This window comes from Amblyomma americanum, chromosome 4 (assembly GCF_052857255.1).
Source record: "Amblyomma americanum isolate KBUSLIRL-KWMA chromosome 4, ASM5285725v1, whole genome shotgun sequence".
In the NCBI taxonomy this organism is placed as follows: Eukaryota; Metazoa; Arthropoda; class Arachnida; order Ixodida; family Ixodidae; genus Amblyomma; species Amblyomma americanum.
Window position 1 is genome coordinate 214948079 of NC_135500.1, and position 121500 is coordinate 215069578.

Consider the following 121500-nt stretch of genomic DNA (forward strand, 5'->3'; position numbering starts at 1 on the left):
GCCACTGGATTGATTGGGACTGTGGCAGTATTGTGGATTTATTGGCTAGTGAGAAGTTAGTGGGAGCTTCATGGTAAATGCTTGGCATTCTTGGCGCCTTGCCGGGGGTTAACACTGGAGTGCTGGAGATGAAGTTTGTTGCATTTTGTAGAGTCAAAGGGTCGCGAACCCTCCAGTTCTAAAGGTGTAAGAGAGGGTAGAAGGACCCGAATGTTCTTTTGAATGGGAGGCCACATGCATTCTTATCCTTGTATTTTTTATTACTGTTATTTGCAGTGCGCCTAAGACAAGTTGAAAACCCCATAAGTTAGGGCGTTTGAAATGGCATCAGAGCATAACAGGCCACACAGCGTCATTTCTCAGAAGCAGTTGGCCAAACAACAGGGGATCGCTTGCAGCGAATTGCTCGCTCGGTTCCAAATAGTTATCGGCGCTTAGCGTCTCACGGTACGCGTTCCGATCACAGGAGAGCTGACTTAGCAATAGCCGTCCCCCTCACTGAGCGTTTCCTAAATACAATGACTCAAGCTCAAGGCCCATTCTGAGCTCAATATCCATGACTTCCCGGTGCTCGAGCATGTTTTCGCCCTGCCGCAAAACAGAAAACCGCGCGCGTGGTTCCCCGAGGCGCGCGGCAAATCCTCACTCGTGCATCATCTTAAAAATAGGAGAGACGGCCCCGCTCTCTGATGCCCGTGCCCAGATTAATCACACGCGCGACCTCCCCCACGCATCCGCCGCGAGCCCGGGCTCCTGGCCAACGGGATCTCCCGAAAGTCTGCCACAGCGCTGCGGACTGTGATTCACTCCTCGACGAGGGGAAAACCTACTCCACTCGAAGCCCCCTCTCCCCTCCCACACTTTTCCCCTCTCGGCGTATAAACATCGGCGAAAATCTGCTTGGCGCGGAATTTGATCTCACAGTGACTTTTTTTTCCCTCTTCCCGGCCGGTTTCTTTCCAGAGAATCTGAAGCCCTGGCTTCGCTCTTTTGAGGGTGGTGTGCTCGAACCCCATCCGCTACTGCGGTATATGGTTGTATGAAGTCCATGTGCAACTGCGCTCTGCTGGAGTGTTTCTAAGCTTCCTAAAATTAACCGCAGCGGGAGCTTTCAGAAGCGCGTCTGTCGTTTCCGCATGTGGCATTCTAGCGTACTGTTTACTGCTTTCTGCGCCATGTCCTCCGAACGACGAGATTCAAAGTTGAGGTCTAGCAAGTGGGGCATACTCGACGCCGCTTCCGCCGCGAGTCTGGAGGTGCAGTATTTGAGGAAGCGCAGACGCCTTTTTCTGAACCACCAGGAGGAATGATGGATGGCACGCGAACACCGGCTCGCCTGGCCCGAGACTGAAGCTCGGCACCGCCCGCGCGAGCTACTCCGGAAGCGGCGCCGACTGGGAGCGCGTGCATGCCAGCAGCCGCAGTGTTACTTCTTCAGCCACCTTTCGCCACGAAAGGGCGCATTGGCGCGCATACTCGGAGGGCTCCCTAACGGATTCAAAGGGTTTCCACGCAGTGTCCTGCTTCCATGACCTAGCGGTCTCCCCTATATCATTACCTCTTCCGCCTTGCGTTTTTCGCGTCACATGAGATGCATTTCAGGGGGAGACCGCCCCCCTCTCCCTGAGCAGGGATGTGAAATTAAGGGGTGAAGGAAGCCGACCCTTCTTCCGAGCAATAAATTTTTGCGGGGAAACCACATGAGCGACCAGTTTTTGGACGAGGAAATTTAAAGGAATGTGTTGTGCAAATTTTACGATGCCGGGGCACTGCTTCGACATTCGTGCATTTGTGCGAAGCCACACAGCGGCCCTATAAATTTAAGTCGCTGTGAGCAACAGCCACGCGAATAGATACCTTTCGAAAGTTAATAAGTTGCTGTGATTGTTTGAAAGGGATTCATTAACTCAATTGGAGACAGAGAGAGATATGGGGCAGGCATTTCTACTGCAGTGGGTGTAGTCAGGCTGATGATGATTGCTTCTAAAGTACTTCTGTTAGGAACGCCTGCAGTGAATTTCATGTATATATACATAACGCCTCAGCAGCTGTTCCTAAAATCTGACATGGCTGTGCTTCGCATGCCTTAACGTAAAATGTTCCCTATTAATTCTTCCCCCAAACCGCTGAGAACTCTTGTATTAAGCCCGTCTAAAGGTTTTGGGTGACAGCTTCAAGGCCGGTTTGCGTGCGTATTGCTTGCATTTCGTGCAATCGCCCTGCCCTGTTTCCCTTCCTTCGTGGCTGCTGCCCAAGTTGGCCGAAGGGTCTTACTATAGCCTGCGTTCACTTGCCTCTGTGTTTACCCGGAGTGTTTTCATGTTGTAAATTTGAGAAGTGGCGACACCCACCATCTCATCTGGTACTTGCAGGTCCTCCAACAGAAATCCTCACAGACATCCTTATCAGGAGCTTCGGACCAGTGTCAGAAAACGAAATGGTGCGTTTCTCTCTTCTATTTTTCTTCCTTTTTTCTTCGTTCTTGTTTACTCTGCCCTCAGTGTTTCTGCACATATGCACTTTATATCGGAGTGGCCCTGCCTCACTCAGCGTTACGCTGACTTCGGTTAATCGCCTTGAAGTTTTTCTTAGATCCGATGTGCGTCAAGGCCGGAGAGAGCAAACAATTATTGCGAGATCTGAGTGCTGCCGTGTGCGAAAACGTTTCCTAAATCCTCGCACCTGAAAGTCACACTAGACGCTACGCAATCAGGAGGGAAGCTCTTGAACTCTTAATTCGTTCGGAATAAAAACAGAACAAAAGGTGCGACCATACTTAAAAAAATTGTTTGTTCAGACCGATAGTTCAAACGAAACGCAACGTTGTGTGTTATGATTCCTTGCAAACATTTTAGAAACAAATATCTCGACCACCGCTTGAACGCGCTCATGGCAGGTCACCCTCTGGTTTCGGTTTGGTTTTCCCAACCCAATTAATATTTCCTTTCTAGCACGCTCTTTCGAATCCCGCGCATGTTCGCGCTGCACCTGAAGCGACACCGAGGGAAAATAGAAGTTGGCCTCTGTCGGTGCAGAACCGTGTTCCAATCACAAAGAAGCCACTCTCTGTTAAAACGGAGCTTTTGTAAGCTATAAAAGGCCAACAAACTAAATACAGGTGTCTCCACGTGTATTTGCGAGTTGCGTCTTTTGTGGCTGGAAAACATCAACATAGCCAGAAATAACCATCAATCAATTTCTACTTAGAATAATAGTTAGGTGCAGTGGCATCAGTGTCTTTTTAATGCAGTTTATTACCTGCGCAGAAAGCTACGGAATTAAAGCTTGACGAGTGTGCGCGGCAGTGTTCGTTAACGCAGTCTAACGGTGTTCTAGTTATCGTTGTTAATGGCACATTTTTCTTCCATCGAAGTACCCGAATCTGAACTGTGACGATACGCTGCCTGCAAGTCAGCTTCTTTTCTCCGACGTATTGTCTGCATTATAGGCCACTTTCACGCGACTTCAAACTAAGAGGTTTAGCACAGGATCGAGAGGAAAAGGAAGATAATCTTATATGTAGATATCCCCCACCCTGTGTATGTGCCATTGCTTCTGATGCAACAATAACAACATAGCTTGCGCGTTGCACGCCGCAGTTGTGTGCGTCTTCATTTGTTGGTCTCTATATGGGGCACAGCTTATGGTAATGTAACTTGCTTAGGTGAAGAAGCGCCTTTGCATTAACGATCGATACGTTGTCAGAAACAAATAGTGTTGCGTGCAGTTCGTGCAAATCTCAGCGTCACATGCTCAACAGTTCGTAGGGATAAAGAAAGAAAAGTTCTGGCTCCAAGCCTAGAAAAATGCAATAGCCATCTGCCCAAAAAGAATATCATGCGATTTCAGAACAAAGTCAATCTTGAAAAAAAAAAAATATTCTTTGACTTTCGCTTCACGCTTTCATCACAATTACCGCTATCAGAACATGCAGGGAATTTCCAGCCGTGACTCTCAAAGGGAAGATGGCGCCTGTCTCAGAATTCTTTGTTTTTCTTCTTTTTTCTGTCGCTCAGTGGCACGCCAGTACCGTTATACCGCAAACGTTTTGAAGCTTAATACTTCTTTTTAAATCGTGGTCAGCCCCATAAGCGCGACCTTATGCGCTTTCCTTTCCTCTGCCTCTTACTCCTCCTCCTCCTCCTCCTTAGATTCTTCTGTTTTGTTATCAACGAGCGTCCGAAAGATGCAGCTTCGACAGATTGCGTAACTATACAGCAGTGTTGACTTCGGATATCGTCTGGCCCGTGCGCAGATGTTCTCGATGGACTGCTACTTCCGGCAGACGTGGTACGACCGCCGGCTGAGTTTCCGGGGCGACATCGACGTGCTCTCGGTGAGCTGGCAGTTCCTCGAGCTCGTCTGGACGCCCGACACGTACTTCTTCAACGGCCAAAGCTCCTACCTCCACAAGGTCACTGTGCCAAACAAGTTCGTCCGACTCTTCCACGACGGCCGGCTCATGTACTCCATGAGGTGGGCGCCTCACGCCGGTGTCCCATCACGAAGTAGCAAGAGGCGAAAATTAGTTACCGACAGTTTGGGTCGCTGTAATGCTAATTTTTCTCGAAGCCATATTACTAGTTGCTCATGCTAGCTCTGACATCACCGCTTGATTAGCATGCGGCGATTGAGTGGCCGAAGCACGGTATTGCAAAAAATGGACCTAGTACGAGAAAAACAACAAAACGACAGAGCGTTCTCTTGCTAGGTTCAAGTGCTGTCAGGCTTACGGTTATGTCTGCCTGCTCAAAATCTCAGTTAGTCCACATCCCTCCACTGAACTCGATTGTTCTAGTTTCTTAATTCAATGAAATAAAAACTATTCATAACTACCTTACCTAGGTAACTATTTAGCAAACATTTCTAAAAAGCTTGAAAATTTGCGTTTTGGAACCGAAATGAATCAGGCAAGTTATTTAAATAAAAGTCGGCAGTGTCCGAACTGGCTGACATGCTCATTACAATGAGCGCGACGTGTCGTAGTCAGGAAAAGTAGTAATGCATCGCAAACTCTACTTAAGGACGACAAGAACGGTAGAGGCGACATAGGGAATGGTGTTCATAGTACTGGATGCGATCAAAGCGGATGAATGGCCGTTTCTTAAACGCATAGCTTCGCAAGTATCTGATGCCGCCTCAATTCCCCCAGAAACACAGCCGGGCTCTGCGACCCCATTAATAACGTGCACAGTTGAGCTCCGCATTTCTGCTCGTTGCTTGCACTGTTGCGTCACCTTCCGAGAATGAACAAATCATTTAAAGTGTGACGTCCCGAGACTGCCTGTGACATTTAGCTGAACTGTTTATATTTTTACTTGTCCAATGAAAAGTAAGAAGGGTTTAATGCCAGATATAAATCTCTGGTACTCCCATTATCGCGGCGTTCAATGGTGGTAATTTTTTGCGTTATAAACTACATGCCATGTGGCCCAGCGGGACCCATTATTTTTAGCCATGCTGCAACTGCACAAGGGTTTCTGTTGCTCACATTCCTCGAAAGAGCCGAGTGAAGAATACGCTCATCTTGCGCATGCTTAATGGCAAGCAAAAAAGCAGGTGCCTTGCTTCTAATACTTTGTAAAAGGTCACAACAATCGAGTAAGGAGGGCTTTTTTATGATCGCTTACAAAGACGATTAAAATATTGCTGAAGTCTTTATGAGAGACCTTCACCAGCATTCTAAAGGAAGTGTTCACCAGCATTTTAATGTCTTTTTTCATCGAACGGGCACTTGTTTGGGGAGGAAATTTGATCGAGACAGCTCGTTAGTTTACGCAGAGAATCGGTTAGAGGCAGGATTTTGGGTAGATTTTTCGTACCAACTAAAGGCATGGGACGGCTGAAATTCTTATTTCTATGAGTAAATCACGTTAGAAAAGTTTATGACAAGACCAATAGCGCTCGTATTCAGTATTAGCCTCGCATCGCTGTGCCTTGAAGTCATCGTTAATATCTCAGCAGAAGACGTTCATTACTCTGCGCAGTTCACAACACAAAATAACCTACAGCACCTATTCAAATTCAGCAAAGTGTTCACTTCACTTGTGTAAAACATACAGAATTATTGCCCTCTTGATAAAAGCAAAAGCCAGAAAAAGACGCCGTTCGGGGTCATAGCCCCTTAATGGGTAAATAGCAGCAACCTGCACGTTTATTGGGAGAGTAATGGTCATGGGGAAAGGGCAAAATGAATCAAGAAGCAACTACGGCGTGTCATAGTTCTTTAGTGTAACAGAATTCTTTATGTCCTCACAAGTCTAAAAAAAATAGAGATCATGCATACCGCTGTCCCTGCCCATGCACCGGGACTGCGCATACGCATGGTAGATCTGCACGCGCACCTTAACAGCAGCAAAGCAAGCAGAGCGTGCCTAACACGGAGGAAGTTCATCTTAAGTTCGAGGCCACAAAATTTCCTTCTTTGCACACACTGTACGGGGCTTTCGAGCCGTGCAGAGTAACCAGATCAAGGCTATGACTTCCTAACGCTTCAAACTTCAATATGATGCGTGTGCCACGTCATGTCCATCAAATCAACTTAATGATTGGCTGTCAGCTCACTGTCGCTTGCGTTTTAATGAACTTCCTATAGCTCATTTCTCATGAACCACCTTCCGTGCTGCTAAAAGCTCGTAATATATAGTTTGCGGCAGCCATCCGCCCCATTGTGCAGGCCTGCGCCACCCTTTCAATTCAATTCAATGTTTATTTTTTCCAGGAAGTGCCTGGAGGGTCTCCTTGCCTAAAAGGTGCTCATGCAGCTTGAGTAAGGCCAAGAAGACCGTTACATAGCATTATCGGTAACATCAAATTATAATTAAAACAGACATATCTGATCTCTAATTTGTAACAGTAAACACAAGTTTTATACAATATTCGGAGCACTGAAGTTATAGCAGGTAAATAACAAAAGTCAGACATCATAAAAAAAAACACATTTCAAGAAACGTGGCAAAAACGTTGTAAAATTGATTTGCTGAAATGAAGCACAAGAACAGAAAGAGAAAAAAAGCATAATAAGGCGCAACAACACAAAGTATTACCAGAGTATAGCAATTACAAAAAACGAGACCTCAAACCTCTTCTATTCAATCGTAAAGTGTTTGTATTTTTATTTCGTATAAGCGGGAGGTTTTGTGATAACGCTTGATATTTATAAAAAGTTCGTAACCATGGTATTTCTCACAAATCTTTATTTCTTTTGGGTACATTATTGTCACGGCGCTGCAGAGATGCTAATGACATTAGTTGGTTGAATATAGTAAGGGAGGAAAAGTATTATGTTTTAAGTGGTCTAAATTCATAAATATCCTCAATACGAAGTATTTCAAATAATATGAATGTACTTGTTGCAGTGGATGTGTGCATGTCTCACGTGCAAACATATGATCAAATTGCACTCAGAGCTGCCCCACCAATAGAATCACATCACTTTCAATTAAGCCGTTTCAACGTAAAAAACAAAAACGGGGTGCATATTTGTACAGATTACTTTTTAAAAAGGGCCTCGAATGTGGCATATATCTGTACCTCAGTGTTTTCGGCGCATAGTAAAACGCCTTAAAATTGAAAATTACTTCAATAAGTATTATGAATAAGTTTACTGGGGAAAAAGGCTCAACAGCTGCACAATTTTTCAGAGTTTACTGCTCCCGCCAAAGCGGGCCGCGTCTCAACTGTACAGCCGCGCTTGTAAAATCACGCGGTACAGAAAATAGGCCTATTAGCAAAACATAAAAAAATAGCGCTGAATCATTTTTTAATAGTTGAGTGGTATTCAGTACGCAAATATACGGTACGAATAGCTGCACCGCTGACCGTTTGTCGGCGCTTGAAGCGACTGGGACCACATGTCTCCCGCTGTACTAAAGAGAGCTAAACCAGAAAGTATTATACTACTCCACAAAACCATCTATACTGCGCAAATTTATACACCAAAATTTGCGGCATAAAACACCAGAACAAGTGGCTTCGGAGTCGACACTGTTCTACTAGTGTGCCAGAGTTGCCAGAGTTGCGCCACCCGATGTACGTTTTTCTATTTCACTATTGCAAAAGTAAAAGTATTTACAAAACCTCTCCAACTATCCTATACGGCACCTATTGATAGTGCGTTTAAGAACTTAGGCAATAACTATTGCTGTTGTCTCTGCATGAATTTGCCTCATGTTTTGCTTCTCTTTTCTTTCCGCAGGCTTACCATTAAAGCTAGCTGCCCAATGCACCTACGAAAATATCCACTGGACATGCAGGCTTGTCCGTTGGAGATAGGAAGCTGTAAGTTCCGTACAGACTTTTATGTCTGCGAATATCTGGCTTATCTGCTTCCTGTGTGCACGCATGAGTACCATCCTGTTCAAAACCTTCCAGGCTTTGGTATGCGTTGCTCGGCAATTCTTCTGAGATATAGGTGAGGAGCGTTTCGGAAGTGAACGCAAAGAACCATGGGAAAATCGTCTGCCAGCTACTTTTTGTTCCAAATTTGTCTCACACACCGCTTTTTGCATATCTTTTGCTATGCATGCGTGCATCGTTTATTAACTCATTTATTTGTGCTGCGACATCGCTTATTGCACAGCACCACCGTAAGATCAGTACGTGCTGCGTATGAACGCGTACTCAAAGCAGAAGCTGAAAGCAACGAAAGGTAAGAGTCTTTTGTCGTTATTATAATATGCCGGCTTAGACTGCCTGTTCTTCGTACGCACGGCAGTCCAGTTTCACGGGCGTTTGAACTAGTTTAACGCGTCGGTCACTACTTATTTGCTTTTTGGCTGCACTACTAAGGACTGAAACGTGCACAGCTTAGCAGACGATAGATGTTTTTTGCTCACAGCGTGTAAAAGCTGCCAGTGGGATAGCAAACTATCCATACATGCCTCTGTGTGCACAGCGCGTCTCAACACATCGTACTGCATACGCATAGACAGCCTCCCACCATTTACATTACATTGATTGCATTTCGTGCGAAAACACACTACGAATCAGAGCACAGTCGACGACACGTTGGTTTTGCGATGATGCAATACAATCAGCGGTGTTGCAGTGCAAATCAATCAGTGTAAGAAGCGATACTAACACAGCGACTGCCGTGAAGCAAGCGAGCAGAGGGAGAAATTTGGAACCGGAAGTAGTGGTAGCAGACGACATTCCAATGATCCTCTGCGCCGAATCTGGAAACGCACCTCACCCGTTGGGCATATGTTACTGGCCAAGGAGAAAGGCAGGCTTAGGAGAGCCCCTCGCTAACCGAGCTTTATGACAAAAATTGTGCTGGAAGTCATGTGTTTTCGCGAGGACTACTGGGAGCCTTTAGTCGATGGCGCAGCCAATGGCAACGTTGGGCGCAGCGGCGTCGTTTGCATCATCGCGTCTGTCAGTCGCCGGCGTCCCGATGCAACGCGCGATAGCCTGCGGCGCATGCGCACGCGCGCTGGGACGGCGGCCAACTATCGAGAGGGAGCCCTCCCGTCCGGTTTTCAAAAAATGTGACGTAATGGCCACTCCTGAATACTTTCCTGCCTCTGTATTGTTTGCGGTATGCCGCGGGAGTCCCAGATTTGGAAGCTCTTCTACACATTCACGTCATACTGCATTATGAAAAATGTGCGGTTTAGAAACTCATGAACAGTCTCACGACAGCTACAATAGTCGCCGCGAAATGCGTAGCGCTAAAGGCGTGTGCTCCTCCCCTTCTGTCCTTTGTGCTTGCGGTAAGCTGTTTTCGCAATGTGACACCAAATGTCCAAAAAATCCACCCTTCTGCAGACAGAACAATGTCATTTTAATGCCAATTATAGAGTATAAGAGGTGCTTCAAATTATTCGTTTCTTATGTTTCTTCTAGAACCCTGAATAAAAAAATTCTTCCGTACTGTCTGTGCAAATAAATTGTGTGGCAAGGCCTACAGCCTTTCGCAACGTAGGAGAAAGTGCTATCCTTATGATCAAAGATCTTTATGATTTCACCGGCTACATTTTTACACCCTTTCGCCCATAAAGTCTGTCCTTTGATTTCCCTTGATGCGGTCATCCACACCCGTCCTCTAAGATCTGCATAAGTGCACAAGGTGCTGCTGCATGAACGAGGCTAAAAAATTCTCGTTTCCTGTTTTTTTATACGTTAGTTAGCAATAGCGCAAATTCGAGCTGTACAAACCACGCGTGGTATTAAATTACCACCCGTGATAACGAAGATGCGGGTTCAGATCTCCACGCCATCGAAAGGGGGATTGTTGTACTGAAAAGATCTCGCAGCGACCGCTTATACCACGGCCGGACTCAACGGTGCACGCGCGCTGGGCCGATGCCATGACGCTCGTATGCATCCTTGAACTGGTGTAGTTTAGGCCACCTTTAGGCCTAGCACGCAGTTACTTTTTCTCCTCCTGGTGGCAATTAATAAATAAATTACTTAATAAACTTTTAAATTTTTGGTTTAGGAAGCGTGATGCTATTGCAAAATTGAAATCCATCAACATCGAAAGCGATCCCAGTTTTCAAAATCTCGGAATAGTCATTGGGGTTGAAGAAATCCAATGTGGAAAACACGCTTTGGAAAACTCGTTAGCTTGGCCCTCCCACGTTGCACATTGATCAAACGGCGTCACTCCGACCCTTAATGCTGGATATGATTGTGCTATCCCTGTGTTCCTGACTTAAAAATGTTAATTATGTTTGTGTGATGGCAATGCGTGCAGCGACGTCATGTGATAATGTACAACGTGGAAAAGCTAACTTAAAAAGTTATTTTTTTCACTTCCGGAGGGGCACTGTTTTAAATAGTACAAAAGAAGGAAGAACAAAGCATAACTCCAGCTTATACAGCAAGTCAACAAACGGCCTCTTCAAAAGCATTGCTGCTAGTGAGAAATGCGGATTGTAGCTGGTCCCACTCGGTTATGGTGCCGGGAAAGAAAGGAAATTTGAAGATGTTGGCTCTTCTTGCACAGTACGGCGTTAGTGATTCTGCGTGCATATTCCTTGTTGACGTAGTAGTTATAGGTCCAAATTGTCATGCCACAGACAGCTTTTTTTTTCACTAGGAAGAGAAATTTGAGCCATTGTATTTTACGCCCAGTTTCTAGATTGGGTATTTCGTGTGGCAGCATCAGACTTACGGGTCTGTGAGTGGTGCGGAATTTAGAACATATGAGCCGAACAACTTTACGTTGAATCCTTTCTAGTGAATTAATCTTTTTTTTTTTTGTAGGGAGGATCTCAATAAGCGCACGTGTATTCTAGTTTCGGTCTAATTATGGTGGTATATGCCAAGTCTAACGTTAGCAAGGGCTTGTTTTTGTTTGTGTCAGAAAACAAAGTTTAGGGAAGGAAGAAGAGCACACGGTGTAATTGTGTTTGTTCCAGCTGAGGTTGTTCGGAAGTGTTACTCCAAGGTACTTCTGATCTTGAACTTATGACAGGTGTCGTGCTGGGAGGCTATAGGAGGAAGAGTGAATTTCTTTTGTTTTGTTAGTGACTCGCATATATACTGTCTTGTCAGCATTAAATTTCATTCCTCTATTATTTCCCCACTCACTGAGGTTATGTAGGTTAGAATTAAGTAAAGCCTCATCTTCTGGAGCCTTAGTTTCATTTAAAAAACACATTCGCCAGCAAACTTATTTGTGCACCATCATTTTTGTCTTTTCTAGCAGTAAACGTGTTTTTTTTTTCGCAAATGTTGTTCCTCCTCAGTTGCCTATTCATCGAAGGAAGTGGTCTTCAAGTGGAAAGGTCCGGAACCTGTTGTGATATCACCTGACGTCACTTTGTCCCAATACGAGTTTGTCAACATCACTGTGACCAACTCGACTACGTATGGGCCTGGCGGTGGTTAGTATCGTTTGTGTGCGCGATTAACAGCGAGCATTGTTCAGACGCAAGCAAAGGCAAATAGTCTACATTAATTGTACGCTTAATGTGCATCATGGAGAATCTAGGAAGTTTTGAGGGCTCCCAGGCTGTGTTGAGTGCGTATAAGCACTCGTCCGCCCGTTAACGCTTCCGCGAGTTTTTTAAATTATTCTCTTTGGGAAGCTTTTTCAGAACGATTCCTCTTTTACCTCACTACTGCCAGTAAACTGGAAAAGAGATTATTCCTGCTTCGGGGAAAGAGACAAGGCTATAAAACTGCTGTTGCTGCTTTGACGAGTGACGAACACGTCACGACGATATCCTGCGGCTCCAAATTCAACCTAGGCGTGCTATGCTTGCGAGTACCTCTACGTAACGCCATCAATTTCAGCTTTCAGCCTGCTTTCATAAGGACACGAGATACGAAAACACAGACAGAATGTGTAGTAACCCCGAGTAGTAGCCGCTTCCCTCACGGACCCCCCTCTTGTTTTTGTCGCAGAAGTGCGCTCTTCACTGATGGCCCGGTTCATTCTCAGCCGTCGGCGCGGCTACTTCATCCTTCAGATCTACGCGCCTTGCTCCATGATCGTCGGTGCCTCGTGGGTGGCGTTCTGGATCAACCGCAACGACGCCGCTGGTCGTGTCGCTGTAGGTCTGTCACAGCGTCTCCTCTCTCTTGAATAGCGCTAATGGTTGCACTATTGCGCTATTTGCAACCAACGCGAGCACAACATGCGCTGCACATTCCTAAACGTTCAAATGTTTACACGTGATGTTCGACCGCAGCAACGCAAACTGTGAATGCGCAACACTGGAAAGGCATTGTGTCCATCGATGTCAGTAAAGACAGAAGAGAGCCTGCTCTAGAAGAGTTAATAGCTGGGCTAGTTGGTGATGAGACACAATAAAAAGATTTTTTGCGCCAAGACAACACACACAAGCCTTCTACATCAAAACAGCAGGTCAGAACTCTGTAAGTAACACTTTGGTTTTCCTTTACGGGGCTGAGCTGAAGTTTCCCGCCTGTTCTGATAAGACTTTTTGCTTGAAGTGCATGTTTGCCTTGTAGTATGTGCGCGCTGGGTTTTGGAGGGCTATATATATGTCGAGTGCTTTCACCCTCGTTAAACAGCTGAAGTGAGCACCCGTAGTGTCTTCTTTCTTGTGTGTGTGTGTTGTCTTGGCGCAAAAATCTTTGTATTATATAGCCTGCTCCTAAGGGGTTACAGTACCGCAGGAAGGAACAAGCAACAAATTCCACTGACTACTGCCCATATTATAGCAGGTCTCTACGAGACACGCTCTCCAGTCTTATCTATTGTCTCATCCACTGCGCCGATATATCCTGGACGATATTCTAGGGGCCACCACCGTGCTGACCCTGGTGACGATGGGCTTCGGAGGCCGGGCCTCTCTCCCCAAGGTCGACTACGCGACGGCCTTGGACTGGTTCGTCATCATGTGCTTCACATTTGTGTTCACGGCGCTGGTCGAATACGCCTGCGTCAACTACCTCGAGCGTTTCCTCATGAACCGCGAGCGCAAACGGCTCGAAGCCCTCGCCCAGCAGCAGGAGCGCCGGGAGCTCGCCAAGGTGACCACCGCCTTCTTGTTGCTTACATTTTTGCTAAGAATAGTGCGCTTTCCTGTAGCACACGCTATGCCTTCCGTTAGGGAGACGGAATTAAGAAAGTTATGGGCCTTCATTCCACAAGCTTAAGCCTTCCCTAAGGAGGACCTGGGGATGGCCTTCCCTGGCACACGTTTTTATGGGCTAGCCTATAAGTTCTCCGTCATTTGCTCTCATGTTCCCCCATTCCCTTCTTCCAGTAGGATAGTGAGTGAACCAACTACTGCGTACATTCTGCGTACATTCAACCTCTGAAGCGATTGTCGATACAAAGCGAGAACTTTTCTTGGGAATGGACCTACAAAGCCGGAACACCCACTCTATTCCTGTACAATGGAATGTATCTCCCGCTTGCAGTCAGGAGTTTTTCTTTAACAAAAGTGATAATATTTAGCCTTAAAGATTCGCGGAAAACGGTATTTTTATTATTATAATGGCCGCGTGCTGTTACCAGAAGCCTCCCTCGAAACAACCAGGCGCACCAGCGACGGAGCGAATGAACAGCGCAGCGAACAACACCTCAGGCGGCCAGGCACCACTGCTATGGAAAGAAACGCGAACAACGCGGCGCCTACGAGCTCTGCTGTTCGAATTTCTTTCGATCTCGCTTTTGCCTGGGTGGTAAGGAAAAGACGTTAGAGCCGTTCTAGAATTCATCACGCACGACGCTAGCCTTTTTTTTTCTACCATCGACGTAAAATCGGGACGAAAAGAAGTGCGAATAGCGGAGCGCCTGGGCTTTGCTCTGTTCGCATTTCTTTCCATCGCCCCTTTACAAAGTCCTGCAGCCGAACTTTTTGGCGGATTGACACAGGCACTAAGCCTATGTAGCTTTCTCGTATAAAAGGAATGCTTTAAGGCTCCCGTTACTCGGAAAAGACGGCGTCGATGTTTTGGCCGAAAAGCCGCTCCTCGGATGGATCTCTGGAATCAAAATAATTGATCACTTTGGTTTATTGGGTTCAACGTCCCAAAGCGACTAAGGCTATAAGGGACACCGTAGTGAAGGGCTCCGGAAATTTCGACCAGCTGGGCTTCTTTAACGTGCACTGACATCGCACAGTACACGGGCCTCTAGAATTTCGCCTCCATCGAAATTCACCGCCGTGGTCGGGATCGAACCCGCGTCTTTCGGGTCAGCAGCCGAGCGCCAGAACCATTGAGCGACCGTGGCGGCACGAAAATAATTGAAAAGAGGACTCGAAATGTGAAACAAACGCCGCCGCATTTCTAGAAGGACTACCTTTATAAAGTAATTGATTTTACGCAAAGAAAATTGCTATAAATTTTAATCGAGACTCAAACTCGCGACCCTTGTGTCGCCAGGCACACACGCTACCAGCTATAGACTACGAAGGCAGTCTTTTTTTGCAGGGACTACAATGAAGGCCACGCAAGCACGCCTGTACGGTTTAGTTACAGGCGAGGTATTATATACTCGTGGTGAGGTCTTTCACAAAAAGTGGTATCTTATGACTGTACTGATGAGTATGAACATAGAAGTTCTATTTACGCCAGCAGTACACTCGCAAAGTTCAGGTTGGCGTTTCATGACCTCTTTGCTTCAGGTGGTTTAGTGCCACCTGAATGCCGCGCCCACCGGAGAACCTCTGCCATCTGATGTACGCCGCTTCACCAACAGATGGCGTGCGAGCAGTATTTATTTATTTAAATTATTTATTTAATTGGTTTTGGGGGAAGGAAATGGCGCAGTATCTGTCTCATATATCGTTGGACACCTGAACCGCGCCGTATGGGAAGGGATAAGGGAGGGAGTGAAAGAAGAAAGGAAGAAATAGTTGCCGTAGTGGAGGGCGCCGGAATAATTTCGACCACCTGGGGATCTTTAACGTGCACTGACATCGCACAGCACACGGGCGCCTTAGCGTTTTCTGTGCGATGTCAGTGCACGTATGCAGTTTTCTTTTTTTTTTTCACTGCGGAACCTGCGTCCGAGTGGAACGCTTGTTTGTGACCTTGTGATTGTGTGTGCAGTGCAGTGAGTACTGATATATGTGCGTGTCTATTAAAGCAACATTATGAGCGTAAACTGTTTTGTGAAAAATGTGTGAATGTGGACAAAGTACAGTGACTGCGTGTGAGAAGAAACCGCTAAAGGAAGCCATTAAAACTATCACTTTATAGGCCAAGCTTAAGTGTTCCCCTAATTGTTTACTAAGAAGTTTCGCCGAGCACGCTGTTCTCAGCATTGCGGATGGAGCCGAGTTTGATCCTTCGTTTTGCTTCATGCCCCTTTGTCGGAAACCGAACAAGATATACATAAAAGGCACCGTGGTCTTTCCCTAGAGCTGGTTACTTAGTAACAACTTCGTAGGGTCAGGCGTACAGCCGCGTGGCCAATAATAATAATAATAATTGGTTTTTGGGGAAGGAAATGGCGCAGTATCTGTCTCATATATCGTTGGTCACCTGAACCGCGCCGTAGTGGAAGGGATAAGGGAGGGAGTGAAAGAAGAAAGGAAGAAATAGTTGCCGTAGTGGAGGGCGCCGGAATAATTTCGACCACCTGGGGATCTTTAACGTGCACTGACATCGCACAGCACACGGGCGCCTCAGCGTTTTTCCTCCATAAAAAACGCAGCCGCCGCGGTCGGGTTCGAACCCGGGAACTCCGGATCAGTAGTCGAGCGCCCTAACCACTGAGCCACCGCGGCGGGTCATCGTGGCCAAGCCCGCCAGCACGTATTCAGAACACAGCCTATACAAGCGCGTGCAGAGAGCTGGTTCGCGCGGCGTAATGGCCTGGTGCTCCATTTTGCACGGCGCTTCCTGTGCGGCGTGACGCGAATAATAGACAGCCAGCAGTGATCAGCCCCACGAAGATGAAAGTAAAGAACCCGAATGTAGGAGGGGCATCTTTATTTGCATGGAGTGTTTTAACGGTTTATTTTATTGGTGAATATATGGCTCGAGATTAATGGCACAATAAATGAATACACCCAAGGCACTTGGCCCCTAATTAGCAGAGCTCATGAACGGGAAGCATGAAAAGTTCATATCCTGCCGAGCTGACGCGTTTTATTATGTGCTGCTGACAGTTTTTCATGCCCCCGCCGCGGTGGCTCAGTGGTTAGGGCGCTCGACTACTGATCCGGAGTTCCCGGGTCCGCACCCGACCGCGGCGGCTGCGTTTTTATGGAGGAAAAACGCTAAGGTGCCCGTGTGCTGTGCGATGTCAGTGCACGTTAAAGATCCCCAGGTGGTCGAAATTATTCCGGAGCCCTCCACTACGTCACCTCACTCTTCCTTTCTTCTTTCACTCCCTCCTTTACCCTTCCCTTAAGGCGCGGTTCAGGTGTCCAACGATATATGAGACAGATACTGCGCCATTTCCTTTCCCTCCAAAACCAATTAATTTTATTATTATTTTTCATGCCGTCGGTAAACATTCTCCATGGATATGAAATTTATACAGTGCCCTCCACCGCAGTGCGCCCCCCCCCCCCCCCCCCCCCCACTTTATTTTGTTGGTCCTGCCACCTTTTTGCTCAAAATTAAACTTGCAGCGGAAATGAAGTAGTATGCTTCTGAATTCCGAAATTTTTGCCCCCAATTTGGCGTTCTTTTTTTGCTATATTTTGCGGGTTTAGGAAAATTATTGCCTGTGTACCCCATAAGACAAATTAAGACCTGTAAACTTTTCTGGGTCGAGTTTTGAGAGAAAAGCGGCTACACACTCATAATCTTGACATAAAGCTTCCTTTAATCAACACTCAAAATATTGAAGACCTGGAAATGAAAATATCGATATTCTCACTTTTTCTAAAGAATACCTGTGCTATTTCATAAAGGACAGCAGCATCACATCTGCACCGGCGAGGCCTGTGGACAGAATACGACACATTACCCCTGCAGTGCTAGACATTAAAAACGATGAGTAAAAGTTATGCACTTCAAAATTTTATCATTAATAACCCCTTTTTTGCACAAATATGAGAAACTAAGAGATTTATCTCATTTCGATTATTTCTGAATGTCAAAGGATGATAAAACAGTGCGCAAAAACACGGCGACACGCTGTAAATCGATATAAAAAATTTTAAATCTTCTCCATCACTAGTCAATTCAACATTACGACAACATATTTTTTGGCTGTTTAGCCCTTAGGGCCAGCTTCTGCACAATGTGCCTTTCAGCAGGCCTTCCGCATCTCTGGCAGCTTACATTTTGCCCTTGCTTTTTAAATATCTTAGAAAAATCCTTTCTTCAAATATGTTAGCATTTCGTGCTGTTCTGCGAGCGGCTATTAGTAGTAGTGACGGAGTAGTGACGGCTATTCCCATTTTACCCTCTCAGTCACAGGTGATGCGCTATGCATTACGGGGTTAAAATAGCATTTTTAGCGCCATAGCGTTAAGAAGCTCGTGCCGCAGAAGTTCCGGCGTCGGCGTCGTTGACCGTGAGCAAAAAATTGGCATTGGCTTAGCTCGGCTATGCTAGGATATATGCAGCGAAAGCTAAGGCATAGCTTGGTTAGCCTTGGTTAATCTTGATTGCAAGCCCAGGTTAGCCTGTTTGTCTGCCTAGTTATTGTCACGTGGTGCGGTGCGACCACGGTGGGAATGCGAGCAGGGCGAAACTGCGAGTTCGTGGCCAGTGTAGCTTTCGCTACAAAATCCACAAAAAATGCCCAGAGAAGCAACCTAGGAGGCAGGCGGGCCACCTAGGTCACGTGACCTTGTGGCATCTTCACAAGCTGCCCACCGGATTGTGAGCAAACTGCTCACGTTGGCAGATGGCAGTTCAATTAATTAATGGTCGCGAGGGGTTGCTCGTGAACAGCAACCTGGGTCACCAAAGCCCCACCGATGGCAGCACCAGCCATCACAGGAGTCGCGCATCGCTTAACCACTGCACCACTGTGCCAGGAAGGGTATGTAACTCCCAGGGATGTGAATGTTAAGTAGACAAAGTAGAAAGACTAATTCTGCATATATGGTCATAAACCCATTAATAGATAGTGTAACAGATAGTGCAGATAGTGTAACAGCTATTATCGATTCTATTGCCCTAGAATCTCTTAAGACAAGGCGCACAGAAGCAAGGTTGACATTTCTTTACCTAATATACGTAATAATCTGATTAAAATAAACTCATGATTATATTACACCTTTTCCGCGAACATGTACGCGTTATAACCATGAAAAAATGCTACAAAAATTTCGTGCATATTCTAATAGAGTTAAACACTCATTTTTTGTCAAATCGATTGCAGAAGGGGAATGAATTGCCGAAGTATGTAGTAAATAGCCCGAATGTAGAAATGTTTGTTGATAATCCGAGAGCCTTTTGTTTGTGGAATCCCTGTTTTTTGCTTCTTTTTTCTTATCTGTTTGTTTTTGCATGACGCTTGTCTATAGCTTGTTTATTTTTTACTTGTATCTGTGCTCATCCCTGCTTGGAGTAAAGTGACTCCGCAGTATTAAATAAATAAAAATAAAAAACAGCGAGAGCTATCGGTTCGCTGTATCGGCTTCGTTATCTTTTATCTTTCTGGCTGAGAAGGCGTTTATATTTCTATCTTAACTATTTTTGGTACTAGTCGTTGTCTGATTTTGTGGGGTACCTGCAACAAAACCGACATGGAAAAAAAATCAGCCCTGCAGTCGCCAGCAGCTCCGTTACATTTAGGTACAAACAAACTACACAAATAGTTCAATCTACACAAATAGAGGTACTAGTTACGACGTAAATGACGGAAGCCAACAGTCATCGAAACCAGGGAGCATAGGGGATGGCCTTTTTTTTAATTTACTAGTTTTTATCAATGAGAGATTAATAAAAGCAACAGAAAAACAACCACAGGCTGCCGTTGGGATCCGAACCCACGACCTCCGAATTTTGCGTCCCGTTCTCTACCAACTGAGCTGCGGCAACGGCAGTCCAACTTTCTGCTTTCGGGGGTACTTTTGTGTGTACCTGGAGAGTGTTCCCCAGCTCCACTCTCGTCCATAGCGGAGGACGTAGAACGTCCTGTATTACCGCGAGTGCAACGCAGGAACGTGATCGAACGGTGAGGGCGGAAGCTGTGCGAGAACCCACTTATTCGACCTACCGCATCAAGGCTGCCAGATTCGAGGCCCTCCGAGAACTGTTCGGGAGTCAAGGGAATGGAAAGTGGTGCTCGTTAGCGTTAGCGTTACATGACGGAGTGCAGCAACTATCGAAATTGGGGTTTTGCCGTCGATATGCACGATTGATAAATATGTTGTTTCGCTAGTGCTTTTCCAGACTTTATCAGCATATCCATTGCAAGCACGGGAGGTTTGTTGTCCATCAGAGCCATTGGTTTCGGCCGTATTCACTGAGCTAAGCCGTGTCTTCAGTGCATACAAAAAACGCTATTTCATCCCTGTGAGGTAATGCAGAACATTCCACTTGGTCTCTTTAGAGAGGGGTGCGATGGATTTGTTAAGAGGAAAACAAGACTGGTCATTCTGTAATATTATTGCCACTTCTCGAACGATGGCGTTTGGTCCGCACAAACGTTCCATTCCTACACTCCGACGAGGCCCAGCTTGTGCAAGGCGTATGCCCCTCGCTGTACAGACGAGACCTCAGCGGGAAGTGAAAGCGCCGATGATGTGCGGCTCTTGTTCCAAGCCGTGTAGTGGCGCTCTCGCAGCACCCGTGGAGGCTTAGAACGGGTCTCCTCCCCTTCGAGAGATCTGGCGATTCGTAACAACGCGTGGTGCTGACAGAGGGCGCGCGTGCGTGGAGGAGTGCAGAGCTATAGGATTCGCCTTCGCGTCGCAGCGTACAGATTGCCTCACCAGACGAGACGGTTTCCCGCGAAGTCGACCCGAGTCCTCTAATCCCTGCTCGCTCTTTCCGGCCAAACTGCGAGCTCGCATTACTCTCCTCGTTTACGGCTTCCCCTTTCCCCTGACAGGAGTTCAGGGAGTCGGGAGCCCCGGAGGAAGCGACGGCGGCAGCGGCGGGAGACAACGCGGCGGCGGCGGCCGATTCGGAAAACATCCGGCTCCGGCTCGAGCAAGCCGACGAGGAGGCCGAGGGTGCAGGAGGCGCCAGGAGGCGGCGGAGGGAGCAAGAAACCCCGGCCCTGGGCCTGGCACGGCGCTTCGGCTTCCGCTGGTGGGGTCCCAGGCTGGCTGACAGCCACCCGGACACCGCGTACGCGCGATGCAGCCGCGGCGCCTCTTCTTCGGGGGCGGCGGAGCAGCGCCAGCGCCTGAGCCCCAGCGATGTAGCCGGAGAACTGGACGCCTGGGCTCGCATCATCTTTCCCCTCACGTTCACCGCGTTCAAAGTCTTGTACTGGACGCTGTTCCTCTACTTCGTCGACGACGAAATCCCCGCGAACCCGCCTTCGCGAAACTGAATCTTCTGTCTTTCTCTGCCGCTTTGTTATTCTTTTCGGCCTGGATTTTTACCTCGCGTTTCCTTTTATTTACCATGCATTGCTTGCCCACACGGCGTGCTGGGGCGCTCGCTTTTCTCATGCGAAGACGAAGACTCCTAGGGCGAATGCTGTGCGCGCCGCTGTGTTCCCAAGTCTGTCGCTTCAAGTGACAGCTGGTCCCTTTTCCTTCACGACGCCACTCGCCCCCTCTGGTGACGGTGCGGGGATGCAACCAGCGGGAGCGGTGGCACGTGCTGCGATTTCGCGATCGTGCAGGAGCCACGCGAAGCCCAAGCAGGACTCCACGCTTTCCGCCAGTCAGTCCGCCGGAACACGACTGATGGCCACAAGGACCAGGGCAGAGCATCCAGGCACCGTGTGTATCGCTCTGTGAAGTCACTTCCGCCGTATTCAGAAACCGACTTTTTGAAGCTTTCGGGACTTGGCTCTTTCCTAATTTGCCCGATGGAAATTGGGTTTGCGCGATGGACTCATTGGTGCCGAAAACTGAAATAAACTTTGCGCTCGCGCTGTTCCCTAATGCTGGGCAGATGGCATGGAGGGTTCGCATGACAACCCCTTGATTAAATTACACTCATTTTAAAAAAAGCATTTGGTCCCTTAGCAAGACCGGTTTCTGATTACGTAGGTTAGTGCCACGCAAGTATTCTTCGTTTGCATATTTGGTTCGCGATTGCTGCGACACTAAGCTGTCTTTGCTATTGCGCTTCTGGCGCTCAGTTCGCTCAGTTCGCTGCGTCCTATTTTTTTAATAGGCAGTAAAGAACTGTTCATATGATCCCATTGTCGTAACCCGCCATTGCTTGCAGGAAGCTGCACCGGCAACGTACCGGGCAGGCTCGGCGGTAACCACTTAATCACGCCGCAGAGGGATAACCTGGCTGTGCAGACAAAGTGCATAAAAAAGTATTGCTGGTTTTGAATTAATCATAAGGGCATATCACTTTAGGATGATCCTTTAGCGCGTTCGTGTTGTGTTCATGAGCAAATCGGCGAAGTAAAAGCAGAGACAAGCGGCGATAAAATAGGCGAATCGAGAGGGTGAATCGGGATGAAATTTCGTCAGAATCTTTGCTTATTGGTCCAAAATGCGCCGCTTTTTCATGCTTCAGAAGAGAGCGCTCTGTATTTTCATTTTCCACTTCTTGCTTTTTTACACAGCGCCTCCTAGGAGACATTTAAGGTACAGTTTTTGTCAAAAGTGGCGTTTAACACACGCAAATCCTGAAGCTGTAAATCTCAAGCAGAGGGAAGGAGAACCTTCACCTTTAAGGAACGTCCCGCCGTTAGAGGGGCCCTAACTGCTGCAATAACGCACAAAGCTAACCATGTGGCCTTGACTTGTTATCAAGGGTCTAGGGGTATAATATTAATAAGAAGAAAATAACGAGTATCATTCCTTGTGCGAAAACGTAGAGGAGAAAGAAAAGCGCTGAAGACTTGGCACATCGCATTACGCTCAGGAGTGCTAAGGCTGCCGCGTACTAGTTGCGACACTGGCATTACACCTTTAGATTGCATGAGGACCAGCCGGTCAGTCCTCGCACTACGGACTTGGCACGTGCGATTTGTGCACTGCTGTTAACTACCATGCCTGCAAGTGAGTGTCCGCTTACAGCTGGAATGAAACAGCTGGCGTGTAGGAGCCGCTGGTCAGCGGCGGGCCACAAAAAGGGTGCTGCAGCGATAAAGACTAAATGCCCGCATAAGTGGCTAAGAAAGGCCCAGCATGCGGAGCGTCAACTGCAACAGCAGTATCGGTAGGTGAAGTAGGAAGGTGCACTCGTAGGAGGTTCCCAAATGTTACCCATATCAGTGCCTTTAGGTGGCTCCGACGAGTGAATAAATACTCCAAGAATTAGAACTTGAACAAACACCGGTTTGGAAATGGGCTTGTAATGACATACATATGATGGAAGCCAACAGTCACTAAAACCAAGAAAATCACAGGGGAAATGTTTATTATATTATGTGGATCAGTTGGAAATTAATAATGTGCTCATCTTTTCCCTGATAGCTAATTGAATAGGTAGTGGAACAAAAGACAGCCTCATGGCACCGGTGGGATCCGAACCCATGACCCCGCATATCGCGTACGGTACGCTATACCAATTAAGCTATGGTGGCGGCTGTCCAACATTTTACCTTCAATGTATTCATGTTGAGTGCAGCCTAAGCTAGAGAGTGTTCACCAGCGCTGCCTTCGAGCACAGCGGTTTACGGGGAACGCCCAATAATACCGCAGGTGCCACGTAAAACGTGATCCAACAGTGAGGGTGGCAGCTGTCCGAGAACCCTCTTCTTTTTATTCGGTATTTCAAATATCAGCTTCTGTATTTCGGTTTTTACAACCACTTATAGTAATCCCTACCCCTTCTTTGCCTAAATTTTAGTTTGTATGACCCCCCTAACCTCCTGCAGCCACCTCGGCTACGGAAACTGTGCGATCCAAATTTTGTAGGTCATCCCATGCCTGCCACATGCAACTGGTCATTTAAATAGTCACCGCCTGGCTATGGCCAATCCCTCTTGTGGGTATGTGCCATTGTGTGAGGTCAACAACAACAACAAATACCTCGCGTACGGAGCATTACATGAGGGATGGGCATGAGAGTTACATAAATATGGTCAAGATTTCTTTTTTGATATAGATGGTTGATATGATGCATGACGTCGAGCAGTAAATCCTTCCAGTTTGGAAATGGTGTGACGAAAAAGTAGCGGTAGTTCTTGCAGCGGGGGTGGAGACGTCCTTGTGTTAGCTAATTGTCTGGAGAGGAGATGAGCTGGTTGTATGACGCATGCTCCTAAAGATGAATGAAGACATGAACGAGGTACAATCGAGAAATTTGCCATCGCTTTTCAAGGTTAGGTAAGTTGGCTCTGCAATTTAAAGCAGACACAGTAGCATAAAAAAGTAGTCAGAATAAATGAACCGGTTCGTGATTTTAATTCTTTCCAAGGTTCCAAGTTGAGGATCCCGTACAGCTGATGTGTTTCTAGTTTATGACGGACAAAAGTTTGGTATGCTAATGATTTGATCGATGGGGTAGCAAATCGTAGATTGCTACGAATAAAACCAAGGATGAGGTTAACCTCTTTAGCGATGCTCGTGAAATGAGATTACCAAGTTTGACTGTGCGCTAGAATAATGCCCAAGTATTTACTGGAAGAAAAGGACTATACATCATAACCAAAGATAACATAAAAAGAACGTATGACATTAAGACTTCCAGAACCGAGGTCTTCACAAAGACATCCAGCAGACAAGGGTTTAGAAATGAGGGGCTCGTTATGACATACAGATGGTGGAAGCCAATACTCATTGAAACCAAGGGAAGCGTAAGGAAGTTGTCTTTTTTTGTGATCAATGAGAAATCAGTAGTGTGATCATCACACCACATAAAAAAAATCCACTCTGATTCCTTTGGTTCCAGTGACTGTTGGCTTGCATCACTGGCAAGAATTTGCACATTAAATGTGAAAAATTCATTTACGTGGATAGTTCGTCCTATTGTGCAGGTCACAATGTCCTTTCAGGACACGAGAGTATTGTCTGCGAGAAGAAAGGAAATGCGCAGCTCTCCCAGATGCTGTGGCTCTCCCAGATGCTGTGAGTTTGTTTCACACACTGACGTCCTTGGGACGGCAAGATTCTCGTGTTTGTCGAACTCAGGATTCGACTGATACTCAGCTAAACCACCACGTACCTGGTTTTGCGCACCTTCATGAAGAAGTGCGGATGAAAAAAAAAACCAAAAAACTTCACGACTAGGTGAACCGGTGATGTGGCCTCTCCGCGATAATTCTTAATATTGGTTTTTACGTTAAACTGGTTTCAAAAAATGTCCACGGTTAAAGTTGTAAGAGAAGAGCTGTCATCAAGTGCTCTTTTAAACCTTCGAAAGCAAGTCGATGGTACATTTCTGCCATTAAGTGAATAACGTGCTTGAAATACGTTTACGTACGAAGAGATCTCATCTTTATTTGTACTAAATGAATTTAAATTGAGTTTTTACTTCTTGCGGGCAGCTCTTCTTTGGGAACAGCGTCGTGTTCAGCATAAGGAACAGAAAACAAGGAAGCCGATACATCAACGAGAGCAGCGAATGCATAATAGCTCGTGCTTTCTAAGAGAAAAATTCTAGGAGCCTGTTCGTTTCGACGCTTTTAAAATGTTCATGTCTACGGCATTATAAAAAAAAACACATTTTATCGTAGTCTTCACAGCCTCGGAGAATTGTTATTACCACGCAACTTGTCAGGACTTCTTCAGTGAACAGAAGAAAAGCCACATGTGCATTTAGCCTTGGCGGCGACGTCATGTGGCTAGAAATAGCAGTTGTGAGTCGCTGAGATTGGATCTGCGTGACACGTCTACTAAAAGCTGCGAGCTGCCTTTTCTTTTCGCAGCTAGAGGCACCTCAGAAACGTGTTCATCTCCATTCGTCACCTTGTAAGAATACAATATACAAGCTTGCTATTAACAATTGCAGTGAGGTATATTCGAAGGATCAACTGGAAGAGACCACCTTGTGTCCTAATCATCATTATTATTGTCATCGTCAGCTGATTTATGACCACGCTAAGCCAAAATGAGTAAAAGTGCCACAAGGGTTATTCCTTAGGGCGTAACTCTTGAGAGAAGCGTTGTCCTTTTCAGAGACTAATTAAAAAGGGACATCAGCTACAATAACCGTTCGTCGTAAGGACTAGATGGTGCAGTTACTCCCATTTCACCCTGTTTGGTTTGGAGTGCGAAATGCCGCACGGATGCATCGTCAAGTGACCTGCAGTTGCCCCTATCCTCTGAAAGCCGTGGATTGCCTCTTCCTGCGTATCTGCAAACCCCATCACTGCAACTTGAAGATGCTCCCTCGTTACGCAAGATTAATTCACGTACACCTTCCGTTTCTAATCGTTCCGCCACTTTGATGCACTAGTTGCGACATTACATGTCCTCTCCAAAACTCCACAATGCAGGTCGCTATTTTCATAACTCCTGAGTACCCTCCATATTCTACAAATACGCTGCGTGCGCAGTTCAGTCTGTTTTAAAATTTGGGACTAGACTGCGCTGTGCCACAAATTGACGACCTTGCTACACGCTGAGGAAGCTGGAACTGGTGCCAAGTAATCAGGACCAAGCCTACGAACTTGTCAGTACTGTTGGCTACTGTGACAGCCAGCGCATCCGCGCTTTCCAGTAAAGCGCTGTTCACATTAGTTACGGAATCCCCAGGACGACTGCGACACGTCACACCTTCGACGCGTTGCTCCGACTGTGCAGACAAAATCATTTGCTCAGCCGGCAGGAACGCTCCCCTCAACGCGCGCATTTCTACACACGTGGCCTATGAGGCTTTCTTTTTTTCTCCGCGTTTGGCAAACCGCAGTGGCGTTCCTTGTTTTCGTGCGTGGTTGGTATGGCTGTTCCCCTGCGGTCCCGGTGGCCCACTTTAATGCGGCACTCTAGACAGAGTACCGCCGGAGGTGAAATCCTACGCATTCTTCCACGCAGGGGTCCCCAGAGGGAATACAGCGTATTGAAGTGCAGTTGAAATGCCAGTGACTTTGTCAACTCGAGGCATAATCGGACTCACTCATTTGACTTACAGTGTAAATTTCAGCTGGCAATAAGCATGGGTTTTTGAAGCATTCGAGTAACCAGAAATGAGCAAATAGTAATTGTACAACAATGCATCCAACCGTACACCCGGAGAGTGAAACTTCTGCCTGCCGGCTCGTCATCATTATCATCAGCACCTGTCAAGTTCGCGATCTCGTACGACTCCATTATTCGCGCTTCAAGTGTGATATATCACAACAAAACAACGCTAGGCTTACGGATGGTTTGTAAAGCACTTCGTAGACATACAGAACTGGTCGTGTAATCTTGAGCGTAAAGTCCGTTAATTATTGACAGCACCATTGCTATTTTAACGCTGGCGTGCCATTATTCGTCGCACTATAGTACAGTAACGGTACTATTCTCAAGTGTGGCCGCCGTGGTGGCTCAGGGGTTATGGCAATCGGCTGCTGACCCGAAAGACGCGGGTTCGACTCCGGCAGCGGCGGTTGAATTTCGGTGGAGGCAAATTCTAGAGACCCGTGAGCTGTGCGATGTCAGTGCACGTAAAAGAACTCCAGGTTTTCGGAATTTATGGAGCCCCTCACTACGGCGTCCTTCACAGCTTGAGTTGCTCTGGGACGTTAAACCCTCAAAACACCGTAATAGTCTTTAAAATAAAAGGTCGGTCGCAGTGTGCACTAAATGTGGGTAGTCAGTGCGCATGCGCAGAGCATCAGCGTGGTGCATTGCACCTATTTTTCATCATGAGATGCTGACGCATGGAATCAAATAAATTCAAGGAAGTGCCCGCGGCTGAAGATAAGAGTTCAATGCTGCCATTCGCTCAGGTCGTCTATAAACTTTCAGTGTAGATATAGCACTTTTTGGGGTTATGCAAATAGCGAGGCGACTGAACCGAATCGACTAGGATTCTTCGAAGAAAAAGAAAACCAGCATTGAATCTGACATTGGATAGGAATGCTTCCGTTTCTGGAAAATATAAAAAATGCCGAAAAGAGTTAGCAGTGCCTTCAACAAGTGACTTAATAATTTTAAACGGAAGTAAATAAAAGCGCTCCAAGCTGGTAACCCTGAAAGTGAGATACAAGTAAAGTTCCCATTGTTGTTGCCAAATTGACCGCAACAGCGGCGGACGAATGCATTAGTGCAGAAAGTTGGAAAGATTATGCACTGATATTGGTCATAAAAACTGACAGGCAACAGTATTTGCAATGACAAAGTACTAATCCATAACGCCTCTACTGCCACACTACAGGTTGGTTGCGCAATCTTGATGAGCGCCAGAAATAGTTAGCTTATTATTTTATTCAGTTAGAGCATTGCATCCGAATATCCGGTCTTGGCATAGCAGTCACGGCGTTTAAAATTCTCGACTAAAAAAAAATCAAATCATGCGAAAAATCAGACTCGATCCCAGCAAATTTCTCCTTCATCATTTTTCTTGTTATCAACCATCAAGTTAGTTTGTTAGTTTTCTCTGAAGTTAAGTTCAAATAAAACATCCTGAAAAAATGTGAACGCATTGTTTCATGAAGAAACAGTTGAAATCAAGACATTCCACATCAGTACTGCCTTCAAATCCGTAGGCGAGAAATCGGTCTCAGGAGCACTCATTCACAAAGCAACACACGGCCCATTTTAACTAACCAGATGGCAGAGAAGACATCGTCTCAGTCTGGTTGGTGCTGAGGACCGTGTTTTCTGTTGCGACAAATACGCTGGAAGTGCAGCAATGAGGGCGCATTAAACACCGAGAATATCATTGAAACACATAACGCATTGAAACGCAAGTCCACTCAAGTTTTAGTTACCACAAAGCTGTGGATATTTGTGCTGACGACATCCTAGAATTATGCCCAAAAAAAAGCGACCAATCACAACATTGAAATTCGTCGTTCACGCGCACCAAGAGCTGCAAGCGATGTGGAAGTAAAGCGCCATCTCTGGAACTGACGGGTACGAAAACATGCGGTCGCATCGAGCGGTATTGCTACCCCCCCCCCCCCCCCCCCCCTTCCCCTTTCATTTTTGTGCTTCAGCCAAACCACCACTAAGAACGCCGCAGCCGCTGAACTTCGGACATAAATGTCCAGGTGGCGCTAGCTGTCCAATCCCCTTCATGGAAAGTTTGCGGATGTGCCTCGAGCGGATATGGCTGCATCACTACTCAGCATTCAATTTCTTCTGGCCACCGCGTAGTGGGCGGGAAAAAAAAAGCGGGAGTTTTTCATGGGTGCGCAGCTTTTGTCTGTACCAATGTGCAGACCTCTACGGAAATTTCCTGCCAGCATTCCGTCCAGAGTTTCCCGCCAATGTCCCCTAGTTTCTTTGTACATGCGCGTGTTTGTGAAAGAGAGAGAAGAGGACAGAGAATTACAACATTAACAATTTTGTTCATAACACAGCATTCGTAGTAACAAAAAAAAACAATGCACAGAAGGAGCTACCACAGTCAGTCACTGCATCAGGACCTTCTGCTACTTGCGAAGAAGCATTTACTAAGCCAGCAACTCATTAATACCATGTATAAGGAAGCAAAGCAAATAATAATTCTTTTAGAAGAGCTGACAGCCGTGTTACCAGGCCTTAGGCAAGAGTGGGCATTTAAAACGGTAAAAAAAGCCAAGAGAATAAGATATCCGACAGTAAAGAATAAACTGCAGAATAATCAACACGAAAAACGGTTTCTAGCGGAATGATTCGGCGGGAGCGGCCGGATATGACGTAATGGCGTATGAGCAAGTACGCAGAAGAATGATGAAAGAGTTGGGCAATCGAAAACGTTGGCGAGTAATGTGTTGCATTCGGAAACCATGGGCGGGAAAAAAATTCTTAAATGCGTTGGTCCTGCTCGAAAATCTGCAACCTTTTTGGTGTGACTCGAGCGTGTGAAGAGGTAGTTATAGGCGGTGTGTGTGTGTGTGTGTGTGTGTGTGTGTGTGTGTGTGTGTGTGTGTGTGTGTGTGTGTGTGTGTGTGTGTGTGTGTGTGTGTGTGTGTGTGTGTGTGTGTGTGTGTGTGTGTGTGTGTGTGTGTGTGTGTGTGTGTGTGTGTGTGTGTGTGTGTGTGTGTGTGTGTGTGTGTGTGTGTGTGTGTGTGTGTGTGTGTGTGTGTGTGTGTGTGTGTGTGTGTGTGTGTGTTGTGTGTGTGTGTGTGTGTGTGTGTGTGTGTGTGTGTGTGTGTGTGTGTGTGTGTGTGTGTGTGTGTGTGGTGTGTGTGTGTGTGTGTGTGTGTGTGTGTGTGTGTGTGTGTGTGTGTGTGTGTGTGTGTGTTGTGTGTGTGTGTGTGTGTGTGTGTGTGTGTGTTGTGTGCTGTGTGTGTGTGGTGTGTGTGTGTGTGTGTGTGTGTGTGTGTGTGTGGTGTGTGTGTGTGTGTGTGTGTGTGTGTGTGTGTGTGTGTGTGTGTGTGTGTGTGTGTGTGTGTGTGTGTGTGTGTGTGTGTGTGTGTGTGTGTGTGTGTGTGTGTGGTGTGTGTGTGTGTGTGTGTGTGTGTGTGTGTGTGTGTGTGTGTGTGTGTGTGTGTGTGTGTGTGTGTGTGTGTGTGTGTGTGTGTGTGTGTGTGTGTGTGTGGTGTGTGTGTGTGTGTGTGTGTGTGTGTGTGTGTGTGTGTGTGTGTGTGTGTGTGTGTGTGTGTGTGTGTGTGTGTGTGTGTGTGTGTGTGTGTGTGTGTGTGTGTGTGTGTGTGTGTGTGTGTGTGTGTGTGTGTGTGTGTGTGTGTGTGTGTGTGTGTGTGTGTGTGTGTGTGTGTGTGTGTGTGTGTGTGTGTGTGTGTGTGTGTGTGTGTGTGTGTAAAAGAAGACCACATGTTGAGATTTTCCCGCACGCTGAAAAATTCCGGTGGTCGACATATATCCGGAGCCCTCCATAACGGCATGCCTCATTGGCCGCAGTTTTAACTCGGCGTGTGAAAATATAGTAATAAAAGAAACAAAAACTATGCACTCAACCAAAACGCTGAGGCTGGAACCAGTGGTCTGAAATATCTGAACCAAGCAACCAAGCGGCTGAAACTTGGCTCGTCGTGAGCACTAGTGGTTGTTGTTGTTTGCCTCACAATATGACCCTGGATGGCTTCAAATGACAGACGGCGATTTGTTCTTTCTCTCCCGTTTATTACTTTAGACAGCCGAGAAACGATACTGTTTGGTTCACAGCCGCTATCGATCAACGAGTGCGAGTTTATCGTGAAATTTTAAAACAAGCGTGCTTCACCTAGGCTGACTCCAGAGGCAGTCCGGCGTTGCGCCGCCGCGTTGGATCAAATGAGGGGCTCGATCCATATACTTCATGATGAACAAAATAGCGCAGTAGGAACACGAAGGCCGGAAAGAACGACAAGCGCTTGTCTCCGTCGTTATTTGCGTCCTTCGGGTTTCTATTGCGCTATTCTTTCATCATGAAAGTATACCAACTCGCCCAACTTTCGGCACAGCTCCATATAGGTCGTAAAAATCACCAATGCAGTCATCCCTTGCACGCGTCAGTTTTCTTTCGAACAAGACTGCCACTTTTTTTAATCAAGTTCTTCACACTGCTGATAGGGTGCTCTCTTCTGCTTTTTTTTTCTATCCTGACGGTACGTCACTCCCACCGCGCCTGAAAAATCTTCTCATCACGGCATCGTTCTCATGTAGTGGGTTTTTATTGAAACGTCCCTGCCGTGACCTGAAGCGAAATCATACATTATAGCCACACGAAGTTTTTGCAGAAAAACGTGTCAGTTCACTTCGTTTATTTTTTTTTTACCGTGCATATAGGCGATGATTCTGAACGTACCAAACTTCTTTATTCTTTGCATATTTTTACTTGCGTGTGGACATTTTGGTGGCATGTCGGCCCCTATCTAAGAGAGAGATTAAGGTGCCCGACTGGAACGCCTCATCGCGTCTAAACATGAACTTCTTCACTTTGCAGCTCAATGTGCACGCTGGGCAGCAGCGATAGGTTTCCTCGTGCAAAGAAGAGCCCCAGACTTCGAAAATTTCGAAAGCATCGCCCCAGGCAGGAGACTTCCCTGCTTCTAGCTCTTCTGCCTGACGAGATGATGTACTCGGAGGAACATGAGAGAATTTGAACCGTTTCACAACAGGTAAACCCTATACCTTGTACCGCACACTTTAGCTCTTAGTTTCTTTGAGTCGACGTAAAAAGACTAAGTACAGTCGTTGACACATCTTTCTACGTAGACCACTCGAACGGTGCGCTCTGTTGGGTATTTATGAGTCTCCGCTGCTTGGCAGGCCCGCTGTAGCTTTCAAAGGCACGAGGAGTTAAACACAATCCAGGTAAATGTGCATGCACGATAAGGTCTGGTTGGAGCCCCAGGACACTCGTGATAGCAGTGTACTCCCCGGTGCGCCGTTGGAGTGTTCCACGCAGATGTGTGAACGACTGTACAAATGGGCACGCGGCGGCCAGAAAGGGAACTAGCGCACGTGCTTGGCTATAGAGTTCGATTTAAACGGGCACGGAGTCAGATTAGTTCATTCATGAATGCATGTTCCTTTTTTTTTCTTTGCTATAGAGAGATAGTGTAGAATAGACATGTGAAGTCTTTGTCAAAACTATACAGCCCAAGGGGTCTGCTTCTGAGCCCTGCAGCGCGGCTCCTTTTCCACACTCAGGGACCCTAATCTCACAAAGGCGGGAGGAACTCAAGTCGTCGACCCTCCCAAGCTCACGACTCTCAAATTTGCTTAGGAGCCCCGCTAGACAGCTTGGAAGCAAACCCCATGCGCTGCATATTTTTGACAAAGACTGTACATGCAGCAGCCGATAGGAAGATGATTTAACGTAAACCGAGCAGACGTTCAAAAGCATGTGTTTAGCTTGCTTGGCTCATGGTTTTGCTTTGCTGGGTCGTCGGCGCGTCTGGCGACCATATTAGTTCGATAGAAGTATTGACTGATGAAGACAATGATGTGCAGTGCACAGCGCAAGAGGGCGTTGCAGTTTAACACAAAGCTTGATCGGCTGTGGCGGTAGCATAGGGCTCTCGTGCAGTGGCCAGCGAAGCTGGTCTGTTCGGACCGCCGCGGGTTCGAATGCCAGTCGCGGCAATATTTATTTTATTCATTTAATTGCGGTTTGGCCAAGGTCACCCTCAACGTCAAGCTTCAGACAAGCTCAGCGAGACCTCGTGAAGTAGTGCCTTCGCACTGAAGAATTACTTGCCGGCTGATTCGCATTTATTGCACACGTTAGCTTATGGGTAAACATTTGGTAGCCCTGTTTTTAGTGCTGTAGATACTGAATAAAACGGGGATGACGCTCCGACCTAAATGGCACTTCTCTGAAGTGGAATACAGTCCAGTCCACTTTAACGACCGCAGAGATAACGAATGCTCGCTTATTACGAAAGAGTGCCTTGCTACCGTCAAAATATGCATTACAGCAATGGCAATTCGTCTCAGATACAACGAACAGCTCCGGCCGCACTACTCGGTTATAGCGAACGCGGAGGCGCCGTAAAAGCACCCTGAAGTTGAAGAGGGCGCGCTTCTAGCAAGCGCGAAAATCGAGTGTCTCTCAGCCGTCGCCACATTGTCCCAGAAAGAACATGTCGACCCGAAAATGCAATAAAAAGGCGGCATTGAAACCGTAAGTAACCGCTGGCCAAGCGTGAGCCGATGGCCTACAAGGGAAACCATTGCCTTAGTGGGTGTTCACCGGCTAGGCAAAGCATCCCAGGTGGGAAAAGCGCTGTAGGCGCGAAACATGGCCATCGTCGAAAGCGAAGCTACTGACCATGGTCGTAGATCAACTAAAAGCAGTTATTTGAGAAGGTCGAATGTCTTTATGGCCATGTTTATCACGTGGTATGCGTCACGTGCCCAGTCTGCTCCATCTTTTGCGCTGCTACCACGTGCAGGCAGCGTTAGACAGCTGACGGAGCAGCTGAAACATTCTGTGCAACGAGCGCTCCGGTACTTTCGTCTGTGCATAGGGCAGACGAAGCTCTCGAAAACACACGTGATCAGGCGCATGTAGATTTGTGGCAGCGCATCGGTGATGCATAGCTGTCCAGATGTTTCCTTTGATGACAAGTCTACTGCGGGCCGCAACATCGCAGAGCCGCGTACTCTGACGAAGCTTTGAACGCCAGGTACGACCACTGCTCTAACGCTAGGAACCTTATCAATGTGGCCTACCTGTCACCAGGTTGGTTAGTAACAACTTTATTCAAAAGTCCTGCAGAGCTTTCGCCGACGGGGCCTTAGGTATCCCACGTGGGGACGTCGAGGTGTTGCCTCGCCGTCGCCTCGCGGGCCTGCTGGACGGCCCAGAGTTGGTCACCGTGACTGGGGCTGCGCAAGGCAGCGGCCCACCGCGACGGGAGGGTTCCGGAGTTAGCACCGTCAGGGTTTTTGTTACAGTCCCAGAGCATGTGGGGTAAAGTTGCTATAGCAGTGTGGCAGACCTTGCATATATTCGTCGGGTATGTTCCGGGGTAGAGTCTGTGGTATTGTGCCGGTTGTCTGCAGTTGTTTGAGGGCCACCGCGTTCGCCCTGTCCAGCTGAGTGAAAAGTCCATGGCAGCTGGTGGCAGGTTTTGCCTGACCCGCCGAACCTGCCACCAGCTACCATCGACTCTTCACTCACTGGCCATGTTTAGTTATACGCTGTCTCTGCAGTAGCTTGCAGCAAAGGTCTCTACGAGGTGTACATGACCGCTCTTGTGAGCCCAGAAAGAGCAGCGCTAGCGTCATCGCTGAGCAAATGGACTTTCATAACGCATATTTTTTTTTAAATAACGCCACTTTTGGTGGACTTAATATTTTTGGCTGCTATGCGGAGAGTCCACTTACTACGAAAATCGGATATAACGAACGGAATCCGCGTGACCATCCGGCTCGTCATAAGTGGGTTCGACTGTGTATTACATACTTTTAACGATTGGTGTACAGGTAGAAGCAACATGAGCGCAACAGCCGACGAGAATATAGGCGACATCAGGGGCATGCGCGGGAAGAGCAGCTCGTCATGCTTTCTGTACGGTACGCGGCTTTCCTGCCGATTCTCGCTGCCTCTCGGCGACAGCGGTCCGCGAAGTGCATCGGCCGCGCGCTCTCGTGTTCCCTCTCAAATTGCTTCTACATGCACAACAAGATACCAGGAGGAGTTCCACATTTCCACGATTTTATAGCCACGCTTCCTCATTCCATGAAATAGACAAACCACTGTCTCTACTATGGCAGCTTGAGGTATCAGGATGTGAATACACGCGCATCAAACATACACGCATTACGAACTACTGCGTATGACAATAAAGCGTCTCGCAGTTCTTCACCCGCAACATTACATCAGGCAGAAATCGCTGTAGAGACAGCATGACGAAGCAGCACTAGGGTGGATCCTTGTTGGCAGCTTAACTGTGTGCCCCAAAGCTGAACTGCCCGTAAAAGGCTTTTCACAGGTCTTAAAAAGTCACCATTTTCCAATGTACAGCGATTGACAGGCACAACTGTTTTAGCTGCCTGTCAGCTTCCTTGCGAGGCTACCAGCTTCTGCGCTCTATTTTGGGGATCTTTTCTTATATTAGAGGTGCATAATAGCCTTAGTTGCTTTTGCTCCGTTAAACTCAGTATAAATATTACTTTCGAGAATACAAAAAGTCCACGGCCCTCTGCTTTGCGCAGCTGTCGCAGTACATGAAGATGTGCGCCCCGACCTTTCCGAGACTGACTGGCAGAATTAAGTTGTTCCTGTTAGGCTTTGCAACAAGGTATTACATGTCGAATACATATATAGTCTATAATACTGACAAAACTGATGTATCTGTGTGATTTATGCGGAAGAAAAATGAAAGTTCCGTGTCCCCCCCCCCCCCCCCCCCCCCCCCCCCAGGAAAATATAGGCACTGCAAGCATGACCAACAACGAGATGAAGCTACTACCGATACCGATTCGGGCAACGAAGTGAATGCAAGCCTCCTTCATGTTTGATGTTTAACTTCCAGCGTGCAACGATCACTAAGACAGTTTTTAGTAAAACGTGACATATATGTGTCCCAATCCCTCCAATTCAGGTCTCACTTCACACAAAGGCACGTGTTATATGGGACATATTCTGCTTATCACAAATGTTATTTATCTCTCAGTATCTGGGGCTAAGCGTTTCATCGACTCCGTAAATGGTGTTTCGAACTGTGAATCGACCATTTGTGCTTCAAATAAAATGAAAGAAAAATAATAAAAGGCGCCCGTGTGCTGCGCGATGTCAGTGCGCGTTAAAGATCCCCACGTGGTCGAAATTATTTTTGAGACCTCCACTACGGTACCTCTTTCTTCCTATCTTCTCTCAGTCCCTCCTTTGTCCCTTCCCGTACGGCGCAGTTCGGGTATGCACCGAGATGTGAGACGATTACTGCGTTATTTACTCTAATCAAAAACCAAATATCAGTTTCATTAGGGCGCCGGTGTTCATTGGGTTCATTAGAATTGGCGTTGACAACGTTGTAGACCGCTGATTTTGAGAAAAGAAAAGGCGCATAACTTGCTCCGTGAGTCGGTGGGCACTTCAATCGCGCTCTCAGGTACGTGGCGGCAGTGTCCACGTGCAAATAATTCTGCTTTTGCACAATATTTCGTGCTTTTTAGCCCCATTACGAGAAAAGCCGACGCGCTTGTATGTTAGTGTGTGTATTCGCAGATGGTCGAGAAAATCTCAGCGATGGCAAGCAAAATAGGGTGACGTCATCAAGCGGCCAAATTTTAGTTGCGAGACAGCGCTTGTGTTGTGCACCTCTTCTTCGTCCGTCGTCTATGTTCGCGCTGTATTTTTTCCTTTAGAATGGCCATAGGACGCACACAGCAAGACACATACAGCAAGATAATCTCTCGTGTTGTCTGTTGTCAAAGCAATCTTTGACAAGAAAGGCCCATGCGTGACCAACGTAACGATCGCTGCTATCGAAGGAAAGGGCATTTTTTTGATGCGGGAAGTAAAGGGCAGGAGGGAACCTGTGACGGGACTGATTGTCGACTGCTCTATATGCAATCTACAGGGTGTCCCGGCTAACTTGGACCAAGATTTTGAAAAAAAACTAAGCGTTCTTCAGAAATGAAATCGCGTGGATGTTGTTAAGGCTTATCTAAAGTTACAGTACCATTTTTGATCGTCCTACTTAAATAATTAGTCGAGATGAATTAATTAACTTTTTAAATATAACTTGAAACGTTCAGGCGTCAATGGGAAATTTGTGGAGCTTCACAAATATTGTCCAACGCAGAAATTTCCAACGAGATAGACATAGCGTGGCCGTTTAAATTCGGTAAAAACGAAAGCCCGCGGAGTTTAAAATATACCACGTGACAGCGCGCCCGAACGCGCCGCGATTACAGCGCTCTCATTCGTGCTTAGCAAAAAACATCGCTCGCTTCTCGCCTTTCATGCTGCACACGACAGAGCTTCGCGGTGTGGTTGGTTCCACGATAAGCGCCAGCGGATTGGCGCGGCAGTTGAAAGAAAGCCGGCTCCCCTTTCTGCGGCGATAATTGCGCTCTCACGCTAGTAGATTGCAGAATGCGTCGCCAGCCGCCGCCGCCGCCGGTAACGTCACAGACGAGCAAAGATAGAAGCCCTTTCTCGTAAGCGAAGAGAAGGCGCGGCGCTGGCGATGTTTTTTTACAAATCAGGGATGAGAGCGCTGTAATCGCGGCGCATTCTGGCGCACGGAACACGCTGTCAAGTGGTATTTCTTGAACTGCGCGGGCTTTTGTGTTTCCCGAATAAAAACGGCCACGCTAAGGCTATCTCGTTGGAAGTGCCTGGGTTGGGCATTATTTATGGAGCTCCACAACTTTCCTAGTGACGCCTGAACGCCTCAAGCTATATTTTTAAAAAATAATTAATTTATCTCGAATAATTATTCAAGTAAAAGGAGCAAAAAAAATGTACTGAAATTTTAGGTGAACCCTAACAGAATCCACGCGATTTCAGTTCCGAAGAATGCTTATGTATTTTTTTTATATACTGGTCCAAGTTAGCTGGGACACCCTGTATATATTCAACATTGCTTCATGAATAAAATTCAGCTGTCAGTTCAGCGCATTGTGCGCGTGTGTCTCACCTTTCTGTCCGTGTCTTCAAGCGCTGGTTTTCATCAATGGTTTCAGAAGAAGCGTTTTATTTGCGTGACACGTGGCAGCTCAATGCACACCGTTAAAGCAGACGAGAAGGCTTTCGTCCATTCCGTTTAATGAGCCGGCACCATAAACAAAGGAATGGCCAGAATAGTTTGGTCCTTTTGTGACCTTATTTATTTTAATTGGTTTGGTTTGGTTTATGCGGATTTAACGTCCCAAAGCGGCTCAGGCTATAAGGGACGCCGTAGTGAAGGGCTCCCGAAATTTCGACCACCTGGGGTTCTTTAACGCGCACTGACATTTGTTTAAACATACTGCACTAGCCTGACCAGAGGTAGTGGCCGTGTTTAGGACATAGTGCCTTGTATGTGGAAAACAAACCAGCACATAAGGGGAAACATGACATGCAGCTATAATTTGCAGCCAACCAGAAACGTAGAGTGAGCCTAAGTTACGCATAGTAGCGTATAGAGTCAATTAAAAGACTCCAAATGAATTATTTTAACTAACGAGCAAATTCATGCCCACATGGTGTTCGAATACCATGATTTTTTGCTTACGCAAGAGGCAGGTCTGAAAGCCTGGGCAAAGAAAGAGCACCTAAACGTGTCATTGAATGCAAATTAATTGTTGAAAGGTCTCAATAAGAAGTGTCTTTAATAGTGATCTTGCCTTTTGCATCATCGCGGGCGTGTAGCTTCACCGCAGTTGCAGTGGCGTCTATGGATGATGATGTGGTAGCCGTCGACTACCGTGATGCATCGTGCGCGTGCTGTCATCAGCGAGCTCTGCAAACTTGGCCCGGATATAACAAGACGAGCAATTAACTCACAAACATAATCTTCCTTCAGTAACAAGCGTTATCTTGCACTCGTCAGCACAGATCCTGGGAACAACGATCGCTAGGGATAATTCTTCAGTGAGATAATTTTTATTGAAATGCTCAAGAACGCGTAGACAGACAAGGCACCATCTTTTTCAGGCTCAAGTATTTTGTTTGATCTGCAGCTACGGCTACCGAAAACCTACAGAGAACAAAAATATTTTCTCAACTACAGTGCTCGATTACGTTCCGTTGAAGGTCACAATTTGATTTTCTCACAGGAAAAAAAGAAAGAGATGAAACTAGTTTTCAATTATGTTGAAGTTTTTACTGGCGCAGTAAACCTTGTAACTCGTTCAGCGCTTAGCAGGTTAAGAGAAAATATATTTATGTGGGAAGTTGTTGTTGTTGTTGTTAGCCTATCAAAAGATGGCACATACCCACACTGGGGGATCGGCCAAGAATCGGGTGGCTATTCACCTGAACGCAGTTAACAAAAAGGAAAAGCACGTGGGAGCATAACACCGGTGAATTTTTCGTCATGAACAGAAAAAGGATGAGTGTTTTGATTTTAAAATTTTAAGAATAATAATAAAGAGAGTGATTAAATAATAATGATTTAGTCAAAATGTAATAATTGATAGAAAAGAAAAGGTTGAAACACTTAGCAAGGCAGTCGGTGAGATTCTATCAGGAAATTTTGAACAGCGGTGCAAACAGATCTGTGGCTGAACCCAAATGTGGTGGCGCCAAATGATAGCAAGAGTGGGCTGCTCAAACTAAGGCCAAGATGCTGCAAGGGCTACCTTCAAATGCAGTTTCTTACCGGTGCAATATGCAACCTCGCTCCACGCAAGAAGAGGAAAATAAACAGAAAATGCTGCAGTCACAAAGTTTGGGCCAAAAGATGGCCTTCAGCGGGAAGGAACCGGAACGAGCTCTCTACTTAGTTTGTAAGATTATCTTGCCTGAAGCAAATGGATGCAATGTTCCAGCCAACCTGATGCTGCAAATAGTATGGCACACAGGTTGAACTAGAAAATGTTGTAATATAGAAGCAAAGCGGTATTTAACAACGACTTGTCAGAGGAACACATGTCTTAACAGAACTGAATGGCTTTTTGTTCAGTTCGCCCGCCTAAATACTGCCCGCACTCTTATTTCCATTTAGCCAGGTTACCACGGAAACAGAATTTCTTGTGTAGAAAATATTGAGCGCCGATGTATTAAGGCGTACCATATGTTTCTCCAAAGAAACGGAAAACGTTTTCAGCAGCCGGAGTTCCCGGGTTCGAACCCGACCGCGGCGGCTGCGTTTTTATGGAGGAAAAACGCTAAGGCGCACGAGTGCTGTGCGATGTCAGTGCACGTTAAAGATCCCCAGGTGGTCGAAATTATTCCGGAGCCCTCCACTACGGCACCTTTCCTTCCTTTCTTCTTTGACTCCCTCCTTTATCCCTTCCCTTACGGCGCGGTTCAGGTGTCCAACGATATATGAGACAAATACTGCGCCATTTCATTTCCCCAAAAACCAATTATTATTATTATTAACATTTCCAAGGTCCCACTAATCCACGCGCTACCACGAGCAGTCGGGTGGGTCCTATGTGTGCGAGGATTAGCGGGAATTTTGCGCACGTCCTCTTCCACGTATCTCTCAAGACAGCTCATCCGGGTTGGCGGCACATAAATGTTCTACGTATGTTACTTGCTGCTTTGGCCTATTACTTCTGTCCGTGCCTCTTTTTTTTAAAACTTAGTATAGCATTTCTGTGCCGAAGGTGACGTCAAGATCATGCTAAAGTTGTTTCTAAGCAGACTGGCTCAAGTTACATGTCTGTGAAATAAAACCTCATCTCGCTACACGGTTCAGCTCCCAAGGAACACAGGAACATTCTAGTAAGGTCAGGTGAGGCAGGATAAAATTCCTTAGCATGTGCTAACAGCAAGTGTTCCCTCAATGTTGGCCAATGACGCTAAGCTGTTAAACGAAGAAAATTTCGCCCATCCTCTCGGCGACGACGTGAGCTGGCATTTTATTTAAGACGGAGCATAAAAAAGGGCGACAGATAGCCAGAATATAGAAAATGTCAATAAGATAAGAAGCTTCAAGCATAAAAGAAACTAATTCTGTATATGGACTCTCACAGAGCAGAACTTCGCAGAATGAGTGCTTCTTAAAATAAATTGTTCTCTTTTTGCAACGTTCTTCTAGAAACAGGCAAGAAAAATTGTCAAGATAAGTCAAGATAACTGTTCTTGCAGTATTGGGCCATTCTAACTGTCATTGCATTGCGTCCAGTGTTGCATAAGTTTTTGAGGTCTTAAGATACAAAAAATCCGCGATTGCTTATACATGCTTTTCAGCATAACCTCATAACGACTGTAACCCCCGTAAAGGCATATGCATAGCAGAATTGCTTACCGGTCTGCAACAAAACATCTGCGCTGTTCTGCGAAGCAGCAGAAGATCCAGAGATTATTAGTAGTTTATTTTTTCTTCTGAAGTTTATTCTTTGAAAACACTGTCCCTCGTATACCTTATGCTACGCAAATGGCACTCATGACTTAAGTCCTTTAATTCAAGTTACATGACATGTTCATTGGAGCTGAGGGCTAATCTTGAGTAGAAATAAGAGTGGACTCCAGGAAGCGAATGACGGCGTTCACTGTGTAATGAGCCATCACCGCCTATTATGCCGGCGGCCTAATAGGCGGTGAGCTCGGCAACACTGAGCTCGGCAGCCCACCCGACACATAAGCGTTATGCGCGCAAGGTTATTTCAGTAACTGAGAAGAATAGTAGCCATTTTCCTAGGTGCTGCACAACATTGCAGAACGCAAAACTGCCGCGTATGGCATGTGTCGTTCGCCTGTACGGCATTAGCGGCACCATCGACAAAGTCACACGTCTTAGAACGGTGGCATATGCAGTCCTGGTGTAGTCTCACCAATGTGCAGCAGGATGCGACAGCAAGTTATTTGTAGGCATACGCTTGTAACTGGGCAGTAACAGTCATCTGTTCCTTCGCACGGAGGGCTACTACAGATCGCGTTTGCCTCGAAAAGAGCCGCTACCAATTCCTTGCCGACAGTTCGCCGCCATTTCAGTTTTTTTTTGTGTGTGTGGACCTTAGATCCGCAGTGGTGGCTCAGTGGTTAGGACGCTCGGCTACTGCTCTGGAGTTCCCGGGTTCGAACCCGACCGCGGCGGCTGCGTTTTTATGGAGGCAAAACGCTAAGGCGCCCGAGTGTTGGGCGATGTCAGTGCACGTTAAAGATCCCCAGGTGGTCGAAATTATTCCGGAGCCTTCCACTACGGCACTTCTTTCTCCCTTTCTTCTTTCACTTCCTCCTTTATCCCTTCCCTTACGGCGCGGTACAGGTTTCCGCCGATATATGAGACAGATACTGCGCCATTTCTTTTCCCCAAAAACCAATTATTATTATTATTATTGGATGACCTTAGTCGATGAAAATCCACAAATTAACATTTTTTTCCCCGAATAAGATATACTAAATGCAGTTATAATCAACTGAAAGCTCTCATAAACACGCCTGGATTCTTGTCTGTCGAATCCGACCGGCACTTCATGAACCCATTCAGCACTGTTACGTTCTTTATGATTCGACAAAGGGAGAGGAAAAATCGGGTAGCAATAGGAGTTCAATAAAGCGGCAATTTTGCCAATTGGTTTGACATTCTTGACAGGACGCAAAGCGCGAAGAAAGAAACCAAGACACGGGGACTCAGACAGCGACACTACCGCTGTGTATGTCCGACTCTCTATGTACTTTGCTTTTTTCTTTTGCTGCGCGCTGCGCCCCTTGTCAGGAACCTCACCAGAAGATGCTCGTAGCCGATTTCCGACGCCGCCAGTGATCCAATGTGAAATGGCGCTTTTATGACCTCAAGTGTCACTCCGGCCTTTTCGCGTGCTATTTTTTTTTTTCAGTGAGGATGTTTTCGTCGCTCAGGGATGTTTTTCAATGATGTTCCGTCTCTGGATTTTAGAAACACAAGAAAATGTCACCGAAAGCTTCGCACACCTTTATCACTCAAGGCTTTGAGATTCGTTTAAGTTGCTTCTCAGACGCCACAAAATCACAGCGTGGGAGCGCTCTGTTGCCTGTTCAGTAGTAGATGGCTTCATAGTACCAAGGAGTCGACAGCAAGAACTATTCCGCCAAAAACAGCGATAAGCCGAGCAAGTTGAAGCTTGCTTAGATAAATAGAGAAATGGCCGCACCTGATCATGCTTCTCGCAAACGCAATTGCCAATAAATGCAAGTATAGCACATCTCAAGACCTTCATAATAGCCCTCGTGCACCCATGCAGATGTCTCGAAACGCGAATAAGTGTGTTCGTGCCTGCTACGCAAGAAAAATGCATCAATTAACTTTCCGTATTATCTGCCTCTCCCTGCCACCTGCCCAACGTGGCGCTGCTCACGACCCTCACGGGAGCTCAGGAAGAGCTACCTGGGTCTCGCAGGCCTCACCGGCGGATGTGTTTAAAACAGCCACATGCCGGGCACTGGCACATCAGCTAACCGCTGCACCACTGCGCCAGTAGCGGTCTGAGAACTCCCAGCGATCTATGAATGCGATCGACACCACGTGACCACCAGTGGATCAACCATACGGCACCACCAAAATTTGAAAATCCGAGCATCCCGAAAATTTAGGAATGTGCTGACTCCCAAAAAATTCAATGGGCACATAACACTTCGAAAGTAGGTCCATCCCAGAAAATATATTGATGTGGGTTCAAGTGGATTAGTTGGTTGGATGAGCGTAATTTCATGTGACAATATAGTGAAAGGTGCTCGAACAATGTAGACGGTGATGAGTGATGCATATCATTTGAGGGTAATGTAACTGGTTCCAAACGGAGTTTCTGCGGGAAAATCGCAAGAAGAACAATAGTCACTTATTGTAGACACCATAGCTGGCAATTTGAATGGTGTCACACTTTCTTCGTTAATAATGTGGTAAAAAAGGAACCAACATTTTTGGAGTGTTTTCTTTTTTTTAGAATACGTTTCATGGAAAGGTCACGTTAATAATGATACTACTAGAGCCGGTAGATATCTCAGCTTCTTACAACGCAATCGAAAGCACGCAAACAAAGCGGTAAAGTAGGCCGCGCATCATGCTCACGTCAGGCCCATTCTTGTGTATGCCCTCCCTGTCTGGTATCCAATTCAATATGTTTATCATGCACTTGATAGTTAGCTCGGCTATGCCAGGATATACGTAGCGAAAGCTAAGGCATAGCTAGGTTAGCCTTGGCTAATCTTGATTGCAAGCCCAGGTTAGCCTGTTTGTCTGCCTAGTTGTTGTCACGTGGTTGGTCACGTGGTGCGGTGCTACCACGGTGTGAATGCGAGCAGCGCGAAACTGCGAGTTCGTGGCCAATGTAGCTTTCGCTACAAAACTGCAGCCCGCTGCAGCCAGGTTTATCCTGAGGAAATGAGATAGCTTTCTGACTTCAAGACAGTTAAAGGAAGGACTTGAATGGCTGTTACCGAGTGAACAACGGAAAAAATCTTCGGTTTCAACTTTTTTCTGCCGTTTAGCACATAGTTAAACAGGAAAATCTTCCCCTCTCATGTTCTCTTGCCACATTATCTGTCTTCTTGAAAAATTGATAGATGCAAGGCCCGACTGTACACATCATCGACAAATCTTTTCAAAAATTTCGTTCTGTTTTGATCATTGAAAACTGAAACCGTTTGCCTGCAACGCTATATTGCAAAGAGTTGACTATTAATGCTAGTGTGGGCAGTATAAAGGTATAATGCAAGGCTGTTCCAGCAAATAGCTCGCGACGAGCTCAACTACTCTCTTTGCTAGTGCTAAATTATATCAACTGCTTTCTGCTGCGCTATGCTCAAACCACGAAAAAAATTTCTAAGCGCCTTTTGAAATTTCCGGCTTTAGGCAAAAACGGTGAGCAAAGCCTGGGTTGGCCGCGTTCGAAGCGTTTTGAGATGGTCTGTGCAAAGCTGAAATATACTTCAGTGACGCTAGGACGTTTTGGCGGGTTGTGAAGCATCATGAAGTGGAACACCGCAATCTGAGACACACACACACAGTGGGACGAAAAAAATTGGCGGTGGTTTAGCTCTTGTTTAACTCTGATGGTTTAGCCCTGGAGTGGCGCGATAGCTACAGCTGGCCGAGTGGTAATTGCTCAGTTTAGTTGCAAAGTCAGTCTTTCGCCGTTTCGTTTCGCTGAGCATTGGTCCTTCATCTTCGTCCCACTTGACACGGCGCATGCGCACAGCTGTGCCAGCTCAGTTTCGCCGGCGCGCCGCGCCGCCGGCAGCAGCAGCTGCTCCGCACCACGTGGCTGGTCACGTGACCAACCAGGTGACGAACCACGTGATCAGTCACGGCACCGCGCCGCCGGCAGCTGCAACGTTTTTAGATCCCTTTTCGTTGGGTAGCTGCTCCGCACCACGTGACCAACCCCGTGACAGCGTGGTTGCGCAGCCACGGCGTGGCGGCGCCGCCACTCTGAAGGCTCGAAATGCTACCGTAATGTAGCTATCGGTACAAACCGAGAACGAGCACAGCGCTACGTTCGTTCTCAGTCTTCGTCCTCTGTGTGTTTGTGTGTCTCAGATTGCGGTGGTCACTTCATCATGTGCAACAACGGCCATTGCTCGATAAAGTATTGTCTAGTTGGAAGCTGGTCCTGCTGTCAGTAGCTTTCCTGCAGTACTGCGTGAGGGCCGAACAAAGCGGGAATGACTCGAACCAAGAAAGCACCACAACCGCTGCGAACGAAGGTTAAGTTTTTTCGCCCTACACGCGGGTGCATGCGGATGCCAGTAGAGAGTGACTGCGTGTTTTCTACTGGCGGTCATTTCGTGCGAAACTCAATAGACAGTACATATTTCACGAAGCATTGCCGTGGAGCTTGTGCCACAACACTCTTCGACATCGTCGCCCGTGAAGATGAAATAGGGAGAAGAATATATAGGGCCACATCTCAAGACTCCAGCTTTAAGACTTCGGCATCTATGAAGAAGCAGGTCTACAACTCATTTCCGATGCATGGAGCAGCATCGACATTCAACGTTGTAAATTAATAACGTAACAAATGAAGTCAGATCTCTTGTTTTCAAAAGGTCTTTCTGTACCATTCACACATTAAATTTATTACCGCACTTCCGGAGTAAATCAAGGCATGTATCAAATTATTACGTGCCTAAAATGCTGTCTTAGGCTGTCGGAGGTTGCCTCACGGGTAGCCGTGACAGCCTAGACTCTAGAGTTTTGCGCACGGCTTTTGTTGGAATAGTAAAAAAAGGGTGAACTTATTGAACGAAGACATTTAAATGGTTCTAACATAGTATCGGTGTTTCATTGGCGCCAACATTTCATTATGACGTAAACTACGGCAAAATAAGCAATAAATGATGCTAACCTAAAGAAATTAAGAGGTTTTAGTTTTTTTGTTTAATTGGGGTTTAACGTCCCAAAGCGACCCAGGCTATGTGAGACGCCGTAGTGAACAACTCCGGTAATTTCGACCACCTGGGGTTCTTTAACGTGCACAGACATCGCACAGTACACGGTCCTCTAGAGTTTCGCCTCCATCGAAATGCGACCGCCGTGGCCAGGATCGAACCCACGTCTTTCGGGTCAGCAGCCGAGCGCCATAACCACTCAGCCACCGCGGCGGCTGGAATGAGAAAGAAGATTTTTAGAAAGCGAGAAAGAAAGGAAGAAACCGACAATGGTTCCAAATTTTAACCTTCGCTTTTGTATTTAAATTCAGTTCTATGAAAAACAGAAGGCAAAAAGCCTACGCAAACATGGATGATCTCGCAGTACAACTAGAGCACGGCATTTCCAAGCTTTCAGTGCGGTAGCCCTACTAGGCGGAATTTCCTATTTCGGGCATATGTGTATATATATACATATGCGTCCCTGAAGCCAGCTTCATGACAGGTGCCCGACCTGCCCACCGGGTTGTGGCCAACCTGCCAGCTAGGTGTACGCCTGGCACGCCTTCAGCTGGCTGGAGGGTACACCTGGGTAATGGCCTTCAAGGTAAAGGCCTTCACGGTAAAGGTCTCTAGGTAAAAGGCCTCTATGGTAAAGGCCCTAGGGTAGAAATAATTTAGCCTATATTAAAGGCCTTTAAGACAGGTTCTTTTGGCACATAAGGACCTTAAGTGCCGAACGTAACTAGTGCTACTGCAAAATATTCCGCACTTGGACATGCTAAACCGTCTGCTACATTTTTTTTTTTAGAGCGAAAGCTCTACTTCGCGACCAAAGCTGCAAAAGCCGGGCCATCGCTGAAGCCTTGATCTTGACCTTGAATAAATAAATAAAATAAATATTTCCGTAACTGGGATTCGAACCCGCGGTGGAGCGAACAGATCAGCTTCGCAGGCACTGCACGAGTGGACTGTGCTATCTCCACAGCCGATCACTCCTAAACACTCTCTCGCTTTCCATTGCACATTGCTTTCCATTGTCTTCATCAACCTCCACCTGCGTCGCGTACAGATGACATCAGCTTAACCAGACGGGCCGACGACCCAGGAAAGGAGAACCACGAACCATTCAGGCTAAACACATGCTTTACGCATGCGTGTACTCGGATTAAGTACGTTGAAACTCTATCATTTCATTTCTTCAAGGCTTGCTGCAGAGGAGAGTGGCAGTGAAGGCAGCGCGCAATGTTTGTGTCAATAAACGGTGAGGCATCAAAGTCCTGTATTTACTTTAAGTCCATGCATTCCATTAGCCGATATTTTTGTACGGGAGAATAAGTAATGAAGAGGTCTAATATTTACAAGCAGTCGTGCTTTGAGGGGCATTGCATTTTAAGCTTCCATATCGAAGATGGGCTGCTCTAAAGAAATGTTAACTAGCTCAGATGCTCTTATTTTTATCTATCCAATTTCATTGACGTACGGTACGTTGCCGTCGGCACAGATGCATTTTGGCGTCTATTCTTGTGTCTATATACCCGCTACGTTATTTGGGTGAGTAATAATCGTCGCTGCTATTTGCAGCACGAAGCAGACCGAGCCTGTGCGTGTGTGTGCATGTGCTTCTTTCACTGAGACCGCAAATTATCTTGAGCTTCGCGATTCACCGGTCGACGTCTGTGGTGGGTTGAAGCTTGACAACACAAAAAAGCACGGGCACGTGTATTTGCACTCTCCTCCTAGAATATCAGGAGGTACGGACAAGAAAATGAAAGGTAATGGTTAGCCTTAACTACTAATTTGACTAAACTAATGCTCTCTGATGGTTGAGCGACGCAAGCAACCGGGCCGAAACTCAATAAGCTCGCTTAACCGCCAGCGAACGGTTCGCGCCAGCAAATCCTCCGCAACGCACGCACACACACGCGCACACCGACGCAGGCGCGCGCGTACGCACGTATACGCACACGCAAAGAGTGGCTGTCGACATGGATTTCGCAAGCTGCGAGCGCGGATTCTGCATTTGAGGACACGGTGCATGTGCAACAAGCGTAGTGACAGAAAGCACAGCACTGAGAAAGGGAGAAAAAGGAGCGGAGTGTCCATGTTAGACCTGCTCGAAAGAAGAAGCGTTATGGCCGATGTATAAGAAAAAAAATGAACCATTCAAGCGGTGCGAAAAGAAGCGATTGGGAAATCTTGTCGCTCGTTATATGCGCAGCGGGGGGATTGCGCTGGGGAAGGAAAGCGTGAAGGTTTTTCTACGACGCCATGAAAGGAGCACACTTTTGAAGTAGCCTAAAGCAGTGGCGGAATAATACGTTCGCTGTGCCATTCATAATTAACGAACTCTCCAGGGCACGCAACAAGCTTGCGGCTATGCGTCCGCGATAGTCTTCACTATACCGCAAACTCGTCCTCAGTACTCGCCAAGAATGGATAACGCAGCGTGCCGTGCCAGCCGCCGCTGACAGCAGAGGTACCGCTGTTCTCAAACAGCGAGAGCTGTAAAGCCACATCTCCGGGTGTCGACGTTGTAACACGAATGAGGACAAAAAGGGAGCCGCATGCCACTCTGATTGTCAGGACACACTCGCCACTATAGTGACACCACAGTGAGTGAAACAAGAGATGCAGCGCACCACGCTCATTGGTTTCCTTCATTGCGCCTGTCACACCGAACGCTGTGGATGGATGTGCTACTCTGCGGGATGGAGCACGGCACACGGCTGCGCGCGGACGCAGAGCCTTGAGTGGCGCACGGTTAACCCGCACCCTTTCCCACGGCTTGCTAAGCACTCCGACCGGCACCAGTATTTCACACCGCCTCAGCTCTTTCCAAAGTTCGATTTACTTCAAGATTTTTAGTAGCATTTCACAACAGAAACCCTTGAGTGCGGGCCAACGGCAACCAAGAATGGGCAGAAGTTAGGACGGCATGAGTTTTCAATTCTGAGAGAGTACAGGGCACACAATAGTCTCGGGGGTAACCTATTCCGACGTCGGCTCGCACTGCCAAGATCAGATGGCGCCCCGTAGAAAAGAGAGAGAAGTAGGGAGAGAAAGGAACCGTGTCCCGCTTAGCTACGCTGTCACTTTCTTGGAAGCCACGCCAGAGGCTCCCCTGACTCGTAACGCTCGCTTCACGCCTCTCTAGCTTTATGTCCGACGCGCCGGAGACGCGGCACAATGCTTGCCCATCTCCCTTCAGCCATTCTCCCGTCGAACGTGAGACGAACAGGGGAGGAAAAAAGGGGACCCGCTCGGAGGCCGTCGAGGGTTGGGGAGGGGGCGGAGTGAATTCTGGGTAGAAAACAGAATCGAGTAAAGTGTGCGCCATTAAAAGCTGGAGAACAAAAACGCGGGAAGTTTCGGAAAGAAGAGATAGGGCACAGAGATTTCGATTGTATTCTTTCTCCTTTTTTTTCCCCGTTTTCTCTTGGCTTTCCCGCTTTCGCCGCTCGTCGCGGGAAAAGAGGGGAGGGGTGGAGACGTAGGTGGAGACGCGAAAATGAAAGCGATGTGGAGAGGAAGGGAGATAGAGAGAAAGGGAGAGCGCAGACGCGCGACGGAGGCTGCCGCCGCTACCGCGCGGAGGCGCGCACATGGATGACGCATGCGCGGCGCGGGAAAGATCGCTTCGCGCTCCGCCGACGAAACTTGGACGGGCGGTCCGCCACGGCATTCAACAAGCGGTTCATCGCTGCCGGTAAGCGCGCCACTGCGTCCGGCGCTTGCAGACCTGACATCCGAACTGTGCCCCACGCAGACGTCGGAAGCTCTGTGCGACTCAGGTTAGTCTGATTTTGCTATTACCAGTCTTTACTCACGAATCCTCAGCTGTCTGTATCTCGGTGACTGTGTAGAGTTCGCTGACGAAACACATAGCTCTTCGGACCAAGTTCGATGGCAATGTATGCATCACTCTTGGCGTGCATACTTCTAGTGGTTGGAAAAAGATAGGGAGATAGGGATAAGATGTACTTGTTAAAATACATGATGAAAGAAGCCGCCAGACATCGAAGCCAAGAGACGTACGACAATATTTTCGTTTCTTTATTCGGTACTCGTTAGAGAGGAAAATTAGTTGCGTAACATTTTTGGGCAGAACGTAATTTTATAGGATATCAAGCAAAGGACAGCCTCGTGACCCCGGTAGTATCTGATATATGCAGGTCGTGGGTTGATATCCCAGCGGAGGCCAGATGCTGTCGTTCACTTTCTGCAAACTAATCCTCTAAAATTATCCAAAACTTAATTTCCGTCCTAATCCTAACAACCATAAAAAAATTCTGCGTTCAATCCCTTTCCTTTAGTGACTGCTGGCTTCCTTCATGCATGTTTCTTCTATTATGTAATACCGCTTTCAGCGCGGTGCGTCACATGTCATGTATGTCAAAGCGACCAAGGACTAAAACCAGGAAGTGGGAATGGATTAAGAAAATGTTTTATGTTACGTCACAAAAGTCAGTCATTGGACTTTCGCATCAAAGAGCTTCACGGAAACAAATTTTCGTGGCTAAAAGAGCCGTTTATCACAAGCCCGCTAAGCTCGAACTTCTCATAAAATGGTGGAAATATAAGGCCCGATCTAAAGGATACATGATACTAACGTAAGTGATTCGAGGAATGCAGCTTCGAGAAATAACCACTTAATTAATGATATGTAAAGTGTTCTTACTAGCCCAGTATTTCACGCCGATGGTTTCTTGCGCGGTGAAGCATGCGAAGCCAGTAGGTCGTCTGAACCTTTGGACACAATATTTTTAATACGCGCTGGCAACCGAGCCTTAGTGAAAAGGCCAGGTAACCCTTTGCCATACCTGAAGTAATTGCTGAAATTCGGCCGCACACTGCACAACGTGCGCCGTTCCTTGGTTAGCTTTCCCGCAAGCGCTGTCCTTTCATCGTTTCCGGTCACGTTACTCTTAGAATGCTTACGGCAAGAAAAGCCACATGCATCAAGACCAATGTTCAAAAACCATTTCGAAATTACCAAATCAAATTCTGAACAACTTTACAGCCCTTTTAGTTACTTTTGCCTCTCAGTAAGTTTGTGGACGTCTTTGTTTTTGCAACATCGACGGAAATCCTGTGCAGGGTTTTGGGTATAGAGGATTAAAAGATCCACGGTGCAGAGGAGTGCTTCAATGGCACTAAGAAGCGATTTTTGCTTATTCCAACGAGTGGCTGCCATTGGCGGCCTCAAGTGGTCCCCAAAAAAAGATGGCGCGTACCCAATATAGCGGGGTGTGGTCAAGACGCAGGCGGTGAATTGCAGGAGAGTACTTTTATTGCCGTCCACGCGTCGACTTCGTTTTTTTGCAACAATATTCCAATCATGTGTCATTTGAACAGGGCGTACATGTGTTCTATATTTAAAAAAGTGCAATTAAGCTCAATTAGCAAAGCCAAAGTACAGTATATCACGACAATAGAAATATTAAACCGAACTTCATTTCTTCTTTTGCCACATTCAGGAGCTTGATGTAAATCACGTGATGTATGCCTTGATGCTGTAATAAATAATGAGAAACATTGCCACCTATCCAACCTTCGTCTCCTTTTGCACCTCTTCTGCACGATTTTGAACTCGCAGCCGTCTTCAGCTCGGTTGCACTTGTCGCCCGCACCTACTTCCACTTAAACAGAATCATTTTCCACAAAGTTTCGAAGCCTTGTCAGCGTTAATATTAGGAGTTCTAACTAACATAACACATTTCTATTTACAACATTTGTAGCTGCTTCTTTTCTGATCCATTTACTTGCCTATTTGCCACAGAATGGACAGCAAGTGACGAACATTACTCGCTATCTATCAACCATAATATCACAGGCGGCGCCCAATGACAAAGAAATAATGACAAAGAAATAAAAAAGCAAATAAAGAAGAGAATCATTAAAACCATAACCCCTGCTTCATTTAGGTTTCTGTTTCCTTTATAGGAACCTGCCGACTCATGATTCCGAGATGACCAACGGAGCGGTGCTTGTCGTCGCCTGTCTCGCACTAATTACCACAGAGGTGCCACTGAGGTAGGCAAAGCAATTTTTTTCGCTTATTAAGCATAATGCGGCTGTTTATCCACCTCATTGATAAGGTGACTAACGTTGAGTAACTTTTCCTGCTTTTTTTTTTTATTGTGATGTGCGCCTGCTGGCATACAGTAATATCTGCAAATATATATACACATTGGACTCTCGAAGGTAGTCCAGTGACATCCGGTGGTGCAGCCCAGAAATACAGGCTTCTCCGTCGGGCGGTCGGCCTGGCGTCATCCGCACCGGAGCAAGTGTTTCTGCCGGATAGCACGCAAAGGGGGGCAGTTCCAAATCAAGTGTTTAGTGTCTGCCTCACAGAGAGGAGCAGGGCAGAAGGGGCAGGAGTCGCCTAAAGGGGCATGATACCGTGCCAGCCACGTCCAGGCTATCACTGGAGCGACGGTGACGCCGAGGCGTAACATTCGAAGTGAGACCTCCACCCAGCGCGCAAGGATGCCAGGGAGCTCGGTGCCACATGGTGGGTGAAGTGCTCGCATGGCGCGTCGGAGGTTTTCTTTTTCTCGGAGGAGTAATGTCTCCATAGAAGTTGGGGCCGTTTGAAGGGGACGTGGAGGAGATTATTCGTGACTTGCTCCATCCACGAAAGCTTGTGTGAAGTGGGCGTTTCTACGGATCTACTGTACATGTACTGCGAGTGCGAATTTTTCAAGATGTCCTGAACCTCCTGCGCCAATAAGTCGGAGTTCAGAACACAGCGCAGACTACGGATGGAGGAGTCTTTGAGTATGTCAAAGTGGCTTCTATAGGACAAGAGTGTACAGAGGATGCTTAATGAGTTCTGAATGGCCAACAGATCCGCCTGTGTCGATGTCCAGGCAGGGGAGCAAGTGTAAGAACATGATGCAATTTGTGTTAATAATTCAGTAGAAGTGATAGCCGTCATCATGTGATCTGCACTCACACTATAGCGTCCACATAAGCCGCGTGTCGCCGGGATGAGTTTCCAATAGCAGACGAGAAGCCATTTGCCTCCAAACTACACTCATTCCGGTGGCCAACAGATCTTGTGTGTATGTGAATCATAGGTCGATTGTCCGTACTTGCTGATAAAGACGCAGTAGTTGTGACGAGCACGAAACGATAAGTAACACAGAGCCGACTTTCCTATACTTTGCGAGAGCGGCGGCTTCAGGCAGAAAGCGACATTTTATGCACGGTGCTTGACGACCGTGGTGAAGCAGCTCGTCAACCTCAGCCTGGAGGGCATGAATTGGGGTAAGTTGTGGGAGGCCTGTAATAAAACGCATTGCCGCTCGATTGATAAAGTCCAAGAAATCCGATTCTGCGCATGTCATATGTTGGACATGGGCCTATAGTATATCAATCATGGTTGCAGCACAGAATGTATGAGGAGGTCAGTGATGGTACATGTCTCCCCATCTGACTTCTGAGAAATGTTGCTTGTTTACTGTATTTTCCTTTCTCGAAAGATATTGAAGTCACAATTTGTGCGTTCATCACAAAATATCTCCAAGCTTGGAAGCTAGAAGTCAATGGCAGTAACTGATCTGCTTATTTTAAGATCGTGTCCTACCAAGAAATCCAAATCACCGCTCCTTTAGTGACTTTACATTTTCAGAATTTCATTTCTTTTCAGATTGTCGGTCTGAAACAAACCTGAACCACAGCCCGAGTACCGATGTAAATCTGAAAAACAATGAAAGCAAGGAACCTGAATTTATATACTTGTACCTTCCTTTTTTTTTTTCTACCCATCTGCATTCAGTAAGCCTCGCGACAGGGTTGTAGTTGGGCCCGCTAAGTATGAGAGGTTTACCGAACAGTTTTTGGAAGCATCTGCCGTGTTTTAAGCTGGACATGACATGTACAGCCTTCGTCGAAATGTTAATGTCCAATGGGTTTGCTTCTAATCCACTGTGTAGTGCGGATGGAAATCACATGACTTTGGGAGAGCCGGGGACGAGAGTTTGTTTCAGCTTCCCGACACTAGGAGCGCTCGCGATGCGCAACTAGTGACACGCCCTGGCTCAAGAATGAAACTGCTTGGATTCCCTACTTCTGATAAAGAGTTTACGTTAGCAAGACGTAGATCTTGGTTTCCGAGAAGATAGTGAATTCCTAACCTGCTTACTGCTCCTGAAAGGGACGCATGTGCTGCCGTGACTGTCTAAGTTCATCTCAACGTTTTAACTGTGAAAGCTTCGTTATATTTATTTTCCTGACTTTTCTGTTTTGCTGCACTTTGATTGTCGTGGGGGATCCGTATATCTGCTATGCCGGTTGAAGTTAGCGCTCCGTTGTTCTGTGGTAACTATGTTCATTATGACTCATCCCTTGTCGTCATGCCAGAGCACTATACTCGTTTTGCAGCTATGCTGATGAAAGCAGAGTGTTACGTTGTTGATTTCGTCTATACTTTGTCTCACTTGTGAAAGGCAGAGCCAATATTCAGCTGTCTTCAAAAATAGGTTCATTCGTGACTGGTCGACATCTTTGGCTGAGTCTACGGGGTTACCTTAAATTTTTAAAGGGGGTGGGGAGGTGGTTTTGATTGACATGGTATGGCCGAGCAATCCGCTTTGAAAAATCAAATTGACAACCAATTTCCCGAAGTATTATAGTAAAATTTGTTATAACATGGGTTCATGCGAAGGAACAAGGTTAACCATATGTAAGGCAAACAACTGGGTGAGCTGGCAAACCATAATTATAACTTAGAAAACAAATTTGCAGCTTCGGCGACAAAATCGAGCAAACTGCGGTTTAGAAGTTCTGCGTTCTCGATTCCTCTTTTTTGTTTTGGCTTTGTTCTTTATGTACGCATACGTTAATTGTAGGTCCGAGACAAAATGAATCATTCCCGTCCTTGTTCTTCAGCCACTTGTAACAATCGTTGTTGTCGTTCCACTTTTTGCTATATACTTCGCGTCAGAAAAAACAATAAGCAGAATCAGATTGAAACAAAAATGTAAAAAAAAATCACTTTCTTTTTCCCCATGTGTGCGAAGACGATCTATCAATGAAATGAATGCACGCACTCATTTAACTGTTTCAGCGGTTGCTCTTCCAAGCTAATGACACTGTGCGCACTGCTATCCTGGCTACAGTCCACTTCGGGTTATTGCTCCCAACCTCATCGCGCCAAATTTTGATCTAACCACGGTCACGCTGCTTAATTTTTTTTTTATACCACTGGTCTGATGGTGACTCGAGGACGGCTAGAATTTTTCAGTCACTGACATTGACAGTGCCGCCAAACCTGGAAAACCGCTGTCGTACATCTACTCCGGTTAAACAGACGAATTCGCTTGTCCGGGCTTAAGCTGACTTCGTCTCAGTGCGTCGCCTTGAACCATTGCCAAGGAGGAGCAAATCGACTTACGTCTTGGTGACACTCCATCCCCGAGAACACACGTTCTCCCTTTTCCGAAAAGCCCCCTGTTTGTGCGCGGGAGTGCGCGACCAACACAGAACCAATAGCATGAGCGAAGTTCAAATACGGAAAAGAGTGCATGAAAAATGGTGGGGTGTTGGGGCTCGCATTCGATGCCAACAACGAGTTGGTGGCGGCAGCAGGCGCATTAATCTGTAGCCGGAGATTGTTCCTCTCAAACTGGCGCACGGAAGAGGCCCTGCGAAATCCGAGAAGTCTGGGGAGCTGACGTCATGGTGCCTTGTACATAATAAGTAACGTGCGCGATTCGTGGTTATCACTTACAAGCGCCAGGACAAGAGCAAAAGTCGCGGAAACCGCCCACTCAATGTGTCTTGCAAAAGTGAACACCGAGAATTGCTCTCTTGCCAACCTATAGCACATGAAGCAATGTCCTTACTTTGCCTACACGTGCATGCCATACATACACCGCAAGTAAACCGAAGAAAGCAATGAACAAAGAAGAAGTTGAGGGTCGATCAATTGGATTAATGTGGAGGAAATACGAGAGCATTCGCCTTTTCGACTCCGCCTATCAAATGAGAGACACATCAAGTATGCTTTGAAACTTTACATCGTGCATCGAAAATCGCATTGTGGTTCAAGCATCAACGTTTCTCGCCCACAGAAACTCCGCTTCAGCAACTCTACCTTTTCCTGGCGCATTCCTCGGGAGATTTAATTTTTCTGAGTCGTTCTCAGCCATCTATAATTTTGGTGAGGCATTCTTAGTCATCTTTACTTTTGCTTAGTCATTCTTAGCAATTTTCAATTTTGCCAAGTAATTCTTAGACTGGCCTTTTCCTTGAAAGCGGAGAGAAGGAATTTCATATCTGGCTGGTGGAGAGCGGAAAATCCCCCTAAACGCCACCTGCCACGGTTGACAGGTGACGGCTTCATGCAGGCGCTGAATGAAGCCAGACACTTTTCCCCTTCACGGCATTCTTAACTGTAACGCATAAAAACACATCCCACAACTTGGCAAGCGCAAGCGCCTATTAAGCTTTTGCCTAACCTTGTGCCAATTAGAGGCGACTGCTTCAAGCAGGGAGCCTTCGTGAGTGAATCGGCTTGGTTGTTCCCCGCGAACGCTTACAAACTGCGAAAATGGCGCCCTGCTAAAATCAAGTTATCTGCACCCCGCTATCTCTGCTAAGTCCCCAAAAATTCATTCGTGTTTCTGATTTTCCTTCACCTTTTTTTTCTATTAGAAAGTAAAACGAAGTAGAAGGTATTCTCAATGCTGAAAAGTGCGTTGATTTTTATATGTAAATAGTAGAAGTGATCGGCGTCTCAGAGTTTCCTTTTCAAGTAGACCTGGATCGAAGTGGATTTGCATAAGCCCCAGTTTTCAACTCTCAACGCCTAGAGGACCAAACGTGAAACTCCCCCGTTTATTCTTCGTGCTCTCTTTCCTTCCTTGTGCTTGCGCGAAACGCTTTTCAATTATATATTTCGGTGGTAACAGCTGCACGGGCCAGACACGCTTCTGTAGGCAAGCATAGTAAGGCACTTACTTCAACGTTCCCCCTCCAAAAAAAATAGGAATAAAACAACAGCACTGCGTAACTCTTTTGTGCTGTGGGAGGGTTTCATCTTTCTTACACACGTATGCGAAGGATGTGTCCACAGAAGAAAGCCTTAAACTTTTCCAAAGAACATGATAATCAGATCAAGGTCAGTGTCTGTCATGCGCAATGTTTTCCAGTAGCATTCAGCTTATCTTGGCTTATTTAATAATTTGTGTACAATTACAGCTCGCAGGCAAGAAAGAAAAAAGAATGCAGGAGCATAGCAATATCAGGTACACAGAAATTTACTTGCTAGGAAATTCAACTAACAAACATTCTACCTTCCTCGCCTCGTGCCGTTTTCCTGGAAAGTTTCTTTAAATCTGTGAGTAAACTAAGAGTAAACTGAGAAGAGCACAAAGCCTTGAAGGAATAGAAGTGAGTGCCGTTGATATGCACAAATGCCGGTCCCAATCCTGTCTTCATAAAGGGGACTGCCTCATTAAGAAAGCTACAAACTGCAGAAGTGCCGCACAAAAGATGAGGAAAGAACACAAGTGGAAACAAGGGTGAATCCCACCCATACATGTATCTCTACTTTCTTCTTAAGAAGTGGCTGAATTCAATACTTACGAAGACGAACTGCATCAGAAATGGCTGTTGACAAAGCGGTGTACCAAATAGACCTTTTCACTTCTCAAAGCAGAAGCGCAGAGCACAAAGTGCTAGAAGAAGCTATGCAAATAAGTAAATAAAATCCGTCGAAGACGGCTAACCGTGCAATCAAAAGACAAGCTTCATGAAGCCCCGCACACCTCACACCAGAATGAAGATATAAGACAAACGCTCGCGTGATGTCCCCTACCGGAGGTTCGGTGGGGCTAATTAATGAGTCAAATGGAAACAGACCACGAACTTGCAACTCCTTTAAAAAAATGCATCTAAGATGTCACAAAAACGGTCTGGCAAAGTCAGTGTAGGGAAGACAACGGGATTGTAGACAGAAATGCGAACACTTTTCGAATTCGAAGTCAACAAGGGGTGTGGGATGCTTGTGTAAACTAGGGACACGAACTGACCTAACCCCTTAATGTACGCAAAGGCGGGGGCTGGAGAAGTAGAAGACCATGTTACTTACGCGCATTTTGATTTGAAACGCCGTTTGAGAATGCCGTTTAAGCCGACCTGCTCGGGCGTTCTGGCTTTGTTGCGTGACAAACTGGTGGTCGACAGCGAGCCCTGTCGCCCCTTACGCCGCAAAAGACATCGGTATGGAGGTAACCAGAGTAAAAGTCTTTATATAAATTGTAAACGGGATGGTTTAATGTCCGTAAGGGACACATGGACTATGAGGGACGCCGTAGTGAAGCCCTGCGGATTTATTTAGGCCGCCTGGGGTTCTTTAAATGTGCCTTGATACTTCCCAGCACACGGGAGTTTTTGTATTTCGCCTCCGTCAAAATACGGTATTGAACCCGCGACGTTGGGGTCAGCAGCCATATGCCAAAGTACTCAGCCACCGCGGCTCGTAAAGGTCTTTACGCACAGCTCGTAAGTCTTTTTATAGCTCTAAGAGCTTAGTTTCAGATCGTGCTGCCAACTTAATAAACATCTTAGTGTACTTTATGAACGGAAATAGTTTCTGGCTTGATTTTTGTGCATAAATTTCATTATCACACTAGTTTATTGAGCACTTCGTGTTGCTGGAGACGCGAGGACGTAATTTTCTCGTTTTCCTCGCGAATCGCCTGCAACTCCTGAAAAATTGCGATTTCTGTGCACACCTTCTTCCACTTTCCTTCCCTTTGGTTGTTCGTTGTTCGACGGTGAGCTATATCAGTTTATTAGTTCAGTTTATTACCTTAAAGATCCCCTTAGGGAGCATTACATAAGGAATGCTGCTTTCAGTGCCTATTATACACAAAATCTGGGCTCGCTTCTGAGTTGCGCACTGTTCTTTACCTGTATTAGCGAATAAACTTCGTTACTGTGGGGCAGATTTCAATATATAAAGCGTAGTTTCTTTAAATCTAAGCTACAAAATTTTGCCTACTTATCATTTCAATGGCAGTTTCTTATCAAAGCCAATGCATGCTTAGAAGAAATTTAAAAAAAGCATGCTGTTTACACTCCTGTCTCCTTCGCTCTTTTTAAATGGTTACTCTTACTGTTGCTTGAGAAAAATTTTGAAGTGGGACTTGCGCTGCGTCCTTTATTTCAGAGCGACGGCTACCCAGCTTTTGGAGTCCATGTCCGTTCAAATGCAAAACCAAAACTTTTCGTTTCCTGCTTTCATATTTACATTTGTGTATATGACAGAAAGCCACTAGAAAACAATAAATTTTTGCGATGTTTTGCCTGATACACTTTCGAATATGTCGCAATAAATTTTGTTCTGCAGAACTACTTTCTTATGCAGCGTCAGGTGCCAGCATGTACCGTTATGTTGCCACATATGTCGTTGTTTGCTCTCCATACACTAGATTCACTGGATGTCAGCGAAACAAAAGGCCTAAATACATCGCGATGATTTATGCACAGAGGTGAAAGCTCGCGTAGAGTTGTACAAACGAACAAACAAAGTTAGAAACCTGGGGTACCTGCATTGTTAGGGGCATGGTGCTCGCGTCTTTGTTGCTTGTAATTAAATGTGGCTGCGCTTTAGCGCAAAAAAAAATGTAAAACTCAGTATACCTATATTTAACCACCAGGCACATCTGTAAATGCTCACTCCTTTTCGCTAATCTTTCATTGCTACTCATTCACAAAGCAGCAGCAATTGCTCATATTCGTCGTTCGCATGTTAACGACCATATATATGCGGGTAAGGGCCAGACTTCTGTTTTTAATTTTGGCGGGGTTCGGCCCTTACCCGAAAACTGAATTTTTCAGATCAGTTTTCAAGCTGTATTCTAGGAAAACTACGTTGTTGTCTATCACAGTTGGCGCTATATTAAGCGTACAGTTCTATCTGTATCGCGCATGCCGAAGTTGCGGCCGGCTGCTCGCTTTCCGTACAGTTCTGTATACGTGACAACTCGAAGCTTGAAAGCTGCACCGTGCGCGGTTAAGCGTCTACTGTCACCTACGGCAGACTGGCAAAACGGACGGCTCAATAGGGAGCACTACTGAAAATGATGCCTCTCTGCGCGGGCGAAACTTCAAGACCCTCGTAGACAGCGCTCAGAAACACAGCTGTGCATGCTCAGAAAATTATAATAATGATAACTGCAGGCAGACCTCATGATCTGGCAGCTCCTCGGGGAACGCGAGCGCCCGTGTAAAGCAGCTATTTTCAGCCGTTATTTTTTTCAGGCTATCGAATCCCAAGCTGGTGGGAGCGACCGAGACACGAATGCGGGCCTTAGCCGCATATATACGGTATTTTAAGTCTGAGAACAACGGTCATACTAACCGAAAATACTAGTTCAAATTTCCTGTTTGTGTCGATTGTTCTTATCGCAATGTTTTTCTGGACCCCGTTTCCCTAGACGTATTTTCGCTAACTGGCTTCCCAAACTAGAACTTTCCATCCTGAGAGCCTCTGCGTAGCACAGGGCGGATGAGACAGCCCCTATATGTACCACACAAAGCATCCTGTACAGCAGTATGCCATCCAATCACCGGAAGCACGACCGTCGGCGCTGTGGCGCTCTAAGGAAACTACAAACAGCGAGTACTCCCGTGGCTAAATCACTCTATCCCACCGCGATTTTTTTTTTTTCAAAAGCGAACAGTTCAAGCGGCCACCGCCAGTAACTTTGAGGTGTGCAACATACTCGAGCATCAGTGCATGTTGTGTGTGCCTGCGTGGATGTCGCGGATCCACTCTCGTGATTCGAAATATCTTTGGCTGGGGGCGTCGCGAAAAAAGCTGCGCGTCCTCCTGGTAGCTCTTCCTTTGTTCACTAGGCTGGGCGTTACGGGACTGCAATCGGCATGGATAGCTGCAAAGCAAGCACCCGATATCTTCGATACTTTACCGCTAGTGTATGGTCTGTCCGTACGCTGTGGTGGTGCACCTTTAGCATACCGTGTGCCGTGTTACCGTGACCGGAGTACCGGAATTCCGCCCACCGGCAGTAAGCATGCGCTGATTGGTCCCGATGCGGAAAGCTTGCGCGCAGCTGCCGGGCACCTGGCGCCATCTGGTGTCCTCTAGGCGATCCGCTCATGCGCAGTGACGGCGCGCGGGCTCCCGGTGCTCCGGTCACCGTAACGGTAGCACGGTACACGGTATGCTGAAGGTGTCTAATACCCACGTGTTTCGTCTTGCCGTATCTTCCCTTTTAAAGCCATGGTGTCAACGCTACAGAAACGCAATAAAAGAGAGTATCAGATCCTCATTGTACACAAATATTCTAAACACCGACTTGACGTAGCTTTCTCAGCTAAACATCATTAATCCACTGCCAACCAGATGCCTGGCAGGTCGCTGAACTATGCAAAGATTGCAGACATAAGGCGGTGGGGCAATAAACAATGAAACGATTTCAAGGTTTAGCTAACTAACTTCGTCATTTTGTAAAATATTCTAGTCAACAATTACGAATTGCGTAACGTGTTCTATGATGTGGACAGCTAATCCTTCTCATGTATACACACCGCGGTGGCTGAGTTGCTTTGCGTTCGGCTGCTGATCCCGAAGTCTTGGATCGATGCCAGCCTCGGAGTGTTGTGGGATGTCGGCGCACTTTAAAAGACCACAGGTGGTCTAGACTGACCCAGAGCCCTCTACTACGGCGTCCCTCAAAGATCATCTGCCGCACCCAGACGTTAAACCTAACAATTTTTCTTCCTTGCGTACGGTGCCAGCAATAAAGAATGCCTAGATTTTGATAAATAATCTAGTAATCCATGTTTTATAGAAAGAGGAAATTAACGACATAGAGCATTTCATGTGACCGCGCTAGACGCGACTTTTATAAAGTGCACCCAGGAGCCACGGAATATTGACTGGTGCGGTCTACAGTAGCGCTCGGGTATTTTACTGTTAGAAGGAAAAATTAGCTACTGAGACGTTCATTTTGTGATTATCTAAATTTATGGATGGAAATACTTGACGCTGGTGAAATCTCATTGCGCCCTGAAAGACTGGCTCGAAAAGCGCACGGAATCGGAGCTCCATCAATTTCCCCGCTCGGAGTGAAGAATGAAGTGTGCCCAGGAACTCAATGCGACTCGCGAATTTCTCGCATTGGCGTCGCTGCCATTGTGCGCTTTCAGTGAGAAAAATAAGTGGAAAAGACGAAACGTTGAAAAGATTAACTTTTCTTTTCTTTGAAAGGCTTCATTTTTTTTCACGTGTAATATTGAGCCGCAGCACTTCTTTCGTCTGACGAATGCTTTCATGCTGAATTCAATAATCCTCATTTCACCCCTGAAACCTACTCTGCTTCAGCATGTGACGTTCCGTCAGAACAGAAACGACCGCAGTTAAGATTAAGTTTTTTCCGGAATTATTAATCTAGAACTAGGCACAAGCTGGAACGAACTGCTTAACAGCTGTCTACCTTTTTATGCTCGCTTACTCTACCATTTTCTTGTTTCTTTGCATCAATGAGTACAGTTTGCTTCAATTTGGGTGACGAATCGCAACTGCGTCAATGTTCCCGACTTCCGAAGGATATCGCTGCGTTTGGTACGCAGTGTGTTTGATTTATGGGTGTTTAACGTCCCAAAGCGACTCAGGCTATGAGGGACGCCGTACTGAAGGGCTCCGGAAATTACGACCACGTGGGTGGTAGCCTGGGGTTCTTTAACGTGCACTGACATCGCACAGTGCACGGGCCCCTGGAATTTCGCCTCAATCGAAATTCGACCGCCGCGGCCGGGATCGAACCCGCGTCTTTCGGGCCAGCAGCCGAGCGCCATAACCACTGAGCCACCGCGGCGGCCGGTACGCAGTGTCTGCTTTAGCTTTTTTTGCATCAGCATGTCCTGTGTTACGAGTTTAACAGTTTGCTGGACGGGTTAAGCGGGGTTATAAGGTTACATCAGTAACATACTCGCTGTATTGAGTTCGATATAATAAACAATGGAATAACGGTTTGACCTCAATGGTGCGCTTTTCCGACTAGTAACATGAGTGAAACGGATAATTAAAGGGCTAAACAATAAAACTTAATGTGCAGAGGTATACAACAACGCGTAAAACTTTCTTGGTAATGAAGGACAGTGTGGGTACCATTACCAACTTGGTTTCTTCTGGTGGTAGTGTTCTTAGGAGGAACAAACTTTTTTTTTTGAAATTGAATGGATCCCCAAATGAAAGACAAGTCAGACTGACGCTGAACAGTTTCTCCTCTAAGCAGTGGCCAATTGGTATAATTTACTTCATTATGTGTGGTTTTCGTGCCGTCAACTGTCTAGTTCGAAGGCCTAGAACCTTATTCTTTAGGAGGCTACAGTATTATTTTCTATAGAACACCGTAGAAGGACGTTCCTTTCTATATATATATATATATATATATATATATATATATATATATATATATATATATATATATATATATATATATATATATATATATATATATATATATATATATATATATATATATATATATATATATATATATATATATATATATATATATATATAGAAATCCATGTAATCTCATTTTTTAGCAGCACTTCGATTGGCTTGGCGAAGATACATACACGACAGAATTCCCCATACAAATTAATTAGAATGAATAACATCAGGTCCCTAGAAACCTGGAGAAAGCTATCCAGAATAAAATTCATCTTTAAACTCTACCATTGCCACTTCCGTCCTTACCTTTCCACATATTTGCAGCCTTCTTCGTCTACAGTCACATGGTATTAACATCCTCATAAATAATCTCCATTATTTGCTCGCACAAGGAACTTTAAATGCTATTTTCATTAAGAAGGAATTACGTAATCGGGTCAAACCCAATCAAGAATCATCTGGGAAGCCTAAGAGTAATCCGAGCCTCACACAAGATTCTTGGAAAGCTTCTTAGTAAGATTATTGGCAAGATTCTTGGTAAGATTCATACAAGGTTCTTGGTAAGCTCGGGTTAGTTAGTAGGAGCGTCGCTCCAGCTGATGATGTTGATGACGATCATGTAGCTCCAGCTGCCTCCGAGTGGAGAGAGGGTGTGAACATGAAGAGAGAGAAACGCGGTTGCGTGCGCATGGAGATGCCGGAAAGCAGCGGCGGAGAATGAACACACGCTTTCACATGCATGCCTACTTTGCTTAACTACGTTAAAGCCTTATGTTTTTCCTAGGGCAGCAGCCAAAATTAATAATAACGCTTTCGATCACTCTATGTGCACGTACAATAGTGTTTGAAATTTATAAATGTAAAGAAAAATTTCATGTAAATATGCATGCTGCGAGCTCGCCTTCTATGTTCAAGAGCATTTGGGCGATTAAAAAATTAACTAACACGTTACTGCACAGAACATGAACTTTCGAACAAGCTGAAATAGAAAACATGTGCATTTCCTTGACAGTTACTTAATGTCCCAGAGGTACCTTTACTGAGAAAATATAACAGCTAGTTTAAAATAAAAAGCAGTTTTTAAATTCGTACAAACATTAACATACCTCTGCCAGATTTACTCACATTTCAGTGATGAATAACGAAAGCAGTTTTATTTGCCGCGTCCTCCCCTTAAGGACTACCAAATACGTGTCCTACTTCAGTATGAATAGATTGTTAGCCTCAATGCTAGAAGCAGAGCATGACGACAACCATAACAACAACATAGAGGGTATTTATGAGTAAGAAAACTCAAAATCAAGAAATGTCAGTCGTACTCAAAGAGACAGGCGTCGTCAGTATCATGTGGAATGCTCTCGCACTTCACAGACAACCACAGTAGTGGTTTCTGCAATATTTTTTGACAAAGGCTGCGCTTCTGTTCCCGATGCTTCCGCAACTGATAGCCGTTTCGTTTCCCCAATTCTTGTCAGCCAATAATCCAGAGACTAGCAGTGCTCTGTTAATCTGGGCGGCACACCCAGGAAAGAGAAACATCTCGGCCACTAGATCGTTTCCGACGTTAATCACACTACGCGTGAAAGTTTCCGTCTAAAAACGGGTGTGCCTCGGCTGCCGCCGTCCTTGCTGTGAGTGGTGCTGACAGTCACGTGGTATTTCGGATGACTAGAGTATACGTAGGCATGCCTTCTCATCGAAAAAAACGAGAAAAAAAAAGTGCGCAAGTTTCAGAACCTGCAACACCTCCACTAATTATAATAGTAAAATTAAATTACGAACACTAATGATGTCCAGGACCATCCACTCAGCAGTGTGTGAGCATTCTATTTCAGGAATGCGCCAAAACACTCAGTAGAACTGAGCACGAAAAACGCCGCTGTCAACATCGCTAAGGTACATGAACGAGAACTGAGACTAAGTAAAACATGACGTCCAGCAAGGGCTATGAGCATGCATAAAAATGGGCGTCAAGACCCATTAACACTCGCCATGAGACACACAGTTCCACGCATATCTTAGAGTACTGGAGATCGGTTCGTGTCCGATTATCAGCAGGGCGCAATGAACGGATGACATGGTCCATAATACAAAGTCTGTGGTACAATTTATGAACTAAAAGTACTTTTATTCTTTGCGTTCTATTGCCTTTATGTTTCTTCGCAGTTTCATCTTACATGTCTTGAAAACATTTTGACAGTTGCAATGCCGTTATTGCTTTAAGTAATTATTTTTTTTCTTTTTCCTTGGGGTGGGAATCGTTCCCTGCACTGACAGGAGGTCCGGACCTTCGAAGTCGAGATAGCGGCACTAATAGTTTTCTTTTTCGTTTTGCTGCAAACAAAATTCGTTCTCTCTTTTGTGGCATCGTTATTACGGTGTATAATTTCTAGCTTAGCAAAGGGATGTGCAGGTACAGCAACTGTTGTTACTCTGTCTCTTTGCAAGCGCAGTCAGAAAAGGCGTCTCGTATGTCTGTGGCAGAATTCCGAGCCCTGTCCTAAACAAGCCGTGACATGATGAAGTCAATGCCTTCGAACACTGCCTTGTGGGTAAAGAGAGCAATGAGATAACAAAAAAGTGGCGGAAAGAAGAAAAGTTCTAGTGGAAGGAATGGAAAAAAGGGCAGGATGGAGGCAACGCAACGTCAGGGCGTCTCCGTTATTTGGAGTCTGACGCCAGTCTCCGAATTTCGTCCTTCGCTGACGCAGTTGCTATTGCCTTCACGAGCGCAGCCATGTCAGACCGGGCGGGAGGTGAAGGTACAGAAAGCCTAGGCTCTCTGTTGACAGAAATCATTTTCAGCTGCTGACTCAAGTTAAATCTTCTGGTGCGCAAGAGGTGAGCTCTGCAGGCATTGAACACTGAGGGGCGCGCCTTTTGTTTTGACAGGATGGGGGCTTAATATAGACGCCCAGATTGCGAGCACCCGAACAAGACAAAGATAAGTGTCAACAGTTGTCTCCAGAGAGGAGCTACCCGGTATTGAAGTTGAAAGACGGCGACGCGATGACCGTTGCGAAAAATAAGAAGCGTACATGAACAAATACATTGCCCTACTGATAAAAAAGAAACAGAAAATAATTACCTCCCTGGCAGTTCAAGTTCCGCAGAAGACAAAAACAGGATAATTTAAAGTTAAATCACGTTCAGGAGCTTCAGTTTGCAAGCGCTAACCCAAATCGCAGCTTCTGTTGGGGATATTTCACGAGTTTGTTTCGTCATTCCTTTGTGAGCCGACGTTCGCTTTGCAGGCGTAAAATCATGTCCTTCGTTCTGTACTCTGGCACCTGCGTCCTTCCTTTCTTGTCATCTCGTTTTAAGTTAGAAAAAATCCTCCAGATCCGCTTTTCCTTGTTCGTTGACGATGCGCCAGGTCTCCACCGTAATCCGACTCCCACTCGTGACACGAGCGTGTGTGGTGCTGTTGCTTCCCCTTCGCTACCCTGTACGTATACGGTCAGCACTTTGACGACGCTGTGTGCCCGGCGCGTTTTCTCCAAATCTGATCACGGCCTCATTTTCTGCTTGTTAGCTCGCGCCAGCCGTTCCGAGCGTCGGTAGGGAGCGCGCCTCTCGCCTGATGAGAGCCGTACGGACGCCGTCGACGCTTTGCCTACCTTGTTAGCCACCGTTCCCGCTGCCTTACCTGCGCCGGCTCGAGATAATCACGTCTCCGCGTCAGCAAGAAACGGGCTCTCAGCGCACCACCTTTGCAGCCGCCGAGCCTACCGGGCAGGGTACTCTGCTACACGGCCGCCATTTGGCTCGGCCCGACATTAGTACTCCCTCAAAGCCGCACCCCTCCCCTCCTGTTCACCCTCTCGTTAAGATCAGTCTCCGCTGTGAAAAAGGAATGAGTACCATGGGTTCTCCACGAGTCTGCGTCGCGTTTCCTCAGTAATACCGAACCTGCAAACCAGAGCTGCGAGTACAATATGGTTTAAATTAGTGGATGCTTCATGCATACGTGCACGCAGCCTCCCACATTGCGCTAATTATTATGTGCTCATCGCCATAACCCCCCGCTTGCTTACTAAGTTCAGGACAAGTTTCTAAGCTTATCATTGATCCCGACGGCTGAGGCGGCCTTTTGATAAAGGCGAGATACAATTTTACACCCGTCTGATAAGATTTCATTTCGTGTATATCGATTCCAGTGGGTCGATACCATCCCGGAGGCCGTCATCAAGGTTGTGCGTCATTTATTTATTTATTTAGACCTCAACTGATGCTTATTTAGTCCTCACGCCACACCTGATGCTTAGTTGCGCTAAAAACTGCGGTACCACACTCCTACTGCCTGCAATGCCTTCCAGTGTTGCGCTCCGCAAACTGTCAGCCCGCCATTAAGAGTTCTTATCATGGATGACAAAAGCACGATGTCTTCGAAGACACGCCCAAGTGACTGAATGAATCCATTTCTTAAGAAAAGTAAGTCCTGTGGCCACTGCATGGGGAAGAGGAAGAGGAACTGGGAATATGTGAGACCTTCCCAGGTGGTCGAAATTATTCCGGAGCCCTCCACTACGGCACCTCTTCTTCCTTTCTTCTTTCACTCCCTCCTTTATCCCTTTGACGGCGCGGTTCAGGTGTCCAACAATATATGAGACAGATACTGCGCCATTTCCTCTCTCCAAAAAACCAATTATTATATATTCTTGAGCATCTTTCAAGTTCCGCACACTGATTCCCCTCATGCTGCAAAGTGGAGCTGGCACTGTACGGCGAACCACCACAGCCCCGTGAGTGTTTCGTCCGGGTCTTTCTTGGGAAACACCCAGCCATCGTACGAGTGCATGTGCTCTGGTTTGCACTCATTCCTCTGCGTGGCAAAACACGGACAATGCCACACCGGGTGGACGATGTCGGCGCGGCTTGTCTCCGGTTCAAGCACTGGCGGATCCGGTGGTTGTTCAGCTTTGGCACCCTACTTGCAGACTTTGTGGTAACATTCTCATCAGAGTAATAAATCTTCCGTGACAGCTGTTCTGGCCTGAGTATCGTTTAATAACATCTCGGCGGATCTGCCGAGCTTCGGAGGGGTTGGTATGCTCTCGGTAGTCTCTCTTAAACTTCTGCTTCACGTTCCGCTTTACATCGTCTTCGCAGAGAGCTTGGATCGTTGAGAACAAATCTGAGCAGCAGCCGGATGGGGATACATATCTCGATCGAGTCGGTGGACAAGGCTTCGACAGCAAGACTGTGTGCCCGCTTATTTCTATTGACCCCATGATGCCCAGGACGTCATTAGATGCAGGTATTCGGGTTCTGTGCCTTTCGAATGTCTTCAAGAAGCTTCAGGACCGTCTTGGAAACTGAGTGGGTCGTTTGAGAGTTGGTGAGTTGCTATAGCGCCTCGGGTGAGTCCGTGTAGATGACGATTCGTTTTTGACCAGGATCCAAACAGAGCGGCTCACGTGAGTGACGCTCCCAACTTCACGATTCCTATACATTGGCTATGCATGAGTTTCCACAGTATAGTCGCTATAAGAGCAAGCTAGATAAATAGCTTAATAAAGGGTTCAGAAAGTGCTTTACTGTAAGCTATATGAATTGGCCGTAGTTCGCACCCAGTTTTATAACCGGTTTTCAGAAAAGAAACATTCTTATGTGCTTCTCCGCAGGCATGCTCGGGGATTCCTTTCAACAGAAGTAACTGACATTTTTGTAGACGTTTCAAAATAACGCAGATAGTTCACAACCTAAATCGGCGGCAGAAAATTTTACAGGAGGGGCCTGTTGGCAATTTTCACGAAATTGACTCCGCTCTGCGGTGGCTCCGCGAACTAGTCCAAAAAGGATCAGCCGGCTGAACCATGTCCTGCGCTACGTTTCCAGTGCTTAGCCGTCACATTCAGATGTTTCTTCCTCAGATTTCTCGATTGAGATATCGTTTAGAAGGTCATTTACATGGATATTTGCAAGCTAACGGGATAGAAGATGAAGCTAAGAGTCATTGCAGGAGTTTCAGGTGCCATCCAAAGAAAGGGAGCACAGGAGCAGGATGTTTTCCTCCTGTAGTTGAATGCTTGTAGGACCATGACAGCGAAATTCTTATCAGACACTGAGCCTATATTTCTGAAAAGATGATTTGATTCCGCTAGACGGGCCTATGTAGATAATAAGAGCTATTCGTTAACAGCCATCGCGTACCACACATGACTAACAGACAAATATGAAGCGCGAAGAGTCTTGTGCGTGACACTCTACTGATAGATTTTAGTACGGTATGATGATATGGTGCTTTGTTATCCTTGGGAAGGGCTGTCTGCTGATATGATGATCTTAGATTTCATTGCATTCGGATTCTTTCTACAGTTTGATATCGCTCTATGACCTCGCGGCCACTGAAATAAATTAATCGATTGGGTGAATGATAAGAGTGGAATAGAACCGAACTAAAAATATCGTGTCACAGCTCCATGACATTCTTTGCATGCCTTCCATTCACTCTTTGAGAACACCCTGTGAGCAAAAGGCACGGATAATAGCTCCGAGAAAGCAGTGCGCGGAAAAGTCTACCTTACTCCTTTCGATTTCCACCTGTACACACTGTTCGAGATCTGTATTCATACTTAATGCAGTAGGGGGCTAATAAAATTTACACGCACGAAAAAAACCAAAAGAATATTTCTTTTCTCAGTTAAAACAAAAGCGACAGTGAATAGAAAACTTTTATAGCTTCTTGCCTGCGTTAGCAGCATATCAGTCGCTGGGTATTGCTGGGTATTGCTAAACGCCGAAAATTTCGCTTCTAGTTTTGTCATTCGCTCGTTATTCTAGAGCATTCATTGGCGTTTTCATTAATTTTAAATTACATCTCCAAAACGCATGTCGAGCACCTATACGTTTTAAGTTTCACGTCCACGTTTTCGAACGCCACACAGCGGTCTGTTCTTTGTCTCTCGTTTATTCCTTTTGCGCACTCTAGACAAGAAAGCTTGGCGCACACGACGTTGCCACCGTCGGCAAGCAAGAATGAGTTTATCGTGAAATTTAAAATAAAATGGAACGGGCACTTAACCTCCACCTTAAAGGTATAATGTGATAGCTTTAATGGGTTAATGCCCAAATATACGGAATAGGTCACTCTCTACTTAACATTCATAGATCTATGAGAGTTATCATACCACTCGTAGCGCAGTTGTGTGGCGGTTAAGCGATGCGCCACAGCCCTGCGATGGCAGATGCTGTCACCGGTGGGGCCTGTGCGGCCCAGGTCGTTCTTCCCGAGCAGCCTTTCGCAACCAATTCTATATGTATCACCATGGTTGCGTGTTGGTCACAATCCCGCGGACAGGTTGTGATGACCTTGCCCTATAAGTATCCCACTTGCCACCTAGGTTGCTTCTCCGGGAATTTCGTAGCGATAGCTACATTACGGTAGCATTTCGAGCCGCCACCCTGTGGCTGCGCCGCCACGCTGTCACGTGGTTGGTCACGTGATGCGGAGCAGCGGCCGGCGGCTAGGCGCCGTGGCTGATCACGTGGTTCGTCACGTGGTTGGTCGCGTGACCAAGTTCCACTCGGCCAGCTGTAGCTATCGCGTCACTCCAGGTCTAAAACCACCGCCAATTTTTTGTGCATTTTTCTTTCACGGACAATGACGCAGACACCAATGACGAAGCCAGTCTTTCTGCGACACGGGTTCCTTAACGCTATCGCTTTAAAATCGAGATTCTGATTTTGTTTGTTTTATGGGGATTTAATGTCCCAAAGCGACTCAGGCTATGAGGAACGCCGTAGTGAAGGGCTCCGGATATTTCGACCACCTGGGGCTCTTTAACGTGCACTGACATCGCACAGCACACGGGCCTCTAGAATTTCGCCTCCATCGAAATTCGACCTCCGTGGCCGGGATCGAACCCGCGTCTTTCGGGTCAGCAGCCGAGCGTCATAACCACTGAGCCACCCTGGCGAAAATAGCGATTCTACCTCCGTTGCCCACCGAAGGAATCGGGCGTAATGCCAGAATACTGGATTACTAGGTCGTGAAAATCGCCAATATTTTATAGTTGTTTTACTTAATAGTATGCTTACTTCCAGTCAAAACTAATGAACACAGCGATTTGCCAAGAAAGAACACAGCTAAGACAAAGGCACGGAACGGTTCCTTTTAGTGCCCGTAGTAGCCTACTGCCAAGCCTTAAGCGAATCCGTCGCAGTTTCCTTAACTTCCCTCCCTCCGCTTCGTAAGACAAGTACCGCGCTTCAGCTTCTAGATCTTGAAGCCCATCCGTCATGCCGCCATCTTCTGGTCGGCATAGTAAGTAATATGTCGCCACCTAGAGCGCCTGTTCTCCGCTGCCTTAGTCCGGCATTCTGCACATCGGGGAACGGCGACGCCCGGCGTGTTTGTGATCCACTCAAGTTCCGCCACCTAGTGCGCAGACGCCGTTCGTCAAAGATGGCGCCGCTCAGAGGGTTTTATTCGCGTCGAAGCTCGAAAACTCGTTTCGACGTCCTCTATCCTCACTCGACTCTGCAGCGTCGCCTCGAGACGAGAATACAAACACTTTTGCAGAGGGTCGAAGTTCGCCCTGCGCGTCTTTCCGTACACAGTTTACTTCAGCGGACTTAACCCGCATTTGTGCTGCAAACTGTGTGCTGCAATAAAGGCTCCTGGAGTCGTAACCGCGCTCGGCTGGGTTGTGCTGCGCGCAGGGCGCAACGTATAGTTGAACACAATAAGCCTGAATGCCCCTCTTCCTGCTCTTGTCCCTACAGTGAATACATTTATTAGATTTCAGGCTTTTTATCGCTGCTGGATCCTGACGCGTGCAGTCAGGTCGCTCGCAGGATGCCGTACGCGTTCGCATTTCGAAGAGAGGAACTGGCTTCAACTTTCAACGATCATAAAAGAAAAGCCAAGCTGCACGCGAAAGCCCCATGCATATCGGAAGTCAAACGCGTCTCTGAGCAGCAGTTCGAGAGCCGGCATTGTCGCGTTGTTGCTGCTGTTGCAGAATTTGGCTTGCCTTTTCTTACTGCACTGTTAATGATTCGTTATGTGAGAGAACGTGCATGATTCAGAGCTTCAGGCAGTGTTTCCTTTCAAGTACCAGCACAGAAAAACGAAATCCCCGCAACTTCACTAGTACGCACTCGTGTCAGCAAATGTTCTCTTTTAGCCGCAGAGGCCTGCGGTCACCTGCTATAGTTGCCGTCATTACAAGTATCTGAAACAAAGACAAATTAAAGCCGAAAGTTTTCCCCTTGGCACATTCCTTTTATGGTGTTTTCTTTTTTTTTCTTCTACGCGGGTACGTTCATGCGGTAGCGCCATCTGGGTCCGCCCACATCGTAAATAGCACGATGAATAAGAAAAAAGTGTACGTACCTCTAGCGCTTCATTTTTATTTTCGTTTTGTTCTGTCCGAACTCTCTGCGTAGTTTCTGTATAAGCTTTTGTCTCTTTTTTGTTCATCGCCGTATTTTGCTTACTCTTGTTCGGGCATTGCTTGCAAAAATGTCGCAGGGTCTTGTTTCATCATCCGACGCTGCCGTGTGGTCGCCGACAGCAATTTGCCGACAGCAATTTACCCGGTCGTTACTCAGGCGCACTCTTCTTTTCGCCTCGGTTTTCCCGGTGAAGTACAGCTGGTAGTCAGAAGCTTGATGAAAAATATTGACTCGTCGCTCTTGCAGCCATTTTTCTCGCCCTGCGGGAGTTTGAGTCTGCGCTGCAGCTTTGCTTTTGACAGAGTCCCGTTTCGGTGCGGAAGCGTACACTACGCCTCGCTTAAAACTTGCAGCGTTGGGGAAGCAGTCAGCCAATCATGGGTCGACAGTTCAAAAGCCGTTCTCAATTTAACGATTTCTGATTGTTCGGAGCCTTGCCTATGGCGACTGCAGTTGTTTAATCATACCATTCGAGAAATTCCCCAATCAAAACCTGGGCTTGTCCTGTGGACACTTCTTCCAGATCAGATGGTGGCGCTAGCATTGCCTTTGCTGTTAACCGCTGATTTCTCACCATCTTTCATTTTTCTGCGCACTTTAAGTGCCGAGCAGTTAATTTCATTTCGCCGAATGCTTGAATTTCACTTCTCCGAGCTCTGAACCAATTAGAGTGCCGGATTTTGGTGCATCTTTATGGGGAGTTTTGGAACTGGTAGATAAAAGATCCGTTGTAGTATAACCCTTCTGTTTTTATTTCGTTCTTTTTTGGTTTTTAACTCTTAGTGATTTCGTTAAGAGAAGCCATAATTTCCCCCCCCCCCCCTTTCAACAACGGTCATCGTTGGGCTTGATCAAATAAACAAGAGGGAAAATTGGGGCGGCTCATAAGGCAATCAATAAAAGCGAGCAAAGAAAAAATAAACTTGAATCAAGCCAGAGTCGTAATATCTTACCGGCCCTGATATCAACTGGCCAGACTCGCATGCGCTGAACAGCCTTTAGGTGCGTACATGTTTGTGTATCCGGACTCTTGTTAATGGGCATTAGAGTTTTTAAAAATGCAGCATGGTATTGGTGTGACGAATGATGATCTTTTTTTTTTACTGCGGCCCTGATGATGCTGCAAAGGCCTTTATTGGCCCTAAAAGCACCAGGCACACAACGGTGTTTGTCTGCGCGTTGCCGGTCGTTCCAGAGTCAACCAGCAGCGCGCGCTCAGCGATAGCACTGCCTCTACCGCGCCGACACATCTTCGTCGTTAAAATTGCCCCCGGGGACGAGAGATGCCTTCCTGGTGACTCAAGGCGTAGTGTACACCACGGGATCATAAAAGGCCTTCAGGCGACAGACGTGTACTGTTTCACAGCCACGACAGCGGAGATCAGTGGAGGGTGTCAACCGTCCGACGCCACAGTTCACCGAAGCTTGAGACGGTAAGGTCCCTGATATATGACAAGGAATTCGAACGACAGGCCAGGAGTGCCACAAGGGATTCAGGGCCAAACAAGTGAGGTAGGGTTACATGGGTTTGACCACCAGAATCAGGGCGCTTTTTCTGTCTATTTTGATCATCGGACGTGAGAGATGGGCGAGTTGCCGGCATTCCTCGGCATACTTGGCAATTTCTGAGGCAGGCGTGGTCTGATCATCAGGATGGTAGGGTAGAAGTGTATCAGGCATACTGGTAGTTTCGCGTCCGTAAAAAAAATAAAGAACGGAATACCCTGTTGGGAATATGGTTGGGACTGATGTACGTGCATGGTCAGCATATCCCCGAGCGTCCGGTTAAACCGTTCGGTGAGGCCGTTTGTCTGATGGTACACCGTGCAGGTTCTGTGAACAATGCGAAATTTATTGAGGAGCGTCTGATCAACCTCCGATAAACACACGCGGCCACGGTCGCTCTGAAGCTCACGCGGGGCGCCCTGGCGGGGAATGAAGAAAACCGCACCTCTTAATGGGGTCGCCGGAAGAGCCGCCGTTTCGGCATTGCGCGTGAGATGGCCTATAGCGACGATCAACCAGCGGTGACCAGTACGGGAAAACGGCAGGGGCCCGTAAAGGTCGATGCCTACGCGATCAAAGGGATGGCCAGGGCAAGTAATGGTGGCGTTGGGCCAGAAAGGCGTTGCGGGAGGGACTCGCGTCGTTGATAGTCAAGGCATGATTGAATGCACTTGCGTATAAAGCTGTGCATTACACGCCAATAGTACCGGCGCGGAAGTCGACTGTAGGTTTTCATAACACCGGCGCGAGCAGTCGGCATGGAAAGGCGCGCAGACTTCCGCTTGTAGGTGACGAAGAATGACGAGGAGCCATTTTCGTCCATGGAACATGTAATTAAGACGGTAGAGGAGGCCCATGTGCAGAGAGAAGTAGCGGGCTTGACGCCGAAACGATCAAGAGGCTGCTGTCGTAGGGCTGGTGACAGATGATGCACAAGAGAACTAATCGACGAGTCCTTCCGCAGTTCTACAATCACGTTTGGTGGCTGCAACGGGGATGGCATGGCGTGAATGCTGGAGATGGTCGCAGCGTCGGAAGGAAGCGGAGACCGGGAGAGGGAGGTAGCATAAGATTGCTTGTGTCCGGAACGGTAGACGGCTCGTATGCCGTACTCCTGAAGGCGCCAGCCCCAACGTCGAAGGCGACCCGAGGGATCCTTCAAGGTTGACAACCAGCATAAAGCGTGATAATCGGTGATTACGTTGAATTGGTGACCGTAGACGTATGGTAACAATTTGGTTATTGCCCTCAGAATGGCCAAATATTCTATTTCTGTGACGGGGTAATTGATCTCGACCTGGGAGAGTATAAGATAGGCGACAACGCATTCGTATTGTTCTAGTTTTCACTGTGCGAGCACAGCACCGATGCCTACGCCGCTATCGCATCCATGCGTATATTTGTCGGGGCGTTAGGGTCGTAATGGTGTAGGATCGGGGGTAAAGTAAGGAGCTGACGCAGGGCAACAAAGGCGTCATCACATTGAGAGGACCATGACGACAACAAGCTCTCGGCTTGCAGCCGCGTCAAAGGTGAAATAACGGTAACAAAATTTCGTATGAAGCGCCGAAAACTCTGCAGTTCTCTGAGCTTAGACAGGAAGTCCCATCCAAGCATGACGTGATGTGAGCACGAGGATAGGATCAGAAATTCGATTGTGTACAAGACGTCCTGTGTATCGACTCGTGCTGTGCACGCTGCGAGCGTGTCGACTTGCTTAGCGTTAGCAGTGCGAATGGAAATTACAGGAAATGGCATCATAACTTTCTTGAGTCGCCGGGAAAATATCGCGTCCATAATTCACACACCAGCCCCGTTGTCTACCGGAGCACACGATAGCAACACCTACAAAAACATCATTGACTTATGTGGGTGATATAGAGGAGTTGTACATTTCGCAGAGGGCGCAGCCCTTGCCTCGGGACCTCCGCGCACTAGTTTTTCCGCTTTAGGAGGGATGGCGCAACGGCGCATGGAGGAGACAGAACGGCGCCACGGAGAAGGGGAGCAGCGGGGGGTGGCAGCCTTGCGGTCCGCGGTGAATGCAGTGGGCGGCCTTGTACGCGGTGTTGCGGCGCGCAAGACGCGTACGCAGATGGAGGCATGACGTCAGCAGGCGAAGATGAACCACGTGTTCGGCGATGCAGCAGGCAAAGCAACTGGGCCTGTTGTAGCGAGTGCGCAGCAGACGAACGTAGTGAGTGCCTGCCAGCGCAAAGCGAGCCGACGGTTGTGCCACGGGAGCGCGACACGAGAAAACAGGCAGGGGCGCCGAAGGCAGCGGAAGTTGAGTGGCATCTATAGGAAAGGATCCGAGGGGTGGCGGGACCTCCGCGACTTGGGCTTGGATTGTATGCTGAAGGGTGGCAGTCAGCGCTGGTCGTGAGTCCGCAACTCCATGGTCGAGCGCCACATGACGTGTGACCTCTTCCCGGATGAATTGCTTAATATCTTGCATGAGCTGCGGCCCTCTTGCGACCACGGCACCAGCGGACAGGTCCTCGGACTGTCGTACGGTGCGGCGAGGGAGGATATATGCGGAGCTAATGGTAGCTTTTGCACAAGCCCATCGCGGAGGCCACACAGTCCGGCTGCTTGGCCAGAAGCATTTGGAAGGCATCCTCGCCATTCCCTTTCATTCTTTATCTTATCGGCAAAACAGAACCTTTCGCGGCTACCAAGCTTTCTGTGCGTGTTAAAGAATAATTGACGATCGAAATTAATCCCAAGCATGGCATTTAGGTTTCCTTTGCTAAGTAAAAATGCATCACAAATTTCGCATCACAGTCTATCTCGAAGCAGCGAACAATGTTCCACTGCACAGAGGACACCTTAGTTCGAAGTTAAAGTGCAACGCAGCGAAAACTCTCTCATGTCAGCACTGCTTCGCAGCACCGTCATCCCCCTCCGTGGCAATTCACGACTATTACGACAAACAAGACGGCTAAACTTCGTCGTAAAGAGAAGCTATGTACTCGACTTCTGGTTTATATATGGCCAGGAATGTGTGATGCGTATCCAGACGCGTCAATTATAGAAAATGGCGGGAGAACAGCAGCCGCTAGCCCGACACACAGAAAGCTAAACGTATATAATGAATGCTTATCACAGCCGTATCCGCTTGTGATGGAACTTTGTGCAATCTGCAAATCTACGAAGTTCATAAATAAAACAAAGTTTATAACGGAAGCCCATATCTATACAGACTCCTTAGCCGCCATAAAACAACTGAAAAGAAAAACGAAAACACTGTGTCATTCAGGAGATCCAAGCACTCAACAAGAAAACAAATATACGTATCCAGGTACACTGGACACAAGACGATGCTGAGAATGCTGAGTATAGAAACTTAGACAATCTTACACACCAAGCTCCAAGCACTCATGTCTTCCCCACCAGGCTCCCTTTTAATGCCCGCTCCGCGCTCCCCGCCTTAGCATCCTCCTTAAGGAAAAGCACGCGTGGCCTCACTCCCCCGTGCACTTTTCCCCCTCCGTCATAGCCTAACGAGATTTGAGGACGTTTCCTTTATAAGGATAAAGGCTGGAGCGGCCCTTACCCCGTCGGTCACGTGCCGATGGGGCTCACAGGAAGATGCAGGACACACCACCTGCCCGAGGTGTTCCACATCGTCTGCAGAGGTGGACGTTCGCCACTTGCTGTGGACTTGTGCAGGGACAAGGGCTTCAAGGACACGGATTTTACAGGAAGTGGGACTAATTAGGACGACAAAGGAGGAGGATTTCTCCAAGTGGCTGACCGACAACAATAAGAGCAGAAGCCTTCTATGGGTCCTGCACGAGAATACCTTGCATGATTTTCTATTGTACACAGCGGACTCAAATTATAAGTCTTCGGCAAATGTGCGAAATAAAAAAAAGTAGCATAGTCTGGACATGAGGCGCGACCCTTACTGCGCACACTCCGGTGACTTTCTGGTTCCTTCCTTGGCCGACAACGGCCGAAGCCTCGGACCTCAGTGGCTGTTGAAAAACGTTGCATCGATGGAACACGGCACCTACGGATAACTTATTCAAGAACTAAATACACTAAATCTGCTTAGTTAAGCGTTCAGCAGTTCCATTATTTCAAACAACTAAGCGAAAATTGATCAGTGGCCATGATTTGGCGGAGGTGTTTTATAAAGAACATTGCACACTTGAGCAATTCCGCAGAACGAAGTCCTTCTCCTTCAATTTGCCAGACAAACATGTGCGACAGGTTAACATAAAAAATCTAGAAGATTGGTATGCCGCGGTGATAGCGCAGTTGGTAGAGCACCGCACGCAACTTGCGGAGGTCGTGGGATTAGATCCCACCGGCGGCAAGCGGTTTTTACTTTCTAATCAATTATTTTACGGGTAAAAAATTCGTACGCTGCTAATTTCCCATTGATTAGCACCACAGATTAGCAAAAAAACATTCCACTATTCTTTCCTCTGCTTCACTCACTGTTAGCTCCTTCATATGTGTGTCGTCATGAGCATCCAAATTTCCATTCTTGGCTATTTAACTAAGGAGGGGCTCAGTTTTGGCAGTATTGATGTCATAAGAAGCATAACGATCAGGGGTTGCTCGCATAGCTGCCTTCCTAACCGTTCGATTACGTTCCAAGTGGCACTAATGGTAATACAGTCCGTTCCAAAGTCCGCGCCGAGGGTGACGCTAGTGAACACTCTCAATGTTAGGTATACATGTAAAATAACTATCCCAGAAAATAGAATAATGGACAGCCGCCTTCGTAGCGTAGCTGGTAGAGCACCGCACGTGACATGCGGAGGTTGTGCGTTCGGATCCCATCGGCGGCACGCGGTTGTATTTTCTTCTGTTTTCTAAAAAATATTTTAAGGTAAAAAACTTACACTACAAATTTCCCAATTATTATAACCAAAACTAAAAAAAGGAAGATTCTATGCCTTCCTCAGTTTCAGTGACTGGTCGCTTTCTTCGCATACGTGCAGCACAGTGCTTGACAACGCGCATAAACAAATAATTGCTATAATTTCAAGTGCAGCCAACTACAGGCGCAGATTGTTCTGTGCAAGAGTTTGGACCGTCGAATAAGTGTCCGTGCTTCGGGGCCCAGAGCCACAAGTCAAGCGAATCTAGGACAATACAACTGCGTGGTTCGCATTATTTTTAGCCATCCTGTGCAAAAGTTCCCCCTCGTACGCTTCGCTGCAGCCTTGCGTTGACTTGTACCAATCCTTTCCCGCTCATTGCGGAATACTTTTAATATTTCTTTTTTTTTTTGCGGGTGTATTTATGGAAACGCAAAACCTAAAACGCAGGAAGAGGGTTTCATCTGCGGTTAAAAATGTACTTTGTATCTCCGATTATGTATTTACTCAAACAAGCGTTACGCACTTTTGCCCCTATCTGTTAATACTCTTTTTGTTTGCTTTTATCGAATAATACATCCTGCCGTACAACGGCTCTGAGTTCATGTATGGATTCGTGCGCACAATAAATTGCTCCCAGGCTATACTGAGAGCAGGTAGAGACAAGGCAAACCTCAGAACAACGAAAAAAAAGAGAAAGAGAACAGATGCAAGGAACAATGCCTTCATCTCTTCTTCCGGGCTTGTGGAGCTGGCCCATCCTTTTAAAACGCACAGGTGGATTCGCAATCTTCGTCCGAGACTTCATTTCCGGAAATGATGGGATGTGGATTGAGTTTACGTTCACCCTTCAGCACAGGCTTTCCTCGGAGATCGTTGTTCCTCGCATTCCTTCTCAGTTCTACCTATTTATTTCCTTAGGCAAGCGCGCCCTTTCCTTGACGCTGCGATGGCTCCGCGATCGTAGATTGACGTCAGCCCGACTGGTCTCCACAGCCGGAAGTTCTCCATCGCGGGTGGGAATGCTGAAGATTCAACACTGTGTTGATGTGCTGTCTGTTTTATCGCCAATTTACGTAGGCATAACAATGGGGATACAGTGTGTGGCGAGAAGGGCATAGCGACGACTTTGCATATAGCCGGCAAGAATATGAGACATTCTGCGTATTCACTCACTCACTCACTCACTCACTCACTCACTCGCTCACTTCTTCGTTTTGTTTGTTTCATTACCTTAGGAATGGAGTTACAACACTACCAGTAACAACACAAAGAGCTAAGTATATATATTTTTTCTTTTATTCTTACAAAACCAGCAGCGTCGGGGCTTTATAGCCGGGGGCACTAAAGCTGACAATTCTGCCTTATATCTAAAAATTCAGAATGGTTGCAAAGCATGTCTTATAAAAACTGCATATGCTCTGGTAATTGCGAACGACTCCCATGCCTCTCGCCTAGAAAATAGACGCCAAGCAGCGCCACACTACAGAAAAGATACTCAGAAAAATTATTCCGGTGCAAAAAGAAACGCACACAACCCGTTTCTGTCACACCCAGCAATTCAGGACAACAGCATTTTTTAGCGGGAAACCGTTTATGAACGCAATTTTTTTTTCATATGATGTAAGATTTCACTATAAAAATCAATATACTCACAGATTACTCGACGGCAGTCTAGTATTTTTTATTCATGTTTTTGCTATCGTCAAAAGCTTTCCCCATTGATTTTTAATGGCAGTCTTAATTATTTCATGCGATCGCTGGAAACACTTTAAAAGAAAGATTTTACTACATATCAGAGTAATGGACCATTTCCTTCAATATTTCTATAACAGTGTCTTACAATTTTCAAATTTTCAAAATTTTTCCCCCAAAAAGCTGGACTTGTTTTCAACAAAATATGCAGGTTTATGCCTTCCTCCAGTCAACACCACGCGCAACAAGCAGTGCTATTGATAATACCATGCGTAATGATCACGCACGAAATAGATCAATAAAAATGTTTTCCGCGTAGTAAATGGATTCCGATTAACTGATAAGCTGACTGAAGAATTGTATTTTTTTAGTACAATACTTAAGATTTCACAGCTTAGAATCTGTTTGTTAAAGGAACAGTGAGGAGGAAGTTGCCTTGTGTCGATCGAACACCAGCGCCTAAACACAAAAACACCACTTTTTTTCTGAAAACAAAGCTCTTGTAAGAAAGAAAAAGAGCAAGAACTAAAATACAGGTATCACCGCCATAGGCAATCTCTCAAGTACAAGCGTGATGACGAAATTGGAGAAAAGACTCCACAGATCTGTGAAGCTGACAAATTTGCATGAAGGTTACGTGTCTGATCAATATTGAAATATATAAGTTTTGTTTTGAAACCCCTAGTGCGCTTTTGTCACATGACGAAGACGGCAAAAAGCCAACCTGAAAAGCCAACCTGGAAGTTGGCTTTTTGCCGTCTTCGTCATGTGACAAAAGTGTACTGGTGGTTTCAAAACAAAACTCATATGCTTCAATATTGATCAGACACGTAACCTTCATGCACATTTGTTGGAAGTCAAAGAAAACCTGCAATTGGTGGCGCAACAGGCTGTCAGCTGAGTTTCAGCATGTTTTTGGGTGCTTCGCGGCTATGCGTTCTGCGTGTCCGCATGGTTTCGTTATGCTCCTCGATTTACAAGGGTTGATCAGCAGAGCACCTCCAAGTGCGTCTCTAAGTGCTCCTCGGACGAAGTTGGCGCAACGGCACGCAACTGCGACGAGGAAATAGAGATGTGTACGGCCAAAGTTCGACGCGTCTCCTCGTTAGCAAACGCACCGCTCGGCGTGTTCGCTTCGCCAACGTACCTAGACGGTGGCCTGCATAACCAGCCCTACGAGGACTATTATTACAAAATTTAAATATGCCCTCACGTATCAGTCGCTACACGTAAGTCGTGACGGTGGCTCGGCGGTGACAGGGACGCTGCCGACTCCTGGGCGCTAGGACTTCCTCACCAGATCCGCCGCCTCAGCCCTAAAAAGCATCCCACTCTGTGTGGGGCTGAGGTCGCTGAATGCAGGCCGCTGTTCTTTGCAACAACTACTTTGTCGGGATCGGGAACGGGATCCATTGTAACGTTGGTGCAAACGTAAACGAAGCGACGACGGCTGACAGAGGCATTCAATGTCCGGCCGTCAGTAGTTTTCATTTCGGCTGTTGCTAAACGGGAGCGCAGCGCTCGCCGTCGGCACTCACGGACTCCTCGCTTCCGTTTCCGCCGATTTACGTCACTCCTGTCCTATTTCGTCATCAGAGAGTCCAGAGTTTGAATCGGAGCAGCGAGAAAGAGTTTTGCAACTTCGAATCCAAATCTCTCAGGAATAAATGCACCTTTCGCTGCCGGACAGCGGCAACAAAGCCACAAAATGCCGATATATCGAATTTTACTAACAAAACAATGACAGCGTTGTCCTCAGTGTCCCTTTGATCTCACAAAAGCGTGGCCCGCACCCGCAGAAAGTTCGCTACCCTGGCAAGGGAACTGTCGTTTTTTATTATCAACGCACGCTCCGTACCCTGCCATTAAAGGAGCTCCCCGTTAGTCCTATGCAGGGCTCGTCACACAGTGACGCGATTTGATAGACCACACCTCGGCAACATCAGCGCAGGGGCTTGCACGTTTCTTGGCGCCCTTTAGATTCTCTCTCCGTTGGTATTTTAAGGACCGAAAAGACTACTAGAATTTTGTACCTCCCACCAACTTCCTTACCGTTTCGAGAAATCTTAGGCTGGCATGGTACAACTTACGGCCTGGTCAGTCTTATCGGATAGACCCTACCGTGTCTACTCGCGTAATAAAAGCATTTTTTTCCCAAAAATCTCGAGAATACTTTGGGGGTGCGTTCAAAATGCAGGATAAAATATTCGGAAAAAAATTGATTCGCGGTTAAAACGCCGCAAAGGTAAGCTGGAAGAACCAATACTTGATGGTACGACTGGAGGGGTATTTGGTTGTGACGTCATAAAGCGGTCGGTTAAGCTTAAACATTCGGCCGCGCCGCCGGACAAAGCCGACGCCAATTTTTCTGCGACTCGGGGCCTTTAACACAGACGCGTTAAAATGGGGCGGACCCATTATGTCAGCAAAACAGCAAAAACAGTATTTACTTGAGGTTCCACTGAATTTTTTATGGCAAGCCCTTGCCAGCAGCGCTTATCCTCGAGCAAGTTGACACTTCGCTCAGTAATTAGCGTTTCACAGAGACATTTGCTTATCTACCACAAACTATTCATACTCGTTCATGTCAAGATTTACAGTATATTGAACTTCAGCCCCTCTTGAGCCCGATGTAGCATGGACACGCCACAGGCTTTAACACGAAAGTCGCTATCAAATCTAATTTTTCTCTTAAAAAAGTACAGACGAAAAATTTCGAAAACAAACAATTGCTTGACCTTGAGGCCACTCGATACGGGCAGAAACGACGAGCGGCTCCTAACATAACCTAACCTAACCTAACCTAACCTAACCGGAACTTAATATTACTTTGAATGCTCTCCGAGGAGCCACTCGTCGTTTCTGCCCGTATCGAGTGGCGTCAAGGGGCACTTCCCCGAATTATTGGGACATCACCGAACCCAGCCGTTGTTCACAGGAACAACCAGAGCTTGTGGTTGAGAGCTAGAATGTGGTTGTCCAGGTTGGCTGCTCGACCGTCACGTCTAGTGCATTTGAGCGCTGGCGCTGACCGAGATCAAAACTGCCCTCACGAAATCGTTTGTAATAAATTATTCACACTGCGCAATGGTGTTGTGAGGTCGTTTTCACAATTACTGGACCAGTAGGCCTATTTAAAGGCAATAAAAGTCAGCAGAGACGCTTAAGACTGCTTACGTGTGAGAAGGCGTAAGCCCGCCCCCTCACTTTGTGAACGCCGCCGCACCACGGCCAGCACTCCGCCTTAAGGGTATCACGCTATAACTAATTTCTTAATTGCCATATATGCAGAATTGTTCTTTCTCTCTTAACATTCATAGATTACTGGAGTCCTCATACCCCTCCTGGCGCAGTGGGGCAGGGGTTAAGCTATGCGCCACTGCCATGGGATGGCAGGTACTAAAATTTGAGTTTGGGCTAGCTGGTTCATACTTGAAACATTAGAGAGCAGCTCAAAAGAACGGCACAGAAAACAGCAGAAACATAAAAACACAAGACGGGCGCTGTCTACCAACTGTTTATTCTGAAGCCACCCCGCACATTATAAAACCCAATATAAAGCACATTATAAAGATACCACCACCTGCGGGACTTGTGCGATCCAGGTGTTGCCGAGCTACCTCGCGCGACTAGGATAGGATAGGATAGACTTTGTTTGCTCAAATTACAAGGTCATTCAGAGGTCCGACAGGGTTCATCCATCTTCCTGATGGTGATATCTTCTGTCTGGCAGGGTTGGTGCCCCTTTTCCAGTGCTCCACTGAGGGTGGCTGCTCGTCGGGCATGCTGTATGAGCACCCGTTGTATACACGGGTCGCCGCTGGAAAGCACCCTCTCCCACTGTTCCGCACTCGGATTTTCTACTCTATGGAATGCTTTGCTTTTGCTGCATTCCCATGTAATGTTATAAAGGGTGGGCATTGCTCCACACCTATATTGCCCAGGGAACATTTTGCTTAGTATGTTTAAGTTTGGGAAAGTTTTGGTTTGCAGTTTCCGTCAGTGTACTGCGTCATGTTGGCTTAGTATGTTGTGGGATACACGGGTCGCCGCTGGAAAGCACCCTCTCCCACTGTTCCGCACTCGGATTTTCTACTCTATGGAATGCTTTGCTTTTGCTGCATTCCCATGTAATGTTATAAAGGGTGGGCATTGCTCCACACCTATATTGCCCAGGGAACATTTTGCTTAGTATGTTTAAGTTTGGGAAAGTTCCGGTTTGTAGTTTCCGTCAGTGTACTGCGTCATGTTGGCTTAGTATGTTGTGGGGTGGGGAGTACCTTATCCTCGTTCCTCTATGATAATGTAGTAGATCTGAATACGTAGAGGTCACCGTAATGAAGCCCTCGGGGTCTCCGTCCAAGCCAGCTCGGTTTGTATGGTCTCGAGCGATCTTGTCTACTCTTTGGTTGCCTTCAATGTCGGTGTGTCCCGGTATCCAAAACAGGGTGTGTCTGACTCGATTTTTGTTCTGGCCAGCGCGGAGGAGGATCTGGATCGCTTTGTGGCCAATTCTGACATTTGTATAATTACGGCATGCTTCCTTAGAATCTGTTAGTATTACGAGGGATGTATTTGTGCGGCAGCCCTCCGCGGCCGCTAGAGCAACAGCCATCTCTTGCCCCACGGCTACCGTACAATCCCGTGCCGACGCGCAAGTGATTTCCTTGAAATCCGTGCTTATCACTGTCGCTACGACCTTCTGCTCTTTCGTTCCTCGTTTCCAAGGATAAACCGCGGCGTCCGTGTAGACCGTGTTCGCCTTGGTTGCTAGGTGCTTCTCTACATTTTTTGCCCTGGCGTTTCGGTTGGCCGTATGTAAATTTGGTTAAATGTTTCTTAGTAGCGGTCCTACTTTGATAGAGCGTGACTAATCATTAATTTAACCGCCACCTCCCAGGTTGCATAAGGACGTCCTTTCATGGGTACCATCGAGTGTTAACGCACATGCACACTCACACTCACACTCGCGCGTTTTGGCTCAATTTTGGCTCAAGGTAATCAGCCTTAAAAACCTACATCCTTAAACTTTGTTCCTGTACTTCTTTAAGATTCCTTCCATTCCAAATTGTGTTTCGAAAGCAGTGTACGGGCGTACACTCGAGTGTGCGCGCATGGGTGCGTACGTGTTTCTGCTTGTGCGCCGGCCATGTTGTCCTTAAATTCCAAGCTTCAGTAGCAGCTGGCCATGGCATGCAGCTTTGATTGAATCATACTCAATCTCTCTGCGCGTGTCTCAATTAAGGGCCTCGTGCAAGTGGTCGCGCCCCGTGCACGGCACACGGTCGCACAAGAAGAGCGAGGAGAACCGAGAGTCCGACATGGCCCTGACCAGCCAGCTGCTGGAGACGCTGCTCGACAACTACGACAGCACGCAGAGGCCTTGGCACGGAGGTGTGTGCGCGCAGCTTCAGCAAAGCCGTGCTTACACGCGTTTATATGAGTGCATGAGTGCACGAAGGTTTCGATGATAACAGAACAATCGTCAGGTGATAAAAATGGCTAGCAGTTTGGTATAGTTAACCACGAAATATTGTGTAAAAGTGAGTTTTTGCAGGTGGACACCATTGCCACGCACCTCAAAGCAAGAATGAGGTGCCCAATGACCCAGTGTGTCAATTATGCACGTCTTCTACTTTTTCATTGCCAATGACAATTTACCCATTGTACGCCGGCGGCCTATGTTCAAGCGCCGCGTTTCTGCAGCAATGCTGCCGGCGTATTGCTCTAGTGTCGTGTTTCTGCCACAACGTTATCCACGCCAACGCATGCAGCGCACATCTCTCTGTCACTACCGCCACATACCTCGAAGCGCGGACATTAGTTTGATAGTAGTATTTGTTGATGAAGAAGACGATATGCAATGCACAGTGCGAGAGTGTTGCAGTTTAACACGAGGCCGTCGGTTAAAATTTGACTAGGAAGGACAAAACAGAGAAAATGTTTAGGTTTTTTTTTTTCGTCAATACTTCGAACCCAAAGATTTAATCCGAGAAGAAATAACTTCTTAGTGAATAACAATACACAGACAAGTTTTTATTATTACATAACAACCTAAACATAAAAAGAAAGGTAGTCATCAAGGTAAAGCTACGAGAAGTTGTTTCCACGCTTCAAAATGTTTTATTTCATTATTGTGGCAAAAATTACTTTCTAGTAGAAATATGGGTAAAATGAACTAGGTGCTCACCGTAATTAGTTGAAAACACAATAAAAGCAATGCTCTGTCACCAGGGGTTTTGATGAGATAACGTAGGCCAGGTTGAAAAGCATTTGTCGGCTTAAGTTTCGTCCGTTAACGTTTACTTCCTTCTTATTGAGCCAAATATTTGTTAACACTGCGCACCCCTAATCATTCAGCATTGCTCCTGTTCGATTACAGCCACTGACACACGAACGATTCCTGGGTATAGTTTACAGTACGCCCTAAGGGGAAGAGTAAAAGGCTTCTCTTAGTATGGCATTCTAGATGGTAAAACTTTGTTAGAAACGTAAGAAAACGTGTCATTAGAAACAACACGTTCTTGTTATTACATCACGATGTTTCCCATTTATTTCCAGTGCGTCCAACCAGTGTGACGGCCAACATGTTGATTCGAAGTATGGGGCCTATCTCGGAGCTTGACATGGTAAGTGCACTCATGCCTTCGGAAGATGGGCGTAGGGGATTCCACTTAATTCCTGAATAGTCTGTTCTGCAACCATGAATTTTCTCAGCACTGTGTTAGTAGGAACAGCATGTTCTGACTAATTCTTCTTATCTCCCGCTTAATTCCTTCAGCTGATGCGCAGTTTTGCGGCCGTCGCACTGTCTTTCAGGGCCCGCCACACAGATGCATCGTTCGGCATGACTCGAATGTACTAATATATGAAGAGGGCCAACAGTCCTTGAAACCGAGGAAGTGCAGGGCAACGTTTTCTTTTTTTTTAATTTGCGGTGTTGGGCGACATAAAATTAGTTGTGTAACCATCTTTTTTAATCTGAAGGATAATTGATTAGAAACTAGAACACAGAAAAAGTGCGATAGATGAGGGCGACCACAACTCACTACATGTGTCCGGCGAGTACACCTTCACTTATCCGCATTCTTATACAAGCACAAAACTGTTCTCGAAGCTCTATCGGGAAACGACGACTAAAGCCTGCAAGGGTTTTAGGCTAAGTCGAACGCCATCCATTACAGTGTAGCCTAAGCACATAATTTAAGCTACCGATCGAAATAAAAAGTCCACAGGGCGTGCCGATATATTTAAAGCTTCTTTTTTCTCCAACATATTTGCTTTGTCTCTGTTTTGTGCGTTCTCTCTTTGGGCTAACCTGCATCCACTCATTTCGCGCGTGCATTTTCAAGTAGTCAGAAGATCAGGCTCTTTTCGGTGTCGTATCTCAAAGAACACGCGCAGGGAGTGTTCACTTAAGCAAATAACGTCTTTTTTCTTTGTACTTTATAATCGGCAGTTTTCTTCTGTTTGTTCGGCGTGCGTTTAGTAACAGTCATTACTGAGTAGTTGCTGCGTTTGCTTACACAAGAATGCAATATTTGCGCAATGTGAAGAGCTTTAAAACTACGATAATTTATTCTTTGCCACCTTAACCATCGTTCGTACGTTCAGAAGAATGCTGTGTCAATGCTCACTGAATCTCACTGAATAAAAAAAAAAAATCTCCGCATCAGTGTCCACTTCTTGTTAAAAACAATGACAAAGCCTGAACTTGACCGTTGGCTTACTCCTTGCGCCAATCTATGCCATACAGAGTGTCACATAATCGTTCTTCCGTCTCCTGTTATGGCAATCCTAAGTGTGTATGCCTATTGACTGGAATTCAATATATATGTTTCACATCTCTCCCTTGCTTGAACAGTATGCTGGTGACATTTTTTGTTCAAAATAGTTTTACGCTACATAAGGTGTTCCTTCTATTCGGTTACTTTATTCCATTCTTTTTTCATATTATTTGGATGGAGGTGCATGCCCAGAATTGTATGTACGCATGTACAGACGGGGTCAAAAGTCTCTGACCCGCATGCACTCTTGGTGTCGAGACCGGTCGGAACTTGAAGTGGAGGTTTGAGACTTTTGATCCCGTCTGAATCTATTCCGACATGTATCTGCGGTTTATAAATGGAGTATGCACCGACATCACAGTGGCAGCCATTTTGTGGTGCATGAATCACGGCGAAAGGCAGCGGCAAGTTTAATCGGCTTGTCGCAACCTGCTCTTGCTTTTACTGCTGAAGCTTAGTGGTGTAACACAACACAATGCCCGTGAAGTCATGCGGATACCTTCTATACTCTTCTTGCGCCTTATGGATGTACATTTTATGTATCATGAGTCCCAATGCACCCCTGTCAAGGCAGAGCTCTTTGTGTGTGTGTGCCTTCGGAATGAAATAAATACATAAATATAAACGAATAAATTAACGGTTACTGAGGAGCGGACCATCTCTGCAAATGGTCTTCATTAGTCTATGCACTTCTTTTTTAAGCTATTGTTTATGTTACACAAGACAATCAAAATAATATTTAATACTTAGTAACCCAATGCTTCTGTTGGCTCATCTAACTGCAGGCTCATTTCACTCAACGTCTTGCTTCTCGAAAGTCCTCTGGAATTTTGCTGCAAGAGCCGCTGGACAAAACAAAGATAGAAATAAATGTTTCTATGATAATTTTCCCGCCTCCTCCTCTACGCAGGAGTACTCAATGGACTGCTACTTCCGGCAGCGATGGACCGACCAGCGGCTCAAGTTCAACGGCACCATCAACCCCATCAGCCTGCACATCAAGATGCTGGAGCGCATCTGGAAGCCAGACACGTTCTTCCACAACGGCAAGGGCTCCTACCTACACACCATCACGCAGCCCAACAAGCTTTTGCGCATATTCAGGAACGGAGACGTGCTCTACTCCATGAGGTGCGCCTGGGCTGTGGTGGCGGAAGTGTGTGCGCTTCGTTTCGCGCTCTCGCCTGCGTTCGCTCGCTGATAGAGGATGCGACATTGCCTAACGACCGCAGAGTTACGTCGCTGAGTCCATCTTGTCAGCGTCGTAATGGCATTTAATTATTTGGTTGTTTACACCAACGTGACCCGGTATTGCACGAGTGTGAGCATTCAGGGTGACTCAAACTTGCATGCGAAACACTGGGGCAAGGCTATAGCTTCGCAAGGAGCGTGTTTTGACAGAGCTTCTGTTATCACCGGCGGCCGCTAGTTCTTTCTGCTGAAGCAAACTCTGGTGTTCTCGGCGCAGACTCTGCTACGTACGCGTCTGCGCGAGCTGAATAAAAATGAACTAAACATAACCCAGGACCGAAGTTCACTTGTGCGCGACCTTACGGAACATGGAAAACGTATTTGCGAGACGCCGCCGGTTCTATGAAACTGTCCATAAGCATCTTAAGTTTGCTGATTTTGAAGAAAACGCATGCGAGTTAACTTGTATGCAACTATGAAACAAAGAGCAGCTTAGTTGTACAGTATGTACGAAGTCTTATACGAGGTGTGCGGGAAAGTGTAATGGTTCTTTGACATGCGTTCAAGAATGCCACCGTGTGTTTGCATTCTAAAGATAAATCTGCACCAGGGGTAAGCGGATGAACGCTTGGAATGTTGGGCGAGACTACACTCGAATCACCTCAGGAAGACTTAGGCTGGCTAACGGTACTATATTGAGGGAGGCACCGACGAAAAGCTGGTTTCGGAGTTTGAGACATACGAATGAAAACAGCAAGGAGGTTTTCATGTATTTTTGTACGAAAACAAAAAGAAAGTGATTTGCTACACACAAAAAGAGTCATACGACTGAGCGTTTAGTGCTAGGATAAACGCTATCGCGTAAAGTTTCAACACCTTTTACAGATATTGATCGGGGAAGGAGCTATTGTATCGAACACTCAGCATAAACACCTGACTGTGTTTAAGACCCTTCGTTTGCAGGCAAAGCCTGATTTCATCTGATTTTTTCCACCAAGAGCAAATATTTAAAAAATCGAGTTAAACGCTGATTCCACCCGAAAAAGAAGTCTACTATAAAATTCAGTTGCCGCGTGAACAAAGCTGAAGACACTGCAATCAAATTAGTGGACATTTTATACATGCATCCAGAGGTTCATTTTCAATCAAATGGTCATTTTAATATTCTTTTAAGGTTTTTTTTCTTATTGCGGTGCCTAATTTGAGGCTAAATTCGAGCAGTACGTTTCAGAAGCGAAAATAAAAAGCGCGGGGACTGACCAGATGTCTCATTGGCATCACTGAATATCAAGCGCTGCCCACGCTAGCGGCGTCCTACTGCAAGGCCATTTAAAATGATCGCATTGACATTGAATGAACGTTGGCACAGTGCACAAAGGCAGATGGGTGCTTAAAGCACGCAGAAGTTCTGTGCAGTAGATGAGAATGTGTGCAGGGAAATACAATAAATCAGAACAAGAAATATCTGATATTATAGATGGCTTGAAGTGCAATGTGTTATTTACGTACTGTTTACAAAACGAAAGTGCAAAACAAAAATAGAGAATTGTCCTCTGCTACAAAATGTGCACTGACAACAACCAATTAATAGAACTTTATTCTGAATAACCCGTTTTACTCGAACTTCAGCTCAAAAAAATATCGCCCGCTCTTTGCCTCCACAATTTCGAAAAGAAATAAACCAGAAAACGAAGGGCCCTACGAGAGTTCTGTGTGCATGTGTCGTTCTAGTCCCGTGTCTGCCAATAGGCGCTAGGTATTATGAATTCAAGTAGCCAGTTCCCGTTGGTCCTTATTTCTCTCTTATTAAGTATACAGAGCATTTGCTCGCGTCTTTCTCTTTGTAACCTGTCAACGTGATAGCGTTAAAAGCCCCGTCCTCCTGAAAATCCGGTGTCGGAGTTGCCGGCATCGGTGTCGGCGTTTTGAGCGAAAAATCACGGGCATAGCTCTGGAATGTGGTCCCTAGAGAGCAACCTATGATGTAATAGGGCCACCTAGGTCACGTGACCTTTCGCCGTCATCACAAGCTGCCCACCGTGGCAGGTGGCACTCAATGATAGGTCGCTCGGGAAGAGCTACCTGCGCCGCACCAGGCCCACCACTGGGAGCACCTGTCAACGCAGGGCAGTGGCGAATCGCTTAACCACTGCACCACTGCGCCAGGAGGGATATGAGGGCCCCCACGGATGTATGAATCTAATGTAGAGAATGACCTTCCGCATATATGGGAATTCCGAGTAACCCATAACGCTAACTGGGAGCACCTGTCATCGCAGGGCAGTGGCGAATCGCTTAACCACTGCACCACTGCGCCAGGAAGGATATGAGGGCCCCCACGGATGTATGAATCTAATGTAGAGAATGACCTTCCGCATATATGAGAATTCCGAGTAACCCATAACGCTAACGCGTCATGCCCTTAAAGCAGAGCTTAAGCGTTCCCTCCCACTTTATTTATTTATTTATTTATTTATTTATTTATTTATTTATTTATTTATTTATTTATTTAGTCATTGTGCTGGTCTCCCTGAGAAGGCACTGAGTTATCTTTTAAGAAAGCACGAGCGTAGACAATCACAACACATCTCTAGATCCGTTCTCCCGCAAGATCCACAATGGAGCGCACTACTTTGCAATGCCCCCGCACTGTGCCTTGAGGTGCAGCCACTGCGCGAGCCTGTAACCGAACTTTGCTAATTGGCCTCTTCTAAGTGCATAGCCCTCCTTTTCTGTGCCTCACTTTCTGTACAGTGTTTGCGCGCTAAAACTTTTTAAGAATGCGTTACCAACTGGCCCAACATTTTACCCTTCTTCTGAGTGATTTGTCTTGTGTTTGTGCTCAGCGCTTTCGCAAAAGAAATTGCAGGAACTTCCATCGGTGTCTCCTTTTCACGTGACGCTATCTGGCAGTCTCCGCAGCAGAAATAATTTTGCACTGCTGCAATTCTTGCCCCCTCGCTGTGGCCAACGTGCGCATCCTCCCGGACGGTCTTCAAGCACATCATTCCCCGGTGCAAGTGAATGACGCCACTCATTTCGGTTTCTCGGCCCAAGACATGGAAACTCACCGTTAGCCAATTTCACTGCGCTGACGAAACGAATGAAACGTGCGTCGGGTTCATTCTCTCTCATACGCGTCCTGCATCCCCCTCATGCATAGAGTCCCTGTGCTTGACAGCTGAAATTTGCCGTGTTTACGCAATTTTCCTTGTTATATTTAAGAAGCACCGAAACGCTCCTGTTTTTCATCCATCCCTTCATTCGTTTCAATCGCTTGCCATCTTTCATAGCTTATGTCGTATCACTTGAAAACAAAATGACACCACTGACCAGTCGTCTTTTTAGCGCTACGTCTCGGACCGCACAAGAAGTTCCACCGTCGACTAAAGGTCTTTCAGTAGCGCTCCGAGCTCCATCAAATGATACAGGGAGTTCCTTTTTTCCCGTCGTCGTCTGAGTCGACGTTTTCTTCCTAGCTTTAGTTTTACCTAAAAGCATGACAAGGTGTGCAGTTCGGCTTTCAACAATCTCAGAGAAAACTACGCAGGTGAAATAATGGCTGCGACGACGGAGGCAACTGCTAAAAACAGCGCCGTACTTACTTTCATACAGCCAGCGATACAAAAGACCTAATCGTAATCAACAAGCAATTCTTATCTTCGACTTCGCAACTTTTTTTTTTATCTGTGGCCCCATTCCTGGCCTTCAACTTCGGGATCGCATTTTTACGCCTGCCTGCAGCCGGAGCACAAAGGAAAACTATTTTCAGCGTCGAGAGAAGCTCGTGAAGCGAACAGTTTCTGTCTTGACTTTCCCTCTTCTGTGAAGCTATCGGTGGAGAAGAAAGGTAGCTCTTGACTCGGCATTCCAGTCACGCTTGCTGCGCGAATTTCGATGGATCAGCCGGTCGAGAAGATGGAACTGACTGGCCATGATTTACTCTCTTCACAAGACGCCGAGAATGAAGCCACTCTCAAAGTTTCTCTTTGTACTTCTTTTTAGCGCCTGCACTTTAACCTTCGCTCTGCCTAAGGCTTGGAGAAACCGATAATTTCTCGCCCGAATGTTATCGGCCCGAACCATACCAGCACTCCTGGGCAGCGAGTAGTCCACATGAAGGAACTTTTTAACAAACGAGGCGGCAATTTCTCAGATGTGAAGTTTTTCCCCTAAATCAGTTCAAGTAAAAGCCCAGTAAAAAATTCATACATTTTTTAAGGCTATCAACTTTTCTGCGTCGATGTTTGTCACTTCTCTTAATATTCTTTTCTTTCCGCCAGTCAGCTGTTGGTTCAGCAGCGAGCTTAGTTTTTATCTGTCCGGATTTTTATTAAAAGAATTTCATATTTGCCCTTTTAAGTTCCCTTCGTCGCACCTGAGTGTGTGATGGCCTATGATTTCATCGTCGAAGAGTATTTGAATGTGGATTCGGCCTCTGTCGATACAGTGAAGAGTCGTACTCGGATAAACGGAGGCATACACGGCGCGAATCTGCGCCAGTGACAAAGGTTCATTTGTAAAAGAAGTAGCACGCTTGTTGCGAAAACACGCTGACTCTAAATTCAGACTTTTTATAGCCACAGGGAATCCTACTTCTCACCAGTATAGCGCGGAGAAATTGCGTACCATGTTTAATGCGCTCCATGTTTTTGTGCAATTTGGTGAAGGGCGATGCCAAGAGTTACAGCTGAACTTAGGCAACCAGCTAGCTCACTATAGGCAATAAAAAGCATACAGAGAAATTGAAAAATAAAGCGCGAAGTTCATATTACGGCACTCTCAACAGAGGCACGCGTACGAGCCTTTTTCAAGCTGAGTTTAAACAGAAAAAAAAACCCCTTAGCTGGTCCGCGGTAGATCGCTTGAATGCGTTTTTTTTTTTTGCCGCTGATTCAAATGTAGCTCGACCTTGAGGGTATGACGCGGATAGCTTTAATGGGTTAATGACCATGTATGCGGAATTGGTCGTCCTCCACTTAATATTCATAGATCGCTGGTGGTCCTGCTCGTACAGTCACTCACACATCTGTATAAAGCACTCGAACGGCTCACCGGTGCTTTTTCATCATTTGCGAATGATTTTGGGCTCAAAACAAGACTATATCGTGCATGCACATTCAAGTGGATTGTGTCTAAATCCTCATGTTTTTTAAAGCTTTATCAGATTCACCAGACAGCGGCCACTATCATTAATACGCAACAGAGCGCGCCGTCCAAGCGGTGGGTACAGGTGTATGGGCTACTGTACCCCTCCTAGCGCCGTGGTACAGCGGTTAAGCGACGCGCCACTGCCCCGGCACGTAGCTCTTTCAAATACAGCCACCAATGGGGCTTGTGAGGCCCAGATTGACAAGCATTAATTTAACACTCACCTGCCACTGTGGGCAGTCTGCTCACAATCCGGTAGCACGTTGTGATCAAGTGACAATGCTCCTAATGGGTCAAGCGCCACTGACCCTTCTAATCCCAACGCGTTAATAATAATAAAGCTTAAGATAATTACCGTTCAGTTGTTTCGTTTTTACAGCGACGAACATGACGAGAGCGGAGGAAGGCCTAGCAGTAGAGTGGTTACCACCGCAACCTTCCGGAAAGTGGTTACCATTGAAGGAAGGAGGGTATGGAGAGTATGAGGAATGCGCAACCGGAGGGTGATCCTTTTGGCAACTCCCCTCAGGGGGTAGCCGTTGAATGAGGACGGTATAGTGACGGCGTAAGAATGAGCCACCGGAGAGGGGTTTCCACATGCAGCGCCCGGAGATTGGTTGCTGCAGGAGGAGGAATGTTACCGTCCGAGAAGAGTATGGCGAACGGAGAGTGCGTAACCAGACGACGGTTGCTGTTGGGCTGGTTACGGTGAAAAGAGGAGGAAACGACGAAACCGGAGGAATGCGCAAACGAAAAGCGGGTACCACGGGGAGGACACGGAGAGTGGTTACCGCAGAAGAAGGAGAGGCAGTGATGACTCAGCAGCTGTCGAAGTATAGAGTGGAAACCACCCTGTGAATTTTAGCGCGATAGCATTAGAACCCCGCTGTCAGGAATAACAGTCCGGCGTCCGGTGCTCTCTGAAGCCTCCGGGAACCTCCTGCCACGGTTGGCAGGTAGCAAAGAAAGGGGAGAGAGAGAGAAATTCTCCTCTCTACTTTTAGGGAAGAGGGAGAACCCAGGCGGCGGCTACCGAAACCGGAGAAGGTTCTAATGCGGGAGGACGAAGGCGCAACCTGAAGGTGGTTGCCACGAGAGCAACCCGGTGGGTGGGTACAAAGGAAGGTGCAGGGGGAGGACAAAGGTGAGCAGATAAAAGCAGCGGAAGCAGCAGAGCGGCGCGCGCATGCCGGATGCCAGTCTTTTGTGGAAGTGTTTATGTGCGAGGTATACCTCCAGAGCCAAGTGTCGTTGTGTAGATCAGACATGGACTAGAAGACCAAGTGTGCAAGAGCGCCAAATGTGAAGATGTACAAAGGAGACTAAGTGTGCAGTAAAGGTGGATGTAAAGAAATGTATGGAGTACGTCGCGTCATGCAAAGGGGAATGGAAGTCTAATGTGGCGCATTTCTGTCGGGCCGACCGACCAATCGCGGGCTTATTTTCTTCCTCTGCAGGTCGCAGGACGCAGTACGATGAAAGGTAACGCATCTTAGGCTATTCATTAAGCACCTGCTCAAAATCTGCTTGGGTGTCATTGTTTCGTACACACAATAAAGTACAAAAAAACGGCTGAAACGCAAATACGGCTTTTGTTATACGCCTTTGAGCCGAAAGCAAATCCTCCAAGGAAGATAAGACGCCTTAGTGAGCAGCGTTTGCGCGCACCTCAATGGAAAAACCAAAAAGCAGCCCCGTTCGCTTTACCTTCCTTGCCTTCATAATTTCTCAGCGCCTAAGACAAAGGCTGCGCCGCTCTTACGCATTCTCTAGAAGGGCAAATGGTAATCCCCGCACAGTACACAACATTCTTAACGTTCTCGTCCGGCTTCAATTTACCGATTTATTTTTCGTGATTTAGCTTCAAGTCAAAGTTTCATTAACACCCGAAAAAAAAATTTAATGAAGTTGGCAACACAACTTTACACAGATCGAAGCGAATGGGAAGCCTGTTGCAAGCCCAACTGCTAATTAAATTAGTTAATTCTCCTGCCGGTGCACATCACTTCCCATCCAACACCAAGTTAAGCTGCCGTCCTCACGTACTGCTACTTTGCTTTTTCTCACAACTTTATTAAAAGCTGCAAGCCTGCCGAGCTGCTTGGCTCATGCAAATGAGTTACCGGTATTTGCAGATATACGCATTCTTAAGTGGTACGTGAAACGGCCAAACACGTGCGGTTCCCTTTGCGCTTTTCCTTTGGCTCGCATGTACCAGGGAAACAAGTGCACGAGTAAGCCGGGCCACTTGAGTACCTGTTCGTTCAACATTTTCTTGCTCTTTCTTTTAGCTTTTTTCACGATAAGTTTAGGCGACAGTTAAATTCGGCGGCCGCTTTTCTTGGCAATGGAGGGAAGCCTACAGGGGCAGAGCGTTGGTAACTTTGTCAGTTCGCCAAATAGTTCGGCCGCACGACATATGTTCTTGGCTACCAGGCATGCTGTTTTCTCCGTGGTCGTTTCACTGTGTCGCTGGTGCCATCTATGGAAGCGTCTTGTAACAAAAGTACATAGAAAAGTAGTTGTAATCAAGAAAACTTTTTTTCTTGGCTTTACATAACATTGAACTGTGGCCGCTGTGTTAGAATAATTGCTGAAAAAAAGGAATATTGGCAATATAGCATGTTTTAAGAGAAAAACTAACTGCAAGATGAGACTAAATTCAGCTGCGTAGAAAGTGTCGGCTCCGTAGCTTCCGCTCCATTTCCAGGAAAGACTGTCGCGAGGTGATTCTAGGTACTACCTTAGTTCTGCGTGCGTTGTCGGAATGTGGGTATGCTATGTTGGGACAAGATGATAGCACTTTTACTTGTAAACCGATGTGAGAAACTTCAACCCCAAACAAGTGTGAGTGGTTTGGATTGATTGATTGATCAATCGATCGATTGATTGATTGATTGATTGATTGATTGATTGATTGATTGATTGATTGATTGATTGATTGATTGATTGATTGATTGATTGATTGATTGATTGATTGATTGATTGATTGATTGATTGATTGATTGATATCATTTCACTCAAGTTTGTAAGGGTTGTCAACCTTTTCAGTAGCCTGCCTAGTAAAGCGCCGAGTGCCATCGATCTCTCTTGAATTGAATTGTTTATTTGCCATCTTGTAGGGAAAAATTACAGATGGGGGACTGTAGAAAAATTCCAGGGGTGCACTTAAGTCTGCTAGGTGCAGTAATGCGAAACCATTTCTCTTACTGCGCGTCCTTCCTCTCTCATACGCGCCCGCCATCTCGCCTACGCACCTACGCGCGCGCCATTTGCGGGACCAGCGCCGTACATTGCAAGGGGGGTTTCAGTGGGTGACGCATGATGGCGCTACGACTGCACTTTTATTCAGTTCACGCGGACACGCTCTGCCCTTAACTTCCCTCCACAGCGCCTGTCCACAGCTTCCGGTGACGCGCAACTCATGATCGAGCCAAGAAATGATTTCGCATTAAAAAAAGCTGTCCTTGGACAGCCTGACGGGCCTACAGTCCCTTATTTTGGCAGAGAGGCAGCAACACATATGCACAAATGCATTCATAAGCACATATTGCATAAATGTATAAAAATGTACACAAACATCACTAACATGTTGCTAACTCGCATCTTACTTTGAGCGTTTATGTAACAGATGTAAAAAATACAGATATAACACAGCCAGAGAATATTACATCAGCCGAAGTTCTCTGTATGATGATGTGAAAAGATCAAAGCGGATCAAATTATAATAATTTAAAAGTGTTGATATTGTGTAGTTTACGCACTTTTTCCCGTAGTTTGAGCGCGGCGTTGGTACTAACCAGTTCTCAAAGTGTCTTGTGATATAATTTGATGGTTTTTCTCTGCAGTTAGGCGAGATTACGTAAATTGCCAATATTTCTATAGATCTCCAATTTGTACACGTGGCTAAAGCGATATCTACAGAAATTATTAGCTGGAATTTCGCCGGTGTTCTTAAGGAAAGTTATTGCTGATGCTGTGTAAAAAGTGTTAAATGGTTTGGTTTGGTTTATGGGGTTTTACGTCCCAAAGCAACCCAGGCTATGAGGGACGCCGTAGTGGAGGGCTCCGGATATTTCGACCACCTGGCATTCTTTAACGTACATTGACATCGCACAGTTACCGGGCCTCTAGAATTTCGCCTCCATCGAAATTCGACCGCCGCCGCCGGGATCGAACCCGCGTCTTTCGGGCCAGCAGCCGAGGGCCGTAACCACTGAGCCACCGCGTGTTCAATGTGTGTTGGATATATTTCTTCTGTATCAGGTGAATGGGTTCTAGATTGGTGGATGTTTTGTTGCCCCATACTAAATGGCATTAGTTGTAATATGAATGAAATCGTGAGTTATACAACAAGAGCTCAACATGTGTAGAAAGGATATATTTTAAATTGCCTATTACACCAGTTATTTTACTTAACTTGCTAAGAACATATATGTAAGGTAATTATCCTTAGACGCGGTTTCAGAGAAGATAACACCCAGACTTTTGCAATTTTGGGCTATTTCAATACTTCGTGAGTTTTTTTTTTCTATATCTTGAGGCAGAGGTATATGCTTGTTTTTTTGGCCTGAACATAACTGCCTTTGTTTCACTTTCATTTATCTTCACTATAATTGACTTTCGAAAGTTTCTCTACGAATTTCATTGCACTCTTATTGTTCTAAAATGAGATAATTATCACTGCCGGCAAAAAAAAAAAAATACTCGCGTCGTCTGCATAGACAATAAACCTTGCCTGAGAGTTAGCTTTTACGATGTCATTAAGAAAAATATTAAAAAGTATAGGCCCTAAATACTTCCCCGGCACACTGCACAACAAAGAGTTCTACGCTTAGCAGTAAAGGTATCTCTTTTTACTACATTTTTTCGGTTGTATAGGTAGGATTTAATAAGAGATAATGTCTGTCCTCGTATGCCATAATAATTTAATTTCTCTTGCAAAATGTTATAATCAACTATATCAAAGGCCTTTAAAAAATCTTCGAAAATGCCAACAACTATAGCTTTGTTTCAAATTCCGTTAAAATATACTCTTTCTGCTCTAGCAATGCTAACTCGACAGATTTATTTCTACGAAAACCAAATTTTAGTGGCGTTAGCAGGCTGTGTTTCGAAAAACTGACGTACTTTAATGCTACATTTTTTCAAACACCTTTGAAAAGAACATCAAATTGAACACCGGCTTTTTCGGAAACAAAGGTTGATCAGTTTCGTACATGTGTTGTTGCAGCTAGATTAGCCATTCACGCTGCCCCGACTCCATGCATAACCGCAGAAGTTGATAATCGCAGCAAACCGTTCTTTTCTATTTACCGCAGGCTGACAATTAAGGCCAGGTGTCCCATGCAGCTTCAAAGCTTTCCGATGGACCGCCAGTCGTGCCCATTGACATTTGGCAGCTGTAAGTGCAACCACAATGCTTCCACTTTAAAGCTTGCCGAAAATAGTCTGAAACGACCTATGTATGTCACACTCCCTGCGATTGCCAAAGCTAGCTTGCTCAAACAGTTCGCCAAAAAGATAGTCCCAGGCATTCGGCCATATTACATGATACTTGTTCGATAAGTCCTATTCCCGCCCTCGCCAATTCAAGCACACATTTGCAAAGCCTGAGCTCACTTTGGACATCAAGCTTCGTAGTTAATCAGCAAATTGCGGCAAATACTACATTAGTACCTTGGAGCCTGGAGTGTTTTTGAGTTTATTTCATCGACATTTTTTCGGGTCTAATAAAGGTTCACAGCTGGAAAAGAGACTGTGTAAAACGTTTTCAGCATTTCTAATTTCGACTGAATAATCAGTTTCTAAAGGCGGCAAAAAAGTTTGCCTACAGTTTACTAACGGCTTCAATAAATGAAATAAATGAAATGAAATGAAAAAGTTTACGGGGCGCGAATCCGCAGAAAAGAATTTATGTCAGCGTAGCCACGTTATCAACCCACTTTAAATGCGATGAGCTACGAGAGGATGTGCATGCTCTATCTGCTGGTAACAATACCAAGCCACTGGGCGGCGAGGCAAAGCTGCAATATACACTTCTTTTCTCCTTTTTTCCGAGAACACACATCCCGCAATATTTTGATCGAGATAGTACATAGTAGGTTTGGTCAGCCGTAGGAAGGCAACACATTTGCCAGCTAGAATCTTTGCAGAGCGTTTCCTTTCACCACAGTTTATTATCACAAATTATGCTGGCAAACTGCGCCCGTAAGGCCTGAACCAATATGTTGTAGACGTTTCGCTGCGACAACATGGTAATATTGCAGCCATTCTTTGAAATGTGGATCCTCTCAGATTCATGCGCTGCTCGATATTGTTTGAGGGAAGCGTTAGTAGGATTCAATATTTGTCTACATTTAGTCCATCTTGTGCTATGTTTCACATCGTCCGATTGGCGCGTTTCGAACTCTGTTTTAGCAGTTATAGAATAATAAGGTGTCTCCATGAAAGGCTGATTTAACAAATGTAGCTCACAAAAAGTGAACTAGCAACTAGACTGCGTGCATTTTTTATTCTCCCTCCGATCGGGAAAGTACCACACTAATGCAAGCAGCCTGTTTGAGTTGTGTGTAACATGTGTCGCAATGACTGCCATTTAAAAGGTAATCATACGTGAAGGTGTTAAAGGGGTAAGCGCGTACACACCTCATAGTTTCTACACAGAAGACAACAAATTCCACTTAACAAACACCTGGCTCACTTGTTTTTCCAGACGGTTATACATCCGACCAGCTGGAATACAAATGGGACTCCACTCTCGCTGTGGACCTGATACCGGGGCTGGCGTTATCCCAGTTCGACCTCATAAATTACCCTTACCGGAACTCAACGTACGTTTTTAATAACGGTAAGTACGGCGTCACGAGTTGCTGCACACGCCACTTTTCGGGCGGCGTTATCACAGAAGTTGTCGGGCTCATATCATTTATCGCTGCTGTCTTTGGCTATGAAGCGCCATTCACGCCAAGGCGTATCCACAGCACAGTCTCATATGTGCCTTGAATAATGGATATTTTTGTGTTTACTTTCCTTCCTTTCTTTATACAATGACGCAAGATGAATCACTGTTACCTAACGCATGGTGCCGCCGATCGTAAATCTGGCGGAAGATAAATTGATGCCTTCTCTTCTTTTTTTTTTCTGGTGAGAAACTTGGACAGGCTTCGCGTGCAGTCAACAGTATCTTGCATGGTTGTTGAGCCAGCGTTAGGGAATACTTATTTATTACTACCAAACGGCGCCAATGCTTCATTATTGCGCAGTTTCGCATATGGAAAGAGGCTGGGTGCCCGTGTGCAGAGAATACTGAGCATAAATAGACATAGGCGCAAACACTTCTTGTTGGCTTTACATTTCTTTTAGTTTTCAAAAGGCGCGGGCAGATTACGCTCAGCATGTCTTTCTTTTATAAATACAAGGTCAGGTATAGTCGAGTACGAGCCACTTTGTCTGCTTTCAAATTATAATACAGCGACTAAAAATTACTGCCATTTTCCGACATCTTTTGCTCTAGACTTTAGTCCTGGTCCACATTTCAACAAAATGCATCGTCACATTGCTGAGTAAATAGAAACCATTTGTATTTTCCAAGTATTTGAGTTCTCTATAGGGCATTAAGCTAGTGAAGTGGTCTGCGCAGAAGCTGCGCAGACCACTTCAAGGGACGTTAAATGTCAGCACATTAAAGAAGCCTGTCATAAAAGAAGCCGCCTTCGTTTTTCCCTATGAACAGAAAATCAAACGCAGGTCGTCCTTTGTAGTGTTTTGACTACAAACGTCAGTAACGCGCGCTATACTTCCGTGATGAGACCAAAAAACCTTTAAATGATCATGTAATGACGACGGCCATCACGCGAAACATTTATTTGCTTCAATAAGAAGTTGTGTAGCGAAAGCTACATTGACCACGAACTCACAGTTTCACCGTGCTCGCATTCCCACCGTCGTCGCACCGCACCACGTGACCAACCATGTGACTGGTCACGTGACCAACCAGACTAACCTGTACTTGCAATCAAGATTCACCAAGGCTAACCAATGTATGCCTTAGCTGTCGCTACGTATATCCTGGCATAGCCGAGCTAAGCCACTGCCAGTTTTTTTCTCGTACGGGAGGAGCCCTCTGTCAAGGGCTCCGGCAGCAGCTGGTTCCTGGAATGATGGGCACCTGCGCCTGCCCAGGCGTTGCTTCTGGAGTAAAGTTGCACACTGGTTCGGTAGGAGCAGATCATTCAAGCTATATTATAAAACAGGCTTCACTGTAGATGCAGCGCAGTACACAGATAATCGGAAACGAAAATGGTCTGATTTCAGAAATTATGACCAAAGCATGGAAATTGAGAGTAATTGATGATGTAACGGGAAGTAAATCCTTCACATCTGTTTTTCTGTCTCTTTATTTCTGCTGAAAATCTTTATTATTCATAATTTATAACTCTGCACTAAGGACGCAAATCAATAATGATTGCATGCATGCTCCTTGCTTTTCTTGCGTAAATAACTATTGACTTCAAGACTACGGCTAATTTGCGCGAGGTTCTCATGAGTGCTCGAAGCACGTATGTTGACAGCCATCCTCCTTTTGTTTTTTTTCCTTTTTGCTGTTTCGCTTTAACGCAATGGTTCTTTCCAAGTGTGTGAATTGTCATCCTGAATTAAATTAATTTATGCAATGTAATGTTCTGTTAGCATGAAAGTGCCTATTCCAACTACGAGTTAGCAAACCACAAACGGCTGCCGAGAAGTCATGGTCCCGTATGTCCGCCTCCATTGAGTGTTGGTAAAGTAAGCGAGTGATTCGGAATATCAGTGCGTAAACACTAATCCGATGGCACCAACCCCGAAAGCATCCATTCTCTGTTCGCCTAACGCGAGAGCTCCGTCCCACGCTACTTCCCGCTCTTCGTCGCCTTCTACGCAGCAAAAATTCGCGCTCTCGCACTGATTCGAATTTAACAAGCATTCTCTGCAGTTCTTCACTCTCTTTTCCGATTGTAGCCGGTCGATATAGATTACACAATCGATATTTACACAACGCATTCCTGACAACGTTACGAGTAATTCAGTTTGGTATCATCTCTATCGAGCACACGCATGTCCTCGTCTTGCATGCAATGTTTCGTTATCCTCTTGCTGCAGACCATCTTTGTCCTTTGAACTGCGAAATGATTCTGGCAACATTTGCCGTCACAAGTAAAACGTAAAACATAGAACATTTTGTTGCGAAATTCATCTGGTTCTTGAAAAAGAAAAGCTGATTAAGACCATAGTAAGTGGTGTGTTTCAATTTAATGTAAGCGAAGCAAAATGCACTGCTCGTGCCTTTGGTAGAGTCCGGGATTGTCTTACTAAGTGACTATTAGTGCCTTTTGTTTTCGCTTAAAGTGAGGTTTGGTGGACAATACTTCTTTAACTTTTTGTTTGATCTAAGTTGTTGGGAAGGTCAGATGTATACTGGTCATTCCATGCCAAAAGTACCAGAGATTGCGTTCGACCACCTCCGATCTTTTCGATATAATCTGTGGCTCTTTACTGAACTGGCTGAAGTAATTACCCTTATCAACTGCAGCGAATAACAAGTTCCTGGTCGTGGGACAGCGCTTCGAATTTCTCAGATTGCAAAAGTTGCTCTCGTTAAAAATTTTACAAAAACTCAAATATTTTAGTGCTGCTCTTGGAATTTTTTTTACAGATAATGATGATGTATCATGGGCTTTAATCGCACAGTGGCGCCAGGCTTTTGTGTTGCTTTATGTCCTTATTTATCCCCAAAAAACACCGTTTTTGCAATTTTTTTTACTCCTTCGCGACATTGGCGAGCAACATCACATGTTTCGCCGTTTCTCTATATATGTACTATCTCACTAAATGGCTTAAAGTATGATAGAACACAGTATATTTCAGAAAAGAAAATGTTGAACTTAATAAAAAGTGCGCTGTGCAGTGCTTTTGGGCATAAACTTCGTACAGAGGCGCTCCTAGTAAAAATATAAATTATATCTATTGATAGCTAGCTACATTAAAGTATAACTCAGCATTTTTTATTGAAGCCTTCTTCTTTTAAGCAAGAAAAAAAATCTTTGAAGTTGAGCGCTGCACCTCGAGCCATGGTTGCCTGTACCGCCACTGCACTGTTGAACAAAACCGTGGCGCCACTCACATTTTTATTTTTGAGCCAGGATCTTGCCCGTTTCTGTAGGGTCAGCAGCTGAGCACCATAACGACTCCGCCAATGCGGCGGCTAGTAGAAAGAGAAAAAACGTTGTGGCCTATATCTCGAACAATTATTAATAGTAGCAGCACCATAGAATAGTGTTTAGCGCAACTGCGCTTGTATATCATCAAAGAGGGATTATCATCATTGATTTTATCAATCCTCATTCAGTACGAGTGGGGTCCTGCATTCTTGATAACGCGAGGGGACTGAATGTTGAAGCGGTATCAACGGATGCTACAATGAAAACGCGCTGTTCTATGGCCAAGGTTCTTCGCTTCGTGGCGTGTGCCAACGGCACACGCGTACCGTCGTACGCCACGTCGCGAGGAGCATAGCCTCATGCAATTCCCATTTAATGTATGGCCTAAGTTACACTTTTAGCCGGAGGATAATTACAATGCGGTGGCTCACCTCCATGACGATTTTCAAAGGCCACAGATTGACTTGCTTGCGTAGGTTCTTGTGTTGTCTCCATAACCACTGCCGCAGTCACGAAGTAACTGATGTAGGCCGCCGCGGTGGCTGAGTGGTTATGGCGCTCGGCTGCTGGCCCGAAAGACGCGGGTTCGATCCCAGCCGCGGCGGTCGAATTTCGATGGAGGCGAAATTCTAGAGGCCCGTGTACTGTGCGATTTCAGTGCACGTTAAAGAACCCCAAGTGGTCGAAATTTCCGGAGCCCTCCACTACGGCGTCCCTCATAGCCTGAGTCGCTTTGGGACGTTAAACCCTCATAAACCAAACCGAAGTAACTGATGTCTTACGTACAGCGCGCAGCCTACTAAAGCCACCTTGCTGCTGCTATCACAACACCGCCTTTGCTTTGCCTAGCGATCGGCCCATGTAACAGTGGTGACGACAGAATTTCGTTTCCCTACGTCATGCGTACTCAGCCACTGCGATTCAGTCATCGCGACAGTAGTCATGGAGCCGTAGACCGATTTTTAACAAGGTGATGGTTTGGGCTAGTGGGTATGCGTTATGATCCATAGCGCAGCAACAAAACAGGGGACAAACACAAGCGCTTGTGTTTGTCCGCCGATTTTTATTTTCCAGCCGGCCAACACACAGGCTTCGTTGACGACACAGAGCCCCCTGGAGCATGTTATATTTTAGGAGCGTTCGCTCTTACTACTTACGTTTGTCAAGGACGCGTCTGCCTGCAGTGAAGTTCAAATTGACCAAAACAGTCACAACGCGGCCAGACTACATTACATAGCAAGAGTGGGCGCGTAGCGCCTCACTTGGTCCCCATACTTTCGATCCGTTATATGTGCCAGTGTAGCGGCCATCGAAACAGTGGAACATGTTATGTGGCTCGCCAATGACACAAGAGTAAAAAATTGCAAGCACGGTGTTTTTTTATGAAAATAATGAAATAAAGCCACACAAAAAATTTGCGCTAAGAATTTTTTTTTTTTGCTATGCGAATGAAAAGCGCAATGCATATTCATTATTTCTAAAATTTTTCAGGCGCAGACGTAAAATGTTTGATTTTTTGTAATTTTTTCTGACACCAACTTTCGAAGCACTCCTCTGAGAAATTCGAAGGGCTGTCACATGACAGGAGTTTTTTTTTCGGTAAAGTTATTAAAGGTAATTAATTTAGCCGGTTGAATAAAGAGCCACAAATTTTATTGAGAAGACAAAACGGGGTGTAGTGCAAACTCTGGTACGTTTGGCATGGAATCACACTTATGCAAACATCTGGGCCTTTAAGTTCTCTTATCGCTTTCATATCAAAACACAAGTGATTTGCACTCTAATTTCGGGTGAAGTTAAACTCTTCTAAAATAATTCGTTTGTGCACGTGCAGGCTATTTCTCGGTTCTGCACGTCAACTTCAACCTGCAGCGTCACATGGGATACTTCTTAATTCAAGTCTACGTACCCTGCATCCTAATCGTCGTGCTTTCGTGGGTCTCCTTCTGGATTAACAGAGAAGCCACCGCGGACAGAGTTGGTCTCGGTAAGTAGACCGACCGACCGCTGGTCTCTGCCGGCAACGTTTAACGAGAACCCAATTATTTCACAGCGGTTCATGCAAATACATCGATGACTTATATCCCGAGCTGCGGATTGTCCTACACTAATAATGAACCTTTAAGTTCACTATGTCGGCTTTATATCAGAGCGATCGTTTGCTTAAGGTAGCGTAAACAGTGGGCAGACTACGCCTAATAATTCAGAAAAATTGGCATAATCTGCCAATGCAGGAAGAAATAAATACACTAACTATTAGGGCTGACTAAATGTGCACCCAATGTCTGGAATAGGGACCACTCAGTTACAAGGCAGTGCTTCGCAAGTGTCGCTCTTAAAGCTATATAATAGACTGAGCGGTAAAATTCTTCTTTTAAAAAATTCTGTGCCGTTGTCATCATGCTTGATGCTGCTGTTTTATTGTTTATTTCCCACAATTTTTATCACTTCGGTGCCAACAGTATTCTACATAACAAAACGATCATAAGACCGAAAGCACATTTTATAAATCATTGCAAACAGGAACATGGTGTGTGGAAAAAAAAAACTATAAAGTGGGTTTCCCATTCTTATTACTAGTTTTTTCCGCCTGCATTTAACAAGTCACGCAAGGCATAAGAATGTGTTATCTCTACCTCACCTTTATGCTCTAAAATTGACTGTACTTTTTCTCTCCTTAACGTTACCCCCTAACTTTCCTTCCCGTAGCTCGTGAGTTGCGGTACTCAGAAAATTAGTCGACTCAACGGGAAAACGTTGATTGCCATGCCGCCCTTGCCAGACCAAACGAGTGATGTGAGAAACTGCGCGCCTCTTCTCTGGCGGCAGGCATCACCACCGTGCTGACGCTATCCACCTTCGGACTGGACACACGCACAGACCTTCCAAAGGTGCCCTACCCGACATCCCTCGACTGGTTCGTCATCATGTGCTTCTCCTTCGTCATCTTCACCCTCCTCGAGTTTGCGGGGGTGCACTATTTCACCAAGGTGAGCTGGCTCTCTGGTTGCCACGGCGCAAGAGCGGTTGCGTGTGTTGTTAAAAATACAGAAGACCATGTATCTTACGTTTTACGTTCTCATTCGAAGGACATTAGCATCTGTGATCTTAAAGAGGACAGTGCAACCAAAAATCAAGAAAAATATTTTTTTACTTTTGTTTAATTTGTAATAGTACATCCTTTTCTGTATCTTTCTGTATCTATATTTTCCTTTAAAAAGTAGATTTGGGAATCGGGAAGCGAATGGCCAGGCGATATTTTTTGTGGAGCCAGTCTCTTACCAGACATTTGAACATATTTCCATATCAGGAACTAAATTTTTCTTAACTCGGAGTAAAAACATATTTAGGGACAATCTTAGAGCCCTTAGGCTTGGTTTTGCATCATCTGATTCTTGATTTGGCATCATCTGGGAGAAAGCTCCGAAAATTGCCTCTCTAGTACCAGAGGTACTAAGGCTGTCAACAGTAGATACCGTGATAACATTCAACGGCGGCAACATAGGAAAAGATAAGGTTCCAGGGGCCTTTAGTCTAACCTGGAGCCGTAACACTCTCCGCTGGCTGAGAGAAGTTCACCACACCGGCGTAAAGTTTCCTCTCTAGCCGAGCAGCACAGCAGATAAAAAAGAGCCTATGAAACTAAACTGCCGGCAAAAAAACACATAGATGGCTCGAATAATGACTATGTAAGATGCGACTATGGCATAAATTGGTCATAGGATGAGGGAAAAGCGAAATACGAGGTAGAAGTTTCATTCTCAGCCTGTACTTTTTATGAGCACGTGCAAATATGCTGAATCTAAATTGTGCATGTACACTGACCTTTTTCTATTTTAAAGATATAAACAACGCCAAAAGTGGCCTTAAAATGTAGTTCTTGATAAAAACATAAAATAAAAATAACTGTTTTAATTGTGCTGCATAGTTTTAGTTCAGTCGGAGGAGCATAAAGCAAAGATAAAAACAATACAAATAGGCAACTGCTATCTGTAAGAGTTGTAGCGGAATATGCCCTAAAATACAACGGAATGGCCGGGCTTACCGTGTTCCCTTAAATATAGGAGTGTGAACGCATAGTTATTGTTATTTTTTTCACATTAAATCAGGTCTCATGCGACCACAGCTGTGTTGTCTTTATTCATTTATTGATTCATTCATTCATTCATTCATTCAGTCAGCCAGCCTGTCACCCAGCACCCTGAGACTCCCCCCCTCCCTTGTCGACTTTGTGTTGTCAAGAAACCCATCTACCTGCCCTCTTTCTGTCACTCAGTCAGTCAGTCAGTCAGTCAGTCAGTCAGTCAGTCAGTCAGTCAGTCACTCAGTCAGTCACTCAGTCAGTCACTCAGTCAGTCAGTCAGTCAGTCAGTCAGTCACTCACTCACTCACTCACTCACTCACTCAGTCAGTCAGTCAGTCAGTCAGTCAGTCAGTCAGTCAGTCAGTCAGTCAGTCAGTCAGTCAGTCAGTCAGTCAGTCAGTCAGTCAGAACATCACCCAGCACCCTGAGACTCCCCCCTCCCTTGTCCACTTTGCGTTGTCAATAAACCTATCTGCCTGCCTTCTTTCTGCCACTCACTCACTCACTCACTCAGTTAGTCAGTCAGTCTGTCACTCAGTCATTCAGTCAGTGTAAACGTCGACGTTATCATATTTACTAGTGTAATGACTGCCCTTGCTGAATAAACCCATCTACAGCATTAGTAAGTCAGATCTAGAAAGTTATCACTGAACATTCTTAGTCATTCATCATTGTTTCTTGCCGTTCATCATTGGAACAAGTTACCAGGTGATATTGTCTTCACCGTAAATCATAACGCCATTGTGCAAAAACTGAAGTGTTTTTTACAAATAAATTCTGATTAGGTAGGCTCCATTCCTGCGTACGCTCAGCTTAAAATTTTCTGTACTGTCCATTTCTATACTGTTTTTCATTTTGCCTGTGTTTTTGAATTTGTGTTGCATGTATAACTATGTGTGGAGTATTGTTTATTTGTAACTGCACCCCCCCCCCCCCCCCATGTAATGCCCGAAAAGGGCCTTTAGGGTATGTGAATAAAAAATACATGCTGTAAATTTTGCCCTCTCTAATAAACACACCTCACAAACTAGCTCCAATCTTTTTGACAAAAAGTGCGCTCATTATTCCTGTAAATTCAGTGGTCAGGAGACATGGTTTTCCTAGGTAGCCTTCCCCAAGCACCTAGCACTTGTTCTCGGAGTTCCTGTGGGTAATTGCTCAGGACAGCCAGAAGCACACAGTAAATGACAGTCCTGCCTTTCTTCTCTCTTTTTCGAAAGGTCGGCAGCGGCGAGTTTCCTCTGACTGAAGACGAGGGTGAGCCCACGCAGCAGGACGCGGCACCAGGCGACTCGGACGTGGAAGAAGAGGAGAACGCCGAACTGTTCGTCCCTCTGGAAAGCATCGAAGAGTGCACCTGCAGGATCAGGAAAGTACGTGTCCGCAGAGGCCACACTCCTCTATGTGCTGCTCAGATAAGAAATGCACTGTTGCAAGAATGGTATTCATGGTCATGATGCGTCTAGTCGTGGTATGAATCGTTAAGAGAGTGCTGCGTTGGGCAAGGTTCGCGATGGAATAATCAGGAGCCTGTGAAAAGGAAATTATAGCCGTGAAATGTACAGAAGCAGTACAAGAGCCGCACGGTATTGAGAACAGTCCTGGGAAGGGTAGGTCACCGGAGGGTACGTGTAGATCAGCGACGACCCGTCAGGGTAACAGACCGAATTTCAGTAGAGGAATGGATGAGATTAAGGCGACTGCAGAGACAGGGTGTCCAAGGCAGGCGAAGGACAGGCTGCCTGGAGATAAGGGGCAAAGTCCTGTCCTCTTGCAATGACCGAAGCCTGTACGGTTACTGGTGACTGCAGTGGGAACCATGGTGAAGATGAATTTTCGTGCATCAGGATTGCTTGTCACAGCCAGTCAGTATACGGATAATAATGCAGTATCCAAGATACCGCAGGGCCAATAGTTGCTGCTATATGCAGCCGCGTTGCTTATTCGGCCTCCGGCTTGCCCACATCGGTCGAAGCTTCTACAGTGCTGCTTGACTTCAGTAAGACTAATTGTAAAGACTCACCACGTCAAGTGTTGAAAGCGTGGACGGGAGTGGTGGTCTGTAATGCATTCAATTCTGGTAGCCCCGAATGCTTGCAGGCGTCAGTAATGTCATTAATGGCTGCACGCGATTGTACCCATATATGTTTTGTTTTGCGTGCAACGTATAATTCGCCGCGCGCGCTAAGGTGCTTGTGGTAAGACTGGCGAGTGTTAAAATGAATTTCTTGACTCGTTCGCAAAGCGATTGCGCTCAGTGCGAGTAGCATTACTAAGTATGCTACATTTCCCTCATTCACGCATATAAAAACGCAGTGTAACCTAATTAACTGAACAGAAATGACGCCGATGCTTGTGGCTCTCATAAACTTCACAAGTTACCGCGCACTTGCGCAGACAACGAATGCTTGCCGGCCAGCGAACAAAACGCCGTCGATGTGTGGCAGCCCCCTCTGCAACCGCCTCTAGTGTAAAAGCACTAGCGCGTGGCTGAACGCGCGATCGAAATGTAGAATCGGCAATGCCCGAACACTCGGGGCGCCCTTCCACGGGAGCCGCTGGAGCGCGTTCGCTCCGAGCAGGCAAAAAAAGGGGGGCAAAAATCGTTTACACCACCGACACAAGAGGACGCAGCGCAGCGGAAGATCCGGAACCTGTCGAGCGTGCTGCCCAATCATCATCGCCTAAGTGGCTTCTGGCCGCAATGAAGCGCACTCGCAAAAAGGGGGCACCCGTACTCAATCAAACATGCAGATAGCTCGGCCTCAGAAGCACATAGCATGCTCGCTGTTCGAGTATCTTCTCTGCTTTTGTCCCTCCTTTTTTTAATTCGCGGCTGCTTCCTTCGATCGCTGCTAGACTGCGAACTGGTCGCTGGTCTTCGTCGGTCGTGCCCTGGGGAGCCGTACCGAATGACAGAGTTAATGTGGACAGAATTTACGGCTTCTGGTTGGGCGTTTTCGGATCAGCGACGCTTCGTTATCAAAATCCGAACTCGTCTGTATCCCCTCTTTCCCTTGCTTCCCCTGGATTTGCAAATACGTGCGCTTATCTAGGCCCGTGCGCCCGTGCATTACCTGTCCGATTTTCATCTCTTTAGATTCCTTTAACCCGTTATACTTCTGACTCAATGTGAGGCAGTGCGCTTCACCTGGTATCACCTTTTTCAAGTAATAATTCTTGGAATCTACTTTTTCTTCGTATTTTTTATGTTCGTTGTGCATTAGGAGCTTTCTCTTCGAGTTCATATTTGCGAAAAACGCGTAGCCTTTTTGTCAGTAACGACGAGAAACTTAAGAAAAAAATAGCAGATTTACTGACAAAACTGTTATTACTGTATCGTTCCTTTGTACCATTTAGGGTATTGCTTGAATTTAAAAAATACATGAAAGTACACACACATACGCAAGTGTGTACAATAAATCAGTAGCCAAACTCAAATGCATTCCTTCACCTGCTGAACTAGCAGTACGCCGTAGCTGACAAAAACGCAATGGCTCAATATAGTCCAACCAGCAACTTGCATATTTTGGGTGACCACTCCGTGCATTGCTACGTATTACTCCGCCGACGGTAGAGCGCAAATCGCCACGCGATTGGCTGAGAGACACTACGCGCATTGGTTGACTCCTCCTGCTGTATACAGGGAGTTAAAAAAAAGTGGGATCTGAGATGTTTAATTTCATCTAATAGAGAAATGGGCCACACAGTGCAATAATTCGAAGTTTTGAAGAGTGCTCGGAGTGTGTAGTTCGAGTTTCTATGATAAAAAAAAATTAACTCGGGATTCCCTTTAGTGCACCGGTAAGTCAATTCCAGGAAAGGTTAACTTTCGCGGGCAGAGTCTTACGGCAGGCATTCTGCAGGACTGACAGCTGACTTCTTGACATTGTTTTGAGGAATACAATGGGAAACTCGGTCTGCACAATACTGCGTGGATTTGTTGTCTTTGCGGTTCTGCCTGTGCAGGTGAGTTTTTTTTTTTTTTTTTGCACAATAACAGCGTCAATTGCTAGTCAGCTACAGACGCTGTCTTTCTCTCCCATCAGTGTTCACTACCTTTGAGCTCTTACAATGATGAGGTCCTCGATTTCGTCGCTTTTAGCCAACAGAGCTTGATGCAGAGTTACTTGGAGTTTTTACATAATCTGCTAAGCCCCACACAGACCAAGAGAAAAGACGCTTAGAGGCCATGACTTGTCCAAGTCCTGGCTACGCGTAGCCTATGTCAATCAAAGCTCTGTCCGTATGTGGCCTTTATTCTCCGCAGATCAAGGGTGCACCCTGTGTCCTTACACTCTCCTCCTACTCCCCGTGTCACTTCCTCGCTCTCCGCTTGTCCTCACATTCACCTCTTTTGTCCTCCATTACCCTTCCCCCGACTCTCGCATTGGCTGGCACCAACCAGGAGTGCGAGCCCGTGGCGGAGTCCGAGTCTCCCGTGCGGCGCGCTCCGGACCGGTTCTTGGGCTACGCGCCGCCCCCTCCGCCGCGCCCCAAGCACCACCAGCACAGGGTCCGGCCCCTGGACGAAGAGCAACGGCTGCGCGCCGGACTCCACCGCGGACGCCACAGGCAGCGCCGTCGCCGCCACAACTGCTGCTCGCAGTTCATCAACTGCATGCTGGGCAACGAACGCTTTCGCGACGAGATGCGCCGTCGCGCCGACCGCGGCGCGACCGTCAACAGCGTCTCGCAAATCGACAAGGTGTCCCGCGTACTGTTCCCGTTCAGCTTCATTCTCATCAACCTCTTCTACTGGTTCAGCTCGGGCCGAGATAGGCCTGTCGGGTGGGATGTCCAGGACAACTCGTGATGAGGCTTCCTCACGATCTACTTAGCTGACAGGACCCACCATCATCATCATCATCAGTCTGGCTACGCCCGCTGCAGGGCAAAGGCCTCTCCCTTATCTCTCCAATTAACGCTGTCGTGTGCCAACCGCTGCCACCCTATCCCCGATGCTCTAAAGACGAGGACAGGAATAGGCCAGAAGGTGTTAGAGCTCTCCGATGCTAGCGGCTGGCTCGGTGTTGAGGCAGTCCTGGAGATGCAAATCAGCCGTGTCCCTTCCCTTTCTTTGATCCGAGAATCTGACGCCATCTTTCAACTCGGATCTGTCAAACATGCGCGTCTCTGATTGAAAGCGTACCGGAGGCGTGATCGCAGAATGTTATGGCGTCGGTGACTTTTTCACTAATCCCTTTCTTTGCTTATTTCTTCGCTTGTTTTATTTTCTACTGGTCCCTTTCAAGGTCATTCGAGGTAACTTTAATACTCTATTAGGGGACGATAACTTTAGTGACACGCTTCAGCGTGCTCGTTGCGTCAGCATATGTCTAAAGATTAACAAGGAAAAACCGGATGTATAAGCTGATAGTTGTTAGAACGCTGTAAGAGCATAGCTGAGATTGTACGACATGTCGGGTAATTGAACGCCGTCGGGATTTCAGAAATCATGCTGACGCTTATAACTCCCTTTAACTGTCTCAGAAAAGGCCTAGCTACGAATGTAAAAAAGCAAATTAGGGTCTGTGGTAGCTATTTGCTGTTGTGCCAACGTGAGTTAAGTGGTAAGGTGCAGTAGAGAAGCATTTTTGTTTAGCAAAATACGTTTGGGAGAATGCACTATAAGAAGTATTCTTGTTTTCTATTTGTCTCGTGGACTTCCAGTTAAGCAAACGTTGTCCTCAGAGATGCGCGCATTCTTTTTTGGCAGAAACAATTAACGAATGTAAACCCGCGACCTTGTCCAACGCATAGACGTACAACGAACGAAGCAGTTAACTCTGATAGGAAAAACTAAACCGCCACATTTCTTACGTGCTCTTGCTCGAGCCTTCTTAATGCGACACCAACGAGTAACTATCTTCTACCTCGGCACTAGGCACGACTTCTCACTTGAACACATCAGTCTCTCTAGCTACTGCACTGGGTAGACGTCGAATCACGAAGGAGAATGATGATCCTGAACAGATTGTAAACCTTTGGTGTTTCAGTTAAGCTCGAAGTGCTTACGGCAACTGGGAACCCCTTAGCCGTAGATTTTCTAGCATATAGGTTGCCAAACTGACATGCATATTTCCCGTCATCCTCACAGTACGCGATTCCGAAATGCATTTGGCGTTGTAAGAGAGTGTTGGGAGTACTCCTGCGCGGTCATGTGCGTTTGAGTATGGAGTCTGATGGCCAGTATTTCTGCTGTCTATAAGTAAATTGTGGCGGCGGTTACGTTCCTGGTGATAACCCCGAGCTCAAACTGTCACCCCCTGTTACCAGTCGTTCGTTGGTGCTGCGATGTTTCTGATCTTGGCGTTCGCCATCTATGTCTTGGATTCCTTGCTGCGCAAGACAACGACATGTTTGGGCCCAATGTCTCTTCCACGACACGGGATCCGGGACAGCGTCCTTTTTATCGCAGCTGGGTGTGGTCAATGTCCTGAACAGCACATCCATGCACACCGATTTCGCCTCCCTGGCTCGCTACTTAAAAATATCTCGCCTCATTGACGCAAGCTTACGGCCGCCGAATATAAGACTTGTTCCAACAGACTTTGTAGTCAGTGGATAAAACAGTCAGGAATTTAGTCTTACTGGCTTTTTTATCACTGCCTGTCCCAGGCAGCTGCTTAGAGAGCACCTTCTTTGAATTTCAATAATAAGGCATAAGTGCTCATTCAATTGGATGCCACTGAGTGAATAGCACTTAGTGGTTGAAACTGACTTGCGTCTTCACTCTGTGCCGCAACCTCTGAAATTAATTGGGTTGTCTTGAGGCAGGGAAAGGCGGTAATCTGTGTACTTTCAGTGTGCATCTTTCAATGTATGCGAACAGCTTCAAATTCTTTATATCAACTGCTCGCCATGAATGCCAATTTCCTTAGCGTGTCCACTCAGCTCGCGGAACAGCTGCCATAACAGTAGCCTTGAGCTGGTCAAATGTTTTGGTGAATCTCCCAAGGTGGAGTAGATTGGTTATAAGGGAGCAATTACTCACTGACATCCACGCAAGCGCAGCCATACGGCTACGCAGGAAATTGTACTGCTTTCTCGGAAGCTGTCAATTTGTAATTACCCCCTTACTAGTTGCCTTGAGCGTTCGCTTGGGCGGTTTCGGCAACAATCTGCAAATCTATGTTTTCCCACTGTTATTCGTTTTTTTCCTCCTCTCATATAATATTAAGGTCAAAAATGAATCCCTCAGCTACAGGAATACATCTGCCAACAAGGTGCACCCACGGATAAGTAGTGCCAAATCTAGATCCCAGGCTGATGCGGTTCACCGTAATGATGATGCGAGGTGACCTTTGATCAGCCTGCTAGCGGTCTGTACAAAGCTGTACCGAGGACAACAACACTGCCACGTACTGTAACTTCTGTTTTCATCTAACAGTTAAGAAACAAAGCCCCAGTGAATGTTAATGATTCGCAGTGCCAGTGCAAGCACTGCGGAAGAAAACCCTCACCCACAAGCAAATAACGATCATTGTTTAGTTCTTTTTGTGGAGCAACAACAGCACGGCCACAGGGCGCAATGGCCAACAACTTTTGTTCTACACGAGTTGAATTCAGAGACCTTTCCTTTTAAGCATACCACTCCAGCGAAGGCGAGCATTGGGCCCGATTGGAAAACGGGTGCGTGGCCTGCGGCACTCGGAATCGAACCCTGCACCTCCCGCATACGAGGCGGAAGCTCATGCCACACTCACGAATCAAATTTGTTTCTGCTTCTGCATGCATCTTGAATGAGTTTTAGTCTCCTCATTCGTCTAGCTTTTCAGTGCATGCATAACAACAAAAAGTGCACTTTTCACATATTACTTGAAAGTACTATTCGCGAGAAAATTCGGTGTTGCATTTCATGTTAGTTGTATCCCTACGCTTTCATCAGTTTAGCGCGCCATAACTAAATGTCGAGAAAATTCGCTGAGCGCAGTTAAAATCGCCAGCGTGACGTAGATTTGCCTCACATTTAGTCTTGTGACAAGGCGTGTTTGAAACCTGACAACGCGCATGTGTCGATTCTTAATGTGTGCATGTGTGTTTTCGCGCGTGTTCATGGAGAAGTTTTTCTTAATTTATGAAATTGACGCTTCTTTCTTTCAATCATGCATTGTCCCGCTGTCGTGCAACCGGTTTTCGTTCAGGTCAGTGCTTCCTAAGCAAAGCGTCTACAGAGCTTGCAGAGTGCACAATAAAAGTGTAAGTCCACTACTAACTAGTAGATACGTAATTTAAGAGAACACGTTGTTGGACGAGTCGGTCATTCATTGTAACATGGGTAATTGCGAACACACGAACAAGGACGTGCGTACCTTCATGTAATTTCATGCGTGTGCGCAGTTACCTGTGATAGTAAATATGTGCTGACCGGGACCTCCCAATTGTGATTAAAAATTGCTATTAAATAAACAGGGCTGCAATTTTTCACCTGCCACGCTAGAAATAAAGGACTGATTACGTCTATAACGCCGGAGTTTCCACTTCCAATTTGCAGTTCTAATAAATGTAGCAAGAGCTATAAAATCTCGGTAATTTCAAAAATTTTACAGCAGAAAAAAGTTTCAAACTTGGAAGGCCTGCTTCCGTGTGCACTTTTATTGAAATTTTAAAAAAGTTGCAATCATTGGCCAAGGCGAGACGCTTTTTATACTCCTAGACTGCCAAGGCGAGACGCTTTTTATACTATTCATGCGGATTCCTTGACCAAAGAAAAATATTCAGTCAGAGACTGATTTTTTTTCTCCTACAACACCCCGCCTTTTCCTCGGCTTCTGATTGTGTGCATGGACTCTTGTTCGCCGCAGCACATTTCTGAAGGGATTCTATGTAATCAAAGTAAGCACCACCACACGTGACCTGACAAGAAACCGCAGCTTTGTCAAAGCTCTGAAGTCTGAAGCGATCGGGCTAGCCTGAAGTGGGCATGCATGTTTGCACTTGCCTTAAGTCCCGAGGAACACCTGTGTCGTAGATTATGCAGGAGCCCCCGGAAGACACGTGTTCCTATTTTCATAAAATATGGCCCTGAGCCAAGTTGCGCAGACTTCCATTTTAGAGAAATATTTGAAACATGCCGAAAAGAGTAGCAGTCAATCACAAAACTGCGTGTCATCGGCAACCCGAAGAAACAGGGCGGATGTTCAGGCACAGCCCAAGGCCCGTTCCGCAAAGATGAAAGATTGTGTAACAGTGAGAGCAACAGCTGTTCTGGACCGCCAGAACTGGGAGCGTTCTTTGACGCCGTCAAGGCTCCAAACGTGGTAAACATTCAGACCATCCATCTGTATGTTTTTCCTGGAAAGCGCGCATAAAATGCGAAGCACACTTGCGAGCAGCCTTTTCCACCACAACGCGAGAAAAAACTAGGGCCATGTGCTTTACTTAGACTCAAGGCTGTTCGCTTTCTAACTTCGCATTTGCATGCTATTGCTTGAGGCTGCCTGCTTCAGTCCGGCTAGCATGAACGTGCGCGGTGGTATAAGCGGCCGGCGTAGCCGTAGACTGCATACGTTGCGTTCGCTGATGCATGTTATCTGACCGACGGTGCAAGATGAGCATTGGAATTTTATTTTGTCTCCTGCATACGCGTACCTGGGTGCAAGATGGATAGGCTGGAGCATCCAGAGGATGTTGTAAGTCAACAGGAGATTAGGAGTTATGAAAACCTTAGCACGCCGAACTGTCGTTTGAAACATCAGATAGCCACTTGATACTGTGAAATATCACATAGCCGCCAACGCCATTAGGTTTCTCTTTACACCAAGCAGCCTTTCTGGAACGGCCCTTGTTATATGCAGAGAATATCCGCTTTCCTGAAATCATCTATACTCAAAGTGTAACTCAAAGTGTTTCTTTGTGACGTTCCTGGGAATGTGTGTTCTATACCGGAGATGGAAAGTTTCTGTGTGACGATTATTACGTGCTCTAGTATTTTTCTCGTTGAATAGGAACCATGTGTTGTGTTATGGATTAAGAAGCAGAGAATAAAGATTGTTGTTGTTCACTCCCGGCTCTTTATTCCTGTTCGAGGAGTTCTTATTACTTGCGATAATGAAGTACATGAGAACGTCAGAACATCAAGAAAAGGTACTGCGAGCACGCAGCGTTGTTTATTGGCCGCTTCACGCTTCTGTTAACAAGTAAACGTACTTACAGATGAAATAACGGCGTGTTTATTTAGTCTTTTGTGGTGCAGCACATTTCCAACATCCGAAACAAACCAAAGGTGGCCGAACAAGAACATACAAAGAACTGTCACTTCAGTTGAGGTAGCCAACAACGAGTCACCTTTGCAGGCTCGTCACGTATATCGAGCCTATACGTAATTGGCCAGCGAATATTTTCTTCGCGGGCCGACCTTCCGATAAACTACGAAGCAAATTCTTGGGAAAAAAAATTGCCAGTCACATGCGCTTCTGCAGAGTTCCTAGTAACTTCATCCCCAAACGCCTTCAGTGCTATTCCACGTGGGAAATGTAAGTAACCATGCTGCATTTACCCATGCCAACGCATCTTTCAGTAGGTGTATGGTTGTCTGCCCACTTGCCCAGCTCACCCGTTACGCGTTTCTGTCTGGCGGTTCTCTACCGACCATAATGGCAGTGACAGCAAAGAGAGACGTTGGTGAAAGTCCTCGACTTATCGCGCTCGCGGGTGGACCACCAATGATACTGTTGAAATTGCATCCGCTGCTGAAAATAAAGAGCGATTTAAGGCGCACTTCCGCTTGGTGTGCGGGAGAGTGCATAATCAGTAATCTTACTGGCGTTTTACCACCGCGCACAATTATTCGTAAGTGTGCCTTTGAACTATATCTGGAAGATATAACGTTGTTAAATATTTGTGGAATGCTTCCTGTCGGCCAGAATAGCAGGACATGGGAATTCGAGCCAGTACAATTTCCAAGCCTACATTTTTCTCTGCCTTCTTGAACATTCAACAGCCCTTCTTTACGAGGAGTGTAAGTTTGCAATCGTATGAAGCCATGCCACCCAACAGCCTGGCTTTAAATATACCATTTCCGAGCAGCTTCGTAGACTGAGGAACGGCCGGGGACTGGCAGTCTCGCGTCTACATGTACATATTAACTGCAGGTAAGACAGAGGTGTAATCGCAACCTGCGCGCGTGTGTCTGTGTGCCCGTGTGTCTGACACGTGTTCGCTGGTCGATAGCGGGAAACTAGCATCTCCTTTCTTTTATGCCACCAACTGAATTTCAGGCAGAACAGAGAGGGGGTGCTAGCCTGCAGCCCAGCAAGCCACGCCTGTGATCTGGCCACAGTTCACACCTACCTATATGTTCCTCCGAGACTTTTTAATCTGGACGTTCGGAGAGGAAGAAGAGGTCGGCAGAAATGCAGGATGAACGTAAGGCAGCAAACTTCGGGCAAAAAAAAAGAGAAAATAGTGCGCTACTAAACCTGTGGGTGCTAATGGGCGCCTAACGTCTCTGCTCGCCCAAAGATCTGCTTCCAGATAGACGCCGCATCACCTCTCCGCGCGAGACGAGCCTTCGTCGTCATGCCACGGACACGAAGGAGCAAGAGCGCGCACGATCTGCGTGGGACGAAGGCCCGCGCTAATAGCCCGGAGTTTCTTCGCCCCGCCCCCCGACTCAATTAAAGGCCAATTTTAGACACCGTGAGATGTGCTAACACCCCAGCCACTGCGAATCACGTCCTTCCTCAAATCTCCGACGCTTTCTTTTCATTTAGTTCAGCCTTTTTCCCCCTTTCCTCTCCTGTACTTTTTTCTCACCTGGCTCATTTGCATGCGTCGCTGGAGGTATTAGTCTACTAATGAAGCCGCACCGCACTTCTGTGCTTCACTGCGTACTCTCTATTTCTCTTCCTTTCTGTCTCTCCTGCAATTTGGGTTCTTCGGACAACCTGCGGTGACCATAAATGAACGTGACCAGCTTGATTAAATTGTCCGCCACTAAGATCTCGCCTGAATTTGTTTACCAGATATCGATTTGAATAGAAGTGCTGCCGCGGGGAAGGTGTGCTGCTATTGCGCAGCTTTCCGGTCGGTTTTTCGCGTGTATCTGTTTAATTATACATTAAGCCTCAGCCGGACAGGGTATGCATTAATAAGGAAGATACTGCAGTCTATAGTTATTAAATAGAGAATTATGCAAAAATCAAAACCATCAATAACTATTTTCTCAGCGTCGCGAGATCCTACATGTATATTCTGAAAAAGTTTGTTTTCTCACAACTGGAGAACAAAAATTACGAAAGAACAAAGGCGGGAAAACCTGAGGGTGCTTGCCAACGTTTCGACAAGAGGAGAGGAGAGTCTTCGTCTGTATGTCGACAAGAGGAGTCGT

General features: G+C 46.3%; 2 protein-coding genes across 3 annotated transcripts in view; both read left to right on the forward strand.

Moving 5' to 3' along the window:
• LOC144127577 (gamma-aminobutyric acid receptor subunit alpha-6-like) overlaps positions 1–21672 on the forward strand; it is a 54047-nt gene extending 32375 nt beyond the window's left edge. The window contains exons 3-9 of one of the 2 annotated variants that reach the window (XM_077660560.1): positions 2373–2440; positions 4256–4476; positions 8198–8280; positions 11700–11837; positions 12361–12513; positions 13223–13455; positions 20405–21672. In XM_077660560.1, the coding sequence (XP_077516686.1) occupies positions 2373–2440; positions 4256–4476; positions 8198–8280; positions 11700–11837; positions 12361–12513; positions 13223–13455; positions 20405–20854 (1346 nt within the window). In that variant the 3' untranslated portion in view covers positions 20855–21672. The remainder of the gene's footprint in view (positions 1–2372; positions 2441–4255; positions 4477–8197; positions 8281–11699; positions 11838–12360; positions 12514–13222; positions 13456–20404) is intronic. The other variant, XM_077660559.1, reaches the window with a different exon arrangement.
• A 30157-nt stretch (positions 21673–51829) lies between these two features.
• On the forward strand, positions 51830–114412 carry LOC144127578 (gamma-aminobutyric acid receptor subunit alpha-2-like). The gene is made up of 10 exons (XM_077660561.1): positions 51830–51897; positions 86000–86148; positions 87316–87383; positions 89452–89672; positions 100205–100287; positions 101599–101733; positions 106917–107069; positions 107912–108072; positions 110387–110539; positions 113575–114412. The coding sequence occupies exons 1-10, from the start codon at positions 51833–51835 to the stop codon at positions 113980–113982; spliced, it is 1596 nt and encodes a 531-aa protein (XP_077516687.1). The 5' UTR covers positions 51830–51832; the 3' UTR covers positions 113983–114412.
• The last annotated feature ends 7088 nt before the right edge of the window (positions 114413–121500 follow it).

Coding starts and splice junctions, on each gene's coding strand:
- LOC144127578 (XM_077660561.1), top strand. CDS start 51,833: ATGACCAACGGAGCGGTGCTTGTCGTCGCCTGTCTCGCACTAATTACC. Junction 51,898..85,999: donor ACCACAGAGGTGCCACTGAG/GTAGGCAAAGCA, acceptor GTCTCAATTAAG/GGCCTCGTGCAAGTGGTCGC. Junction 110,540..113,574: donor GCACCTGCAGGATCAGGAAA/GTACGTGTCCGC, acceptor GGCACCAACCAG/GAGTGCGAGCCCGTGGCGGA.